General features: G+C 33.2%; 4 protein-coding genes, 2 long non-coding RNA genes and 1 pseudogene across 6 annotated transcripts in view; 4 read left to right on the top strand and 3 right to left on the bottom strand.

Moving 5' to 3' along the window:
- The first annotated feature begins 13,872 nt into the window (after positions 1-13,872).
- LOC121221195 (uncharacterized) lies at positions 13,873-14,337 on the top strand. The gene has a single exon (XM_041101840.1). It carries the CDS (start codon positions 13,873-13,875, stop codon positions 14,335-14,337), a length of 465 nt encoding a protein of 154 aa, XP_040957774.1.
- Positions 14,338-35,969: 21,632 nt separating this feature from the next.
- On the bottom strand, positions 35,970-45,313 carry LOC107931355 (protein SMG9). Its single transcript, XM_016863237.2, has 8 exons — positions 44,959-45,313; positions 44,385-44,493; positions 42,582-42,697; positions 41,578-41,697; positions 41,350-41,439; positions 40,845-40,993; positions 36,424-36,676; positions 35,970-36,313 (listed from the first exon to the last, which is right to left on the bottom strand). Exons 1-8 carry the CDS (start codon positions 45,178-45,180, stop codon positions 36,161-36,163), a joined length of 1,212 nt encoding a protein of 403 aa, XP_016718726.2. The 5' UTR covers positions 45,181-45,313; the 3' UTR covers positions 35,970-36,160.
- A 3,185-nt stretch (positions 45,314-48,498) lies between these two features.
- Positions 48,499-61,627, bottom strand: LOC121221078 (uncharacterized). Its single transcript, XR_005918362.1, has 4 exons — positions 60,901-61,627; positions 60,643-60,719; positions 60,332-60,373; positions 48,499-48,964 (listed from the first exon to the last, which is right to left on the bottom strand). It is a non-coding gene; the product is annotated as an uncharacterized lncRNA (long non-coding RNA).
- On the top strand, positions 49,328-60,012 carry LOC107931318 (uncharacterized). Its single transcript, XR_001693204.2, has 4 exons — positions 49,328-49,637; positions 55,143-55,337; positions 55,458-55,964; positions 59,102-60,012. It is a non-coding gene; the product is annotated as an uncharacterized lncRNA (long non-coding RNA).
- Positions 61,628-70,549: 8,922 nt separating the features above from the next.
- On the top strand, positions 70,550-102,645 carry LOC107931326 (UDP-glycosyltransferase TURAN-like; annotated as a pseudogene).
- A 32,355-nt stretch (positions 102,646-135,000) lies between these two features.
- Positions 135,001-138,559, top strand: LOC107931309 (gibberellin 20 oxidase 1-B). The gene is made up of 3 exons (XM_016863169.2): positions 135,001-135,625; positions 136,602-136,923; positions 138,188-138,559. The coding sequence occupies exons 1-3, from the start codon at positions 135,072-135,074 to the stop codon at positions 138,464-138,466; spliced, it is 1,155 nt and encodes a 384-aa protein (XP_016718658.2). The 5' UTR covers positions 135,001-135,071; the 3' UTR covers positions 138,467-138,559.
- Positions 138,560-142,260: 3,701 nt separating this feature from the next.
- LOC107931336 (nuclear transcription factor Y subunit B-7) overlaps positions 142,261-144,179 on the bottom strand; it is a 2,384-nt gene continuing 465 nt past the window's right edge. Inside the window, exons 1-2 of the mRNA XM_016863203.2 lie at positions 143,962-144,179; positions 142,261-142,410 (exon numbers count right to left, since the gene is read on the bottom strand). The exon at positions 143,962-144,179 is cut by the window's right edge and continues 465 nt beyond it. Of these exons, the coding sequence (XP_016718692.2) occupies position 142,410; positions 143,962-144,179 (219 nt within the window). The 3' untranslated portion in view covers positions 142,261-142,409. The remainder of the gene's footprint in view (positions 142,411-143,961) is intronic.

The raw sequence follows: 144,179 nt of genomic DNA, 5'->3' as shown, positions 1-144,179 counted from the left end.
AGGCATTGTGAAGAGCGGGTTTAGGTAACTAGATTTGGTTAGAAACCAACTGAACTGATTGGTCAAATAGCTTATGGACATGATTCTCATTTATGTTTCTTTTAGAATTTGTAGGCCATTAGGAAGGACAAAATCTAAAATTTCATGACACTTGTCAAGTTCCACTAAGTAGGATGGGGTTATACATATGTGCGAGAAGGGTTTTGAGAAAGGTTCTTCATTTTTTCAACATTACTTTTAGAATATTTTCTTAAAATTTAAATATTTTCTCTACCTCATTGAACTGGAAGTAAAGGATTCTTGGGTATAAACAGAGGATGTTCCATCTCCTAATAAGTTTGATAACTTTGCATGTTAAGAGAGAGGATGCTATGAAGCATATGGGTGATAAGATTTGAATATGAGGCCCTGCATGGGGATTATCTTTAGTTGAAATATTAGCAATCCGTCTGTAAATGGGTTATAATGGTGAATCCATGTTCTTTTAAACAGTTGATGCTACTGGTTCGCGAAAGACGTTCAGAATTGAGGATTTTAACCTATATCAAGGTGAGTATCAAGGGAATCCCTAGACTCAACTACTACAAGTCATTCTAAAGTTATCTTGATGGTTGATACTCCAGTAGTAATGCATGAGTACTTGAACAATTGCTGAATGTATATATATGAGATCTTCGTATAATATCTATAGGTGTGTAATGTTCTATGGGTATGGATGCAAATGATTCTATGAAACAATTATATGTGTTTGCATGATATTATTGATGCGTGGACGATATGTAACGAAATACAATTTGATTAAAAAAATAAGTATAACCACCTAAATGTGTACTCATGTTATATATTTGATGTGTAATTGAAAATGTTGGAGAAATGAGGGTAACAGAGTATTGAAGGGTTATATAATATGAGTCTTAGCATCGCGGTGGTATTCGATGAAGTTCGTTGTGACAGTAAAAGTGACACCCCAAACTCGATTGAGACGGACCTACCCAAATTGAAGCGTTACATTAGCCACCTAAGTGACTCTCTGGCTAACAACCACTCAAGACGCACCTTAACCTTATAACACATTAATCTTGTCTGATTATTAGTTATTTCTTAATGTGGAAGAAAATTATAAGCCGATTTTAAACTTTTCCTAGGTAATTTAACCTAATGGTAGTTTTGTCATTTTATTACCTATGGTAAAACTATCCACGATTTTAGATCTAAATGTTTATTGACCTTTTTTTAGTCAAAATTAGGCAAGCCTAAAAAATTCAGCTTAATTTGAGTTCGTTTACTATGTCTAATTCAAGTTTTACTACTAGGGACTAAATTGTAACAAATATAAACTTCCATGACCTATTCTAAATTAAAAATTAAGTGTGTTTCTATCAAATTTCACCCATTATGATACTAATCCTAAAACTTTACCAAGTTTCCTTATCATTTAGGACTCTAATTAGACTAAGAAAATTTTAGGACTAAAATGTAACTTAAACAAATTAGATTATCAATTTAAAAATAAAAAATCAAACCCCCAAAAACCCACACAGCTGTGTCCCCCAGACCATGTGTCATTAATTACCCATGTTTGTGTTGTGAAAAACTTTTTGGCAAATCGCACACGCCCGTGTAGAAATCCCACACACCCGTGTATGATAGCCCCAGTTTCCACATGCCCGTGTCACTTACCCATACGGTCGTGTGCAACCCCTCACACGCCCGTGTGGACAGGCACACGCCCATGTGAAAACCACTGCATCTATTTTTGCGAAAAGTTCATTTAAAAACCTGATTTTGTATATTTTAATGACCAATTAAACCTGAAAATTATTCAGTAAATCATTCAATAATTAAACTCAAACATACCTCAAAATTATTATAAAATCATCTAAAATAAAATGTCCGATGTCCAAACCCATTTACAACCAAAATTAAACTAATTCCTGGGAGTACCACAATGCCTGAGTGCAGTCTCTAAAATGTATATTACAGTCTCTACCAAGCCTAAGTCTCTTGGAACTCCCTTGCTTGGCTCCTCAGCTCTTCAATCCCGACGATTATCTGGACGAATTGTGAGGATGTGAGCTTAAAAACTCAGTGAATGCTAGTAAAAATAACAAGAAATTTAACATCCAATTCATGCTTAATTCACAACCAATCATTCACTAATTGTTAGCCAAAATAATTAAACATATCAATTTAATTTCCAAAAGCATTTTCCATACCAAAAATCAATTATTCATGGCTTCCAATTACCAATTGATATAGCAACAATCACACATAAATATACTGGCGTACACTTTTCATGGCTTAATCGGGTGATCATACATCGGATAAACGGATCTTCGAACTCCCGCAAATATCAAATACAGTCCGCTAAGTTGAGCGGGCCGAAGCACGTGCTATCTTATAGTGCCTCAAATAACCCATTGAGTGGAGACTCGTGCCCAAGACTCCCTTATCTACTCCAAACCAGTCCACCTAGAGCCTCATTGCTCACGAATAACATATCAATAAAGTGAGTACTCACAAATCCTATGGCATGCCAACTATATACAATGGATCCACCATACATGTTGCCAATATATTCAATCAAACATAGCAAATAAATCAGTCATTATGTGCTCAATTCAATGTGACAAGATGCTTATGTATAACATGTATTATAGTCATTTAGCATCCAATTAAATTAGGCAATTCATTCACCAATTTCCCATATTCAATTATCAAATGTAACACTAAAATATCATGATAAAAAAATTTCAGTACACATGCTTTAAATCGTCCTTAAAATTTATCCAATTAAATAGCACAACACCACCCAAAAACTCACTTACAATTTTTTTTTCATGCAAATTCAATTTATTGCACATTTAATACCAATCTTGCAAAATCAACCATTCAACCATAATTAATTAATTGTAATAATTAATTAAGGTACTAATTAAACATAATTGAGGGTCAATTTACCAAATCACCCTCAGAAACACTCACCACATAATTTTATTCTATCACAGTAACTGATCAACTAGGCAATTTCAAGCTCCAATTCCAGTTGTCTCGGTCCTCTTCAAGATTCATAGCTTCAATAGAGGTAAAGTAGACATTACCACCTTTCCAAAGTTATATTAAACACGAATTTTAATTAACTATGCTAATTGAAATTCCATCACAAAGATACCTTATCAGATTTGTAACATCAAGTCGGAAACTCGATTCCTCACAAAATCGACCTCTCCAGCCCTCCTAATCACTTCCAAACATCAATACTGAACCAATTACACATAAAATAAGAATCAATTTCACATTTAAATCAATTTCACTAAAATTCGGAAAATCAATTCATGAAGAAGAGGAAATTTGGATTTCTTCAAATTACATCACAAGTCATGTTTAATTTTAATAAGTAAGATCAAAAACCTTTTAATAGATCTATTTTGAGTTGGAACATCCATTGATTTGTGAATTTCCTCTCAAAATTTAAGATCCACCATTAAGAACCTTTAGCTTTTGAAGATGACATGGATGAAAAATAATATAATTATCACTCAAATCATGTAAAAATGTTTCTAATCATCATAAAAATAAGTTTAGAAATAATAATTACCTTTGATTCGTTCTAAATCCTTTGATTGAAAATCTTCATTCAAGAAACTTGAGAAATTTCAGAATATTTTTTTTGCTACTTTTGAGAATAATTTTGTGACAGCCCTAAATTGACCCTAGTCGGGAAGTGGTTTCGGGACCACAAAACCGAGTTATGAAAATAATTAATTGTTATATTCTATGCTTATTATGTGTGTACATGCATATGTGGAAATTTCATTCCCTAATTTTGCCAATTGTATGAGGAATTATTAAATAGGGATCAACATGAGACATGGTGAAATATGATAGGCTAATTTTAAAGGGCTTATTAGTGCATGTCAACACAAAGGTGGACTTGCATGTCAAATTTGCCCAATTCCCTTATAGTGGCCGGCCAAGATGGATTGATGATGGGCAATTTATTTGTTGAATTAGATATTATAATAGGAAATTGGGTTATTGGAGACATAATGAATTAAAGAAAGAATAAAAAAAAAAGAGAAAGGAAGCCACTATCATATCATCTTCTCCATTGTCGAAACTGGAGAAAGAAGAAAAAGAGAAAAGCTTGGCTAAGGTTCGGCCATTGGGAGTTAGATTAAGGTTAGTCTTTTGTTTGGTTTTTGATAATTTTCACATTTTTGATATCATTGCTTTGTGTTCTTTAAAACCCATGGTTCAATTTTGTGAATTGATGATGATTTTGTGTTTTGCCATTGATGAGTGCTTGAGCTTTTTGATAGTTGTTGATGAAAAATGAAAGATATGTTAAAGATTAATATGTTTTGTGTTGAAGTTTTTGGTGATTTTGAGTAGTTAGGGCTAAATTACAAAAATAAATTTTTGAAGGACTCAAAGGTGAAATAAATGAAATGTATGGACTTATATGGGTACTAGGAAGATTCGGCCCTTAAGGAGTGTGACCAAATTTTGTGTATTTTGTGTTTTGTGGAATAAAGACTAAATTGTGAAAGTGCGAAATATTAGGGGTAAAAATGTAATTTACCCATTTATGCTTTATTAGACTAAATTGAATGAAAATATGTTAAAATGAGATTTATTTGAATATGTTAAGATCAAGAAACCAAGAAATTGGATTTAGATCGGGGAAAATCGAAAGTAGTTGAGTAGCCGATCAATTAGTCGACGACATCCGAAGAAAGTTTATAAGCAATTAGATATTAAAATTTCGGAATAAATGTTAGTTATATATGCTGAAATGGAAATATGATAAATGTATATATAGCTGAATGTGATATGTGTGAATTATATGTTAAATTAAGGCTTGGTAAGCTAGCTATTAAGGTGAAATGCTAATGTTAGTATTTGATTTGGTAATAATCTGTTTGGGGACAGCAGCAGTAAGGTGATTTTGGAAAATCGCCATAATTTGTAGGAGTTGAATTAGAAGCTGAGTGAATTATGTAATTAAAGCTTGAAGAGTCTATTTTCTTACAAAAGAAACTATAAAAACAAAAGAGTTACCGATCTTGAGATATTTGAAGTATTGTGGGGCTGAGTCAAAATGACTACTAGATTCCCTGTTCTGTTTTTAGAAAATCATTATAAATTGTACAAAAATGATTATAAGATAAAATTTATATGCTTAGACTCCTTAATGAGTCTAGTTTCAAATGAGATCAAATACAACACATTTTGAATTCTGTAAAATGAGAAATTTGATTCGTAGTGAAGAGTGGTCAGAATAGTCAAACAGTGAAACAGGGGAAACTTTAAGAAAAATCTGGTATTGATTGGCCAAGCCTAAAATTCTGAAAATTTTATGGATGGAAGATATACGAGTCTATATTCAGGGAAAATTAACAGAAAGTGATTTGGAGTTTAGTAGCTCCAGTTATAAATAATTTAGTAACTGCTGCTCAGGAAAACAGCTCGTAGTGAATATGTGATTTTGTTGTAAACATTAATGAAAATTTGCCAATGAATTATTTATTGATTATTATAAAGCTTACTATAATCTATGTGTGTGAAAGTCGGATCAATATATATATTATTCTGAAAGTAATACTTGAATAGTCGATTAATGACTATTTTAAATTTTGTTGAACTTAAGCTCAAGAGCAAAGGGGAACTAGATCCGATAAAGGGAAGGAAAAAGTAATTGAATAGCCATTGAAGTCGTTCGACAACATCTGAAGTAAGTCTTCGAGTAATGACCCTACTTGAATTATATTGAAATGATTAGTCATACTATGATGGATAGTCGAATGTGCATAGAGACTAGGTTATAAAGCCAATTGAAATCATGCTCTTTGTGTGTGGCTATTGAGCCGAAATTGGAAAGGTTTAATAAATGCTTTGTGTTTGAGCCTTAGTAACGAAAGTGAAATATGGATGTGTCATGATTGTTGATATATGTGTGCATGAGCATTTGAATGATATCCGGGCTAAGACCCGAAGGCATTTGTGCGAATTGATATATCCGGGCTAAGACCCGAAGGCATTTGTGCGAATTGATATATCCGGGATAAGACCCGAAGGCATTTGTGCGAATTGATATATCCGGGATAAGACCCGAAGGCATTTGTGCGAATTGATATATCCGGGACCCGAAGGCATTTGTGCGAATTGATATATCCGGGATAAGACCCGAAGGCATTTGTGCGAATTGATATATCCGGGCTAAGACCCGAAGGCATTTGTGCGAATTGATATATCCGGGCTAAGACCCGAAGGCATTTGTGCGAATTGATATATCCGGGCTAAGACCCGAAGGCATTTGTGCGAATTGATATATCCGGGCTAAGACCCGAAGGCATTTGTGCGAATTGATATATCCGGGCTAAGACCCGAAGGCATTTGTGCGATTTGATATATCCGGGATAAGACCCGAAGGCATTTGTGCGAATTGATATATCCGGGATAAGACCCGAAGGCATTTGTGCGAACTGATATATCCGGGCTAAGACCCGACGGCGTTTGTGCGAATTGATATATCCGGGCTAAGACCCGAAGGCAATTGTGCAAGTTGATATATCCGGGCTAAGACCCGAAGGCATTCGTGCGAGTTGCTATACCCGGGTTAAGACCCGAAGGCAATTGAGCTTGTGGTTATATCCGGCTAAATTCCGAAGAAACTTGGGTTTGAATGTGAGCGTTTTGTGCTGCAATAAATTCAATTAATACGCTCGATAAACCCAAACGATAAGGTATGTTTGCATGTGCTTCGAAAAAAAAGTCGATTCGCTTTAAATAATATTCGTTCAATCGACTAACGAATTTTCGGCTTTTAGATAGGTTGATACCTTGTGTGTGTATATGTTGATGAAGTGTGAAGTAAGTATGCTTATGAGAATGTGAATTAATAAAGTGATTTATTTAGCTATGTGAATGCAATACTTTAGTCAAAGCAGATTTCATTACTTGAAACTTACTAAGCTTTAAAATGCTTACCCCGTTGCTTTGGCTCTCTGTTTTATAGATATTGTTCGTTAGCTATCGGATTCGGGATCATCGAAGTTGAAGTCATCCACACTATCAAAGCTCTTTTGGTACTCTTTTAGTTGAACTCTGGATATGGCATGTATAGGACTACCCGTTTGTTGTGGGTCATGAACCCTTTGGACTTGTATAATTTTGGTTAGCCATGCGAAAATGGCTTATATATGTTTGAGTATAATGTTATAATCATTTAGTGTGAATATGCTTGACAAGGATTGGCCATGGGAATGGTTAATCACCATCATCATTTGTGCTACTCATGTTAAAAGGGCTAGTTGAATTATGGAAACTATGAAATAGGTAAAGTCTACCTTAAAGGCAGATGCTGACAGCAGCAGTGATGTAGATTTGGGAAATCACTAAAAATAGTAGGAATGGAATTAAATAGTGAATAAATTATGTAAACGAACCCTGATGAATCTATTTTCATAGGAAAGTAACGAAATGATCATATGGACAGTATGTTAAGCGATATTCAGGTTCTCGTGAGACAGGGCCAGAACAGTTTCTGGATTCCCTGTTCCGACTTTGGAAATTTATTATAAATTAACCAGAGATAATTAGGAGTCATACCATATATGTATAGATTCCTCTCTGAGTCTAGTTTCCATAGAAACAAACGGCATCAGTATTGAAGCTCTGTGCAGGGAGATATCCAAGTCGTAATGCGCAAAGGTCAGTGTAGTCGATCCCTGTAACATGGGGGACTTTGACTAATAAACTGTACTAATTGGCCTGACCAAAAATTCTAGAAAAAAATATGTAGATGGGCATATGAGTCTAGTTTCAGGGAAAAATCACGAAACTGATTTTCGAGTTGTGAAACTCAAGATATGATTTTTAAAGCGACTAGTATGCAGATTGGGCAGCGTCTGGGAAATATTTTTACAAGGGGTTTAAAGTCTGTTAACACCTCGTGTTCGACTCCGGTGTCGGTCTCGGGTTCGGGGTGTTACAAATTTCAGGTGAATTGAGAGGCTATTTTGATAACAAAATTATTTGGATCTATTATTTGATGATACATATTTAAAACCATGCAATGAAAACGAAATTTATATCTCTCTAATATGATGTAAATGGTGTGAAAAGTAGGCTAGATGCATTGTGTTTAAAACTGAAACAACCCACCAGAAATTTAAAAATTGGGGAAATTTGCCTAGTGGTCACTCCCACATTTCCCTTTACCATTTAATCCTTTCCCTTCAAAATTCTGAGTTTTAAGGTTTATTTTCCAAATAAATACCCTAAAATTTCCCTTATTTTACAATTAAATTAAATTTAATTAATATTTAAATTAACTCAAATTAACCTCCAATAAAATTTATTTTAAATTTTTTTTCCACCAAATTAATTATTTTAACTAATAATTATTTAATTACTTTAAAATTAATTTTCTAAAAATATTTTTATTTTTCCAGATTATTTTTTAATCAATTTTAGATTAAATTAACCTCTTAAATTAAATTAAAAATTACTAGAAACCTTATAAATTCTTAGTTTCTCCCTCAAAACCCAAAAAATATACTTGAAACTACTAGACTCGGTTTAGGGATATTACAGTAAACACAAATTTTAGTACGAAAATTCTAAAAAAAGTCCATGGCCATGGCACACTTTGGAAAGGGTGGATGAGCCGCATTTATTGACTAGGGTTTCTGTGTGTCCCGAGCGATGATGGGAAAACCTCACGCAATTGTGAGTTTAGGCAAATACATATCGCAAACATAGTAGTTCACTTGTGGTGCTTGGGTAGCATCCAAATAAAGCATTTGTGTCATTTTTAGTAATGCCTTTATGGCGTAATTTGTTTGGCCTTTATGGTCTACTTTTGCTAAAGCCTATGTGGCATATATTTTATGTCGCCTTTATGGCGTATTCTATTTAGCCTTTGTGGTGTACTCTGCTAAATCTATATGGGGAATTATGTATCGCCCTTGTGGTAAGTTCTGGTTACATTCTGAAAAGTTCTCCGATAAATAAGTCTATAATAAGCATATGATATTGCTGAAGTTATTTTCGTTTGAATAGTTCTGTGAAGTAATCAAATGCATCTGTGTGTTTGGAGTGGTTATCCACTGTGGTCATCTGTCAGTTTAGAGTATGGACGTATACTTAGTTATAGGAGTTATATAAGTTCCACTAGTCTTATCTTGTCCGTGTTATGTAGGGTTGAGAAATCTAAGTTGTTAGCATCTGTCATATCTGAATAGCATCATGTTTCGACTCTGGAATTATCTAATATTTGTGCCATATATCTATTTGAGTATCGTTGTGCTATGTAACAAGAGTTGTGAGGAATATTTTTGAATGAGCTGTTAGTTCATTATCTGTATAAGATGTGTTGGATATTGAAATATATAATGATTTGGTTGGTATATTGATGGTAATAAACTCTATGTGGGTATTTTCCAAAAGTGTAAATATTCACCAGTGAACTGTGTCTATGAATATTTGTTCTAGGATAATTGTTAAGTTGTTTGAATAGAAAAGAAGAGGTAGTAGCATCTGGTATGATCTAAAGTCACCCAAAGAGTCAAGTTAAGGATGATTTGTTAAGAAGAGTAAGTGGCGTCTAAGTGTGTAATTATATAACTGAGGATGGGAAGGTATTCGCCAAAGACAGATATGGGAAAATCCAAATATTCAAGATGAAGAATTCAACAAGAAAGGTTAAAAGGTATGTTGTGTCTAAACTCACTAAGTTCCTCTGAACTTACAAATGTTATGCTTATGTTTCAGGTGTTGCTATGTAAGTGAGTTTGCCAGGAGGGACAACACCTTGATTGCGCCAGAGAAACGATGAACGGGGATACTATGCATACAAGGGACATTTTTGGAAAACTTGTGTCTAATAGACTTATGTTTTAAAGAGTCCATTTTTATAAACCTTGTGTTGTATTAAGTTGTAAACAATTTGATGTAATATTTTATTTTTAAATTTTAAATACTTCTCTATGTTTCTTTAATAGTGGCATTTTTGATAAAATGTTAAGAAATATGTTTAGTGTCATGAGCTCAAGTTGACCGTTTTGAAATTTTGCCAAGTTATGTAAATTAATACCCACGATTTGGATCCGATGAAATCTGGTGGGGTTCAGGGCATTACATAAACTACCCTTTTGATAATTTTATTTTCATGCTTTAAAGAGTTTATAATTATAATTATAAATATAAATTTGAATGTTAAAATATGCTCTAAGTCCCTGTACGCTTCATTCATTTGGAATTTAGTCTCCTACTTTTAATTTCAAGAACATGTTCATCTACTTTTTGGATTTAAAAATTCAGGTTCAGATGTTATTACTATTAAAACTCTTTTATTAAATTCTTTGGTGCTACATTTTGAAATTTAAAAATATATATTCACTTTATAATCATGTAACAATACAAATAATGTTGAAAATATTGTTTAGGATTTTTCGTTAAAAACACCCATTTAAAACCTCCCTGATGAATTTTTTTTTTATTGACATAGTGTTCTTAAGAAAATTAGATGTCAAAATTTTGATTGAAATAGTTACCAATATTAACTATTCAGACTAACTAATGACATTATAAAAGTAAATAGACCAAATTATGTCAAAAATTAAAGTATATAGATTAAATCTCAAGTTATAACATAGTTTTGGAGCCAAAATTGAATTTAACCATTGTCTTATAATGTGAAAAAAAAGAGAGATGCAAACCTAAAAGAAATGGGAAGTCACAAGTTAGTTTCTAAGACTTAAGGTATTCAAATTATGTATAATAGTATTTTAATTGAAAAGTTAATGATATTAACTATTTGAACTAATTAATAACATTATAAAATTATAAAGACCAAATTATGTTACAAATTAATATCGATTAAACATCAAATTTAGGTATATTAGAGGGACCAAAGCTAAAATTTAACCTTTTTGTAAAATGTAAAAAGAATTTTAGGCGTGCCACTTGTCAACAAAAGAAAGGTTTGGACCTTCCTTTTGTATATAGTAATATAGATATAATAATATGATTATAAATTACATATGTTCACATTATTATAATTGCAACTAATTCAGTATAAAGTATAATTAAACTAAAAATTGAAATGTATTCAGACTTAAATCAAAATAAATTTGGACATAACTTGTATATTGTGTGACTTAAATCCATAATAAATTTAAGAGAAAAGATACGTGATACTTACACATGATGAGACTCGAGCATGGTTGGCGAAAGTTTTCAAGCCTCAACCTTTGCCGAAGTTGCCTAAACATACACAAAATCATGGTAAGATGATTTGTACCTTAAAAAGTAATACTTTCTTGAGAATGTAATTTTCTTACGGCTACATTTTTTCTTTAAAATTTACTTTCCTTCAAAAAATGAGAATATGATTCATCTATACTATTATTTAAACCTTTAACTGAGTTGTTTTCATGAGTCAACTGGACATCAACTCAATTTAGAAATTACTAAACTATCTTTACGGAATTCAAACAAGTTATATTCTTACAAGAGTACTTTTATCTTTTCACAATGTTCATAAAACCAATGTAAAAAATTAACATATGTTGAAATTTAAACCCATGCCACCAACATTTATAAAATATTTTATTTACCACCTCAACCATACCAATATTTTGAATTTTTTTATACATTTCAATGTTATAACACAAATTATGTTAGGCTCAAGATACACCAAGAGGGGGTGAATTGGTGTTCGGTGTTCAAAAAGTTTGGAAAAAGTTGCTCAAAGAAAATTTGCACAAGAGATTTAAAATGGTTCAACCTCAATTGCCTACCTCTACTACCTTAGCTTTCCACAACTAAGGATTTCCCCATCTCTTTAATTGGTATCTTTCAAGAGCAAGGTATAACCTTTACAAAACATTGTCTTTTCAATAGGTAAGATAGAACCACTTCCCTTTCCTCTTAAGGTTTTCTACTAAAAAATTTAAGTAAACCCTAAAAAATTTGAGAAATAAAATTGAGAATGAATAAATACCTCTAGAAGGTTGATACACAATGTTTAAGCTCTCACAAATACAAATGAACACTTGAAAGAATGAGTAAAACAATGTGAAAGATTGGATTTTTGCTCTTGATTATTGTAAGCCCTCCAATAGGTAGATGGGAAGTATTAGAGGAAGATTATCAACCTCATGCGAATAAGGGTGAACTAGAAAAACCATATGATGATATTTGGCATAAATGTTCTAAAGAGAAGTACTTCAATTCCTTACAAATATTTGAGTCTAGATCTTAGCCAAAACATGATAAAAAAAAGAGGCTAAATAGACTAAAATGCTATATGAGAAACTTTGGAATGAATGTCCTAAAGATATTTTGAAGTTTAGGAATTAATTTAAAATTTGACCATTAGTTTAGAGATGTAGAGTGCAATTAGCCTTAATTTTTATGATAAAACTCTTAATCCTTTAACTTAAAATCTCTACTTCGCCTTGGAAAAGGAAGAGACGAGCCTTACATGAATATCCAAGTTACGAAAAAAAATAATAATGTTAATATTTTTTCTAAAGCAATCAATAATCATAAATAATATATATACTTTAACTTTACCTTTAGGATTTGCTTGGTTGAATGGAAAAGTGGAAGGATGGGAGGAAGAAATGAAAAAGTGAAAAGAGAATAAATTTTCATTGTGTTTAGTTGGGAAGAAAAGTGAGAGGAAAAAAAATAAAAGATATGATCATTTTCCATCATAATGCATAAAAATCAATCATTCTAAATTGGAAAGATGAGAGGAGTTAAAATGAGAAAAAGGTGTATGTTAGTTTAAAATTATGCATTTTTCAAATATTTTATTTTCTTTCATTTTATTTTCAACTTTACCAAACAATGGATGGAAAGAAATTTATTTTTTCTTTCCATTTTTTCGTCTTTCCTACCGAGCACACCCATGAAAAAAATTTTATGTTTTCCATCCTTCTAGTTTTAACCCCTTCAAATTTCCATCCTTCCAACTTTCTTCCCACTCTATCAAGCAAAGCCTTAATGATTGAGAATAATCAAATTGATTGATGGTATATTGAATTATACACTTCAAATTTCCATCCTATATAAAATATTAATGCATAAAATATTAGTCTCAATGTTTTTTAAACCGTATAAAGCCTTAATGATTGAGAATAATCAAATTGATTGATGGTACATAGAATTATACACTTCAAATTTCCATCCTATATAAAATATTAATGCATAAAATATTAATCTTAATGTTTTTTAAACCGGATTGGTGGTCAAACCAATTAGGCCACCAGTTCACTAATCCAACAAGCCAAATTACATTTTTTTTATAAATTCAAACCCACTCTTCAGACCGATTCCCAATCCAACCAGTCCAGTTTGATTCAAACAACACTGGTTGATCTAATAATTCTAACAATTTAAAGTTAATGATTAACTTGTCAAAAAAATACGAAAATGATTTTAAAAAAATGATTGCATTAAACTAAAATTATAGAAATTAGGTCTTGTTATATGTATATATAGTAATGCTAAAAGTTGAATAAACAACTAGTTATATATATAATGTTGAGGCAGTGAGTCTTATCTATGGAACTAATCTTTGTTTTAGGAGGTGAGACATGATAGAAATATAAACCAAACACGTCTCTCTCTCTCTCTCTCTCTCTCTCTCTCTCTCTCTCTCTCTCCCATAATTATTTTCTCTTTTTCTCACCTTGTTTTTTGACACAAATTAACCATATTCATCCAGCAACAAGGACCACCAAGGGAAAAATAAAAATCACATCGCCTCAAATGGATCCCATTAATCAAAAACATGGATCATGAATCATGTCAATCTCATATTTGTTTGAATATTTTGTGTAGATTTTCCAAATGCCTGACTCAGATCCAGGTCGTACATATATATGGACAATCAGCGGCATTTTATTTCTTTGTGTAACTATTGGAGGTGGTTGCCTTTTGGTTTACATGACCTCTCCCGAATCTCAATCTTCCAAATCGCTTCCTATTGTTGGTTTAATCCTTGTTTGTATGCCTTGGATATTTTGGATCTTGACTGTACTATATCGTATAACCTCAAGGGCTTTTGGATTTAGGATGGTAACTGGTAACTTATATGGTGATCTTGATATTGGTGGTGGTGCCGCTGACAATGGTTCTAATGATATTGATGTGAATGCCAAAGATGCACCAATTGCTCATTCAAATGATGAAGCCAAAAATGGTCAAGAAAGAAACACCAAAAGAGATGGTAGGCCTTCCTCTACTAGTTCAAATGATGTATCCATTACTTCACATGAGAGTGAAATTCCATTGTCCTTATCAAAGGCATTGTGATTGAAAAATCAATTAACTTTGACATTTTTTGTAGAAGGGTTGGATCTCATGCCATTGTTGACAACATTTTCATAATATAGATACATGTTCACGAGTGTAGCTTTTAAATTCAATTAAAACCTTTTCTCTGTATGAAAAATAATGCACATTTGATCCGAGAAAAAAGAATTCTCACTATTCTCACTTTTCATATCATCCTTCCTTAGCCTTTCATTATATTAATTTTAGTATTTTTAGCTTCTATCCTTGAATCATTTATTTTTTAACAAATAGATGTAACATTCTCCTTTTTCAGTAACTATTGAAAATTGTATCATTGATTGCAAAAAGGAAAAGAAAAAAAATATTAATGTTATTGTAAACTATTGCATGAGAAGTTACTTCTTTGTTTTTGTTATTGATTTTATTCATTGTTAATTACTATTTTATTTGTTTGTGATTTTGATAGTATATTTTCTTTTTGGCTCTATTGATTAAATTTTATTGATCAAATTAGCATTTGTATATTATATCAAAGAGCAAATTAGTCTTTTCTATTAAAAATTTCATCTATTTTTATGTTAAAAATGGACGTGGTTGACGATGTAACTAGATAGTGACACATGTCTTCATGTTGACGTGGCAGTAAAAATGGATGAAATTTTAAATAGAATGATCAGTTTGCTCTTTGATCTAACATACAGAGACTAATTTACTCATTTTTTAAGTAGAAGAAGCAAAATGCAATTTAACTCCTAGTACAGGTACTTCCATGATACTTTTACCTAAAAAAATTTCCAAAATAGCATTACAAAGTTAAAAGAAAAATATCCCCATAGAACACATAAGAAGCAGATGAAAAACTCCCCTAAAATAAAGAGGATACAACTAAGGACAATTCTCAAAAACACATCAAAGCGAAACCTAACCAAGCAATCACAGTAGAAGATAAAATTCAGGATTGGAGCTCTCAATCAAAGTAGATCCCACAAGGCCAAAAAAATATATTATGTCATGGGCCAAGGGGTTGGAAAAGCATGAAAGGACACTCCCTTAATGGGCAACTCATCTTGCTACAGATACACCATATCCCCCTAGTCTAAACTAAAAATTTTGCACCAAACATAACACCAAGGGAAGTCAACGTAGTGAAGGAGATTGAAGAAGAAGAAGAAGAAGATTGCAAGGTTAAAGAAAGATAAGACAAAGAAATGGGTTGCAGTGGTTCCAAAAAAGAATGAGGATCCTGCAGTTAGAGATTTGGCAAAAAATCATACCCAAGGAAGATCCTAATGAAATGTAGGTTTGAAAATTGAGGGTTTTGTGAAATTACATATGATGCCTCAAATGCGATATGGTGATGACATTAGAGACAAAGTTGGAGGTTGTATTTCACGAATGATTCTCGAAGGTAATTTTTTATGATAGTTTGATTGGTTTCTTTCATGCTTTAAGTGGTCATTTATATGGTATCCCTTTTGCAATATGTGAACATTTGATGTAAATGAAGTACATGGTTTGGTTTATGTACATGTTTTTTTTTAGTTTTAATTTGATGAAGTGCTATGGCCTATGAGGCGATTGAAGGTAACATCCCAACATTTAGGATGTTTTAAGTGGTATTATTTTGGAAAGAGCGTATAATGAATTTTCTAGAGATAATAATTTGTATTAATTAGGGATTTTATAATGAAGTGTGAAATTGAAACATTATTGTTTTAGTGTAATAATGTCATATAGTGAGACATGGGCCTAATTGTAACGACCTGATTTTAACCGGTAATATCATAAATGGAGTTAGTAAATTTATGAATACCTATTTAGTATGGAAAATATTACTGAATGGTTAAGTAATTAAATTGCGAAAGCTGCTAATTATAGTATAAGGTCTAAATTGTAAAAGTGCAATAGCTATTGAGTCTTAATTTAGAAAATGCAAAAGGGCTCTTGCAGCAATTAAACTAATGACTAAATGGATATTTTAACCATAACTATTTCATGGTTAGTGCCATGAGGTGATCATAACCATTCATCTATACTTAGATTAGGAGAATTATATTTCAACCCTTGGATTAATCATGTTTAAGGAATTAATTATATTACTAATTATCTATATATGTTATGTGAGAGGGAGAGAGAAACATATCTTTTTCCTCAAAATTGTGTCATCCATGTTAGGGAGAAAAGAAGCAATTTTAAGCAAATCCCTTACCATTTTCGGTTCAAATTAGATTAGGTAAATATGTTATTTTCATTCTATTTTTATGGAGCTTTAACTATCTATGATTAGCATGTCATGCTTATGAGATAGGTTTCTTAATTGCTAAATTTATTTCATGTTGCCATTGTTGAGATTTGATGAAATTAAAGCTTGATAATAATGGATTTGTGAAGGATGTGCTTTGTTTATGTTAGGGTCATATTTGAAGATAGTGGAAAGTGTTTGATTGAGTTAGAAATTAAGTTAAACCTTATAGTTAATTTTATGAAATTAGGGACCAAGTTCAATAAAGTTAAAGCTGTTAAAAATTATGTCATGGATTGAAATCTAGAGGTCCCTAGTGAATAAGAATGAAAACGAATTTAGGCTCAACAGGTTAAATTGAAAGATACAGGTTTTTAAATATCAGCTCCTAGAGGGACTAAAATGAATAAAATGCAATTCATGTTTAATTGATGAATTTCCATAGATTTTGTGTGAAACTAACACTATTTTCATAATCGAACTTATCGTATATGACTAAAAATAATGCCAAGACATCGAGGGTTAAAGGAAAGACAAAGACCGTAGTCGAGTAATCTCTAATTCGATATGTTCTTATCCCACGCTTAACTTCTTGTTTAGTTTTTAACTCGAAGTTATCATTAGTAAAAATATGTTTTATCTCATTTGTTTGTTAGTGATTTTATAGTATTATGAAAGCTAATGGACAATTCAAGGCATGATAAGTTATTAAGGAAAGTAAATATGTTGTATGCTATGTTAGAATTGATAAGGTTACTTAATGCTATATTGGTTAAATAAATGATGTAAAGTTATGATAGGAACTACTATGATGCTAATTAAGCTAGATGGCTTGGAGATTAATTGATATCATGAAACAATGGAAGTGAAATACGGATAATGTAATGAAACATATCAAATTACTTAAACTATGAAATCGAGATGTAATGCCAGAAGGCACATTGATACGTTAGTATCTGAATTAGGAATTATAACATATCAAGTAAAAATAATTTGATAATTAAAATTTGATATTATAGTTGTGCTTCGGTGTTCTATGATTAGGTCGCAAGGACCTGAGAGGGTTAGCAGCATCCATGATCCATTTCTCGACTCAACAAAGTTTGTAAAGTTATTTAGTATGTTAATTTAAGGTTGGCATATACCTAGTATCAAGCTAGACTTTAAAGATAAGGATGAGATAATAGCCATGAATTGTGTTGACCTTTGACCAGTATGGCTTTTGACAAAAAAAAGAAGAAGAAAAACCAAACATTTTACTCATATTTTCCCTCATTGTCATCCACTACCATTGAAAGAGACGAAACTCTCTTCTTTCCTTTCCTTTGAATTCTCCCCCCAAATCTATTAAAATTTCACCTTGCTTCTTTATCTTTCCTTGAAACCCAATTGAGAAAATCTCATTTGAGTCATTCCATTCATATTTTCCCATCATCCAAGACTAGGGCTTGAATGGGTAGAGTGAGAAAATAAGAGTTAGAGTGAGAAAGCTTGAGTAGAGGTAAGAAATGTTAATTTCATCATGTTTAAATTGTATTTTTATAAGCTTCGATGAGCTAGAGGGTAGTTGAGCAATGTAAAATGGTCATTGAATGTTGCCATTTATGTGTGCATTTATTTTATTGAAAAGAATGAGAGTGGATAGGGACTACAAGCAAGGGGAAGGAAAAGCTTGTATAGTGAAGAGAAGAGGAAGACCTTTCTCCTATTTTGATTATTTTGTCAATAAGTTCTCTTGGAATTTTCATTTTTACCTTTCTATGGTGTTTTTAGTTATGGAATGATTAATTAGAATGGAGTGTTAATGGCACTAATGGAATGATTAATTAGAATGGAGTGTTAATGGCACTAACTTTATGTATTAATGACGTGTTGTATGGAGATAGAGCCATGTGACCGTATTGAAGTGTATCATGTTAAATTCCTATTTAAAAGCGTAAAATTAATGTTAATAATGTGAATATATATAAATTGATTATGAGTGTCTTGTTGAAAAATACTACCATGCAAAAAACTATCGTATGTAAGTGCTAAAGTTGAAACTGTAGTGTGGCTATATTTATTAATAGTGAAATATGGCATTGAATCTTGTTTGATATGAAAGAGATTCATTATTAAAAATCTATTAAGAATAGTATGAATGAATTGTGGATGGGGAATTATGCATGGTATTAATAATTCCATCTTTAACAGAAATGTAGTGTAGTGATTCAACTTTTAATATAAATATTTTCCTTTGTAAGCTTAGTGAATAAGTTAGGATAGTTGGCATGCCAATAGAGTTAGTGAGAATGCTAAGTGATTAAAGATAGCATTTAGTGTGAAGATAGTTAGACATGCCTTATGGCATGACACTTATGTGTATAGGGAGGGCCCTAGTGTTATACTGTTCGACTGGATGGACTTTGAGTTCTAACTTAGTGTTATGGTGTTCGGTTGGGACCTGAGTGTCCAAAATTTATTTCATTGAGATTACAAAGGTTTAAACCCTTAATTTTTTTATATAAAAATTGTTAGAGTTGTGTGACTCAAATTCCTGTTAAATAAGAGATTGCTTACAAGTCAAATTAAAGAAAATATATTTTTCTTTCTAGAAGATTTAGTATTTATTAGTATAATATATTTAGTATTTATTAGCATAACTTATTTTAACTAAAAAATTAGCCTATAAATAGGCTCTTTTACAACCTTAGAAAACACGCCCATTAAAATATTAGAACTCATAACACTTTTGGAGAATTTTGTGTTTACGTTCAAAAATCCCAAAAAAAAATCTATAATGTTCGTTTAAAACCTGTTGAAAATTTTATTTAAAAGGTTTAAGTCTAATTCTAGTACTAAATCCTTGGAACGACCCACATTGCCTTCACTTCAGAGCTTAAAAGCTCAACACACATACTCAAAGAAAATGCCTTGCAATGGATCACCGATTTGCCACCCTCCTTGCTAACCCAGGAACTATTTATTTGCAAGGTAAAGTAAGGGGGTGAGCTTGGGAAAGGTCAGTGAGTACACATGTATACAACAAAAATATATACGCACCAGACATGTTAGGATATAAACACATAACATAATTTTCATACTCAACATAGTGATATATTGACAATTCGTGAATATGAAACATAGTCAAATTATATACTCATTGGATAAACAGATCTTCAAAACACACCACATGACTCATAAAGTCATACGCTATCTCCATGTAAGTGTAGCACGTATGCTCACACTCTCCAAACACACCACACTATCTACGATGAATGAAGCTATGCTCGACATTCCCTTATCTCTCCAACGCTATCTCCTAGCCACAATGCCCAACACATAATAAAAATGGTGAGTCCTCACAATCCTATGGCATGCCAATGATATCCAACGGTTTCAAGTGTTCACATTGCCAACATATCTATTTAATCACTATAACAGCCCTAACCCATATCCATCACCGAAACAGGGTTACAGAGTATTACCGGAGTTTACAGATCAAATAAACAAACATTTCAAACAATTCATATCATATAATATTCATGTTAGAAACCAATCGAGATCAAATATATTGTCCCTTATACGAGCCCTCGAGGTCCAAGATACGCGTTAGAAACAAGTTGGGACTAAATCGGATACTCAAAGAATTTTTTAGAAAACATGGAAATTTTTCAAAGCTGTAGGGGTCACACGGCCGTGTGGCCAAGCCATGTGACTCACAAGGCCAAGAGACATGCCCATGTCTTAGGCCGTGTGGATATTCGAAATAAGAACACACGACCGTGTCCCAGCCCGTGTCCGTGCCCATGTAACTCACTGACTTGGGTCACATGGCCAAGCCACACACCCGTGTGCTAGGCCGTGTAAGCATACTGACTTGCATTCTTAAGAAGATATAAGGGACACACGGCCATGTCCTTGGCCGTGTGTCACACACGGCTAAGACACACACCCATGTCTCTACCCGTGTGGATGAAAATAGGTCGTTTTCCAAGCTACATTTCTCACCCAATTTGGTACCAACCTAAGCACAACAATTTGCATATAACCAACTCATAAATAGACATCCCAAAAGCAGCCAAGATCAAGTTTAAAACATGTAATATCATCACATACAACCGATATACCCTTAGGCACCTCGAATGACAACTTAAAAACATGTCAACCAACTTTACTTTCCATCATTCTATCATATCAACACACACCAAATATGGTAAATTCATATATATACACTTCAAAATATACCAAACACAAGCCAAATAAGTGGCTAGTCTCAACAAAACACTTATATACCAACATTGGCTAAATTAACCTATACATGCCATTATAACCAGACTTAATTAACCAAAAGTACCAAAAGAGCCGATGGATAATGTGATATAGCTCCGAGAAGCTTCCAATCCGAACAAGCTTCTGAATCATTATAAAACACAAAAAATAACACAGAATAAGCATTTAAGCTTAGTAAGTTCGTATAACAAAGAAATTAAATTACCATTTAATCACATTTAAGGTAAGCATACAAAACATATCCAACTCAATTTGGCCAAAAGTCTAAACACATATCCTCAACAACCACATTAGCCATGTAATTCATGTAATATCAAGAAACATGTATGAATTCAACCACTATTCAAATTTCATATACATGTAACATCTATACCATGTATCCATATATCGTATATACATCATTTCCATGTAATTCATGTAAATACCTGTACTAGTTCGTACTGAACTCATATAAACTCGTAACAGAATTGTGCCTGTTGAACCCTTTAGAATATCATTGGATACGCGGGTAGTGCACACGAGGTGTACTAAACTATAATCCATCAATTCATATACATGTATGCTCATACGAGTTATAAACAAGAAGCTCCTCCAAGCTAAATAATGGTAAGCTCATACGAGCTAAGTATCGGTAAGCTAATAAGAGCTGAAATCGGTAACCCTAATGACATGTCATTTGTATCTTACGAATTCCTAAGGTTCAAACGGGGCTCGGTAATCATTGTACGTCGCTGGATATGCGAACGGTATTCACATATGATGATAATGCAAATAAAATACATCTAATTCAAACAAAGCATATAATTACACAATTTAATTACACAAACTTACCTCGACGAGTGTACATAGATACAAAGGCGACTATTCTGATATTTTCTCCTTACCTCGATCTAACTCTGTACGAGGTCCGACAAGATCTATTCGAATGAATTTAACTCATTTAAATATAATTCTCATCCAATTTAATCCAACATGGAATTTTGGAAAAATTATCATTTTGCCATATACTTTTAATTCCTTTGTAATTTAGTCCCTAGGCTCGAAAAATGAAATTCATGCAATTTAATCCTTACCCAAGCCTAGCTGATTTTTATACATATTAATAGAAACCCATATATTTCACAAAATTCATAAATTTTACAATAAATTTATCACCTTTTTCAATTTAGCCTCTAATTGATAATTTTACCAAAAATCTCTTTACAAAAATTATTTATCTAACAATCTAACAACAACCATTCATTTTCTATCATCAAACTTTAAAATTCAAGCATGTTCATCAATGGAAAACCCTAATACTTTAATAGTTTTGCAAATTAATCACCGGGCTAGCTAGATTAGGCTACAATGATCCCGAAAACATAGAAATCATAAAAAAGGGGACAAAAATTCATACCTAATTGAGCAAAATAAGCTTGCTGAAATTTCTAGCTTCCATGGCTAGTTTTTCTTTTAAATTTTTGGTGGAAGATGATGATAATGGATGATAATAGTTTGTTTTATTTAATTTATCATTTATTACCTATTTACTAATTTAACCTTAAAAACTAATCAAAATTTCAATAATAACAAACCATACTTATCCGCTAACAACCTTAATGGCTAATTACTATATAAGGACCTCCACTTTAAAATTCTATAGCTATTTAATACCTTTAGCTATTAAAACACAACTTTTGCACTTTACGCAATTTAGTCTTTTTTTATCAAATTAAACATGTAAACAGTAAAATTTCTTAACTAAATTTTTATATGGTATTTCTATCATATTATAGACCATAAATAATAATAAAATAAATTTTTTGACTTCAGATTTGTGGTCCTAAAACCATTGTTTCGATTTCACTGAAAATGGGTTGTTACAATCACATTTTATTTCACAACATAACTAGCTTGCATTACTATTGAGCTCGCACTTAGCATTTCACAATAATATAATTTTGCACTAATCAAAACTCAGAATATTATAAAACTCATAATTCACTTACACATTCGTGCATACATAATTATGCATTACCAATAAAATTCGCATGTTATAAAAATCCGCATTATATTATTTATCTTTTTATATCCATTCACAATTATTACATAACCATATACGAAGATATATACATATATATACATACTTATTTAGTGACCTTTGTCACATTAAATTTTAGAATACATTAGTCCATAAACATATATATTGTATAAAACCATACCTATAATTATATGTTGTATACAATAGAACCATGCATATATATACTATATTATATATATAACATCTAAATCCATTGATATATATTATATAAAATAAAGCCATGCATATTTATGTATAATCACCCGCGTATATATATGTATGTATACAACCCCACTCATATATATGTATATTATCAACTTCCCCATTTATATATTATTTATATAACATCCACTAATAAATATATTGTATACACAATAAAGCCCATTTATATATATTATAAGTTCATGCATTTTGCACTATTAAAATTGCACGGTATATATACTTAATGATTCAACCAAAATTGCAAGGATTTGCATAAGGAAGAAGTCAAGGTTCGCATACCATAAGTGGTGGTTTGCAAGCCACACTTCGACTCTCTAGATTTTGCAATTCATGCTAAAACACTGTATACAAATGCACTCACCTGTAGCTCACCACGGCTCGTCGAACTAGATAAATTTTTTCTTGCCTTTATCCCGGATTGTTGAGGCTTCAGCAACATTTTCAACTTCGCACAAAAATATACATATTACTAAGCATTCAAAAACAATTTAACTTATCTCTCTATGTTCATACAACAGCTCTCCACTCACACATACTTATTCGGCTTATTTCATACAATCTATTTCGCTTAATTTTCTCTTTTTTAATTTAATTAAATCCTTAATTTCTACCTCCTAACCCCCTAACTTGTGCCTAATTATAGATCTAGATCTCTAACTTTGCTCAATTTCTTTAATTAATATTTTTTTAGAAAAACTATTAGGGATCGGATTAAGCAACAAGTAACAAAAATAGCAAAATAAATTGAGAAATTGTACACACAAATTTAACGTGGAAAAACTCCTCCAAAGAATATAAAAAACCACGGGCAAAGATAATTTTACTATAATGACAAAAGAACGAATAGTACAAAAGATGGAGATAAAACTAAACCCCAAACCCCAAAAACAAAAAACCCTTAAAACTTAAACACAAAATTATCTAAATGTGTTATGAGTTCTAATCTCTAAATGGGGTGTTTGCTCTAAGGTTGTAAAAGAGCCTATTTATAGGATAAATTCATAAGTCAAATAATAATAAAATAACCTAAACTAATCAGTGTTTGATTGAAACAAATAAAAAGAGTTTAAAGAAAAGATTATTTCTCAAATTTGACTAAAAATAGGAGTCATACTTAACAAATCTCCACCTTGACTCATATTTCTACAATGTCATCTTTGCCAAAGCTCGTCACTAGTCTATCTTGAACTATGTAGGGAATTAACTGAGTCGAATCTGTGCTTAGAAACTGGAAGACTTCTAGCCTTTGACTTGTACACTGCCAAATCAAAACTAACCTGGGTCTGATTTTCACGAACACAGTGCCCTAACTTTTCAAAACCTGTATCCAAAAGAGAACCTCTCTTCAACAAAATAGTCATACATTTTTCCCTCCCATGACCAAGTTGCCTCAGCTCTAAACGATTTGACTTTGACTCTGTAACGGATGAAGGATGTCTGATTTCACCAGTCATTATATAACCTTCCAGAATATAAAAGCTACCAGTTCTTTTACCTTTTAACAAAACGAGAGATTCACGAGATACTTTAATACCACTCGACTCGATGTTGATTCTGCATCCTTTCAATTCTAAAATACTCAAGGAGATGAGACTCTTTTGTAAATCAGGTACATACCTGACATCTGAGAGTGCCTTAATCGTCCCATCGTGTATCCTAATTTTAACAGTACCAATACCAATTACCTTACTAGATGAATCGTTTCCCATGCGCACAACTCCACCTTCAACCGAATTGTATGTGGAGAATCATTCTCTATTGGGACACATGTGGAAAGAATATCCTGAATCTAGGATCCACTCGGATGTGAGCTTGGAGTTATCGCTCGTTGACACTAACAAGAAATCATCACCGCTTTCATCGGCCAAATTAGCACCAGCTACATCTTCCTCATTACTCTCAGCAACTCTTTTATTTCGCAATTTATAACAATCTGCTTTAACGTGACCTAACTTTTTACAATAACGACACCTTTTGTCTCGTTTCTTTGATGCTATCAAAACGGAAGCTTGCCTATCTGCCTTGCTATCCAAATGAAGCTTATTATTGAGTTTGTCTCTACTCAACAAATGACCCTTCACATCTTCGAACGAGAGTTTGTCTCTGCCATAAATCAGGGTCTCCCTGAAAGACTTGTATAAAGAGGGTAAATAGCACAATAATAGCATAGCTTGGTCTTCATCATTAATATGAACTTCAATGTTCTTTAAATCATTTAAAAGTGTAATGAATTGACTGATGTGATCTCTAAGAAGCTCACCTTCATTCATGCGAAACGTAAGTAGACGTTGTTTCAACACTAGACGGTTAGCTAGAGACTTATTCGCATAAATATTTTCTAATCTTTTCCACAAGGCGGATGAGGTCTTCTCCATCAATACCTCCTGCAATACCGTATTCGCGAGGCACAACTAGATTGCAGACAAGGCATTTTCATCAAGCTCTTCCCATTCTGTTTTATTTAGATTCTCAAGCTTTTTCTCAGTAACAACCTTTTTCAAACCAGATTGAACTAGAATTGCCATCATCCGAACTTTCCACAGATTAAAATTTGTCTCACCATCGAACTTCTCAATATCAAACATTGTTGTTGCCATATCTGAATGGGCTGATCTTTGAACTAGCTCTGATACCACTTGTTAGGGATCGACCCGATTAAGCAACAAGTAACAAAAATAGCGGAATAAATTGAGAAATTGTACACATAAATTTAACGTGGAAAAACCCCTCCAAAGAATATAAAAAACCACGGGCAAAGATAATTTTACTATAATGGCAAAAGAACGAATAGTACAAAAGATGGAGATAAAACTAAACCCCGAAAACAAAGAACCCTCAAAACGAAAACACAAAATTCTCTAAATGTGTTATGAGTTCTAATCTCTAAATGGGGTGTTTGCTCTAAGGTTGTAAAAGAGTCCATTTATAGGCTAAATTCATATGTCAAATAAAAAAAATAATCTAAACTAATCAGTGTTTGATTGAAACAAATAAAAAGAGTTTAACTAAAAGATTATTTCTCAAATTTGACTGAAAATAGGAGTCATACTTAACAAAACATTGTTCATCTTCATTCTCAAAAGAAAACCATTTAATTCATACAATTACTTAAAGATTTTATTAAATAGAATTTGTAAACCACTTACTCTCGTGAAAATATACTACAAATCATTTTAAAAACATCTCTTAGCTCTAGTAGTATGAGATTCACCATTTTTATGCAAAATATAGCTTTAAAACCATGGATCTTTAATTTTCTTACTTAGATCTATGAAAATTAAAATTAAAAACACCTAATGAAATTTTAATACATAAGAAGATAATAGATTTACCTTCAATTCAAAAACCTCCACGAATTTGTACCAATTGAGCAAAACCGAGCTAAGTTTAAGTGAGAAATTAGAGAAGAAAGAGTGATTTTCTTGCAAAATTGAAGGAATAAAGAATGTTTGGATGCCAAGAAAATATGAGAGATGTAGAAATTTTTGAGAGTAAATTCTCCAATCTAGATCTACCAAAATTTAAAAATGAAAAATAAATAGAGAAAAACAAAACAAAAATAAAAAAATGTTGGATGTGGCTTTTTATAGCCAACTAACATTTTTTTTAAATTAGGCTATTTGCCCTTTAAGTCATTTCTTATTTCTCCCTTGTTCTAATAACTCCCTTGTTAACAATTAGTCTTAATTTACATATTTAACCTCTACTTTAACTACTATTCCAAATTAGTCTCTATTAATCTTTACTAATTCCTTGATTCTTAATACCATAATTATTTTATTTAATTATTATTATTTTTTATATTGTTAACTAATTATTTATTTATTCATATTTTAATTCCTATGACACAAAATTCAATTTTTCTCTCAAACCCATAATCTAATGTCCAATTCTACTAACCCGATTTTCGGGATGTGACAGTTTTGGCGTTAAGGCTTTTGAAGCTCAAGCCACCCCTTGGAACATCACACCATAATGAGACTAAAGAGTATGAAATTGATTTATATATGATTCATGACTTTAGTGGCATATGTTAGAGAGTCTTCGTCTTTTATGTATAGGTTAGTTTCATTGCTACTTAATAGTCTTGTAATGAAGTGTAATTTGTTTGCTATAACCCCTTGAGTATATGGTGTTGGCCATAAGGTAGTTAGTGGCCTTATTTGAGTGAATTAATGCGCACCTATTTTGATTTCATGTTTTATTTTGCAAGTGATTTGCTATATTGGTATGCTAGCATATTTTAAATGTTGATTCAGTTAATGATGAGTCTTGCATGAATTTTAAGTTTCTTTTTATGTATACAATGTATATGTTTGATTTAGAGGTGTTTTGGAGTGATTATGAAATGCAGTTTTCGTCCCTTGAAGTAAGGTTTTGAATCTTGCTTGTTTGTATCGAAACTTTGCAAGTCAATGAACAAAATTTTTATCCCCTTATACTTTTTAATTTTTACAATTTAGTCCCAAATGTGATTTCCATCTTATTAACACATATTCAAATTCATCCTCATGTCCAATAATCATTAGTAACTCTTTTTTTCTCAATTTGGGTAAATTGCATTTTAGTTTTCTAAATTTTGAAATTTATGATTTCGTCCTTATATGCCAAAATCTCATATTCACCATCATTTCTCGAGTTTTCCTTTTATACAAATCAAATTAATCCTCAAGGCTTCATTTACTGAACTTGTTTCGAATTTTCTTCATAATTTCACTATAACAAGTCTCAAAACAGTACCATTTACCATACCAAAAATTTGGGGCATTACAAAACCTGAGCTACTATTTCTCTAATTTCATCTTGAACTAGTGTTTACAACATGTTTTAAAGCTAACATTTGCTTGTAATTATTTATGAATTCCTGGAAAGTTATTTGGACTATTGAAACTTGTGTTTAACTAAGAAATGATTGAACGATTGAGATCGCTCTAGCGATTAAGGTGGCGCTCTTTGTCAAACTAAACCTTTAGATCAGATAAGGGGTGTTACATTTGTTGGTATCAGAACGTGGTTTTTACGTTGACTTTAGGCCTAAATTGAGTTTGAATAATTACAGGGTTTTCAATTATTACAACTTTGGTATAAAGAGAGATGTATCCAAATACGTGGTAAAACTTTTAACTTATCAACATGTCAAAGGTGAGCATTAGGTTTCATTAGGATTGCTTCAACCTATTGCAATTCAAGAGTAAAAGTGGGATAGAGTCACTATCACTTTTATGACTGGTTTACTACTTACTCTGAGGAAGAATGATGCAATTAGGGTTATAGTGATCAATAGGTTGACAAAATCTAGACATTTCTTATCTATCTATACTGATTATACCTTGGAAAAGAATGTAAAATTGTACATAGCTAAGATTATGCGACTTCATGGCATACCTATCGCTATTATCTTTGATTGTGATCCTTGGTTTATGTCTAGGTTATAGAAGTTGTGTGAGGCTTTGGGGCCTCAATTAAATTTTAGTATGGTTTTTCATTCGCAAATAGATGGATAGTTTGAGAAAGTTATTCAAATTTTGGATGATATGTTATGTCATTTTGTCATAGAATTCGATGGTTGTTGGGAGATACATCTTCCATTCGTAGAGTTTTCTTATGAAAATGCATCAAAATGACTTTATATGATGCATTTTATAGTCGTAAATGTTGTATACTGTTGTAATGGACAAAGCTTAGTAGAAGAAATTTAGTTGGACCTAAATTGATCTAGAAAATCGAGGAAAAAGTCTAATAGATTCAAGATAGATTAAAGGCAACTTAAAAAAGACAAGAACCTTACGCTAATCTTAAACGCAAAGATATATAGTACAATATGGATGCCAAAGAGTTCTTGAAAGTTTTGCCATGAGAAAAAGGTGCTCAAAAAAGGAAAGTTAGTCCTTGTTTCATTGGACCGTATGAAATCATTGAAAGGATTGATCCAATGGCTTAATGATAAGTGTTACAAATAACTCTAAAATATATACTTATTTTAAAGTCTTTTAACTTACAAATTCATGCAAGTCCGGGGTGTTCAATGACAAATTTTACTGTAAGTATTCTAATTTTTGTTTATTGTCATATTTATTTGGAATAATTCATTTTGGTCAATTTATGTGCTAAAACAAGTTATTTTCAGCTATAAAAGTGTCTAGTAGATCCAGAAGAGGGAAGGGACTGAAATACATATTTTGATGCCTAATGTTGTAGCATCCCTGTAGCAAAAAGGACGTACAAGATTAGGCTAATGTGTTGCCATCTTTTGGATGCCCCAAAGAAGCTTAGTGGACCTCAGAACTCCTCTTGACCCAATTCTGAATTGGGTAAACAAGTCTGGACAACCCATTAAGGAAGGAAGGAGCCCAAACCATCCACTAAGGGAGGAATGAGCCCAAACTGTCCATATGACTTGGTAAGCATAAGAGAATTAAGGAGTCCTCTTCCATAATTCAAGAATGTTGTCCACCTCCCTCCACATTTCATGCAACCTCCATAACCAAACGAGGCATGCAATCCACTCTTTCTCCACCATTCAAGGGCCGACCACTTCCAAAGAGAAAATTAAGAGTTGAGGCTAAAAATAGGCAAGGGACGTTGAGCTCTCATAAGGATAAATATGGGTGCTAGTTACACTTCAAGGATCACTCACTCACATCCCATTCTTCACTTCCATTTCTCACAATATTTCTTCACTCTCATAGCATTAAGAGAGCATTTGATAGGTTTTGAGAGCTGCCAATTTTTTTCATTTTGAAAGCTTTGCGCTTAGTAGCTACGGCAAGGAAAGAAGAGAGAAGGATAAGCAACAAGAGCAGTGCCATGGAGATCTACAAGAATCGGTTTTTCAGCTCCCTTCCCTTTTACTCTTTTATTTTTGTTCAAGTTGATAAACATGATTGGAATTAGACCTGTCCATGGGCCGGGCGGCCCGACCCGGCTCGACGGCCCGCCCGAAATATGAGAGGGTTTGGGTAAAAATTTGGGCGCGAAATATGGGCTTGGGCAAAATTTTAGGCCCGTTTAAAAAATGGGCCGGGCCTTGGGCAAGATTTTTTGGCCCGGGCCCGGCCCGAAAAATATTAAATATATATTTTTTATTTTTAAAATATAATAGTTTTTTATTTTAAGTTTATTTACTTTCATTTCCTTGACTAGTGTTACAAAATAATAATAAAACATCAAGTTTGTTTTACTAATCAAATGTTAGATTTTGTTACAACAATTAATACAATTAATAATTTGATAAATTTACTAATCAAATGTTAGATTTTATTACTTGATAAATTTACTAATCAAATGTTAGATTTTATTACAACAATTAATACAATTAACAATTAATAATTTGATAATTTTACTAACAATTAATTTTAATAACAATTAGTTTTAATTTTATTAAAAAAATAATTTTAATTTTAATTAAAAACGGGTCGGGCCCCATATTTTTTCTTCGAGCTGGGCTTGGGCAAAATCTCAGGCCCATATTTCGAGTCGGGCCGGGCCCAGACCTAGTAAACGGGCTGAAACTTTTTTATCGAGCTAAATTTTGAGGATGAAATTTATGTTTAATGAAAGGAGAATTATAATGCCCCAAAAATTCTAGAGTCGAAATTCGCAATGTTTCAGGATTTAAATCAAGAGGTTTCCCAAGAAAAAACATCATATTATTTGTAAAATATTGTGCAGTGATTTTTTTCCTTGAGAACTTTTGGTAATTTAGTTTATATTAATTTTTTATTAAACTGGGCTATGAGTATTTTGAATGAAAAGTCGAATAGAGAGGTAACAAGTCTAAGGAATAGATTTTATTAAGGAAGAAGATAAGGGTTATCTAGTTATTATTCCCCAAGGGAAATTGACGTGAATATTTGCTCCCCATTTTCTACTAACACCGGCTATAGAAAGAGTAAGAAGAGAAAATATTTTTTCTGAACGTTTCTTCAATGTTTGAGCCAAAATCAATCAACAAGGAAGATGGGTGAGATTTCTCATGTTTTTACAATCATCCAAAGAGAAGTTTTACAACGTTGAGTGATTCTCCCAATGTCGTGGATCATGCCAAGAAAGGGGATAGTTTGACTTTGGGTGTTTTATTGATGAATTTTGCAGAGGATTTAGGTGTTAAATTAGAATAAAATCTATATCAAGTCTTTAGAAACCAAGTTGGTGGTGTTTTAGTTGAATATTGATAGGATTTTAGTTGGGCTTTGGAAAGCGAAAAGGGTTTTGTTACATTAAATGCATCCATATTAGTTGAATCTTATAAGATTTGAAACTTTGAATGTGTTATTTAAGTGAACAAATTTGTCGAAAGTTCTAAAGCAAAAACAAAAGGTGGTTGAGGATTGATCAAACCTAAAGCGGTTATAGCTTAGATTTTCAGTTTGTGTTCTTTAAATTCTAAAACATCATATAATTTTTGCTAAGTTATTTGCTTATGTGTTTGGCTTAATAATGATTTTTGAATATTAATTGTGATGTTAATATTGTATGTTTAAAGTGTGAAATATTTATTTAAATTGATAACAGTCATAATTTGTATTATTTCGGCCCTCATAGATGTTGAAAAGTTATTCATATATGATTGACATGCCATAGAATATAAAGCTCTTTAAATTGTGATTTATTCTAGCTGTTTGGTGTGCTAAAGAGTACAGAAACATTACGCGCAAGAGCATTACGAGGTTTGGTTGGTTAAGTCTTGCTTTGCACACACTGGAGTATAGATTTATCGACTTATCATATCGTAACAAGATAAAAAGATACCAGATTGATATTCGTGTATCCGACATGTTGTTCCAAACATGGTTACGTTGGCTAAATGATTTTAAAAGATACCGAATGTGAATAAAAGAGAATCGGTTAAAACATGTGCTAATACTGATTGTCACCATACTATGTTGCTTTGTCTATATCGAATATGGTTATAATATGTATTTGGTAAAATGCTCGCAATTTAACTTTGTTATATGGTATTTGTTATACTTTATTTGAACACCAATGATCTTTGAGGAACGCTCAATGTTCGAATTGTTGCTTTGTGGGCAGATTTACAAGTAATTTAGAAGTTGGTTATTGATCGTACATCATCGTCTCAAGTGTTTCCGCAAATTTTATATTTCATAAGTACTTTTTACTTGGTTTTACTATTGGCATGTACTTATAACCATTCCTTCGAATTTAGACATTGATTGTTGGTTATTAATTGTGCATTATGGTCTCAAAAAACACCCATCGCTCGACCTGTTCGTCAGGTCCAATCTAGGATGTCACATCAGTTCCAAAGCAACTACTGTCAAAAAATAATATAAATAAATAATTTAAACATTCAAACATTCCAAAATCACAATCATCACCATTTATAAAAAAATTACAATACTCAATCGAGCTCATGAAAGCTCATTTCCTATTCCGAACATGAAATAGGACCAATTGCAAAGTTTTTAAAATTTCAGGTTAGGTATCGATACCCCTACCAGGTACCTATACCATTTTAAGCTTCGATGTTTTAAAAATAGGTGAATTAAAATGAATGTATCGATACCAGACATAAAGTACTAATACCCTTCTCAAGGTACCAATATATCATCTCAGTATCGATACTATTTTTAGGTTCGATGTTTGAAATTTTAAGAAACATAACCAATGTATCGATACCCCTTTCTAGGGTATCATTACCTCTGAGCCAAAATTGTCAAAAATTTGCATTTTGATAACTATTTCATGCCAACTTAACCATTTACCCAATTAGTGCTTAAATGCACACTAAAACCTGCATAAACCAATCCAAAATCATACCTAAGCATCCTATTTAACCATTTCAACTATCGAATGCAACAATTCCACAATTTGACATCAAACTTATCAATTCAACTTAATCAAATTCAACCTTATCAATCATACCTTTAAGCTATTTAATATCATCATATACCATACCAATTCACTTTCAAATTTGTCAGCCATATGCCACATTTATAGCTTAACATAATACCAAACATACACATATATAGATATGAACATTAACTTTCTCAAAATCAACCATTAACCAAGACTCAAACCAAAATATTATTTCCAAGGTAACCATATATATATTAACACCTATGTACATGCCACATAACTGGAATTTAAAACGATCAAAAGTCTACCAAGTTGATAGCAAGATAATGTGAGCTTCTGGACGATTCGATTGACACGTTCCGCAAATATACAATCTACAGGAAAAGGGAAAACAACTAGGTAAGTATTTCGAATGCTTAGTAAGTTTATAGGTATAAAAATGATAAACTTACCTCGATTTACAATTAAACATATCAAACTAATTAACTTGTCAAAGTTTTCCTAACATAGCAAATTACAACAACAATGTGAGTTCACCATATAACCTAGTCATATGGTAATTCAACATTTAACATGTAATTCAATTCAGTACCATTTACATGAAATCAACAATTCAATACCATTTGCATAATGCAATTAACATTTAAATATTTCAAAACCAAACTCATATCATTCCATTGTTATTTTTCTTTTTCATTAACTAATTAGCCCAAAGAACTTTAATAAATAAATTTGGATACATGAGTAACTACACCACACCAGGGCATCGAAGTGCAATGCATGTACGCTATCATATATAATCGTATAACAATACGTCCCTCCACCACACCAGGGTCTCCGTAGAGACATTCAGTATTCGATGATCTGCAACAAGTGCTGGATCTCACTATGGTCGATAATAAACTCCATACAATCAAATACTCCGTATCATCACATATAACTCATACCAGCACGAAAATAACCCTATTGGCATGCCAATCATATCCTATCCTTTAGTACGTTCACTTAAGCATATTTAGCACATATAACCCTTTTCTTTACAATGTAGTCCACGTCTCACCTTCTTGTACAAAGTCGTAAATAATTCAAATTACATTCACACAACACAAATTTATAATTCAAGTATATATTAAAAATACATATTAATATACCATATGAACTTACCTGGCAAAAAAAGTAACAAACAAAACGTCGAGGACTAATCCTCAATTTTACCTTTTGCTCGATTTTTCTCGTTTGATTCAATTCTTGATCTATATGATAATTCTTTTCAATTTATCAATTCCAAATACCTTATAATATCCTATTGCATGCATATGACAGTTCAATTTCATTTTTTGAAAGTTTCATAAAATTTTGCATTTTTTTAATTTATCCCCTAAAACCAAAATTGTCATAACTTTCAAATTTGAGCCTCGATTTTAAAATCGATCTCAATTACATCCTTCTATAACCCTCTATTAACAATAATTATGGAAATATTACACCAATTTAGAAATTCATGCACTTTAGTCCCTATGTTCAAAAACTAACAATTAAACTTTACAAACTAGCCCTTTTTCACTTCTAAGCTTAAAATCTAAAAAATTAACACCAATTTCATTAACCAGTCATCATGGAAACTTTTAAAAACTTTAATATTTTTACAAAATGGTACACGGACTAGCTAAATCAAGCTCTTGGACCTCAAATATATAAAAAGTATAAGAAAATGACTTGAAATTACTTACCAATTGAAGGACTAAAGATTGAAATGCTAGATACCCTTATTCTTCTTCTCAGAAACGGTGGAGAAGAAAAGATGAAGAGAATGGCTTTTATTTTTTATTAATTTTCCTTTTATAATTAGTTTAATAATTAATAAACTTTAATTAACTTAATCAAACCTTGATTAACTTAATTAATCAAGCCACTAATTAAACATGGTGGAATCCTACATCATTTTCCACTATTCAATATAAAAAATTGGTCCAATTGCTTAATTGGCCCTTTTATCAATTTAAAAATCTAGAGTGATTAACTTTTACCACTTTACAATTTAGTCATTGTACCATAATTACTTATCCATTTAACAAAATTAAAGGACCAAACTTAAATTAAAATTAATACTAACCTCGTAAATATTATTACTCAAATATCGGAAATAGGGTTCTAGAATCACTGGAAATCAGGTTGTTACAAATTAATATATATATATCAACTTTAGTATAAACTTTATAATAAAATATTTTCACTCTCAACCAATCTAGAAGGACATACAGGAATTAGGAGAAGCCTTAGTTTAGTTGTAAAACTTCAAAACTATATTGCATCTTGAGGAAAACGCTAGTGGAAGGTAGGGTGCCTGAGTTGAGTAGTTATTAGTACCATGTTTCTCCCAGTTTCTGGTCCCTTTATAAGTCATGACCTTTTCACACAATTAAGTTACCAAAAATTAAAGAGGCAAAACTGTCGGGAGAAATTTTGCTGTTTTCTTGACCAAATAATAATCGGTGTACAGGTTATTATTACTAATTGGTTAAATTTTGCAAAAGTTGCGCATTTAATATTTGTAATTTAATTTGATCAAATTTAATCTTTACACTTTTCGAATCCAAATAATAACAATTAAATCTATTTGATTAAATTTATTTACTAATTTTGTACTAAACATACCGATATAAATTTTATTCATATCCTCCAGTTGAATCATTCTAAATTCCTATATTTATCATATTTTTCAATTTCAATCTTGACATAAAAAACCATCATTAATTCATTAACTAAAATTTTAGCAAGTAATATATAAAAATAAATAATATGTTTCCCAAGTTAGATTTGAGAAATAACAAAACTTTAAATGAGTGAAATCGGTGACAACTGAAAATTTTAAAATTCGAAACCTACGAGGACTAATTTCTTCTTGTACTAATTTATTGAGCAATTAATATTCCATAAACTTTGGGATTGTGGGCACAAAAAGAAAATTTAATAGCTAAAGCATTATTTGTGAGGTTAGGGAAACCAGAAAATAATCCTAATCCAACATTGATGTTTTCAACTACAACACTCATGCTTTATTCTTCCAACCAGGAATACCAGATGACAATAATGTTGATATCCCACTAAATCAAATCTTTCAGCAACCCTAACTGCAATATGGTATTTGAAAGCTTGACATGACAATGGTGAAATATTGTCGAAAATAGCAACTAAAACAGACCAAATACAGATGGTGACAACGATTATCTCCTAAACATACCAGAGCTTAGTAATGTTCTGCTATACTCGGCAATAATAGGTGAGCTCTTCACCAATTCCCATATCTTGGCAGAACTTTTTAACCAGTCACGTTCAGAAACATTCCGCGTAAACGAAGGGCAGTTCATTGACAAAACCTGCGAAGAACACTACTTATTTTTCTGATATAATAATAATAATTTTTTTTTTTAAAGAAGCAGGGCCAGGGAGAATAGCTGCAGGGGGAAAAAGGTGGATAGAAAGAGACCTGATCGCGTAATTTCCATAGCGAGGAGACATAACTTTCACACTGAGCTTCAGGAGAATCGTCTTTGTTCTTATAAGGGATCATAAGTAAATCAAGCAACTCTGTATCTTTAGCATTAATCTGAGTCATAGCAGGTTGATCAGTGGGTTTATTTGCACATTTCCGTCTCATAAATGAAGAGGAACCAAAATATTGTAAAAGCGCCTTCTTCGTTTGCACAATATTAGGGGGAGAAAGGTCTTGATCTTGTAGCCTATACACATTAAGACCACAAATACATATGTTACTATTGTGGATCTTTAACAATCAACAAGAAAATGTGCTTATCTAGCACATACTGACGAAATATGAGAAGACTACAGAGTTCTTGTAGCCTTACATCATGTACCAAACTCGAGATCTATTTAATATCAGAAGTAAATAATGCAATCCCTAACTTTTAAATCATCCAGATAATATGTCAAATTTTGCATCAGTATCGAGTGAAGGGAAATAAATGTGATCAACCAGGACCAAGTAAGCTCTCTCAGCCAGACAACCCCCTAGACCAAGGAGATAAGAAACCAGAAAACTGACAAAATATTTAAAAAAGAGATCGAAGAATAACAATTAGTTACCTCGATATATCAACAATCAAATAGTTCTAAGAGAACATCTACAGATAAGAAAATTTCATTATTTCACGAAAACTGACTCCTTCCTAAAGAACAAATTGGTTATGGTCAAAAAAGAAGCTGCTAACTAGAAATCAACTGCAATTCTAAGCACCTCCAAACAAAGAAATGAATGGGAGAAGGGTAAACGTTCACTAATTAACAGCTAAGAGTATCATTGATGGCGTGTATAGCTGATTTCTACAGATTGCTGATTACTAGGGATTTAACTGATTCAATTAGATTATGTTTAGGGGGTGTTTTTTTGAGTAAATGTTTAGGGATTGTCATTACTAATTTCATTCTCTTCCTTCTTTTTTTCTTTGCATATACCGTTTCTCTGATTTAACACAGTACAGAGACAATTCCAGACTTGAGATGAATTTCTCAAAATTGTAGATATCCCAAAACCTTAAGAGTTAAATTTTGGCTAAACTACATAAATGGTCACCCAACTATTATAAAATTTCTTGTTAGGTTACCCGACTTTAAAAAGTTACAAAATCATCACCCAACTTATCTTTTTATTTTTTTTAAGTCCAAAACCGTTAAATACTTAACAATTGGTAGATGAGGCTGTTAAGTTAATAACTTGTTTTTTTAACATTTATTTTTAATACACATCATTTCCATGTCATATAATAATTAAAAAAAAATTATTAACCCAGATCACCAAACCCCACCCGTCCCTCTCCCCTACCCCCTCCCGGATTCCTCCTCCCACCACTGCTCTCCCCTCCCTCTCCCTCTCCTCACTGTCCCCTCCCCAAAGGTACTGCATAGCCGGGAAATCTGTGTACCCTTCTGAGCTAGTGAAGATATTACAGGAGCTTAATCCTCATTTGATTCTTCCCCAAAGGTAAAAGCCTCTGGGATATGAATAATTGTTAGCAGAATCAACAACTTTCATTTATATATCACCCATGCATACTACACTGCACAACTTGCAACCCTTCAATATGTTTATTCCTCTAGTAATAATCATGCAGTAGTTGCAGTTCTTGAATCTTCTACCATTTAAGAGGTGGTTTTGCAAGTTTTATTAACTTGAAACATAATTTCTAATCAGTGTGTGTGTGAGTAACTAGTTGAAGGTTTTGGTGATGGCAGATGCTCAGATGAGAAGGAATCCCTGCCAGTATTTCCAGCATTTAAGGTGTCCCAGGAGAGAGTGAAAAGTCTAGGCATTAACTTTACTCCATTGGAGGTGAGCTTAAAGGATATTGTTGACTGCTTAATGGAGAAGAACTTGTTGAGTGTGTGATTCAAGCTATATTAGCAGCCACTCAGATTATATTTATCAATTTAAATACGGTTAAGTGCTTGTAATATGTAGTTGTTAACTTGTCATTTTATTGGTGGATTGGTGGTGTTGCAAGTGAGGACAACTGGAAGGTTTAAAAGAGTAAAGCATAGGGTATTGGCCAACAGTGTGAAATCAAGGCTTTCAATGATTATGAATGGTGGCACAATGGGGGGAGGGGACGGTGGGGGAGAGGGAGGGGAGAGCAGTGGTGGGGGAAGGAGCCGGGAGGGGAGAGGGATGCGGTGGGGTGGGGTGATTTGGGTTAATAGTTTCCTTTAAATTATTATATGACAAGGAAATGATGTGCATTAAAAATAAATGTTAAAAAAACAATTCATTAATTTAACAGCCACATCAGCCAACTGTTAAGTATTTAACGGTTTTGGACTTAAAAAAATAAAAATGTAAGTCAGGTGACCTAACAAGAAAGTTTCTAATAGTCAGGTGACCATTTATGTAGTTTACCCTTAAATTTTTTGGTACTTACCCCTTAGGCCTACCATTTTTTTCTCATCACCCCCACCAAAGGAGTCTAAATCCCATCACCCATGAAACCCTTGATCCGGTGACCAATTGACCTGGACTTGAGCCTCACGCGCCTCTGTCAATTTCTGGGTACTTTCCTCAGCACCAGTTTGTAACCTCCATTCTGTCATAATTCCTTCTTTCCGTCGTCATTGATCTCGATGCATATTTTAAGGCTACCTCCTCTGCCCATGACATCATTTGGGGTTGGTTAGATATCTTACTATTGAGTTGCTGGTTGGGTAATGTAAGCTACTGTTCTGGGACCTTTTTGGCTATCACCAACCACAATTTTTATCTATATAAGATTTTCCCTTTTGTCTGTTTTTCTCTTTTTTCTCTTCCTCTTGCATTCATAAAATGGTAGAGGATAAAATATGCTACTAGCTCCAACAACCCTTCATTACAAATTAGTCCAGTTAAGCTTGATCGGAACAACTATCTTACATGGGCTGAATTTTGCTTATTGTTCATCAAAGCTAGAGGATTACAAGGTTACATCACTGGTGATACGAGAAACCAGTGCCAAATAATCCCACATTCAACCAATGGGACTCGAAAACCTCTCGTTATGGCATGGCTCATCAATTCTATGCAACCCTAGATTTACAGAACATACCTGTTATTCAACACTACAGCAAAAATATGGAATTCAACTTCTCTCACCTACTGGCATGTTAGGAACATCGCTCAGATTTTTTAAATTCAAAATAAGGTTCACATTACTAAACAAGGTAAGAAGACAATTTCTCAGTATTTTTCTGAACTAAGCAACTTAGGACAGGAGCTAGATTATTATTAAGACTTCCAAGCAGATTGTACCGGAGATGCATTAAAGTTTTAGAAGCCAGTAGAAAAAGAATGAGTTTATAATTTTCTGGCAGGATTAAATAATGAGTACGATTAGATCAAGGTTTAAATCCTACGAAAAACTCTGTTTCCTTCTTTTAAGCAAGCATACTCCTATGTACAGCAAGAACAAAGTAAAAGAGGTGCTATGTTCTGTACAGCTCCAGTTGAGAAAGTTGGGTTGATTGCAAGTGGCTCTTAAGAGTAACAAAAAGATGATAATCCTTAAAAAAAGTACATACATTGTGACTATCATGGAAAACCACAACATACCAAGGAAACCTATTGGAAGTTGTATGGTTGACCCACTAGAGGTTGCGAAGGGAAATGCATTAAGTCAACAAGATCCCAGGCAAATTTATCGAAAACCACAAACTCTAAGGAGACAAGTTCCTCTGAGGTTTTTTCTTCTAATAAAATTCTACATCTCAGGCATTTTTTTATCCCAGATTGATGAAAATAGGTAGTGCCTTTAATGCCCACATTAATATTGAATCATGAATTATTCAGGATCTTTTAAAGATTAACTTAAATTATTTTCCATGTCAAACAAAAGATAGTGTCCAAATAACTGATGCCTCTTTTACCTCTGTATTTGGAACAGGTTCTGTTACTATGCTCCCAATATTACACTATCTTTTGTACTTCATGTCCCTAAGTTTCCTATCAACCTCTCATCTGTGAGTACTATCACCAAAGCCTTAAATTGTAAAATTGAGTTTTCTTGATTATTTTGTTTTTCAAAACCTACAAATAGGGAAAAGAATTAGCAGTAATAGAGTGCATGATGGCTTATACATGTTGGATGTGAGTCAAGGTTCTGTTCCATATAAAGCTCTTTTTGGAGGCATTTTGTTATTTAAAGAATTAGCAGTAATAGATTGCTTTTCTAACTTGTGTGGAAGCATACATCCAAGTGTCATACAGGATAGCAATCAAGTGAACTAAAACTTGATCCATGAGACATGGTATCGCAACATAGTTGTGTTGTGGTTGGTAGAGATGAAATATAAATAAGGTGTATTATTTTTTATTTATTAAATTTGCAACATGATTCTAATAGTATCATAGGGGAAAATATAACTCACTTTGTGTGCACAAAAACAGGGGTACCAATATACTCCTCAACCTCATGAACTTTATCTTTGCCCTCTTTGTGAAGACCCAATGTAGAGCTCTGTGAATGGAGCGGGGTTATGCAAGATGGATCAGGAATGCCATGTTTCAATAAGTCAACCTATAGAGAGAGATTTTAATTAATAGTGTAAACAAGAAATTGTTGCAAGAGTTTAAAAGAATTGAAGAAACATAATCAACATTTTTTTTTAAATTTTTGGTCATAACCAAGACATTTCTTTCATATGGCCAAATACCAATAAAACTCATTTTACTCACTGAAGGATCTAAGTCATCATCTATCTACCCAAAATAAATATAAGAGCAGCAGCATTAGAGGATTTCTTGCTTCAGATAAAGATCACTATCAGCTTACAACTACAAATCTGAAGTACATAAATAAATTATTTGATACGAATAACCAATGTAACAGACTAGCAGCATATTATGTACATGGAAAGTGGTAAAGATTATTACCGTCAACATCATGTGCCACATGCTATTATCATGGACTCCCTCAGACACCACCAGCAAAATGTGACAAATAGATGCTAGAAGAACACCAAGCTAAAAAGATTTCTTGCGGCATCCCAAAAAAGAGAGACATATTATCAAACATCTTACTTCAAGAAGGAAAATATCGTGTAAATTAAATATAGAGCACTAATATATAAAACAAAAGCAAAATGCTAGCAACTCAATTACCTGGATATTCATAATTTCATGAGCCAACTCAGCAGACAGTGACTCACCACTTAGTACTGAAACCGTGGATGAGCCATCAGGTCTCATAATCTCAGATAAAACCGAAGGACTGAAAACAGACTGCAAGTCAAGAATGTACAGTGATGACCATGATGTCACAAACCAGAACTAAAAAACCCCTGCTAATAATCTCAGTATGAAAAACCAAAAACATGGATGCGAGACTAGGTAGAAGAATTTAGAGAGTGCACATATTCAAGGCAATCGATTATGCAACAAGTAGAATGATATGTAAGCAGAAAGACAAATGTTAAAGTAATGGTATCAAACCTAAAGGGCATAACAATCCAATCACAATATGCACATGCGTATATACATGCACTCATGTGAGGCATTTCTTTTTCAGGAAAGCACACAGATAAAGTATAAACAAGGGCAACTTGAAGGTTTCAAATTAAACTCTAGGCCTCATTTGACAAGGTGACAAAATTGAGAAATGGTGATAGGGAAGAAAATTCTCAGAACACAGAAGACTGTGTGTAGCTTATTCCTAACTTGTAACGAGTCTCATTCATGCCTATTTAGGACAGAGGTATTTTAATTTCCTTAAAGCTTCCCAGTAAGCACAGTATCTTGGAAACTTCCTATCCAATTATGGGAATGGCCTCTAAAATTAATCTTTCAATGCTTGTTACTTCCCAAACATAATTGGGAAAAAACTATCAATAGTCAATAAAAAAGCATCAAAGGTATCCAATTTTCTTCTGGTTCATTTTTATTCCCTTAAGAGTATATTGATGGGAAGGCTTTCTTATAATCTTCTCTAATTAAGAGAACTTTATAATAACATCAAAGCAGCTCATAATTTCTCTTTGTATAGCCTTAATTGGACTTGTGAAGTTCTAAACATGCTTCAAAAGAAAATACATATATCATTTGATGATTATAGTCTATAGAAAAGGAAAAAGAAGATGGTAACCAAAAGAGAGTAGTAAACTTGGAACCTGGGTATCAAGTAGTATAAGCCGTTCAGCAGAAATCCTTGGTTCAATACCTACAGTACAATGCCTTGCCATTGCTCTGGTTTCTTCTGACTGTATAGCAAATGGTGGCAACATCCCTGCAAATTAGCATGTAAGGTTATCTATTGAATATTCCAATGTGCAAATAGATTTGAACTTCAATAGCAATAACAAGGCATTTAAGTATCAATTAATGCAAAAATTGATACTCTACTATCAAACAAAGTTTGGATATATGAAGTCTTTTAAGAAGAGGATGAGGACGCTTGGGATGCATTTGGATGTAGCCACACCTCTGTTTCAGGGCAATTTGAACATTTTTTTTTGTATCCGATCATCCCCACCATGCAACACCTCCATTTTCTCACTAGAAGTTTCAGGTCCAGTGAAAATCCTTCTCACCGCACCCCTTTTTTCTTTTTACCTTCGAGGTTATGGTGACATGACAAAAAATCCCTATCACTTAACCTTTCATTTTTTTTCCTCATTTTCATTTTTATCTAAAAAATTTAAAATAACTGTTAAATTTAACATAAATAAACAAAATTTATAATAAACTAATAAATAAATTTTATCATTATATGCTAAACTAATTACTAAATAATATGTAATACTTTCAACAAAACTTACAATATTTTATCAGAACACTTTTAGGATATTGTGTTAAATGGTAATCTTTTTTCATTTTCACCTCACTATTGCTGCTCTTTTTTATTCACACATATCCAACTACTAATTTTAATCTCATTTCAAAAACTAATCTTTTTGCAAGCGTTGTTTTCAATCTCATTGGAGTCAACCTCACCACCCATCCAAATGGACCTTAGTCCATTATAAGTATAACCAACTAATAGAAAATTGACCATCGTTTCTCAACCCCATATTACCCTATGGGAAATGGATTCAGGGTAAAACTTGATAAGTGGCATACCAGTGCATATAATAAACGAAATGTCTACCTAAAGATTTATTGCAGGTTAGGCATAAAAAATAAATACGATTGTATAGAAGTAGAGTAAGATTTCAGTTTTCAACTAAGGTATGATTGAAAAACAGATGATGTCAACAGAAGGCTAGAACTTAAAGGTATCAGCGGCTATAAACTAGAACAGTTCATCAACAGAGTGAAAATTAGAAATCTTTGAAAATTTCACTATATGACTATATCATGTTGACTTGGTAAATATTCCATTATCACATACTCGACTTTCTTTTAACCTATTATAATTATTTAATTTCACCAAATTTGAAAACTAGCAAAAATGAGTTTGTCTTCTTCTAATTTTCACTTACTAATTGGCATTTCGAGTTTTAAGGTTTTTTTTATATGATTAATTTTGAATGATATTACTAGAAGAGCAAAATAAAGCTGATAACAAGGCTAATTAATCTGAAAGATAATATACAATGATCGCACTAGGAACTACATAGAAAAATACCTCAATATATTGATAATCTACACCTCATTTCCAGTTTTCTTTTGGAATCTCAAGCCAATGTAGATATAAGCTGCTAAAATTTGAAGATCAAATGAGAATTCCTAGACTATGACTAGAATTCCTAGATGGAAACTAACAAGCAATAAAGTAGATAAGCCATTGGACACCAAAAAGACTAATTTCAAGAACTAGTATAGACAAAGCATAATGATTAACATATACCAATCATAAAACTACCATTTCATGTGTATCCTCAATCTAAGCAATTTTCAATGGAAGAAAATCAAGCACTTCCATTTTGCGTAAAGAAGTTAAACAAGAGACTAAATTTTAAAATGTTACTCACCAGGTGATACCCCATCAAAACCATAAAGCTCATTCATTATCGTCGACTTGCCTGCACCAGGTGGACCGATGATTCCAACCACCTTAAAATCAGTATTCTCAGTCAAAAACTGCAATACACAAAAAACAAACAAAACATTTTAGCCAAGGAAACTATCTGATTCTTTACCTCATTTGAAGAACCCGTAGTTTAGGCTATCTATGGTCAGTACTATTGCTACATGCTTTTCACTAAAAAACAAAAGGACGCACTTTGATACAAAAGCAAATAATATTTTCCACAAATTAATATTTTTTAAATAACAAAATGCACGATTTAAATTTTTTTTTTCTAAAACAGTTAGAAATACCTTTTGAATCAATTATAATTTTACGTTCATTAGCTCAAGAATAAGTAATAATAAATCAAATAGCCAAAAAAAAAAAAGAAATCAAACGAAGACCTAAAAACTGCAAATTATTTAATTTTAAAAGAACGATTTTCAGTTCCATTCCATCTGAAGTTTTTGCATCCAACAAAAGATAATAGAGTTAAAAAGGAAGTGAAAATTTCTTTTCTTTTTCTTTTAACTTACAGGCAAAAATCGATCGATGTGGAACTCCCAGGAATCAGAAAGAAGGTTGAGGGAACCAACGGGAGGGAGACGGGCCCTATGCGGCGCCGTTTCATCTTCACCACCTCCGCGTCCAAATTTACCAGGGACCGGCCCAGCTGATGGCTTGGCTAATAGGATTTTGGGAGCAGAAGGGTTCAATGATGGATTGGAAGAAGTGGTTCCGCTAGTGGAACCCGCCATAGCTGTTCTTAATGGAAACTGTCTCCTTCTAGCTGTAATTGATGGTAGAGAAAGAGCAAGAGCAAAGAGCTAGAAAAGGCATAGCCGGAGACCCCTTTTAGCAATGCTCCCAATTTCAAGCCAATAATGTATAATTGAATTTGAAAACCCGATAATAAAAACAAATTGAGACCGAACTGGTTAAATTGGGCCGGTGTGTGAAACAGGGCAAATAGTCCAACCGAAGGCTGGACCGAATCGATCGAGTCATCGTTGGCCTAGACCGAACTAATAGTAGCCGAAATTGACAACATCGGGCCAGTCATACGAATGCCTGGCTGAGGGATACTACACCCAGTGTGGTTGGTTGTACGAACGATCGGCCTGGGCAAACACCTACCGATTGAGAAAAAGGAGAGGATGGGCATAGGGCCAATCGTTCGAGCGACTAGTCCCGCCTCAACCACGACACCAGCAGTCTTGCGAGGAGGCACTGAGCCGCCCAGGCCTATTTGGACATAACGACAACGGTTTGAGGTGCTGAGGGGAAAGTTACACCAGCAATGGCACCACCGGGCACGACGATTGTGATAGCGACCATCTGGCAGTCGGGGGATGGTCGGCGGCGATAGTTTTCCGACGATAGAGTACTGGGAAAATCATACTCCTAGTGGGACTCTGGGTGGGTTTGGATGGACGATTAGATTCGGTGCGTTTAGCTTACTTTTTGTCTCACGCTACAGTATCGCTACAGTATTTAATCTCACCGCCACCGTTGTTTTTACACTAAGAGTGAGTTTGAATGGGTGGTGCGTTTACCTGCGGTTAGTGTAAAAACAGCGGTGGTAGTGAGATTAGATACTATAACGATATTGTAGTGTGAGACAAAAAGTAAGCTAAACGCACCGCACCGCACCCAATCGCCCATCCAAACCCACCCTAACCGCAGTTAAACGCATCGCCCATCCAAACTCACCCTCTATTTAATACTTATCTTGATAGTAATTTATTAATTTAATATTAACGTGAGCAATTCTAATCCTAGTTGAATTCTCTCTAACTCTCTTTATGTAAGGAGAGTGTGGGTCATTTATTCACACACACTTGAATTTAAGAGAAAATTGTAGAGATAAAATTATTTCAGAAAATTTCTAGAAATTTTTTTTATTTATAATTTGCTCCAAAAGTTTAGAGAAATTGCAAATTTCCCCACTGATAATTTTGTGAAGAATTTTTTTTATTCGAAGTGAGCCCACACTTAACTGACATGAGCTTGAGGATAGCATAGAAGATTACTTAGTCGAAGCGTCTATCCTAGATGAAACAAAAGGTGCTATTTTTTAGATAATACAACCAAGTTCTTGTTTTGAAAAACTTTTTATAACTTTGGTTTTCCCTAAAACCTATTTTCCACTGCGTTTTCCAAACTCGATTTTTCAACAATTGACTGTTAGTATTTAACGGCAACACCGATGTGAACATTAACAGATGCAATGTCAACAAAAATAAAAAAGTTAATTTTAAAAAAAGTAACAATGAATCTGGACAAATGGTTGTCTAGGTTCATTCTAAAAAGTATAAAAAACATAAAAATTTGTATAAATTATTAGAAATTAATTAAAAATCATAAAATTTTATAAAATTTATAAAAAGTATTAGAAATTAATTATCATAAAATTTTATAAAAGTAAGGGTAAACTAATTGGGAGGTCACTCAACTTTTGTTTAGGTTCTATTTTGATCACTTAACTTTAAAAACTTTCAGTTTCATCACTAATGTTTTCAAATTTTAAAATTTTAGTCTTCCACTGTTAAATATTTAAGGAAAGCTGACGTAGGCCTTTTTTATTGTCCTTATAAAATATTTAACCCTCTAATATTTACATATTTTATCAATATAATCTTAAATCTAAAAATTGATAACATTTAACCCTTGTAAAATTGTATTACAAACTGAATTTAAAAAAAAATAGTTTGAATAAAATGATTTAACCCTCTCATATTTTATTAATTGGGTTTGTAATACAATTTATTACAATTTTTAAACATTTAACCCTCTCATATTTTAAAAATGGGCTGAGCCGAGCTCGAGCTTATGATATTTTTCCCGAGTCAGACCTGTGCAAAATTTCAAGCTCATGTTTCGGGCCGGGCTAAAATTTTTTTCTGAGCCCGGCCCGGCCATGGACAGGCCTAGTGGGTGATGCTTTCTTTTTATTAATCTCTAGCATTATTCAATCATTTGTATAATGATACTTTTGAATGCACTGGAACCACATATGTGAAAACCTAATTACAGAAGAAAAATGGGTTGATGGAGACCCAAATCAGAATAGGAAGTATCGATTTCAATCTTAATTTTGGATCTTAGGTTTAATTCATGTCAAGGCATAAATGAGGCTCAAGTTGGCACATGACAACTAAATTTATTTTTATGTATGCTTAATTTATAGAATATGTTATATGAAAGTATATTTTGTTTTTAATAGACTTACTCATAGATCGGGTTATCTATCTAGGTTTGAAGATTCGTCCAAAAAATGAGAGAGTTTGGACAAAATACAATGCCTAAAAATGGATTCGGGTAAATTTTAAGGCTTGTTTTCTGTATAGGTTGGGCTTTAGGCAAGATTTTTTTGCTCGAGCCTGGTCCGACCCGAATATATCATGTTATAAAAAATATTATATTAATTATATATATTTATATTAAATCACTAACACAATAACAATTAAACTCATTACCCAAAACTTAAAAAAAAAAACTTAACTAACTAAATAACCCAACCCAAAATATAAAATTTTAAAAATTATATTTAATACAATAAAATATTTAAAAAACTAGTTTGGCATATCTTTAATGGAGTGAAACAAAGTTAAAGAGGTACGACTCTAATCCAACTAACATGAATAAATCAAATGCTATAATAATTTTAATTCGTGTTAATGAGCTTCAACTCTTGATTCAGCTGCCCATAAACCTCCATGGAAGCAAATGTGATGAACTGCAATCAAAACTAGCAATTTAATAACACAACGGGATCTCTTTTCTTTCCCCCTTTTCATTGCTTTGAATGAATTTTTTGTAATTATGGGGTCCGAAATGGCCCCTCACCCTCACAATGTGCCATTGCTCAAAATTCATAATCTTCAAAGCTTGATATATTAAAGGTTCCAAATAATTGCAATTTGGAACTTATCTGAAATAATTTAATAGCACAATATAACACAGATCAATTAATAATCGATATTTCATTCTTAATGAAAATAATTAATAATTATGACAAATTTAATTGCATAATATATCACTAATCAACACAAAATAAAATACAATAATCATAAGTAATTAATTAAACGAGACACGCGATTTTTTACATGAGAAACCCCTTTAAAGCAAAGTGTATAAAAACTAAGAGGCTTAAAAGTCCACTCAAAAGCTTCACTATACTTAGAAGGTCTGCTACAAGATCACAATATAAAGCCACAATCAAAAACATACAACTCCAACAAGAATAACAATAAATAATCTCAAACAAACTAAAGGAAAAAGTTGAGAATATCACCCAAATATGACAAACATTGAAAATGAAAAACTTAAAGCTACAAAATCCGTATGAAAAATCCAACCTTGCACAATCGAAATACTTGAGCCTACTAGTCATTGTCCAAAACTCATCTCAGACAGACATCAGATAAACCCCCGATCGAAGAGTTGATCAACACTCTGTCTTTTATATTATAGCTCTTCAATGTTGGAAAGGAGAACAACTCACTCTGACTCAAGTCCTATCATCATCTCCCTTCACATCTAAAGAGAATTCGGAAATTTCATGAGTGGATACTGGATAATTCATGGAACATAAGCAGTACTGGTTTTAACAAAAGGTTAAAACATGAAAATCTCATCGTCCTTAAATTAGAAGCAATAAAATAGCAAAAAAAAAAGGATGATCAAAGAAATATATGAGACTTGTAGTTCCAAACTAAATGAATGTTTTATGGAGTCATGTGATTCAATTTTTTTTTTTTTTGAAATTAATCTTCAGATTGGGCTTTATTATTAAACTTCAAAAGTACATATATAAAAACCTAGATAAAAAGAAAGGCCCGGATATGAGGCTTGGCCCAGTATCAAAATAAACAAAGAAACGAAAAAACTAAAAGTAACAACCCAAATCCTAATTCGGCCTAGAAAATCAACAAAACAGAAAGAGAATCAGAAGTCTCTGGAATCACATTAATGTTGCTGTTATTTTTACCCAATCAAAAAGATATTTTTTCACCGTCTTGTCACTTCATCTGCCATTTCTTCAACAAGACGTATTCAAACTCCTGAGGGGACTTTAATTTCGTCTAACCCATTACCAGCCCTTTTTCAGACTCCCCCTATTTCATCTTCTCCCTTTCATTATTCAATCTGGCTTTCTCACCCTATCCCTTTCCTTTTGTTCTTCTACAGATTCAGGGACACCTCCAACCAGGTAAACTACTATTTTACTCTTCATCGTTTCATTTGCTAAAGTATGCGCAAGACTGTTTCCTGCTCTTGGGATATATTCAAATCTGCACTCCTTATATTTTAATAGTAGCTTATTGTTGCGCGGAAGCGTGTGAAAGAGTAAAATTATTGTACTAAAAAATCACACTAAGTTTAATTCCCAGGAAAGAGAGGTGAATCACGAGGATCACTTAAGTACCAAGTCTTTCCTAGCCAGAATATCCCTCTATCGTAATTTAATAGCACAATAAATCACTACAATCACACTCACAAAATATGAACAATAAATAGTAAAGAACACCAGAATTTTAACGAGGTTCGGCAAATCTTGCCTACGTCCTCGGGCACTACCAAATATATTTCACTCCAAATACAAGTGAAACTTTACAAATAGGGAGAGAGAACAATGCCTTAAGTAGAGAATGGCAAATGTGGGATGATGAGAATGAGCAATGGTTGGCCTATTTATAGTTGAGATTCAAGGGCCACCTTGCAAAGTCCCTATTCACTTAGGGACCAAAAATTGCTATTATCCCATGCCCAACACTAAATAAATATTTGGTGCCCATAACTTTGACCTTTCCAAGGTATGGGTAGGTATGGGAAAGGTATGGGCAAGGTATGGGATATATTCTAATAATCTCCACCTTGAAGATTTGATTAGGATAATCTTATCTTCACACAATTCTTTTTGCCTTTGACAACAATACTTGATAGTGCCTTCTTCGACTGTTAAACTTGCAGGATATTGATCAAGTTCAAACAATGTTCGAACTTGGTTGCTGTTACCACCTTGGTCATCATATCTGCGGGATTATCTGCAGTCTTGATCTTCTGAAGACAAATTTTCCCCTCTTCAATAATTTCCCGCACAAAATGGAATCGTACGTCGATATGTTTTGTACGTGCATGATAGACTTGATTCTTTGCTAAATGAATAGCACTTTGACTATCACAATACACGTTAATATGCTCCTGAACCAACCCCAAGGTTTTAGCCATACCTTGTAACCAAATAGCCTCCTTTACAGCCTCTGTTGCAGCCATGTACTCGGCTTCTGTGGTTGACAACGCAACTGTAGACTGTAGTGTAGACTTTCAACTTATTGGTCCTCCAGCAAGTGTAAACACATAACCGGTGGTTGATCTTCGCTTGTCCAAATCACCGGCATAGTCAGAATCAACGTACCCAATAACACCTTTACCAAGTGTATTATCCTGCTTGAACAGTAATCCAACATCTACGGTCTTCTGAATATACCGTAGAATCCATTTCATAGCTTGCCAATGTCCTTTTCCAGGATTATGCATATACCTGCTCACTATACTAACTGCCTGTGAAATGTCGGGTCTTGTACACACCATTGCATACATCAAGCTACCCACTGCATTAGAATACGGAACTTGCAACATGTATTCTCGTTCCGTATTCATCGAAGGAGATAGTTGTGCAGAAAGCATGAAATGAGAAGCCAACGGGGTACTTACAGGTTTTGTCTACTCGTTCATGCCAAACTGCTGTAGTACCTTTTTCAAATACTGCTTCTGAGACAAGCTAACTCTATCATGAGCTCTATCTCTCCATATTTCCATGCCGAGAATCTTTTTAGCTTCTCCTAGATCTTTCATCTCAAACTCGAGATTGAGTTGAGTCTTCAATCTTTCAATCTCAACTTTGCTCTTAGATGCTATTAGCATATCATCAACATATAAGAGCAAGTATATGAAAGTTCCTTCTTGTAGCTTCTGAAAATACACGCAATGATCAAATTTACTTCTTGTGTACCTTTGCCCTTTCATGAACTGATCAAATCGCTTGTACCACTGCCTCGGAGATTGCTTTAATCCATAAAGCGACTTTGTCAGTTTGCAAACCCAATTTTCTTTTCCAGCAACCTTGAATCCATCTGGCTGAGTCATATAGATTTCCTCTTCCAAATCACCGTGTAAAAACGCGGTCTTCACATCAAGCTGAACTAGTTCAAGATCATATTGCGCAACCAAGGCTAGCAAAATCCGAATAGACGAATGCTTCACAACTGGAGAAAACACTTCATTGTAGTCTATTCCTTCTTTCTGAGCGTAACCCTTTGCTACTAATCTAGCCTTGTATCGAATTTCATTTTTATCAGGAAATCCTTCCTTCTTTGCATATACCCATTTGCATCCAATTGCCTTCTTTCCCTTGGGTAGTGTCACCAACTCCCAGGTCTTATTTTTATGAAGAGACTGCATTTCTTCATTCATTGCTTGCTTCCACTTTACACCATCAGAGTTACTTATTGCTTCTGTGTAAGTAGAAGGAACATCATCATCTGCAATTGGAAGTGCATAGGCCACTATATCATCAAAACGAGCAGGCTTACGAATCTCTCTTCTTGGCCTCCTATATGCAATTGAATCTTGTTACTGTAGAGGTTCTTGGGTAGGAACCTCTTCATCATTTGTCCCTTCAATATTAGCTGGATCATCATTAACCTTTTCAAGCTCCACCTGCTGCAAAGTACTACTGGTTTTGCCATCCTTTTGTGAATCCTTGTACTTTAACATGGTTGATTCATCAAAAGTCACATCTCTACTGAAAACAATCTTCCTTGTATCAGGACACCAGAGACGATATCCTTTTACTCCATCAGTTATACCCAAGAATAATGCTTTCTTTGCTCTTGGGTCTAACTTAGATTCTTTTACATGATAATATACAGTAGAACCAAATACATGCAAAGAATCATAATCAGTAGCAGATTTACCAGTCCACATCTCCATAGGAGTTTTTCCATTTATTGCAGCTGATGGCAAACGGTTAATTAGATGGCACGAATATGTAACTGCCTCAGCCCAAAATTCTTTGCCCAATCCAGCATTGGACAACATACATCGAACTTTCTCCAGTATAGTTCGATTCATTCGTTCTGCCACCCCATTTTGCTGTGGTGTATCCCGAACAGTGAAGTGTCGCACAATGCCCTCATCTTGGCATACTTGTAGAAATGAATCGTTTTTGTACTCAGTACCATTATCTGATCGAAGTCGTTTGACCTTTCGACCAGTCTGAGTCTCCACCATCTTCTTCTATTTCAGAAATGCATCCAAAACTTTACTTTTTCTTTTCATTAGATACACCCATACTTTTCTTGAATAATCATCAACAAAAGTAACAAAATAGTGCATACCTCCCAAAGAAGCTACTTTGGTAGGTCCCCACACATCACTGTGAACGTAGTCCAGAATTCCTTTCGTATTGTGAATTGCTGGACTAAATTTTACCCTCTTCTGCTTGCCCAGAACACAATGTTCACAGAATTCCATTTTGCAAGAATTTGCACCTTTCAATAAGCCTTGCTTCACCAATGTCTGCAAAGCTTTTTCACCAGCATGTCCCAATCGCATATGCCATAATCTGGTAGCCTCTGAATCTACATCTTTTGTAGAAACTGTTGATGTTGATCCAATAACTGTACTTCCATTTAAAAAATACAAGTTATTTCTTCTTGTGCCTTTCATCACCGTCAGTTGCCCAGCTACTACTTTTAGTAATCCATCTCTCAAAGTGATTGTGAGCCCTTTAGATTCTAGGGCACCTAATGAGATGAGATTTTTCTTCAGGCTAGGTACGTAGCGAACATTTGTCAAGACTTGGATTGAGCCGTCGTGATTCTTCAATTGGACTGTACCCACTCCCATTGTCTTACAAGCACTATCATTGCCCATAAGAACAATTCCACCTTCTAGCTCTTTAAGACTAGAAAACCAGTCCTTATTAGGACACATATGGTAAGTACATCCTGAATCCAAAATCCATTCATCCGTTTGACATGCCATTGCCATGCCAACCAAGCTAAAGTCTGAATCCTCATCATGCTCCGCTACACATGCATTAGAAATAGCCTTGCCCTTTTGTAGCTTAGGACAATTCTTTTTCCAATGCCCTTTTTCACGGCAAAAGGCACATTCATCTTTGGCGGGTCTCCCTTTGGACTTTCCCCTTCTACCAGATTTGCTGCTGTGTGAACGACCTCTTACTGTTAAGACTTCTGCGGTTGTATCTCTGTGATCTCTTTTATCTTTCTTTCGAGTCTCAGATCTATACAACGCACTACAGACTGCATCAAATGTGATCGTGTCCTTCCCATGAAGCAATGTGGTGGTAAGATGATCATATTCATCAGGAAGGGAATTCAACAACAATAATGCCTTGTCTTCATCTTCAAATTTCTCATCCAAATTTAGCAAGTCTGCTAAAATTTTATTGAATGAGTTCACATGGTCATTCATCGACATACCGGGTGCATACGTGAATCGATAAAGTTTCTTTTTCATATAAAGTCTATTTTCAAGACTTTTCGTTAGAAACTTTTCTTCCAGTGTATCCCATAACTTCTTCGCTGATGTTTCCCTCATGACAGAGTACTTCTGCTCTTTGGCCAAACATAGGCGGATTGTACCACACGCCTGTCTATTGATCTTGGCCCACTCCTTGTCATCCATCTTGTCAGGTTTTTCTTCAAGGGCTATATCTAGCTCTTGCTGACATAAGACATCTAGGATCTCACATTGCCACATACCAAAATTATTGGTACCGTCAAATTTCTCTACTTCAAATTTTGCATTTGTCACAGTAGTCCTTGCTGATGACGATGCTGCTGCCATTTTTCTCCTCAATCCCAACTACTGTATACGTGAACAGTACCGTATACGTGAATAGTATCGTATACGTGAATAGTACCGTATACATGAATAGTGTCATATACGTGAATAGTACCGTAAACGGTCGTATTCCCCAAGTACGAACCTAGCTCTGATACCAATTGTTGCGCAGAAGTGTGTGAAAGAGTAAAATTATTGTACTAAAAAATCACACTAAGTTCAATTCCCAGGAAAGAGAGGTGAATCACGAGGATCACTTAAGTACCAAGTCTTTCCTAGCCAGAATATCCCTCTATCGTAATTTAATAGCATAATAAATCACTACAATCACACTCACAAAATATGAACAATAAATAGTAAAGAACACCAGAATTTTAACGAGGTTCGGCAAATCTTGCCTACGTCCTCGGGCACTACCAAATATATTTCACTCCAAATACAAGTGAAACTTTACAAATAGGGAGAGAGAACAATGCCTTAAGTAGAGAATGGCAAATGTGGGATGATGAGAATGAGCAATGGTTGGCCTATTTATAGTTGAGATTCAAGGGCCACCTTGCAAAGTCCCTATTCACTTAGGGACCAAAAATTGCTATTATCCCATGCCCAACACTAAATAAATATTTGGTGCCCATAACTTTGACCTTTCCAAGGTATGGGTAGGTATGGGAAAGGTATGGGCAAGGTATGGGATATATTCTAATACTTATGAATATCGTGGATGTAATACCTTTGATTTATCTGGGATTCTCGTCTTACACTTTTTTATTATTGATAAAGAGTCTCCTTCAATAATGACTTTTCCCAATGCATGTCTATGCCGATTTGGATCGCTTTCCAGTACGTAAGTGCCTCGGCCGCAAAGGCTGATGCAACCCGTTGATAGATCTCCGAGCACAATAAAAGGACCTTGCCCTCACTGTTTCTGGCCACAACCCCCACTGCCGCTTGATTAAACTTTCCGTCGCATGCTGCATCAAAATTAATCTTCACTACCTGATCAGGTGGCTTTCTCCACTTGTTAATAGTTATAGAGGTTTGTGGTTTGTTTTTATCAATCTCATTCAACTCTAATATATAACTGTTAACAAATCTCCCTATTACTTTTCCAGATTTACTCACTTTTTTGTGCACTCTGTGATTCCTATCTCCCCAGATTGCCCATAATGCACAGTAAAATATCCTACACTGTGATGCCGAGTTCTGCGAAAATACCCAGGTTAGCCACTGTACAAACTCTAAATGATTTTCTTGCAAAAATACTTGGCATGATAACTCTCTCCAAACTGAAATTGAAACAAGACATTCACGAAAAAGATGGTCCATGTTTTCTGTTCCTACTCCATATTAGGGGTATATTGTTGTGTTTGTTAACTTTCTTAGTAGCATATTAACTCGTGTAGATAGGAAATTCCATGATATCTTCCAGATTGTAATTTTTATTTTTGAAGGAAGGTTCAGTAGCCATAGTTTTTTGTAGAATTTCTTATAGCCGGCTTGTAAAGCATAAGCTCTAGGGACATCTTCAATGCTTTGTAATAGTTTATAGGCACTGCGTACTGTGTATTAGCCCAACGCCTCAGCACTCCAAACCCGAAAGTCTTCATGAGGTTCTTCTGCCAACGGAATGCAAATAATCTTCTCGGCAACATCCTCCGAAAAGGTAGAAGTTATCAACTCTTTCTTCCATGTTCTATTACTTGAATCAATTAATTCGGCAACTTTAAAATCATTCAAATTCGTAATTAAAGCTGATAACCTATTCTTTTTCATATCTGGGATCCAAAAGTCATTACTAACTGAAATATTCATTCTCCTGCCCACCTTCTAACACAATCCTTCCTCTAAAATACCCTTTGTAGCCCAAATGCTTTTCCATGTATATGAAGCATTGTTCGCCAATCGTGAATTTAGGAAATTAACACTCGGATAATATTTTTCCTTTAAAACTTGAGCTATCAAAGAATTTAGATTGTTCAAAATTCTCTGCCTTGTTTGGCTCGTAATGAGACATTAAATTGAGCCATGTTTTTCAAACCCAAACCACCTTCTACTTTTGACCGACACAAATATTTCCACTGTCACCAATGAATTCCTCTTTTCCTGTGCGCTTTTTGCCACCAAAATTTAGCAAATATGCTTTCTATATCTCCACAAAGCGACTTTGGTAGTAAGAAATAAGACATAGCATAGGTTGGAATAGCCTGAAGTACCGACATTAAAAATACTTCCTTACCTCCTTGAGATAACATTCTGGTACTCCATCCTTTAATTCTGGCATAAATATTCTCTTTGAGATGTTGAAAAGATTCTTTTTTTTTTCTGTCTACCAACCACATTCGGGAGACCTAAATATCTTTCCATATTTGTTGAGGTCCTTACCCTCAAGATTGCCAAGACTTTTTCCTTTTTTCCTTCTGTAGTGTTCGAGCCGAAAAAGATTGTAGATTTATTGAAATTTACACATTGGCCAGAACACCTTTCATATATCTTCAGAATTCCTTTTAGCACCCTTGCTCCCCTATTTGATGCTTCCCCAAACAGAATATAATCATCTGCAAAAAGTAAATGTGAAATTTCTGGGCCTCTTCTACTCGCCTTTGCGCCTCTTAACAATCCTTCCTTCAATGCCATTCAATGCCAATCTCATCAAAGATGATAATCCCTCGCTACACATTAAAATAGAAAATGACTTAGAGGATCTCCCTGTCGCAAGCCTTTTGTTGATTTAAAGCTTCGTCCACTTCCTCCATTTGTCTTAACTGTATAGGACGCTATGGAAATACATTTTATAACCAACTCTACCCAGTCCTTTGCAAAACCCATTCGTAACATGAATTCTTTTATATAATTCCATTCGACCCTATCATAGGCTTTACTCATGTCAAGCTTTACTGCCATATATCCTTTTTTTCCTTTGCGCTTTTATTGAAAAGTATGCAAGACCTCATAAACTAGAAGCATGTTGTCAGAAATTAGCCTTCCCGGGACGAAAGCACTTTGAGCCGCATCAATGCATCTCCCAATAACTACTTGTAATCGATTTACAATTATTTTTGCCACCATTTTATAAATGACCGAACACAAGCTAATGGGTCTAAAGTTAACTAGACTTGTGGGATTAGGGATTTTTGGAATCGACACGATCTCTGTTTGGTTGAAATGACCAAAACTCTGATTATTATTTAATATTTCCAAGCAAAAGTTTTCAATTTCCTTACCTACAATGTGCCAATATTTCTAAAAGAAGATTGTTAGAAAACCATCGTGTCCTAGTGCTTTAGTAGGTCCCATTCCTTTCAATGCATCACAGACTTCTTCTACTGTATAATTTGACATTAAATCTTTATTATTATTTGCCGAAATATTATTTTCAATACCCGTTAGGAGATAAGAAGGATCCCCGACTCCATTTGATGTGAACAGCTTCTGAAAGTACATAGTAGCCTCTTCATTAATCTCGCTTACTTCATTAACCTCTCCTCCTCCACCTAACTCCAACTTTGATATGGTATTCATGCGTCTTTGATATATGGCAAACCTATGAAAAGAAGCTAAATTCTTATCCCCTACTTTAAGCCAATTTGCCCTTGCCCTTTGTTCCCAATAAGCTTAATCTTAATCAATTTCCATATTCAGGTGAATCTTTGTGTCAACAACTTTTGCCATCGTTTCTCAGTCCTCTCTTGCGCCATTAACATATCAAGTTGCTTCGTAAGCTTTTTCTTTAGTCCTTCTCGCCCTTTTTTGATTGATCTCGCCCCTATCTTTAAGTCTGCCTGTAATCTTTCAAGTTTTCAAACTACTGTGCCTGTTCCTGATTCCCAAGATTCTTTAATTATTTTCTCAATCTCCATGAGCCACGCCTCAAATTTAAATTTTGGATTGCCCTTATAAGTATTTTCACATTTTGTGTTTAGAAGAAGTGGGCAATGATCAAACATCGAGTGTGGTAGATGTTTAATGTTTCTTGTTGGAAATATATGCCTCTATTTATCATTTGGCACTCCCCTATCAAGTCTTTCTTTAATATTTGTCTCCGACAAATTTCCCTTTTCCCAAGTAAACCAAATCCCTTTTCCCAACTTTGTCCATTAAGAAGACCATATGGGGATTGTACTGCTTTAGAAAAAATCGCAGCCTTCTTCCTGCCCGTGGATTCCCCAATCTACAAACATTCCAACTTATAATTTTTATTGCGTCCGGTCGGCTTGCCTCTTAGCAGCCGCCGATCTAAAAAATTTTTGAATATCAAGTTGCTCAGAACTGTCTAACATCACTTCTGAAAAGGCTTTTTCACAACCCTCAAAATCATTATGTTTCAATCTTTTTGTCCCGTCTACATCTATTTCTTCCGTATCACATCTTGCAAGATCTTCTTCTGGGGACTTCCTTTTCCTCGTATTATTCTCATCCTTTATTTGTATCATTGTGGCCACTGGTTTTATTCTTTTCCAACTTGTCTTCTTCTTAGGATTTGAGTTTTTACCGTTCTTTCCCGTACTATTATTCAACTTCTCGACCTCCTCTATCCCAGATATGCATCCCTACTCCTTTATCATCTCCTCCCTTTCCATCAATTCCATATTCCCCTGTGAACCCCGAATCTCGTTGTTCTCTTTTTCTATTATTCTAGAGCTTTCTGCTAGCACTACTTTGCCTCATGTGTAAGAACTTTGAGCCCCCATCTTCTTCATTATAACATTAAATTTCATACTGCCTTTTCCAACTAATTTTGATTCTCTGCTTTTAAAGCCAGCATATAAGGTGGATCAACACTAATTTTGTTTTTCCTTGCAGGTATTATCTGAGTACAATCTTTTATCCCATGCCCCATTCTTCCACATCCAAAACAAAACATCGGTAAATTCTCATGCTTAAAAGGAACACACTTTATTAACATTATCACTAGAGACAAAAATACCTCGGCGAATTGGTTTTTGAACATCCAAGTTAATTCTGAGCTGACAAAAGACTTCATTAATTTCAAATCTGAGAACCCCACCAAACGTAACACCGATTGCATGCAAGAGATCTTTCTTATCAAATTTTGGTAAATACGAATCTATTTTTATCCAAAACGGTGATGAAGTAAGCCTAATCTGATCTCTTTCCATCGCCTGAATTAACCTATCAAATAAAATTATACTTTTATGAAAAAGCCAAGGTCTCCTCTCCATAATTGTCTCTATATCTTCTTCCAAATCAAACACTATCAGGAATAAATTTTGTCCCACCATCTAGATATCAAACTTTTTTCTTGTCTTCCATATACTTTTCATTTGTGCCCTAAAACTTTCTGGATTGTATAGCTTCTCTGTCCAAACTGTATATATCAGCGTTGGTTTAGAGTTTCGTACCACCATCGAAACCTTGACTGATAACTGGATGATTTCTTCTGCTAGAAAAGAGATCTCATCCCTCCCCTATCTATCCTCACCACCGCTTTCCTCCATCCTAAGCCGCAGCAGTTACTACTTTCTCTAGGACTCTATGCAAAGCACTCTTGGGAGCAGAGATTTTAATTATTATTATTATTTGTAAAGGTTTACATCACTTTTCTTATGATAGGTCAATAATACCTTTGATAACATTTTCACTTGATCGCTCAACACTACTCTCTACTACAAAAGCTCTTCAATGACAAAAAGCAAAGGGCAAAAATAAAATTTATTGGAAGAATAAATGATGCACAACCATGATTTTCCTTTTGTTATGTGATTCAATTTAGTTGTACATTGCAAATGACTATATATAGAAAGAGACTTACCATATCCGCAAAATCATTATGAAATAAAAACATAAAATCTAGATTGTAAATTGCAAAGATACAAGCTTCTGATTAGAATCTAAAGTATGGTGAATTTGTTGTCAATCACAAAAGTACCAATCACAATTGCAAGTTAAAGCTGGACTTTATTGGTTGCATGATCTATGATTCTCAAATATAGAAGAATAAAAGTTTGAAAAGAAAAGAAATTTCCTAATAAAGCTAGTTGAAGTTATTCTCAATGGTCATACACCACTTACCTTAAATATGTCACCAATGGCAGCTACACATAAAACCTGGATCTGTGAAATTAATTTCATATCAAATGAATATAGATAACTTACAATACAATATAATTTAAGAACTTTGTAAGAGAGGGCAGCAATGAGATATTTTTGTAGGAAAGACAAGAAGAAAAATATGATATCCATGAAACCCGTATAAAAATTTAAGTTAAAATTTGAGATATAGGCAAAGGGACTTATGATATCCATGGAATTTTTTATCAAGGCAAAATCTAAAAGCATAATATCATAATTTTCATGGAAAGGAAATTAAAAACACAACTTACTTTTGTGTCCACAGGTTCAATTTTTAATTTTGTTCTCGTATTGATAGTCTCAAAAGAATCCCTGCCCAAACTAAACCCTGCAACATTATGCCACAAAAGCCAAAATGTTTTAAAAGAAGGCTTTATATGAGACTTAATCAAGTAGCTTAGGATGAGAAGATCAAAGGGTCTAACTGTAAAAAGTATCAAAAGACGATTAGTATATTTTATATCAATAGCCAAAAGATGCAGAGTTGTGGCTCAAGTAACTGAACTTACATCCTATAATTAGTACATATATGTGGAATGTGGGAAATCTTAGACCATTCAGGGCCACTCTCCTTCTCACATCTTGTCTCTAATTGATGACACATAAAATCGTCAATTGTTTCTAATTTGGAGAAGCTTCCCATAACATCTACAGAAGGCAGGTACATGAGCTTATTGCATGACCAGATACGCAGACAGCATAGAGAAGAGAGATTTTTGAACGATTCTAGCAAGGTTCTATTTCATGAAACCCCCAAATATTCAAATCTTCCAAGGCAGTGGGGAGTTGGAGTTGGTAAGGAAGACTCTTTAGCTTTCCAAAACTACTTAAATATAAATACCTTAAAGAAGAGAGGTTTCCCAACCACTCTAGAAAGGCTTTTATTCCTTGAAACTCTAATATTGTCAATTCTTTAAGAGCAGTAAGGAATTGAAGTTGGAGGGAAGACTCTTAAGCTTTTCCCAACCAGTCAACTCTAGAACTCGAAGAGAGGCACTGAGATATTGAAAGGAACTGAGACATGGGAATTCTTGCAGCTCTTTGTTACGGGCTAGAAAACTTAGTAAGAAATGGGAGAGTAAAAAGGGGTCTGTTCTAAACGGTGAGTTTCATTTAAGTAAAACAATGAGTTTCAATCCTAAGAATAATTTAGCAAAATAGGGCGTAGAGACTTTAGTTAAACGGTTAGTATGGTTATAACAGAAATTGCCACACTATTCTTTTGTTATTTTTCCTTTTTAAGCATGAGTTGTATGGAAAAATAGTTATAAAAATACTGAAGGAAATTTTCAAAATTCTTCTCTTATCTTTGTTCTTCTTCTTCTCTCAATATTTTTCTATTCCAGATTTGAGATTGCATCAAGGTATCAGAGCTTTTACAATCCTTGTGATAGTCGACGATAGTGTCTCGACGCAATTGCAAAAAGAGGTTGGCGGAATGCAGCAAGAAATCTCTAAAATACAAGAGGAGATGGTTCGTTTAGAGGCCAAGATGGAGACCAAGTTTTACGAGTTTAAGGATGAGTTTCGTAGAGATTTACAAGCTTTGTTAAGGCAATATTTTTGACCTTCAACAAATGGACCTCCAGCAAACGGGACCACAGATAAAGGGAAGGGGGTTTTAGGTGCGCCACTTGGTTTCCCTCTAAAAGATACGGGGGTACCCAACGCCCTAGTTGGACCGAATGTGATACCTTTGGCTAATGCGAGTAACGTGCTTCTGTGGAATCAGTCACCTATGGTAGGAGCATCTGAGAAACCAAGTAAACTTAAGTGTCCCAAGTTTAATGGCAATGATTTTCGGGGATGGTGGACCAAGCTTGAACAATATTTTGAGGCTCCAAAATCTAGCAAGGTTCACATAGTGATGTTGAATCTAGAGGGTCGAGTTTTAGAATGGCACCATTTTTACTTCTAACGAAATTATGGTCTCAAAATGTTATCTTAGCCAACTTACATGAAGAGTTTGCAAGATCGTTTTGGATTTGGATAGTTTGGGAATCCTATGAAAGAGCTGGTTAATCTAAAACAACAACGTATAGTGGAACAATATCAAGATATGTTTCTTGGTTTATTAAATCAATTCACCTTCCTGAACCATATACCCTTAGCATTTGTCTCAGTAATTTGAATACCAAAATCAGTCATTATCTTGATCAATTCAAACCCTCTACTTTGATGGAGGCTTTTTAGCTGGCTAGGAAGATTGATGTGCTCCTATCTTGCTTGGCAAAGAATACCTCAACACCTTTGAATAGTTCACGTAGGTTATTGTTCAACCCTTCTATTATATCGGGTTATTCTTCAGCTCCTACAAGGGTTGTTTCGGCTTCACAGTCTGTGAGTAGTGCTTTAGTCAGTAAATCAACTTCTTGATCCATTTTACCAGCAATAATGGTGGAATGGAAACAGAAGGGCCTATGTTTTTGGTGTGGAGCCAAATACCACATTGGACACAAGTGTGTCAAATCTCAACTATATCTGTTTCTTTTAGAACCTCTTTTTGACAGTGAAGTAGAGGAATTCCAAGAATGTTCTAATCGACTTGAGGAGGGTAGTCCTGAAGAAGAGCCATCCAAATCTCCTGTGATTTCACTACATGCCCTCACTGGTTTACAATGCCATAATACCATGAGAGTGGCTGCTCGGGTAGGATCCAGTTGGGCCATCATCCTGGTCGACTTAGGCAACATACATAATTTCATTGATGCGAGGATGGTTAGTAGGTTATCGCTGCCCGTAATGCACTGAGAGCAGTTGAAGGTCTCTGTTGCAAATGGGAGCTATTTGTTCACCAGGGGAATGTGCAAAGGAGTTCGATGGGAAGTTCAAAACTACCAGTTTGAAATAGATTTTATGGTATTGCCTCTGAAAGGCTGTGACATAGTGTTAGGGGTCCAATGGTTACTAGGTTTGGGAGATATTGTTTGGAACTTTAGTTCCTTCACCATGCAATTTATGGTTAAGGGTGAACCATGTATTATTCATGGTATTGTTCCTGGTTCATTAGCAGCAAAAAATTTGGTTCGAATTCAAGATGTTTTATGGCTGTAGGGTATGTTTTGGGACCTTATATAGTGGTAATGAGCTCACCTAATCAAGTGACACTTTTGGCTATGGTAGTTAATGACAGTGAAGAACAACTTCAGGGTTTACTGGAAAAATTTGTTAACTTGAAGGACGAAGGAGCTGTGATTAAAATTCGACCTACAGATATCCGACCATTCAAAAAGGAGAGATGGAAAAATTAATTCAAGAGATACTCCAAGCTTGAATAATTAGAGATAACAATAGCTCTTTTGCTTCTCCTACAGTGATGGTCAAAAGATGGAAGCTAGAGGTTGTGCGTTGATTATAGACAATTAAATTAACATACAATCAAGGATAAGTTTCCCATTCCCATAATTGAGGAGTTGCTGGATGAGTTGGGGGAAGCTCGGGTGTTTTTCAAGCTAGACTTAAGGTCCGAAATAAAATAATATTCAGGACACATAAGGGGCATTGTGAGTTCCTCGTGATGCCTTTTGCCCTCACTAATGCTCTCTCTAGCTTTCAGGCTCTTATGAATTCAATATTCAAACCATTGTTGAGGAAGTTTGTACTCGTATTCTTAGATGGCATACTGGTATATTTAAAGTCTTGGTCCGAACATTTGTGACATTTGAGAGCAGTCCTTCTCATCTTAAGGGAGCAACAACTGTTTGCTAAAAAGAATAAATGTTGTTTTGGCACTTCTCAAATTAAGTATCTAAGACATGTGCTACATGCGGGAACGGTCTCCATGGATAAATCCAAGATTGAATGTATCTCTTTATGGCTCATTCCTCAATCAGTAAAAGAATTGAGAAGCTTTCTTGGACTATCCGACTATTATAGGAGATTCATTAAACATTATGGAATGCTAGCCAATCCCCTTACAGACTTGTTGAAAAAAAATGGTTGAGGTTGGTCTGACCAAGAAACTGTGGCCTTTCAATCATTAAAAGAAGCCTTATGTGCAGCACCTGTCCTGGTGTTACCAAACTTTCAGCTTGAATTCACAGTGGATACTGGTGCGAGTGGGTTTGGAATTGGAGCAATGCTGCAACCGTAAGGGAGACCGATGGCTTTCTTTAGCAATGCTTTAGGTGTGCGACATCAAGCTCTATCAATCTATGAAAAGGAGATGCTAGCAGTTTTATTGGCTATTAGGAAGTGACATGCTTACCTAGTGGAGAGACATTTCAAAATTTGAACTAATCACCAAAGCCTGCGATTTTTGTCTGATAAAGTAGCTATCACTCCATTTCAGCAACGCTAGGTAGCTAAAATATTAGGTTATGGCTTTGAGGTCTCCTACAGAAAAGGGATCAACAACAGTGGCTGATGCTCTTTCTTGACAGCCTAAGCTAGAGCAAGGTCAGTTCTTTCAATTATCAATTAGTTCTATTATTTCTGGGCTCTTGGAGCAGGTGAAACAATCATATGAAATAGATGATAAGTTGAAAAAGACCATACATGATATCCAGCAGCATAGATCTGAAGACCAAAAGTACTTGTGGAATTGCCAATTTCTGCGAAGCAAAGGGAAAATTATGGTGGGGAAGAATCTACAGTTACGACGGGAATTGTTTCACCATTTTCAAGCCAGCGTTGTTGGAGGTCACTCGGGTGTACATGTTACCCAAAAGCGTTTAGCTAGTTTGCTATACTGGAAGGGCCTAACCAGTGATGTTAAACATTGGATTCTGAAGTGTTTGGTCTATGAAAGATGCAATAGTGAGACAGTAGCATCTCCAGAACTCCTTCAGCTGTTACCTATGCCTGATCGAGTTTGGTCTATTATCAGCTTAGATTTCATTGAAGGATTGTCGAACTCATGCAGGAAAAATTCCATTTTGGTTGTAGTGGACTATTTGACTAAATATGGTCATTTCTTGGCCCTATCTCATCCATATACAGCTAAGGATGTGGCACAAGAGTATTTGAATCATGTTTATAAGCTTCATGGCATGCCTGATTCAATTATATCAGAAAAAGACATGATTTTTGTTAGTGGATTTTGGCAGGAGTTATTTCGATGAGCTGGTACCAGACTTCTATTGTCCACAGCATACCACCCTCAAATGGATGGTCAAATAGAGGTATTAAATTAGTGTCTTGAGAATTATCTGAAATGTATGATAGGTGAAACACATGCAAATTGGTTCCATTGGTAACCCCTCACAGAGTGGTGGTATAATTCATCTTTCCACTCCTCCATTCAACTTACCCCATATGAAGCTTTGTATGGACGGTCTCCACCTCCACACGTGCCCTACTTAGCAGGAGCTTCCTCAGTGGCAGTGATTGACAGAAGTTTGCAAACTAGGGAGGCTACAAGAAAACTATTACAATTCCATCTCAAAGGGCTCAGGCTCGTATGAAGTAGTTCGCTGATAAAGAGGAGTTTCCAAGTTGGTGATTTAGTATACTTGCGACTAAAACCTTATAGGTAGCAGACAGTTAGGAAGGTCCTTAATAAAAAAATTATCTCTTAAGTATTATGGACCCTTTCCTGTGATCAAGAAAGTGGGAGAAGTGGCGTATACTCTACAGTTACCTCTAGGCTCCCGTATTCATCCGACCTTTCATGTTTCTCAGTTGAAGAAACATATAGGCTCAGTTCCTACTCAAGCTCACTTACCTTTGGTGGATGCTCATGGTGCATTGTAGAAAGAACCAGTCAAAATCGTGGATAGAAGGATAGTTAAAAAAGGAAACCAAGCTGTTACTGAAGTTTTAGTTGAATGGATCGACTCCTTTCCTGAAGATGCAGCATGGGAATCTCTACCCCTACTTCAAACCAAATTTCCTCACTTTCATCCTTGAGGACAAGGATCCTTTCCTTAGGAGGCAGTACTTGTTACAGGCTAGAAAACTAAGTAAGAAATGGGAGAGTAAAAAGGGGTCTGTTCTAAATGGTAGAGACTTTAGTTAAATAGTGAGTATGGTTATAACAGAAATTGCCACATTATTATTTTGTTATTTTTCCGTTTTAAGCAAGAGTTTATGGAAAAATGGTTATGAAAATACTGAAGAAAATTTTTAGAATTCTTCTCTTTTCTCTGTTCTTCTTCTTCTCTCAATATTTTCCTATTTCGGATTTGGGATTGCATCACTCTTCTGAGAAACCACCAATGGCTAATTCTCCCAAGAAATTAAGCCTACCAAGGCTGTCATCTAGAATCCATATCAGATCAAGCAAATTTACTATTGTTAGACTAAAAAGGGAAGTATTGGATCGTAACATATTTGGTAGCAGACAACTCCATCCTTAGCCTAGTTTGTTAAATTCTAATTCTGTGAGAGAAGAGAGTTCATCTAGACTTGGAATGGACTTTAACTTAGGGAAATCATGTATCCTTAATTTTTTAAGGGACGACAGTGGTACTTTTAGTGAAAACTCGCCAATTCCTTGCAGCTATCAATTGACAGATTTTGAAGAGAGGAAAATCCTTCAAAATCTGGAATCCGACTTAAATTAGAACAAAGATATAGATCTAATTCTTTAAGATAAGTGGAGGTAGATAATCTGTCTCCGATCTTGCTTATATTTTTACAACTGGAAATTTTAAGCTTTTCAAGAGATGAACATCTTCTTGTTATGGGAAGAACTTCCAATTCGTTGTAGCTATTAATTGACAGATTTTGAAGAGAGGAAAATCCTTCCAAATCTGGAATCAAACTTAAATTAGAACAAAGATATATATAATTCTTTGAGACAATGGGAGGTAGATAATCCATCTCCGATCTTGCTTATATTTTTACAACTGGAAATTCTAAGCTTTTCAATAGATGAACATCTTCCAGTTATTGGAAGAACTTCCAATTCATTGCACCTATTAATTGACAGGCTTTGAAGAGAGAAAATTCCTTCCAAATTTGGAATCGAACTTAAATTAGGACAATTATATAGACCTAATTCTTTGAGACAAGCGCAGGTAGATAATCCATCTCCAATCTTGCTTAATTTTTCGCAACCAAAAATGCTAAGCTTTTCAAGAGATAAACACCTTTCAGGTAACGAAAGAACTTCTAACTCATTGCAACTATCAATTGACAGGTTTTGAAGAGAGGGGGTAAATAATCCGTCTCCAATCTTGTTTAATTTTTCGCAACAAAAAATGTTAAGCTTTTCAAGAGATGAACATCTTCCTATTACTGGAAGAACTTTCAATTCCTTACAGCTATTAATTGATAGAATTTTAAGAGAGAAACATTCTTCCAAGTCTGGAACCGAACTTAAATTAGAACAATGACATAGATATAATTATTTCAGACAAGTGGAGCTAAATAATTCGTCTTCGATCTTGCTTAAACTTTCACAACCCAAAATAATAAGCTTTTCAAGAGATGAACAACCTCCGGTTATAGGAAGAACTTCCAATTCCTTGTAGCTATCAATTGACAGATTTTGAAGAGAGGAAAATCCTTCCAAATCTGGAATCCAACTTAAATTAGGACAATCTTTTAAATCTAATTCTTTAAGATAAATAGAGGTTGACAACCCGTCTCTGATCTTGCTTAATGTTTTACACTTGGAAATGTGAGGCTTTTTAATAGATGAACATTGCCCCGTTAGTGGAACATTTTTCAAGAAGGGACAATCACAAATATCCAGCTCCTCCAAGCAAGGAAACATGAATGTCTCTGTGGCCACCATTGCTGTCCATTATTCTAGACTTCCCATCCTCTCTAAGGTGAAACAATCACCTTATTCATACCATCAATACCTTCGTTGCAATAAAATTCATTACCCATGCATTTCACTTTCTTCAGATTTCTCAACTCAAGAAATTGGAGATTATGCAATTGGCCCAGAGGTGGAAGACTTTCACAGTTGATGCAATCAAAAAAACTTTAGCTCTATTAAAATGTTAAGCAAAAACAAACCAGTATTAGAATCACCAACAGGTTTTAACATCCATGAGGGAAAGCTTTCACCTTGATAATTGCTAACAGCTAAGCTTTGCAAATTTGTGTGGGTTTGGAGACCTTCCATCACTTCCTCACTGTTATAACCACTACTCCCACTATTACTCCCTTCAAAATCAATTATCAACTTGCATATTGTTTTTTAAGATGTAAAATTGCTCCATTAGGCTCTTGCTTGTCTCTAATACCCCCAAGATCGCATATCTTCAGTTCTCCACGCAATTCCTTTAGGGATCCTAGCTCCTTAATTGAACGTCCCCTTTTTGAACCAACAAAAAATACGGGTAATACCTGAAGACAAGTTAGGTTTCCAATATTAACTGGCTGAAGCTCTTTTCTATCAAAATACAAGTGCTTCAAGCTTATCAGATTTTCCAATCTATCCAAAAAGGTAAGTCTCAGTAAACCTAAAAGCCTCAATGTTTGCAGATTATAAATTTTGGTTGTGGACTTAGGCAGTGCTTTGATAAAAGTCCATAGACGCCCAAATACCTCAAGTGCTTTAATTCTCCAAGGGAATCTAGCAACTCACAAATATTAGTAGCACACACAAACTTTAGAAATTTTAATCTTGTGAAGCTTTTTGATAGTTTATTGGACACATCAATCTCTAAAAACAATAAGTATAATTTTGGAGTAACTGCAGTTAAAATTTTTGGTAATGATTACCTATCACATCCAAAATTAATTGACGGATATGAGAACACTCAATAAGGGTGAGACTGAAATTTTCTTGAAACAATAATGTATCAAACTTTGACACAGACAAAGATAAATCATGCACCGAGTCGTGTATTTTGAATGTAAGAATATTCCAGCAAGTGTTCTTCTGGACATCTTGAAACAATGAATTTGATTACCATTCATTCAAGTATTTGAAACAATAGAGCTGCCAAGAAACCCTTCAGCCATCTACAGTTGGATCAATTTTTTTCCAAAGCAATAATCTTTAGGGAACATGACACAGTACACAAAGTATTTCTTCAAAGATGGAGAAGACAAGTGATCAAAACTTAATTTTAATACATTTTCCCCTTTTAGCACACTTTTCGATGAACCCCATGCACCACTTTTTTGAATTTCCAACCATGCGCGGGGATTCATTTCAATGTTGCTCATTGTCTTTCCAATAATTTTGCTACCAATGGCACACCTCGACACTGTTTAGCAATTTCCTTTGCAATTAACTCTAATTCGTGAGACATTAAAGAGGCCATCAATGCTCATTCTTTAATTATGGACCAGCATTCTTCATCTTCTAGTCTTCCTGGTTGATGCATTTGATTTGGAAATGCTTGTACTTTTCATGCTACATTTTGAATGCGTGTTGTTACAATAACTCCATTCCCACCATTTTTATTGATTCCCATAAGATGATTCTTCAGTTCATCCCATTTTTCAGCACTCCATACATCATCAAGCACAAGAAGATACTTGGTCTGTTCCTTACCTCGTTTGGCCTGTCCAATCTTCTTCTTGAGTATATTTATCAATGCATTCATATTTTGAGGAATATCTCTGATAAAATGTTCTAACATCTCCTTTAAAATGGTTTTGACAACAAAATGATTAGAAAAACACACCTAGAATTAACATCGAAATGCATTTTGTTATGAGTATTTCATCAGTTACTATTACTGTTGCAGTTAGTTAAATGAGTTAGATAGTTGTTAAACAAAGTATTTAGCTGTTAGCTATTATCTGATTGTATTAAATACTCTCACTACTATATTCAAGTGGGTTCATGAGATTAATAAACAATTCTTCTTATCTTCTTTATCACTGAATCTAACATGGTATCAAGAGCTAGTATTTTCTTGGTATAACTAGATTTTTATTTTTCTGTTTCATGGCTACAAAGGCTGTTCCAGTGGTTGATACTCCTCGTCATTCCTCCAACACTGGGAAAGCAATTCATTCGTAGGGTCAAGGCAGTATCACTTTGCAGACAGTTCATTAATTTTCCAAACATGACACAATCAAACTCGGTGACAATAATTTTCTCTTATGGAAGCATCAAATTTTATTGATTCTTGAAAGATAGGATCTTTAGGGGTTTGTTTTAGGCACGGTTTTTGTTCCTTCTCCACTTATGATAGGAACGAGGGTTAATTAATTGAAAGCCCTGCCTATCTTGTTCATAAGAAATAGGATAAGTTTCTTGCCTCCTGGCTATTGTACACAGTCACACATGATGTCTTGATGTATCTCACGACGGCCAATACTAGTTTTGAAGTCTGGACAACCATTGAAAGACAGTTTGGTGCCAAGTCCAACATCAAAATCTCGAGTATAGGCCATGCTTTATACTCGTTCAAGAAAACAAATCTTACTATCAAAGAATATTTGTTCAAAGTAAAGAGTCTGAGTGATAGTCTAATTGCAGCTGGTATTCTGGTTACTGAACATGAACAAGTTAGCATTATCTTGGCTGGTCTTTCGATGGAATATGAGTCCATTCGTGTGATTGCCTCAGCAACTCCTATGTCCCTTGACTTACTGATTGAGATGCTTCTTGATTGTGAAGCACGACAGCTGGCTCTACTAACATAAGTCCTTTTACAAGCTAATTTGGCATCTTACCATAAACAAGATGCAGTAGCAAGATCAAAACATACTGAAGACTCCAAAAGATATCCTCAGGAGTTTAAGCAATGACACAAATGGCAAGGAAGAGATTGGTCTCGTGATAATGGTCGTGGTTGGTCTTGTTCTAGACCGTAGTGACAATTATATGCCAAAATTGGCCATGTGGTCCAAACCTGTTATTACAGATTTGATGAAAATTTCTCTGGTATTGATCAAGGCAACAAATGAGAATTCCTTAAATGAGAACAATCAAATTTCATTCAGAAAAAATGGATGTCCATATGAATTCTCAACTAATTTTCACATCATACATGATCCAGAATGGTCTAACTGGTCACGTTAAGTAGTAAATGCATTTGTATCAGTAAACTTCTGGTTTACTTTAACATTTGTTTCAATTGTACTAAATTGTAACAAATTGATAATTTTACTATCAACGTGAAGCTTATAATGCCACGAAGCCAATAAATATAATTTCTAAATAGTTATATGCAATATTCAGTTTAGAGAACACGCCAAATCTTTAAATGTAAGGCATTTGGTCTAGTAGTATGATTCCCTTTTCGGATGCGAAAAGTCTCGAGTTTAATTCAAAATACATTTAAAACCCTTTTAACAAGAGTTTTGCATTATCAGTTAACTACCAAGAATAATTGTCTAGGTCATGTATAGAAATAAGCATATATCAATAAATGTCACATCTCAAACATAAAAATATGACATAATGAAAAACTAGCAATTTTTTTCAAAACAATCATCATAACATGCATGAAATTTAATTCAAAATCCAACCATTCAAACTCATAGAACTTTTCATTTACAATTGCTCGTGTTATTTCTCTAAATAATTAACAAATGGAATAATATATAATGTATGAACTACTACATTTAACAATTCTTTGAACTAAATCAAATCTGAATAACCGTAAAAACCATTGGTTTGTTAACATAAATTTGCATACTAGATATGTTTTAAATATATTATTTAATTATAAAACCTACTATAGAGACATAAATAAATCAGTTAATATTCATTTTCTTGAACAAATAAGATGCTTAAAACAAAATGTAACACATGTAATCAAAACTTAAAAAGAAGATTATCTCAACATATTTAAATCATATATCAGGTTGATTTAATATTTAAAAACATACATTTTTTTGTTCTACGTTGAGTCTTGACGATAAGAAGTAAGCAAATTAAACTTTAGTAGTAGACATTGAATCCAATCAAAATCTATTAATAGCAAACTTTGAGAGTGAATATTATTTTCCAAGTGTACAACAGGTACATAACCAATGACTTTTCATATATAAGTTGTCTCTCTTCTTAAAGAGTTTTTGCGAATTCTTGTTATTTTCTTGTTTTCTTTATTTTTCACATCTGGTGGTGAGAAAATTTATTACGATCGTCTACCATGACTATTATTATAGTCCAATTCAATACATCCATGTCAAAGATCATGTCTTTCGAATTTATTACACATTGTTACATTCTCTTTAGGGAATGGTTAGGTTTCGTGGTTACAAACCTATTTTTTTTTGCTATAAACCTATTTGAAAAAAAAAATAGAACTCTAGATTTTCTGTAAACTTATTTTTTGTTGCGTTTTTCAAACCCAATTTTCCAACAGTTCACTCCTCATTTCCCCTCCTAACTTTATCTATCCTATTGAGTTTTTTCCCCATAGTTATCATGCAATATATTCATCTAATCATCATCTATCTTAAAGCAACAATATTCAGCTTGTCATGACTCAACAACATCATTCATGCATAAAATACTCTTCATGCATTCCCTAGTTCATACAAGTAGCATATTATCATTTATCACCTAGAAGAAGGGTGTAGAAACTCACATTTTTTCCTTATCCTTGTCACCTTGGCTTTCTCGAATTCTAATGCCTTCTTAGACCTAGCAACAGTCCATCAATTTTTCTCCTCTCCGGACATCCATGCCCATGACTACTACAACATGCAGAGTCTCCCGCAAGTACAGCCTCTTCTTCTTCAGGATAATTGAAGAAAAAGACAACGATTTTTGAAAGAAGAATGGGTAAATAGAATTAATAAATTCCCTCTTCTGTCATCCTTCTACCTATATATATACCCTTATGGCACGATCTTCACAGATCGTTATCACCACACAATCCTAATTATTATGTTTCCTATTATGTCACTAGTCGGTCCCAATCAAACCAAACTAGTTTTGGAGTCTAAGTTTCTCCTAACTAGCCACTTAATTCTCTAAATTTATTGCTAGTGTCCCCAACTTTCTGATACTATTCAATCAGCTCCTTGACTCTTCTTTGAGTTCGGGCATCCTGGAAAATCAGGTGTGACAATTTAATTCAATCTATACTGTTGGATATAAGGGAGCTCAACTACAAATAGGCACATTTCCCTTCATTTGTAATCATCCCGTTGATAGTTAAAGAATATATTTGAGAGTGTATACTTAAACACTTGGTGTACATTGCTTTCTTGTGGCTTTTCAACTCTTTTGTTGCTCTTTTTGTTTTGAGTTGCTTTCGCTATATTTTTCAACGCCTTAGAGAATTTCCGGGAGAATTCTTGTCTTTTGAGAGCTAGGCTGACTTAGGCAAATTTGAAGTAAATGAATAGCTTAAAGCCACGCGATTTGTCAAATTAAAGTTTTAGCCTCATGACATTAGAGTAGGCTTGTGTTAGAGTAAGTTTTTCAATTAGTTTCTAATAGTTTATAAAATTTTCTAAATTTTCTTAAATTTTATGATTTTAAATTAATTTCTAATAATTTTTATAAATTTTAATTTTTTATAAATTAAAAAAATTTTAATGATTTTAAATAAATTTATAATATTTTTTATAATATTTTTTATTATAAATTTATAAAGTTTTATTCTTTTTAATTAGTTTCTAATAATTTTTATAAAATTTATTTATTTTTATGCTTTTTATACTTCTAGAATGAATATAGACAAATATGTGTCAATGTTCAAAAAACTTGGACAACTAATTATCCAGATTCATTGTGTAATTATTTTTAAAATAACTAATTTTTTATTTTTTGCGAACGTGGCAATAGGCATGTGGTTGTACCATGTTAAAAAATGGCTCTGACGTGACGTTTGTTAACGATCACATCAGTATTTATGTTAAATACTAACAGTCAATATCAGTCAAAAGGCTTATTTAGTTAATTTCCTTTAGATTAGAGATTTAATTGGATGAAAAAAATTGGGAGGGGTTTAATTCAATTTTCAAAAAAGTTCGAGTCCCCTTAAAAACAAACAGTTTTATTCATGCATTTTGAAATTAGTCCTGCTTATTTAAAAAAAAAACACATCGATGATTTACATGGGTATAGATTCATAGAAGTAGTAAAATTATATTTCCTAAAGTCTCTCCTAAAATTCTCGAAATCAAGCTTCTCTCAACAACTCTGGCCAGTCTTGCCCAATTCTCCTCATCCTCCAGTCTCCGTCTTCAAGCTTCCGACAGATCAAACCAAATAGCATAATATTAATTAAGGTAAAATTTGAAACTTGAGTCATCAGATTTTGAGTTAGGGCTCGGTTAATGTTATCTACTCTCTACCTTTGCACTCACTCTGCTATATTTGATTTTCTGTTTTTGATCCTATTGCTTGTTACTCTCTTTGATCCAATTTTTTAAATGGTATCAGTTTACAAACATAGTGGAATGCTATCGACACTATTTTGTTTTATATTATTACTAGCGTATGCGGTCCTTGATGTGAAATTTGTTAACACTCCTATTAAGTTCTTTAGCAGCAGTGGACGGTACAGCTACAGCCAATAGTGGCTGTAAGTGCTTTTTAACCTTGAAACCCAAAAATTTGGAAATTTTAAAAGGTAGCTACTTTTTTTGGATTGGCATATTGACTGCATATTTGGCAGGGAAAAAAGAAGAAAAGATGGGGAAGAGGGGAAGAGCATGTGATACAAACCAGCCCGAGGACTCAACAGACTCCAATCGAGATCCAATCAAGCTACAAACTAGTCCAACTAATCGAGCTCGATCCAAGCAATCAAAGAAGCAAATTCGACTTTGGTGGGACAAATTTGGGAAAAGGTTTCCACCGATCGAGCTTGGGATTGCTCGTCGAATTCCCTTGCACTTTACTTTGAACTGATTTTCCATTTAGCTAGCTAATCTAGCTGCTGAATAAGTTTCAAACATTCTTAATTATTTTGGTTTAATTAACTTTGTTTTAATTTTTTACAGCTTTTGTAACACCCCTTACCCATATTCGACACCAAAATAGGGTACGAGGCATTACCAGAACACATACACTTGTAAACGTATTGAACCGAGTTATAAAATTTCATTAATTATTAAAAATTTCAAATTGTTAACATGCTTTTATAATTCTTCACAATATAAATAATGCAACATTTCCTACCAACCACAATTGAGCTTCTGATAGTCATCTCACTGCATCTAATAATTGTAGATATTACCAATAATAATTCAATTTCAATAATAAAACACATATCTATATAATATTCATCATCAAATAACATTCACTTTAATTAAAATTATACAGAATACAGTTCATACGAACTTACCAGGCTAAATTGTAGAAATACCAAAATTTAGGGACATTTTGGTAATTTTCTATTTTCTCGAATTTCCACCCAATCTTGATCTAAATTAGTATTTCATTCAATTTACTAATTTAAATCATAAAAAAATTCATTTCATGCAATTTGGTCACTTTTTGACATTTTTACAAATTTACCCTTAAAGTTTCACATTTGTTCAATTTAGTCCCTAAACCTAAAACATGTAAATTGATCATTTTTAATGAAAACTCATGCTAGTTGAATAATCATATATTTTCCTCCTCCTCTCCATTCCACATCCTTAATGTATATAACATGCTTATAGGTAACATTAGCTATAATTTCACCATTTGCTTATATATTCATTCAAAGCTGTCCACTTTGAGTCATAGTCACTAAATTATTTATATCTTGAGATACAAAACTCTAAATTAAGATACGTTAATTTTTTTTGAAACTAGACTCACATATATTCTTACCATAAAATTTTCAGAATTTTTGGTTTAGCGAATAAGTACATTTTATTCTTTAAAGTCATCCTTGTTCTGCTGTCTGACAGTCCCAACCCTTCTTCACTAAAAATTAATTATCTCCTCGTACAGAATATTAATGATCTTACCGTTTGTTTATATTTAAAATAGACTCATTAAGTATTTACAAATATAAATTTAAGCCTCTAATTATTTTTATACAATATTTTATGATTTTCCAAATTCAATATAGGGGAACCCGAAATCATTCTGACCTTATCTCACAAAACCTATTATATCTCATAATTTACAATTAAATTTCTTACACCGTTTATTCTATGAGAAAATAGACCCAATAAGATTTAATTTCATATTTTTTTCATCCTTTAATTCCATTTATACGATTTTTTATAGATTTGCAAAGTCAAACTATTGCTGCTGTCTCAAAACTATTTTAGTGTAAAATGTTGATAACTAAATTTATAACACTTTCCTTTCCTTTCTCTTCAATATTTTCCATCACTTTCTCTTATTTCCCTTTACTAACATAACAAGAATATAGAACCTTATATAATGAAACTCTACCTTAACATTAATTTCCTACTTTTTCAATAATATCAAACTCAAAGGTATATAAAAATCTTGATGTTCTTACCTTATGCCATTGATTTCAATCTTTAACTTGATTTTCTCCCTCCTCCAGCTTTTATTTCTTGAATGTAACTTGATATTCTAGCTCCCCATAATCTCCTTGTTATCTTTCTCTCTTGATGAATATGGAAATTCTTTTGATTTCTAAGTGAAAATGGTAACTTTTTTTTGAAGGAGGGACCAAATTGTAAAGAAAGCAAAACTTTCTTTCTTTCTCTCTTCTCACGTTGGATGTATGGAAGATGATGGGTTGGTTGTTTTTTTTCATCTTTCTTTCCACATATATATACTAAACAATAAAATAATAAAATAATATTTAAAAATCAAATTAAAATATTAAAAAACTAATATTTATTTATTTAATCTAAAATATCTCCAACATCATCATTATCTTCTAGATTTCTCTCTCTTCTAAATGACCATTTTGCCCTTCATGATCTTTTAAAATTTTATCCTTGAGTCATCACTTAATTTGGTAAAGTTATGATTTAGTCCTTCAAAATTCTTCACCTTTTTCAATTTGGTCCTAATCCACTCATTTTTCTTAGTTTCTAGATCATTCCACCCTTAAAATATTTACACCTTTGGTCCTTAAAATTTTTTGTATTTACACTTTAACCCCTCAAATTTTGAATATTTACTCTTGACTCACAAAACTTTTCTCACTTTTTCGATTTAGTCCTTTCTTGAATTAATATGTCATAATATATTTCCCAATGTTGACATAACTCAATATTACCCTTTTTATCACTTTATTTCCTTATTCTACTCTACCAAGGATAATATCTTACTGTAGAAATTTTCAAAATATTACATTTGTGGTCTCAAAACCACTGTTCCGACTAGGCCCAATTTCAGGCTGTTACAGCTTTAATTACATGTCTAAATGTTTTTTGTGTCATTATTATTCGGTCATTAATTTGTCTTACCATGCTACATATTTAAATCATGTCATAGTATATTACACATTAAAATCATGTCTTTGTTTTGTCCATTAAGTATGTCCAATTTCGGACAGATTTATTGCATACTAGCAAATCAGATTTATTAATGGGTCTTAGTTTATTACATATTTAATTGTGTGTTTAATTTGTCTTGATGTTATTTTAATCAAATGTTTAATTTGTCATAACAGGTAGCTAAAGCATTCAGCTGAACATTCATGCGGCTGAACATATATGTATTTAGCTGAATCAATGAAGTTTATTATAGTGGAAGCATGCACCCGCATGTGCATGAACAAAGGGAGCTGTTTTTCAGTTGGAAATTCATGCATCTAATTGAAACATTGAAGCTAGTTACTGAAAGACCATACACCTGATTGTGCATGTAAATTAGGAGCTACTTGTGTCATGGGTTGCGCATGGGAGCCCGCAACCATGACGTATTTGTATGATCCATCAAGTGGGAAGGAGGTCATTTAGCCCTATCAGACTGACTCGTTGCTTGAAGAGATTGAAATCCCATCTACAAGCTTGTCACATATGGAAACATAATCTTTCAGGATATGCAATCGTAGATATGATATGTAATCCTAGAAGATATGATTTTGTAATATTAGAGATTTGATTTGTAGATACCTTTCGATCTTAGCCGTTGATGTACTTAATTTGTACCGTTGGATTTGGGGAGGCTCTACTATAAATAGAGGCCTCCCCCTTCATTGTAAATCACTTGAGTTTTGAAGAGTAATAAGAATTCTTGAGAGTATTCACTCAAATTTCTCTCTCTCTTGTGTTCTTGATATTTTGTGGCTTGTTCTTATTTCGTTCTTCTTTTATCTTTGTTTGATTTTTGAGTTGCTTTCGTTTGAGTTGGTTTTAAAGAGGAATTCTATTGAATTCTCATATTGTGGGAGTTAGGCTAACTTAGGCATTTTTAGAAGCAAGAAACTACCTAAGGCCACACGAATTGTGAGGTAAAAATTTTAAGTCCGTGACAGTTGGTATCAAAGCAATCTTGCGAAATCATTGTTGAAGGATGTCGAAAGAAGTGGGTGAGAATGAGCCAATGGATACCCGTGGGAGGGAAAAAAAGGCTAGTCATCAAGGGGCATGTTGTCGAGCTTGGAAAATCGAATGGTTAGTCTCGAGGAGTCTGTTGGTGACATGAGGGAGACACTCAAAGTGGTCCTAACCCGTATGGAAGAACTGAAGGAAGACAACAAGGAATTTGTGTTGGACACTTTTAGATCCACTTCGGACAAATTGACGGTAAGGGACGAAGCTCTTGAGGCCCTGGTGACTTCCATGAAAGAGGAGATTGCTAAACTTATGGGGGAGCTCACAATCTGTAAGGCTGCCCTGGGAAATGAGATGTCAACTTCGGGACCGAAGCAATGTCATGTAGATGTTTTAAAACCTGAGAAGTTCAAAGGGGCTAGGTCCGCGAGAGAAGTGGATAACTTCCTGTAGAAATTGGAGTAATATTTTCGAGCAATGGGCATTGAGGATGATGCCACTAAGGTAAACACTGCTTCAATTTACTTTACTGATGTTGCTCTCTTGTGGTGGCGACGTAGGTCCACGGATGTAAAACGTGGAGGAACGAGTATTGAGACTTGAGAGTAGTTTTAAAGAGAGTTAAAGAAGCAGTTTTATTCGCAGCATGCTGAAAAAAAGGCTCATGCTAAGTTACGCCAGCTTACACAACAAGGCACCATTCGAGATTACGTTCGGGAATTCAGTGAGTTGATGCTTCAGATCTCAGACTTGAATGAGAATGAAGCATTTTATTAGTTTGAGGATAGGCTAAAAACGTGGGCTAAGAAAGAGTTTCGACACCTAGGTATCACTGATTTGACCGTAGCCATGGCCGAGGTAGAAAACTTATACAATGTTAGGGGGAGAAAGTTTGACAATAATGGCACTTCCAAGCCCAAGCCAAGACCCAAAGGCAATGGTGGGGGAGACAAAGATAAACCAGAAAAGAATGGCGAAGCCCCAAGGGTTAATGAAAGTAGACCAAGGGATAAGAAAGGCCATTGAAATGCTATCTTTGTCAAAGCCCACATAGGATGAGGGTTTGTCCAAAGAAAGCCACTTTCAATGCCATGGAAGCTCGCGAAGAGGCCGATTATGACACCAAACGTCTTAGTACGATATTGGGTGGTGTCAAAGACAAGACGAGTAATGGGCTGATGTTTGTGGATAACATCGTGGCGGGCAGAAGATTGAATGCCCTTGTTGATACCGGTGCGTCCGATTTGTTTATGTCCAAAGAGATGGCAAAGGAACTCGATCTCAAAATAGAGGAAGATTCGGGTCGAATCAAAATAGTAAACTCGAAAAGCATTCCCATAACGGGTGTGGCTAAAGGAATGGAACTCAGGCTTGGCGAGTGGACAGGCAAGGCAACCATTAAGGTAATCCCCCTTGATAATTATGGTTTTATGGTTGGATTAAGCTTACTTGACTGACTTAATACGGATATTCATCCTTCCGAGAATTACATGATGATCTCTGATTCAAACCATTGATATATGATGCGAGTGAAAAGAAAGGGAAGCATGGGAGGAAAAAAATTGTCGGCAATCCAATTTGCCAAAGAAGTACGTAGAAATGAAGTCTCCTATTTAGTCACCTTAAGGGACAATATGGATGAGAAATCCGAGGGGAAAATTCCAAAGGAAGTGAAGCAGTTGTTGAAGTCATTTCAAGATGTAATGCCCATAGATTTGCCCAAAACGTTGCCACCTAAGAGGGAGGTGGATCACAAGATTGAGTTGTTGCCCAATACTGAACCGCCAGCAAGGGCACCATATCTGATTTCTCCACCTGAGTTGGAGGAACTGCCGAAGCAGTTAAGGGAACTTTTAGATGTCGTGTTCATTAGAGCTTCTAAAGCCCCATTTGGTGCTCTAGTGTTATTCCAAAAGAAGCATGATGGGTCTTTGAGATTGTGCATTGACTATAGGGCCTTAAACAAGATCACTGTAAATAATAGGTATCTCATTCCTCTTATTGCAGATTTTTTCGATCAACTTGGTAGCGCGAGATGATTTACTAAGTTAGATTTGCGATCGGGGTACCACCAAGTAAGAGTAGCCTAAGGGGATGAGCCCAAAATAGCCTGTGTGACTCGGTACGGGTCTTTTGAATTCCTAGTGATACCGTTTGGGTTGACAAATACTCCGGCCACATTTTACACCCTAATGAATAAGGTATTGCAACCCTTCTTAGATCATTTTATGGTTGTTTATCTTGACGACATTGTGGTGTATAGTAAGACGCTTGAGGAGTACGTGGGACATTTGAGGGAGGTGTACCAAGTCCTATAGGAAAATGAGTTATATGTCAAAGAGGAAAAATGCTCATTTGCCCAATGAGATGTGCCATTTCTAGGCCATATTGTGGGAGGTGGCACGGTACGAATGGATGCAAGCAAAGTTCAAGCAATTGCCGACTGGGAGCGACCAACCAAGGTAACAGAGTTGCAGTATTTTCTTGGGTTAGCAAATTACTACCGACATTTTATTGAAAGCTACTCCAAGATCACTGCACCCTTGACAGACTTGTTGAAAAATGGTAAAGTATGAGATTGGGACTCTCGGTGCGAAAAAGCCTTCAACCAAGTAAAGCAAGTAATGATGAGTGAACCTGTACTTGCTTTATTGGACTTTTCAAACTTCAAACTATGCAATTGGGGGACTATTGATACAAGAGGGGCATCCAATTACTTTCGAGAGTCGAAAGCTTAATGAGACGGAACGAAGATACACGATCCAAGAAAAAGAGATGACTGCTGTGGTGCATTGTTTGCGTACATGGAGGCACTATTTGCTGGGTTTTGGGTTCGTGGTATTCACTGATAATATTGTAAATAGTTATTTCCTAACCCAAAAAAAGTTGTCCCCCAAATAGGCTCGTTGGCAGGTTTTCTTAGCGGAGTTTGATTTTAGTATGGAGTACAAGTCGGGGAGTGCCAACACTGTGGCTGATGCACTTAGCCAAAAGATAAAAATTGCAACAATAAGCCAACCCAATAGTCTCTTATTAGAGCACATTCAAGAAGGCTTGTCCCACGATCCCACGGCCAAAAATTTGATTGAGCTTGCCAAAGATGGAAAAATGAGGCAGTTTTGGCTCGAGAGAGAATTACTATACACTCAGGGACAACGTCTATATGTGCCTCAACATGGGAACTTACAAAAGAAAGCCATGAAAGAATGTCATGATTCAAGATGGGCTGGCCATCCGGGTATACACCGCACTTTGGCTCTCTTAGAGGATCGATTTTATTGGCCTCACATGGGTGACGATATTGAGACTTATGTGAAGACTTGTTTCGTGTGCCAACAAGATAAAATCGAGTTGAAGGCTCTTGCTGGTTTGCTACAACCTTTACCCATTCCAGAGCGCCTATGAGAGAGTTTATCCATGGACTTTATTGTGGGTTTGCCTAAATTTAATGGATTTGAAAGAATTTTTGTTATGGTGGACAGGTTTTCCAAGTATGCCACTTTTATCTCCGCAACTAAGGAAGGTCCTGCTGAGGAGGCAACTCGCTTGTTTCTTAGGCATATGGTGAAATATTGGGGAGTACCGCAGTCTATCATTAGTGATCGAGATGGATGATTCACGGGACGGTTCTAGATGGAGTTGTTCAAGTTAATGGGTTCAAACTTGAACTTTTCAACCAGCATGCATCCACAAACTAATGGGAAAACTGAATGAGTGAATACGTTATTAGAGACGTATCTTCGACATTATGTGAGTGCCACACAAAGGGATTAGCCAAGGTTGTTGGATGTGGCTCAATTTTCGTACAATTTACAAAGAAGTGGGCCGACAAACCAGAGTCTGTTTGAGATAGTGACAGGGAAACAGCCACTTACACCCAATGTTCTTACAACTCGTTATGCAGGGGACCGAATCCAGTAGCTTATTGATTTGCAAGATATTGACAAGAGCAAAAAGATTTAGCTAGAGCTTGCCTACACAAGGCAAGTAAGCACAATAAGAAGTGGGCGGATTAGAATCGAAGGGATGTACAATATCAGGTTGGTGACTCAGTCCTTGCTAAACTACACCTGATTTTACGACACAATGGATTGCATAAGGGGCTTGTGCGACGATATAAGGGGCCATTTCGAGTTGTGAAGAAGGTAAGCGAGGTGGCCTACAAGCTTGAGTTGCCTGAAAAACTCAAACTCCATCCAGTGTTTCATGTAAGTATGCTTAAGCCATTCCATGAAGATGGAGAAGACCCAAAACGAAACGAGTCCAAACGGGCACCAATGGGGGTAAAAGTCACCTATGATAAAGAGGTTGAAAACATCGAAGTGGATTGTGCAATCAGATGAAAGTACTATCGACCGTGGCATGAATACCGAGTCTGATGGAAGGGATTTCCCGATAGTGAGACAAGTTGGGAACCCGCCGAAGCCTTGTGGCAATTTCAAGACAAGATAGATCAGTACCATGCGAAGGACGCGGCGAAGGCGTCGCTAGAATCAGTGAGGGAGAATGTCATGGGTTGAGCATGGGAGCCCGCAACCATGACGCATTCGTGTGATCCATCAAGTGGGAATGAGGTTATTTGGCCCGATCGGACTGACCCATTGCTTGAAGAGATTGAAGGCCCGTCTACAAGCTTGTCACATATGGAAACATAATCTTTGAGAATATGCAATCTTAGATATGATATGTAATCTTAGAAGATATAATTTTGTAATCTTAGAGATTTGATTTGGAGATGCCTTTCAATCTTAGCCGTTGATGTACTTGATCTGTACCGTTGGATTTGGGGAGGCTCTACTATAAATCGAGGCATCTCCCCTAATTGTAAATCACTTGAGTTTTGAAGAGTAATAAGAATTCTTGAGAGTATTCACTCAAAGTTCTCTCTCTCTTGTGTTCTTGATATTTTGTGGCTTGTTCTTATTTCGTTCTTCTTTCATCTTTGTTTGATTTTTGAGTTACTTTTGTTTGGTTTTAAAGAGGAATTCTATTGAATCCTCATACTATAGGAGTTAGGCTGACTTAGGCGGTTTTAGAAGCAAGAAATTGCCTAAGGCCGTACAGATTGTTACGCGAAAACTCTAAGTCTGTGACACTTGGTGCATCATTCAGCCGACTCTTCATGAAACAAAGAGCCAACAATTGTGAGCTGATCAGCCAGCTCCTATGACCATTCAGCGTCCCATCTTAATTCATTTGTTGATTCATGCATTAAGGCAAAATTAATTTTAGCTATTAAATATCTTTGGCTAAGCATGCATGAACGTACCAAAGGGGACAAAAGTGATCGTTCAGTTTGAGCATGAATTTGCCAAATTCAAGAACCAATTTTAATACTTTAAGTTTGAATATTTTAATTGTTATGTGAACACTTAGATGCTGAATTTGAGTAGTCATTTTGATGCCTATATAAACAGCTTGTACAAAACATTGTGGACAGATTTTTGACATATATGAAATATAATTGTGTAAGTTATTCACTCTCATTTTTCTTTGAGATTCAACTTGACTTATCTAGCTAAGCTAGTGGCGTCAAACTTGTTTCTTTTCTAAACTTATAACTCTTCTGAGTGTGGCGTTCATCTTGATACCATTTGGTTCCTATCTCGTAGGTAGTGTGTCACGGTCCATTTTTTCATCAAACCATTTCACATTAAAACTTATAAGATTCGAGTCCTTAATCGCTATAAAGGGTTCTTTCTTGTTTTAAGTCCATTTATCCATCTTTCCATCAAACTATCTTTATTTTTATTCGCTGCTTATTAAACTATCTTCTTTAAATATAGCTTTTTGTTAAACCAAAATGAAAACTACGTAATTTACGATTGGGCAAACAAACGACTCAATTAAATCTCGTAAGTGAGTTTGTAACCCTCACACTTTTTTTTATATTCAATTTTTTTAATCGAACTTTTTTTTACTTCTCTTTCAATTTTGAGAGTACAAAAACGATAAAAGCTTACTTAATTTGAAAAGCTCTGATACCAAATGATACGAACTCACTTACGGGATGTAATTGAATCATTTGTTTGTCCGATCGTAAATAAAGTAGTTTTCGTTTTGGTTTAACAAAAAGCTAAATTTAAAGAAGTTAGTTTAATAAGCAACAGATAAAAATAAAGATAGTTTTATGGAAAGATGGATAAATGGACTTAAAACAAGAAAGAACCCTTAATAGTGATTAAGGACCCGAATCTTATAAGTTTTAAGGTGAAATGGTTTGATGAAAAAATGGACCAAGACCCACTATCTAATGAGATAGGAACCAAACAGTATCAAGATGAACGCCACACTCAAAAGAGTGATAAGTTCAAAAAAGAAACAAGTTTGACGCCACTAGCTTAGCTAGATAAGTGAAGTTGAATCTCAAAGAAAAACTAGAGTGAATAACTCACATAGTTATATTTCATATAAATCAAAAATATGTCCACAATGTTTTGTACAAGCTATTTATATAGGTATCAAAATGACTACTCAAATTCAGCATCTAAGTGTTCACTTAACAATTAAAATATTCACACTTAAAGTATTAAAATTGGTTCTTGAATTTGGCAGATTCATGCTCAAATCGAATGGTCACTTTCGTCCCCCTTGGTACGTTTATGCATGCTCAACCAAAGATATTTATTAGCTGAAATAAATTCTGCCTTAATGCATGAATCAGCAAATGAATTAAGATGGGATGCCGAATGGTCATAGGAGCTGGCTGATCAGCTCACAATTGTTGGCTCTTTTTTTCATGAATAGTCGGCTGAATGATGCACCAAGCAACTCCTAAGTTACATGCACAATCGGGTGCATGGTCTTTCATTAACTAGCTTCAATGTTTCAGCTAGATGCATGGATTTCCAGCTGAAAAATAGCTCCCTTTGTTCATGCACATGCGGGTGCATGCTTCCACTATAATAAGTTTCATTGATTCAGCTAAATACATGTATGTTCAGCCGCGTGAATGTTCAGCTGCATGCTTTAGCTCCCTGTTATGACAAATTAAACATTTGATTAAAACAACATCAAGACAAATTAAACACACAATTAAATATGTAATAAACTAAGACCCATTAATAAATTTGATTTACTAATATGCAATAAATCTGTCCGAAATTGGACATACTTAATGGACAAAACAAAGACATGATTTTAATGTTTAATATACTAAGACATGATTTAAATATGTAGCATGCTAAGACAAAATAATGACCGAATAACAATGACACCAAAAACATTCAGACATGTAATTAAAGCTGTAGAAAATTAAAACAAAGTTAATTAAACCGAAATAATTAAGAATGTTTGAAACTTATTCAGCAGCTAGATTAGCTAGCTAAATGGCAAATCAGTTCGAAGTAAAGTGCAAGGGAATTCGACGAGCAATCCCAAGCTCGATCGGTGGAAGCCTTTTCCGAAATTTGTCCCACCAAAGTCGAATTTGCTTCTTTGATTGCTTGGATCAAGCCCGTTTAGTTGGACCGGTTTGTAGCTTGATTGGATCTTGATTGGAGTCTATTGAGTCTTGGGCTGGTTGGTATCAGCATGTGTGGTGATTCTAGGAGATCTTGGTCATAGCCCTCGTATGCAGTATCATGCCCTTTCCCTTGCGCGTCAGGTATTGTAGTAATTTTCTTCTGTAATAATGATTTACGGTTTTATTTCTTTGAAATATTTTGCTTTAATATGCTTGAGTTTTTGGTTAAGCTGAAACGTTTATTTTAGGCCAAATGGAGTTTAGTTCTCACAAATTTCTTGCTCAACTTCTTTATTGACGCAATGATGTTATTTTTGCTCATATGTTTGCATTATGGGTTTATCATGTAATATAATTAAGGGTATTGGCATGAAGGACAATAATCCTTATGATAAAATGTTTATTTGGTATTTGGTTTTATACTTGCCTTTTGTGTTGGAGGCAAAATAAATAAGTTTGAATGTGGAAACACATTAACATTTTGAAGAATAAGAAGTTAAACTGTTAAACTTTATTCTTGGACAAAAACTACCGCATTTTAGATTCATATGGAATAATTGTATTAGGATTGGTATTTGTTTTTCTTTTAAACTTTTCTTGGGTACATAGTCTTTTATTAAGTTTTAAGCAATTACATTTTGCTTTCTACCATTTTCTTTTATGTTTTATTAGTAAAGTGTACCTTTTTAAATCAAATAGAAAAGAGCAAACTGAGAAGGTGAATGACCATGTGGAGCCTAAGGAATTGGTTTGTGCCAGGAGACTTATGCTAAATTAGAAATGCATCTATGTTGGTTCTTCTTGTTCATTTGTTTTGAACAGAATGAATACCCCTAAACTATGTATCTACATTGTTTTTTATAGTACTTAATTAATATTCGTAGGAACAAAGCTTGATATAATCTATAGGATTTGACAGATGTAGGCATTAAGGTAGCAATGACTGGTACAAACATTTTGCAGGTTATGCCCTCTATATACTTTGGAGAAGACTGTTGACTTTCTATCATTCTTTATGTGACATCAATATTCTACTACAGTTGCTAGTCTCCTTGGTTCTTATATTTTCCTTCAATTCATGCCTACACCTTGGTGGATAGGCCTGAACCATTTCCATGATTTTTAGAAGGTTTAGATGGAAGAAATTAGTTATGATAAAGACCGGCTTCTACAACTTCTAAGCTATCATACTTTCAATTGTCGTAGTTAAAGGAAATTTTCTATAAGGTTAGCTTTTGTAAATTAGCCCTGTATTAAAAGTTTCATGGGAAATAAGTACTCTGTTTTTTGTTTTGTTTTTTTCTTTCTTGGTGTAGGATGATCAGTACTTATTGATATGCAATTTTTATATGCCCAAATACGCATCCTCTACCTTCCAGTCCTCACAGATCTGCCACACTCCAGAAGTAGAAAAGTAATAAAATTTAATGCTCTGTATATGCTAGTCCCATGTAATGACATGCTTATCTAACATGTCTTAATATAGTAGAAACACTGAAAGGAAACATGGAAAAGAAAGCATGTGGTTTTAGGAGGCACAGTTATGTCTTAGAAATGAAGAAAAAAAAATATATTTATTTTTTGTAAATGCCATGAAGAGCTTTCGTTAAAACAAAATAGTAGTTAAATAAATGAATAAGTTGTCTATTCTTCTCATTATAATTGATTTCGCAGGCATCTTTGGAAGTGGACATTGTTGCTTATGGAGGTATACCTTTCGACGTAATAATGAATTAAATTGCACACCTTATTTTTTTTCTTTCCTTTTTCCTGCCATCGAATGTTTACTTTATAGTAAAGTTAATAGGAGAGAATCATGTGTACTACTTAACAACTTTCAATAAGAAAAAAAGTTAGGAAAATTTTCTTGTAGGATGGAGATTTTGTGAACCCAAACTTTACATATGCACTATATATGAAAGATTATTCTGTTCGAACTCTAAATGTAAATAGGCTATCTTAAGAATTTCTTATATTAATAAATATACTAATTGAATGCGAATTTAAATATTTTGATAGGTTCCGAACCCCACTCTGCTGTTATAGAGAATGAATCTATTCATATTCACACAATGGTATTGTCTGGAGGAATATCATGGGGCTAAGGTATTATTACTATGCTATTATTTAATTTTTTTAATTAATTCGAAGATACAACGGCAAAAACGCTCTCATAGCTTACCGAAGATACTTTACCCACTAATGCTCTTACTGAAGCCAATCATTCAGTTTGTAATACTTCTTTGGTTTCTTTGCTTCAAAGTTCTTCCTCCTGATGCCTTCATAGTGCAGGTGAGCTTCTATTTTCCACTAGAGAGATCTCAAGTTCTGTTTTCTATATTGTTTAGAACAAATAGTCTTACTCTAACTGCTACGGAATGTTGTTATGTCTTTTCCACCAAAAATTGTAGAATCCTTTCAGTGGAATCTGTCTTTCAAAGATTTTGATGTACTATCATGGTGTTAGAGGTTAACCACAAATTAGCTCATTTTATGAATTGCTTAAGAGGTCGAAAATAACAGTTTTCTAAAGCTCAACCGATGAGTGGCAGGTTTATGACTTATGAGCAATGTTTTCAAAAAAGAGAGAGATAAATAAAGGAATAGATAGAAGGATAGGGGTTCTTTTCTCTCCTTGGACCAATATCTAAATTAGTTGTTTTTCTTTTTCCATTTAAATTAGGAAAAAGACTTGTTGGGGTGGGGGAGAGAGGGGAAGGATATGTAGTGTACAGAATACTTGAATGACATCCTCTTCATTTATCTTAAGAACAAGGGACCTTGTGCATACTGCATTCCCTATGAATTTTTGTGGTTGTTTCCCCAGTGGTTCTTCTTTATCAAGCTTTCTATGATTTTTAAATGAGTTTAACCAGAGTTATCTCACACTACTGCAGCAAATTTCTTCCTATATATTTTTGGGCTTATTTTTGTATGAGCAGGCTTGTGGTTGGATGTACATTTGTTACCTCTACATGTATGAATGAGTTTTTTTGGATTTCTGGTTGTTTTCCTACTGATTCTTATTCATCAAGCTTTCTATGATTTTTAAATGAGTTTTAACCAGAGTTATCACACACTACTGCAACAAATTTCTTTCTATGTATTTTTGGGTTTATTTTTGTATGAGCATGCCAATGGTTGGGGTGTACACTTGCTACCTGTGCATGTGTGAATAAATTTTGTTGTTCAGTTTTTGCATTTTCAAACATTCATTTTAACAAGGAGAAAACTTCAACCAAACTCTAGTAGCCATTCTTTCTTAATAATGTGCAAAGTCTTTTTTTTTTGTTAAAGAAATAGAATTCCTATGGTACATGCTTATACATGATCCTGTTGGTGTTGAGAATAAAGAAACACACAAGTTTCCTGAAACTTGAGCAGCAAGGCTCGAGGCTTGCTTAAGAAACAATCGAGCTTGAAACAGAATGAAAGAAAGAAAAGCAAAGAAAATTTGGAGAGTATATGGAAGAAAATTTTGCTAAATTCATTCAACTTTTTCAATGGCATAATGCCAATGCATAAATCAAGCAATTAGCTTGTCAAAGTCAGCATAAGGTCACCTAATTGCTACCTACTACCACTAATACCTTGAAACTTGTAAAAACAAGCTTGCACACTTAAAAAAAGGCTGAGTTAACAGCTCTATCATCAACAAATTACATCAATCATCAACCTAACATAATTCAAAATGAACTAAAATACATTACATCAACTAAAGATTACAAAATAAACAAAAAAGGAACATTTGCACTTGCTCTAGCAGCTTCTGCATGGCTCGGCCTGCATGGCTTGCTTCCTTTCTACTATTAATGCTACATGCTGGCCATACTTCAACACTCCTCCTTGGTTAGCATGTTGCAAACTCCTAATTTCTTTCTTAAGTGTTCAAACTTTGTTGCACTGAGGGGCTTGGTCAAAATATCAGCTAGTTGATCCTCTGAATTGCAATGAATTAGTTTCACTTCATGTGCTTGTTCCATTTCTCTAACAACATTTGATGCTGAAATGCTTAGTTCTTCCATGGAACACTGGATTCTTTGCAATTGCAACAGCAGATTGATTGTCACAAAAGATCTCTGTTGCTTCCCTTTGATGCACATTTAAGTCAGCCATAATTTTTCTTAGCCAAATGGCATGGTTGACAACACTTGCTGCTGCAACATATTCTGCTTCAGCAGTGGATTGAGCCACTAATGTTTGCTTCTTCGAGCTCTAACAGAACATGGCTGAACCAAGATTAAAAGCATACCCTAAGGTGCTTTTCATGTCATCCATCGAACCAGCCCAGTCACTGTCACTGTATCCAAATAGCTTCAAATGTTCAGACTTGCCAAACAACATGCCATGGCTCAAAGTTCCCTTGATGTATCTGAGTACTCTCTTGGCAGCTTTAAATTGACTTTCATTGCAACAATGCATGAACCTCGAGAGTAAACTAACACCATACATTATGTCTGGCCTAGTGGCAGTTAGATATAACAAACAACCAACTAAGCTCCTATAGGTTGTCTCACAAACCTTCTCAAACTCACCATTGCTCAATAGCTTCTCTCCAAAAGCAACATGAGTCTTAGTTCCTTTGTTGTTTTGTATGGAGAACTTAGTCAAAACCTTGGAGGCAAAGGCCTTTTGACTTAGGAATATCCCATCCTGTGTTTGAGACACCTCCATGCCAAGAAAGTAGGTCATCCCGCCTAGATCAGACATCTCAAACATTTGCTGTATTTTGGTCTTGAAATCAATTAGCATTGCTTGGTCTCCTCCTGTCGCCAACAAATCATCAACATACAGAGACATAATGAGCTGTGTTTGTACCCCTTCCTTCTTGACATACAATGTTGGCTCGCTCTTGTTTCTTTCAAATCCCAAACTGACTAGATAACTATCGATCCTACTATACCAGGCCCTTGAAGCCTGTTTCAAGCCATACAAGGCTTTCCTTAGCTTGTAAACCATGTGCTCTTTACCAGCCACCTCAAAGCCCTGAGGTTGTTCAACATAGATCTCTTCTTTAAGAAATCCATTGAGAAAGGCTAATTTTACATCAAGCTGGTGGATTTTCCAATGCATTTGTGCTGCTAAGGCAATCAGCAGCCTGATGGTATTAAGTCTAGCCACTGATGCAAAGGTCTCTAGGTAGTCCAGACGATACTTCTGGCTAAACCCCTTAACAACCAACCTTGCTTTCAACTTATTTAAGCTACCATCAGCATTGTGCTTGGCTCGATAGACCTATTTCACCCCAATGATCTTCCTTTTGTCTGGTCTTTCTACCAATTCCCAAGTCTGATTTTTCTCAATCATGCTGATTTCATCAGCCATTGCTTGCTTCCACCCTTGCTGAGCTTCAGCCTTGTCAAAAAAAGTTGGTTCTGCTATAGCTACTTGAACCCTTTCATAAATCTCAGCCAATGGTCTAGTGCGTCTGACTGGTTCATCATCAATGTCCATTTCAGGACCAATTTGATCTGGCTCAGTTTGGTTTTCTACAAGGTCTTCAAGAACTGTCTCTGGTTCATTCTTCTCCTAGTTCCATCATGCTTTCTCATCAAATACCACATCTCTGCTTATAGACACCTTGTTTGTTGAAGGATCTAAGATTTTATAGCCCTTTTTGACTAAGTTGTACCCCACCAGTATACTAGGTTCAACTTTATTCCCCAATTTGTCTCTCTTCACTGCTGGTACATGAGCATAACATATGCTTCCAAAGACCCTCAGGTGAGCCAATGAAGGTTTAAAGTTGAGCCAGGCTTCGAATGGGGTTTTATGAGCCAAGGTCTTAGTTGGAAGCCTGTTTTGAATATACACACCAGTGTTGACTGCCTCTGCCTACATGGTTTTAGGCAGATTCTTCTCAAACAGCAGGAACCTGGCCATATCCATTAAGCTTCTATTTTTTCTCTCACTCACACCATTTTGTTAAGAATTATAGGTCTTAGTTGGTGTTTGATGTTTGCCTCATCACAAAAGGCCTGGAACTGAGCTGAGGTGTACTCAGTCCCATTGTCAGACCTTATGGTCTTAAGCTTGCAGCCTGTTTCAGTTTCACCAACAATTTTAAACTTTGAAAACACTGAGCCTACCTCTAATTTCTGCTTCAAGAAGTAAATCCAACAAAACCTTGAGAAATCATCAATAAACAGAATGAAGTACCTAGTTCCATTCAATGATTCTATCTTCATAGGGCCACACACATCAGTGTGCACGAGCTGCAGCCTTTCAAAGACTCTACAAGCCTGATTTGAAGGAAATGAGAGACTAGCTTTCTTTCCTAGCTGGCATACTTCACAAACCTCCTGTTTTTGAACTGAACCAATGAAGTTTTCAGCCAAATCATCTTTGCATAGCTGGTCCTTTGATATGTAGTTAGCATGACCAAGTCTTTGATGCCAAAGCTTGGATTTATCTGTTGTGACTGTGTAGGCAGTGTCTGAGCCTTTTGTCCAATCAACTACAAAGCTCTTATTAGTCATAGTGACTATCATGAATTTGGATCCACTTGGATCACTGATTTGGCACTCCTTGCCTTTAAACACTACACAATATCCTTTTTCCAGCAGTTGAGCTATGCTGAGCATATTTCTATCGATTTCAGGCACTAGTAACACACTTGAGATGAGTTTGTTACCTGTAGAAGTACTCATCAACATATCACCCTTACCTTCTGCTTTTATAAAATGACCATTACCAATCTTGACCTTAGTTTTGCAACTTCTGTCCTAGGACTTGAAGATGGTTACATCTGGTGTCATGTGATTAGTACATCCACTGTCCAAGAGCCAGCCATTTGTAACCTTTTCTTGAGCAACTGAGCATGACACAGCAAAAACTTGCTCCTCATTGTCATTATCTTCGTTTGCTACTCGAGCCTCAGCCTTTGGCTGCTGGGGTTGGTATTGCCTTGGTTTGTCATTTCTCTTGCAAACCTTTTCAACATGCCCCTTCTTCTTGCAAATTTGGCATAGTGCATCTGGTCTAAACCAGCCTTTCTCTTCTGGATGACCAGGCCTTTTGCAATGTTTGCAGAGTTGGTCCTCTCTTCTTGCAGCATCAAACTTGGGCCTGTTTCTCCAAGTATTTTTGCCTTTGTAGGCAGAAGTGCTCGAGGTAGCTTTGGTCTTTGCTTGAAAGGTACCTTTTTGGTGCTCCTCCAGTCTGCTTGCTCTTCTTTGCTCTTGTGCATAAAGAGCATTGATCAACTCTGTCAAGGAGAAGCTGGTCAAATCCCTTAAGTCTTCGAGGGATGAAATTTTTGCCTCATACCTCTCAGGCAAGGTTGAAATCACCTTCTCCACTATCCTTGCTTCATTGAACTACTCACCAAGAAGCCTTATGCTATTTACCACAACCATAATTTTGTCTGAGTACTGTTTGACAGTTCTTTCTTCCTTCATTTTCAAATTCTCAAAGTCCCTTTTCAAGTTCAACAATTGTTGCTGCCTTGTCTTCTCTGTCCCTTGAAACTCCTCTTTCAATTTGTCCCAGGCCTACTTTGGTGTTTCATCCTTATAAAGATCACATCTGACACTAAGTTTTAGATGCAAGACATCACTTTGTGCCTTTTGGTCCTTTCATCAACATGCTGCCTGATCTGAGCCACTGTTGGATTGGCTCTGATTCAACATCAAAATTGACCACCTCCCACAGATCGAAAGCCTGCAGGTAGGTCCTCATTTTGACCACCCATATGTGATAGCCTTCTCCATTAAAGACTGGTGGTACAGTTGGTGAAAAGCTTGATGAGGCCATTGTTCTAAGTAACAAGTCCCTTAAGATTACAGCTCTAGATACCAATTTTTGGTGTTGAGAACAAAGAAACACGCAAGTTTGCTGAAACTTGAGTAGCAAGGCTCGAGGCTTGCTTAAGAAATAATCGAACTTGAAACAGAATGAATGAAAGAAAAGCAAAGAAAATTTAGAGAGTATGTGGAAGAAAATTTTGCTAAATTCATTCAACTTCTTCAATGGCATAATTCCAATACATAAATCAAGCAATTAGCTTGTCAAAGTCAGCATAAGGTCACCTGATTGCTACCTACTACCACTAATACCTTGAAACTTGTAAAAACAAGCTTGCACACTTAAACAAAGGCTGAGTTAACAACTCTATCATCAACAAATTACATCAATCATCAACCTAACATAATTCAAAATGAACTAAAATACATTACATCAACTAAATATTACAAAATAAACAAAAAAAGGAACAGTTGCACTTGCTCTAGCAGCTTCTGCATGGCTCGGCCTGCATGGCTTACTTCCTTTCTGCTCTTGGTGCTACATGCTGACCATACTTCAACAGATCCATATTCCTATGGAAAAACTTTTTTGAATTACATTGATGATTATACTTTTATTCATAATATACCTGTGGTAGCATTTACATCATATTAGGCCAATATGGATAGGTGGTGATGGAACCTTACTATCATAATTTTGTTTTTGGTATGTATGGCATCCTATTTGGATTTGGTCTACTCTACGAGGTAAAATCTCATGTTTCATTTAAAGCCACTACTTTCCCAAGTTTCTACCTTAGACTTAGGTGAAACTTTGTAATGTTCTGTAGTTTGTCATGTCTTTTTTAGCATCTTGTAATATCTCTGTGGTTATCAGTTCTTATTTTTTAGTTAGCTATTTTTTTCTCCTTATTACCGGTTTTAAAGGTTGTAGATGCCTAATTTTTCATTACATAAATTTAGCTAGGTTTTGCTCTTTTATTGTTTTAAGAAATTCTTTTTTCCCCTCTGAAACTCTTTTGATATTTCATCCATTTGTGTAGAATCCTCCTTCTATTCCAACATTAATGGCTGTAAAGTGGGTGAGCTCATTGAGAAAGTCGGCATTTATTGTTGATTGGCATAATTTTGGATATACTTTACTTGGATTGTCTGTGGGAAGAAGTAGCCCATTTGTCTCAATATACCGTTGGTAAGTTATAAGCCTCCTATTTGGTATTGTCAAGGGGACCTTTCTGGAGCTGTGCAATGGATGGATCTGGTTTTGAATTTTAAGTATCTGCTTAGGTTTGAGAAGCGTTATGGGCAAATAGCAAACGGTTCCCTATGTGTAATAAGGGAAATGCAACTTGAATTAGCTCAAAACTGGGGAAATAGGTAAGATTTCCAGCTCATTGTTGGTTAATTATTTTCAGTTTCTGATGAAATGTTATGGGAAAATGTCTAATTATATTGCATGTGGTTAAATTTATAGAGCCACAGTTTTATATGATCAGCCTCCTGAGTTTTTTTGTCCAACTTCACTTTAGGAGAAACATAATGTGAGATTCATGTTATTGAGTTTTCATAAAGATTTGTGCTCTAAGATTTATTTTGTAATGGAGTTTTATTCTTAGGTTTTTTGCGGATTAAATAGGTATCTTTGTCACCCTCTTGGGGTTCAAGATTGTGTAACTGCTAGTAAGTCTAGTAAATAATCAAATTTATTTTTATTAGCAGCCTTAAAGAACACTTTTGAATGATTTTACCCTCATGCAGTAACTACAGAAATTGGGGCAGATGACTAAAATGAATCATAATTTACAACTCAGATTGACACTGACATCTTGTTGAAGACATATAGGCCGGCTCTTGTTGTAAGCAATACAAGCTGGTGAGACCATCCTCTATGAATGCCCTATTTGTGGACTTCTTACACTCAATATTTCTACTTTTCTTTTTATTCTTTGTTGTACCCTTAGTTGCTTTAGCCTCATTAAACTTTTACCCAATAAAATGCTCAAGTTGACAAGTTTGTTGAAATATGTGAAACTCATATTTTGGGATATATTTTAAAGTTATTTAGGTAGATAAATTTTATATAGGTAGATAAATCTTAGAATAAATCATTTGAGATATTCTAAGAATATTTTATTTTCTCTTTTAGAAGTTTATTAGAATAAGGGAATTATTTTCCCTATTAGGTTATGACTCTTTTCTTTGTTTAAATTCAGTTGCTTAGTTAATAAAATATAGAACAATTTTATTAAATGCTCTCTTGAAAACTTTCATGGCATCTGAGCTAGGTTATCTCTAGTAGCATCATGGTTAAAACAACCTTCATTGGAGATAAGAGATCTAGCAATCAAACAGAGGAAGAAAGTTTTACCGTTGAAACAACTAATGAAAATTATGAGGGCCAAAATTCTCTAGAAGGGTCTCCATTCACTAAGGAACAACTAGAGCATCTACACAAGCTTTTTCAATCACCACAATTTCTGATGAATTCTTATCTTCCAAACTCATCTAATAATCCTTTTTCCTCCTTCGCCCAATCAGGTACTGATTTTTCTATTTTTTCAGTGCCAAGCCTTGTAAAACAAACACGTGGATCATTGATTTTGGAGTTAGTGATCACATGCCTAGTAGTCATTTTCTTTTTTCAACTTACACACTTTGTGCAGGAAACAAAAAAATCAAAGCAACAGATGGGTCGTTCTCGGCAATAGTCAGGGAAGGCACTATTAAAATTTTGCATTCCTTGGTTTTACATGATGTTTTACATGTGCCAAATCTAGCTTGTAATCGCATATCAGTCAGTAAATTATCCCAGTCCTCGTATTGTCATGTTATATTTGGCTCCTCTATGTGTAAATTTTAGGACATAGTATCGGGTAGGATGATTGGCAATGCTAAAGAATCTGGTGGAATTTATTTTCTTGACGACGACCATCTAAGTCAACCAACAACTACTTTATGTTTAAATTCTGCTTCTAGTTTTGATAAGGTTATGATTTGACATTATAGGCTTGGACATCCTAATTTTTACTATTTAAGATATTTGTTACCTAATCTATTTAAAAGTAAAAGTCCTTCATATCACTGTGAAATTTTGTGAATTGGCTAAACACCATCGGTCATCCTTCCCACCTCAAAAATATAAAGCTTCCAAACCTTTTTTGTTAATTTATAGTGTTGTTTGGGGACCTTTAAGAGTCTCAACTTTTTAGGAAAATGTTGATTTTTCACATTTATTTATGATCATACTCGCATTTGTTGGGTGTTTTTATTAAAAGATAAGTCTGAAGTTAAAAATGTGTTTTAGTCTTTTCATGTTATGGTGAAAACAGAATTTGGTGTAAGAATAGAAGTACTTTGAAGTGACAATTGTGGGAAATTTTTTAGTAACCAATTAGGTGTTTTCTTAACCAAACATGGTACAGTTCACCAAAGCTCTTGTACAAATACACCACAACAAAACGAGGTTGCAGAAAGAAAAAACCAACATTTTTTGGAAGTTACTAGAGCCTTGATGTTCACTAGTCAAGTACCACATTATCTTTGGGGTGAAGGCTTGTTAACAGCTACATATCTTATTAATAGAATGCCTAGTAAAACTCTAAACTATAGAACTCCTTTCAATCTCTTTAAAGATAACTTTCCTAACTCTAAATTGGTCACAGATTTATCCTTCCGATTTTTTGGCTGTAGTGTTTTTGTTCATCTTCACAATCAAGGTAAACTAGATCCTAGAGCAAAAAAATGCGTCTTTGTTGGTTATGCTTCTAATAAAAAGGGTTACAAATGTTACGATCCAATTGATAGGAAGATTATTGTTACCTTAGATGTCACATTTGTTGAAACGCAATCTTACTTTGATTCTAATCTTTAGGAAGGGAATTATAGTAAGGAAGATTTTATAATTGATCAAGAAAACACTAGGAATATGCAACATAGGGATTCTAATAATGGGGAAGGTGAATTTATTATTAACACAGAAATTAACGATGTTAATGTTGTTAATGAAAAAGAGTATAACCAACAATTGGATCGTAACATTTGTATGTTAATAATGGCATTGTATGTTACGATAATAAGAATAAAGAACAAACAAAGGAGTTAACTGTTTACTCAAGAAGAAATCTAAATCAAGAAAGTGGAATCCACCAGATTCATCACCAAGAATCGACCCGCAAGATCTTGTCAAAAGTCCAGGTAAAGCTCATAATCCAACCAATGAATTTTTTTATTTAGATATTCTAATTGCTAAAAGAAAATGTGTTAGAAATGTTGTCAAATATCCCATGTCTAACTTTGTGTCCTATAAAGCCTTGTCTTCAACATTCTCAACCTTTGTTTCGTGTCTTGATACTATGAAAATATCCAAAAATGTGAAAGATGCTTTACAAGTTCCTGAGTGGAAGGAGGCTATTTTAGAGAGATGTGTGCTCTTGAAAAAACAGGTACATGGAAAACAATAGAATTACCTGTAGGGAAGAAAACTGTGGGCTGTAACTGGGTGTTCAAAACCAAATTCAAACCGGATGGATCTTTAGATAGATACAAAGCCTGACTAGTGGCTAAAGGGTACACTCAAACATACGAGATAGATTATCTTGAAACATTTGCTCCAGTAGCCAAATTAAATTCTGTTAGAGTTCTTTTATCAATTCATGTTAATCTTGATTGGTCCTTACAGCAGCTAGATATGAAGAATGCTTTCCTAAATGGGAAACTTGAAGAAGAAGTTTACATGGATCCTCCTCCAAGTTTTGAAGAAAAATTTGGAACTCGAGTATGTAAGCTTAAGAAATCTTTGTATGGTCTAAAGCAGTCTCCTCAAGCTTGGTTTGAATGGTTCACTCAAGTTGTTAAAAAATAAGGTTACTCACAAGGGTAAGCTGATCACACAATGTTCTATCGACACTCACAAAGAGGTAGAACAATAGCAATTATTATAGTTTATGTCGAGGATATCATTCTTACAAGAGATGATGTGGATGAAATAAGGCGTCTCAAGGAGCACCTAGCATTGGAGTTTGAGATCAAAGACTTGAGTCCTTTGAAATACTTTCTTGGAATAGAAGTTGCTTGATCAAAGAAGGGTCTTGTGGTCTCTCAGAAAAAATATGTGATTGATCTTTTAAAAGAGGTTGGGATGAGTGGTTGTCACCCAGCTGACACACCAATTGATCCAAATGTAAAATTCAGAAATAAAGGTCGATTACTTGATAAAGGGCAGTACCAAAGATTAGTCGGTAAGTTAATTTTCTTATCACATACAATGCCAGATATAACTTTTGCAGTGAGCTTAGTGAGTCAATTTATGCACTCCCCAATGGAGGAACATGAAAAAGTAGTGTTTCGGATTCTGAGATACTTGAAGAGTTCACCTAGAAAAGGCTTATTCTTCAAGAAATCCGAACAAAAAGGAATTGAAGCTTATACAGATGCAGACTGGGCAGGCTCAATAACAGATAGAAGATCTACATCAAGATATTGTACATTTGTTTGGGGAAACCTTGTGACTTGGCGAAGTAAAAAACAAAATGTTGTAGCAAGAAATAGTGCAGAAGCTAAGTTTAGATCAATGGCTCAACGAATTTGTGAAATGATGTGGTTAAAAAGAATTATGGAAGGTTGAAGAAACCAATAACTTCACCAATGAAGTTGTATAGTGATAGCAAAGCTACTATTAGTATTGCTGACAACCTAGTCCAGAATGATAGAACTAAACATGTTGAGATTGATATACACTTTATCAAGGAGGAGATTGAAGAAGGCCAAGTGTGCATGCCGTTTGTTCTTTCAAAACAACAGATTGCTGACATACTCACCAAAGAGCTTTCTAAGACAAGCTTTGATTTTCTTGTAAGTAAGTTGGGCATGATTGATATATATGCACCAACTTGAGGGAGGGTGTTGAAATATGTAAAACTCATACATTTTGGGATATATTTTAAAGTTATTTAGTAAATAAATCTTATTTAGGTAGATAAATATTAGAATAAATCATTTGAGATATTCTAAGAATATTTTGGGATATATAGAACCATTTTATTAAATGCTCTCTAAAAACTTTTAAAGTTTTGTTCTTAAAATTGACTTTTTACAGTAACTTTTCCTTAATATGGAAGAAGTTTATCTTCTGTTCTATTTTAAGATCACTCAATTTCATTTTCAACCATTTTTATCCTTTTATTGAAGTATAGTTATGCTCATTGTAGAAGTTTCTCCTATCCTATTTTAAGATTATTTAATTTCAATTACAACCATTTCCTTCCTTTTATTCAAGTATGCACATGCTCGTTTTTGCGTGGTGAGTATTTATAAATCTATTTAGTGATTCATTCTCGAGAATAATATCTTTCCAGGACGCCAGATGAAGATTTTGAGATTCTATTGGAAGCAGCGGTGATGTATGATAGATGACTTGCTGCTCTACTGGATGAAAATGATTCCGCTGATGAAGGGGTCCTCTGGAAGGAGATCTCTGGTGGAAAGCAATACTTGTACCCTAGGTTGTTGTTCATCATTACAGGTAATGGTATTGTATGTCCCTGAAGTATCTGCTTCTGTGCTCCATTGTTTCTTAAAAATTTCCAATATTCATTTAGGCAAAGGTCCTGAAAAGGAAAAGTACGAAGAGAAAATAAAGAGGCTAAAACTCAAACGTGTTGCATTTCGTACCATGTGGCTGTCAACTGAGGAATATCCATTGCTTCTTGGTATGATATTCGTAATCTATTTTCTCTTCCTCATAGTTCATTAGGAAGAAGGGAGAAGTGCTTCATAGTACCTGTTTTACATCCATATTCTTGCTTCATTTTACAGGTTCAGCAGATTTAGGTGTTTATTGGCATACTTCCTCCTCAGGATTAGACCTTCCCATGAAGGTATATCATTCTGGAGCTCCTGTTAAAGCCTTCTTAAGAAAAAAACATTTGCAGCGATAAACCTTTATCACTCACTGAACTTGTATTGGCTAGTAGGTGGTGGATATGTTTGGTTGTGGACTTCCAGTATGCGCTGTTTCCTACTCTTGTTAAACTTGTGCACTTATCATTCATGGTTTATTGGCTAATAATTCGATACCTTTTAATGCTAAAGTCTATTACTATCTGCTACTGGTTTGACTTCTGAAGCATTGACGAGCTTGTGAAGGTTGAGAAAAATGGTCTGCTCTTTTCATCGTCATCAGAGCTAGTTGATGAGCTCTTGGTAAGTGTTTTGTACTTGACAAAGGCAATTGGTACTTGCAAATAAAAGTGGATGATGCTCAATATCTTGATACAACCCTGCCTAGGAATCATGATAGTTCTTGTTAAGCATCCATTCTCACCTAGATCTAGATAATTTGTTGGAGCACTATTGGATCGATTGAAAATTACTCCACTTGCAATCAATGTTGTACTGGTGGTCAAACCGGCTTGACCATCTATTCCCGGTTCAACCATGATAAAATAAAAAATTTCAAAATATTCTACAAAATTTATAAAAAATAAAAAATAGGAAAAAAAATATTAATAAACACAATAGATAATGATGAAACATAAACTTTCATTTTATAAATTATAACCTCAAAATTAAATATTTAAACTAGCTTCAATCTAGTACAATTTGTTTTTTAACCGGTTTGATTGGTTTTTACCAGTTAAACCCTTGTTGATTTTATGATACCAGTTGGACTACTGGTTCACGATTCAACCATTCGGTCTGGTCACCATACTTGCAACTGACAATTCATTGCAGCAAACTCCTCTTGTAGGTTGAAAATCTCATGAATTTAATCCACATCAACAAATTCCTTGAAATTGAACAATTACTCATGATTGCATCATAATGACCCTCGAACCATAGCTCCTTAGGCCCTATAAGCTACACGTTAGGGGAAGTGTGTAGCAGTAACATTCCACATCCATCAAGTATTAGGTTACCTGTGGTCTTATATTAAAGTTGGGTCCCTCCACCTTCTACCAATTGGTTTTTTAGGTTGGATGCTTGACAATTATTTTCATAAAAAAGAAGAAAATAACCTCCTACTGTTGTCCATATGCAAAATTCCTTCAAAATCCTCTGCATTTCTCTTTCCCACAGCCTATTGGTGCATCACCATTAATATTAATGCCTTTCTCCTAGGTGTGTCTGGGGTGGATTTACACCCCCTGGACCTTGAAATTCTTTGATTTGGAATCTAATGTCTCTATGTGATCTCATATTAGCTTGTGTTTGGCTGTTGAACCTTATTATAAACTGGGACCAGAATAACTAATTAAATAGTTCGTTGTTATTTTGTGACTTACATTTCCTGAGACTGTTACAATGGTGGTTTCTGATATTCCTTGGTTTTCTATTTTACACATCAACATTGGCAGATGCTCTTCAGGGGATTTCCAAATGAATGTGATGCTCTGAAATCTCTCAAGAACGGTGCATTGGAAACAGGTTCTTCAGCAAGATGGGCTGCTGAGTGGGAAGAACATGCTAAGCCGTTAATATCAGAGGTTATTTAACTCATCCTTAAGCTTTTATTTTGTTCTATTTCCCTTCACATTTTACTTCCCCTTATCTGATGTTTCTCAACAAATTATGTCTTATTCATTTCTCTCCTTTTCCTACCATACAGGGTGTATTACCCCTTTCAGCGTGCTTTTTAATGAAAGATTTCCTTTAATTTTCCCATTTTTAATTGAATAAATGGACTTCAATTAGCAGGTCATATCCAGAAACTTGAAATAACCTTAACTTCAGCCATCTTGTGTCAAAGCTAGCCATTCCAGCCAACTTCCTCTGCCAGATATGCTAGTTTTTAGTCGAAGTGTTTGCTTCATGGGACATATGCTTACTCCAATTTTCCCAGGGAATATCACAACCCTTTGGTTAGAACTCTTTAGATTATAGTCCTTATGGTTCCAAAATGACAGGAAGTTTTTATTTGTGGCAGCATACATATGATCGCATGGTTTGGATTTCTCATGTTTATAGGGTGTTTGACTGCTTCAACCCCTGAAATGTATTATTATTAAATTGATATAAATACATGGTTGCTAGTGATTTGTTACCAGCTGATCATAGTGGAAAAAATCACCCACGGCTCCATTTTAACGATCATTCAGATTACGTTAATGCATAACTGTTTGTGAAAACATGTTTATACATGCCTGCATACGTGTATGCATGCATACATATCCACAAATCGATGTGGATATGAATATATATGTACATATCCTTGTCGAAGGTCGATGTCTATTTTGTTTTGCTCAGGAAGATTTTGATATTTATTTGTTCCATTTTACAAAAATTGTCTATTTTGTTTGAGTCTTCAGCTATTATGTTGCTAAGTTCTATACTAGTGTGTTGCCATGCTCTTTTTTGATCAAATTTTCTATGGGAACGACTGGATAGTGTCATTATATACTTGTTTTTTTTAATGGTGAAGAGGCAAAACGTCTAATGTCTTAATGAATCAAAAACATTACAATATAAATCATTTGGGACGAATTGCAAATCACAGGCTACTACAACAATAGCTGCAGGGGGTTCCTTGAAGATCCTCAGCTGGCGAGTGTCTCTGCCTGGTTGCTGATCTCCATACTGGTGCAGCGTTTACTACAATCAAAAAAATGTGTCTAGTCCAAGCAAGAGTGTGCTAAGATCTATTCCATGCTCACATGTTCAGCTCCAAAGACCCATTCGTTTCTGTTTTTTTTTTTTCCAAATGTTCCAATAGAACAGTCCAAATATAAAGCACCATTGGTAACACAATCACAAAAGAGAGAGGAGCATTTCAATTAAGGAAGATGTGAAAATTTGTTATGCATACCTTGTGGAATTAATAGTTTCCAAGTATCTGGAATAGGCCAACAGTCATCTTGGAAGTTTGACAGCTGCCTCACCTTCATGTACACCAGTTCGGTGTGAACCATTGTTGAAGTACTACCCAAAGCCGTTACCCATTAGTATCATCTCTTATTGACCAAGCGAAACTTTGCCTTATATCACTCCAAACACGCATTAAAGCAAAAAAGAGAGCAATTAGCCCTATGAATCGATATACGACAAGTATCAATCATGCAGTATTTTTGCCTAAGAACCTAAGCCCAAAAATATTCCGTATTTGTCACAAGGCTCACTCCAAACTTGTAGATCAAGGAGATGTTTTTCTTTAGCATTCTCCTCAATCCTAAAACCACTAGCTTTAAGATGTTGGCATACTTCCTCTCATTTGACAAGAGAGATTTTTCGTAAATCCTTCATAAAGTCCAAATAAACCTTCTCATGAATTGTATTACATACACTAACTGGTAACAACATGGTTTGCATCATTAAAATCAGAATGGCATATAGAATTACCTGCATTAAAAAAAGACGGTCATCCTATCTAGATCTGTTCGTGGACTATGTCAAGCCTTTACTTAGTATTTATATTAATCTCCATTGTCCAGGCTCGGCTCAAAAAATGAACCTAATTTTCATCCTAAGCTTGGCTCAAATAGAAATCTAAAAGCTTAAGTCTAACCTGTTTTGCCCATATTATTTTTTTAATATTTTTTTGTGTGGAAACAAATTTAAAAAATTCATTGAATACATTAAAAATCACTAAAATAAATGTTCCCCAATTCATTGAAAATACATTAAAATAAAGTCACAAGTAACATTAACAAAATAACAAAATAATATTAACAATAGCAATAAAATAAAATAAAGTAGCATCTAATTAGCACTAAAACTCTAGCAAATCAACACTAGAATAGCAATACAACATCAACAAAACAATAGCAAAACAACAGTAGAACAGTAGCAAAATAGTAGTCGAACATCCTAAACTAGCAAATAATTTTTACATTTTGAGCTATTATTTTTTACATTTTGGGATAACTTCTTACTTGGGTTTGACTAGTGTCACGGGGTTAGAACTTTAGTTTGGCAAACCGTGCAGCCTTAGGCAATTTCTTTGTTTCAAATCCGCCTAAGTCAGCCTAACTCTCGAAAAGTGAAAATTCTCTTAAAAATTCTCTAGGACATCAAAAATAAAGCAAAAGCGAACTCAAAAAGAAGGAGCAACGAAATAATTGAAAAGCAACAAGAAAGCAATGCACACTTTGAGTAAATACTCTTAAATATATTATTTAACTCAAGAATGGAATGAATACAAATGAAGGGGGAGGACTCTATTTATAGTTGAGCTCTCCCAAGTCCAACAATATAGATCGAATTACATTAATAGTTGAGATTAGTTCTCATCTACAATAAGAGAGTTCTAAGGAATTTAAATTCTATTCATCCTTATCCTTTAGGATTTACAATAATTATCCTGGTAAAAATATAATTTACTGAAGTGTTTACAATTTAATCAGGATTCAAATAGATGGGCTTTGAGTCTCTCCCAAGCAATGGGTCAGTTCTGTCGGGCCAAATGACCCCCAATGAACAAGAGGGATCAAAGTGTGCCCTGGCCGCGAGCTCCTTTGCACATCCTGTGACACTAGGATATGCATGTTTGGGTTTGAGGGAAATGGCTTTAAAATAAATTTTTTATTATAATTTAACATATTAACTATATATCTAATATATTTGGGTCAGGCTGGGCCTGTGTAGAAAATTTTACCCAAGGCTGGACCTAAATACAAAACAAGCCTTAAATCTTACCTAAGCCCATTTTTCGAGCGTCATTTTTTGTTCAAACCATCCCATATTTCGAGCAGGCCTTTGGGCCTGGGCAGATAACCTGACTCACGAATAGGTCTAATCCCATCCGTTCAACCATTTATGAATTTTATCAATAAGAATTTTGAGAAACATTTTATTTACTCGTTTATGTAGTAAAGGAATTCCTAAATAATTTCCTTCTTCATCCATACTTTAAAATGTAAGTTGAGAACCAATTGTGTCTGGCATTGACTTCTCTGTATTAGTCCAGAAGATTATTTGAGTTTTTTAACATTCGCTTTATGTCTTGAGAAATATCCAAATTGAGATAAGACACTAAATATATTTGTTTGGTCAAGATCTGATTGAGCAAAAAGAATAAGGTTTTTGGCAAAAAAAAAAAGGGGAAATAGGTAGTGTAACAATATAAAATTTTTCATAAAGCATATGACACTATTCCGGGATCTAAAATAGTGAACTTACAACAAAAAAAAATTGAAATATGAGCAAGATAAAGAATTTTATGAGAGGAATGATTGTAATGGAGATGGAAATCAATGAAAAGTATCTTGGATGTGGAAATGGGGCAAAAAGAATCAAATTGAAAATTCTAAAAAGTTTGAAGACTAAAGTAAAAATTTGACCAAAAAAAGGAATATGAGTTATTAATGATTAATTGGTATAAGAATAATTTGGAATATGTATTGATGAAAATCAGTTTTAGGACCAAATTGGAAAGATTGAAAAGTACAATGACTAAATCGTAAAATTTCTATTTTTTGTCGAGAAGAAAGTAAAATGAAATTTTCACCATCCAATGAGTATTATTAAGGGTAAATGTGAACTATGAGATTTGGATATGAAAAGTGTCTACTGTTGTGAAGAAATCATGCATAGAGTCAAAAAGGGACAAAATGGTAATTTATCATGAAAATGGTATTTTGGTCATTTATCAAGAATGCATTATGGAAATGTTATTTTGATCTGATAATTTATGTATGAGTTTATATAGGCTTTTGGGTGTTATTATTGTGGTGAGCTTAATTGTGGACCATACAAATTTTAAACACCTTCAAAACCCTCCATTTCAACAAGGGTTTTTATGGTCCTTGAAAGAGAAAGTTGTGTTGGAGTATGTCCAAAGACCAATCATGAGATTATTGTAATTACATACTTTTCACCTAGTTTATTAATAAAAGGCATTGTCATTATTATTTATGTTTCTATTTTTGTGTATTAAATAAATTGTTTAATAATAAAGTCCTAAGAATAATACGATTATTCTTAAATGTCCTTAGTCAAGTATTATTGTGGGCTTAGACAAAAATAACACATTGAGATTGATGTGTAGTTGATTGATGACAAAGTATTGTCATTAACATAGGGATGTCAAAGTGTAACAGCCCACCCGGCGAAGTCTCTGTATTTGGTCATTGTTTGGTGTGTTTTTGGTAAAATAAGAATAGATATAGTAGGTAAAGTGTTTGTTTTGACTAAGTATAGGATTCTATGTATGCGTCATTTGGCGAACTTTTTGTTTTGGCATGTTTTGTGGTTTGGCAGACTCTTCTATTTAGTATCCACCCAACTAAGAGGCTCTAGGCGAACTTAGTAAGTTTCACAATTGTTTAGATTTGTTTATTATTTAAGTATGATAATTTGGTTAGTTAAGTTAAAACTTAGTTAAATCGGAACTAGACTACTATAGATGATAAAACTTAAATTAAATTAAGAGCACTTAATCACAGAAATCCAGAGAGTTAATGGAATTATTTGATTTTTCCACTAACCTTTGTCTTCGAGCTTAAGTATATAAGGTTAGCGGTGGTCTTTCTGGACACCTTTACATTTTCTTCTTCTTTCTTGACTTTCTCTGAAAACTCTTTAAAACTTTAAGTTTAGAAAACCTCTTCGAAGTAAGGTTCGTAGTATTCAACTAACATATACATTAGTACCAGCTTACTGGTAATTACTGATGCACCCTAGGTTATTCTTTAAGTCATTTACATGTTCTTCATTCTGAATGCATAAGTGTTAAAATGGTGTGTGAGGAAGAAAAGTTCCTGATTCTGGTATAATTATTGTGATTCTTGCATGCATGACTATATTTGATAGATTGATGATTTGATATGTTTAATTATTTTTATTTTAGCTCAAAAAGATAACGAAGGTCTAAGTGATAAGGGTAAAGGACCTGCTTTATAGACTTGTGTTAGAGTTTTCGGTGAGTTCCTTCTTATTTCCATGTGTTGTAGTTTCTTTATTTTATATTTTGTGTAAGGTAAGTATTCTTCCTCTGTAATGGATGAAAACTGCGTGAGTGTATAATGAATGAAAGATGTTTGTGTGGTTAATGGTTGTCCACAATTATCAGTCTGAGTACATTTTGTTAGTAAAATGAACTAAACGTCATTCTTCATTCTTAAGCCACTACCACCTGCATTTGAAATTTTTGAAATGATATGATTTGATATGTGATGAAAGAAAAGTGGAGATATGTTTGTGTAGCCTTTGGTAGGGCAGATATATTACAAACCAGATTGGCAGATCACAATAAAACATGTTATTATGAATGAAAATGATATAAGGAGTTAAGGGGAGAATGGATGTGAATAAGTCTGAAAGATATGCTTCTAATCCTGAATTCTAGTTACGTGACTGGCATGAAGATGGATTAGTATGAGTTGCGTTAAGTTGGCGTACAGTATACGCCCAAGCGATATGAGTTGGCGTATTGAGTTTGTCTATGTCTTGTACACGCCAATGGGCGTACTCTGTGTTATACGTGTTTGATCTTCGAAAAGGTTTAGATAATGTATTAAGTGATGTATTATATGATTTGTTTTTGGAACTCACTAAGTTCATTCGAACTTACGCTGTTATTCTTTTTTCCTTCTCAAAACTGTTGATAGAAGGAAGATTTTGTTCAAGAACTACGCTAGAAAGCTGTTACGATTGTGAGTTGACTGCTTTGTTTCTGTATCATGCATGTTTTATGGGGGTGGCGCATAATTGTATTTTGAAAAAGAATTGTATATAGAACTTCTTTTTGTTAAGACTCTGTTTTGATGAGGTTTTTATGAAGTACTAATATTTGGGTTTAAGTTAATAAATTATATTTATGAAGTTACCATATTTGAATTTATACGTCATATGAATTGTATATTATTTTCAAATTGATGATATTCCATTCACCTTAGTAAAATAGTAGCTAAAATACGAATTATATCCATAACTTTGTAAGAATTCTTCAAAGCTTCCGCAAAATGTTTTTAAGTCAATTTGTTTACAAGTAGTAATACATCATTCTCGGATTCTATAATAGGGTCGGGTTTGGAGTGTTACAAAAAGTCAATGTATAAGTACATATTAGAGATCAAGGTATTGGACTAACCTGGCATGCAAATGTGTAATATCCCATTTTTCAGTGGTGACAGATCAGTGGTTTCGGGATCATAAATTCTGGCATGTCAGTCCATAAATATTATTTATATATTATTTATGAGGTCATTAAGGTCATATTAAAATTTGGTTAAGAAATTTTAATGTTTAAACAACTAATTAAAGAAAATGATTAAATTGTAAAAAAAAAGCAAAAATTAATAGCTATTGATGTTTTAGTGCCGATTTGAATTTCTATTAAATGAGGGGGGTTTAATGTGGTAATTAAATCATCCTAATGGCTAGTGGACAGTAATGGAGAAAAAATAAATTGATTAAAACATGTGTAATGAAAATTTTGTAATTTAATTGAAATTAAGTTAAAAATAAAATTTAAGAAAACACCATGTGATAGCCCGAAATAGGGCCTAATCGGAATAGTGGTTTCGTAACCATAAATCCGAAGTGAAATAGTTTAATTTTATAAAGTTTTATTAATTTCCGATTGATTGAAATATTGTGTGAAAATATGGATAGGAAATTTTAATGATTTAGTGCCTAATTGAATTTTAGCACTAAATCGAGAAAAAATGCAAAGTGTGTCTAATTAATGATTAAATGACTTAATTGAATTATTGCATGAAATTGGAAGTGTTTATGTGGAAATTAGACCATAAATTAGTGATATGGACTGTAACACCCCCTAACCCTAAACCGTCGCCGGAACAGGGTTACGAGACATTACCAGACATATTAAAAATTTACAAATAAACAAATCATAAATAACCAACATATTAAAAAAATATATAAATCATAAATTCATATAAACATTACTAATTGACTTCATTCGGTTTTTTTTATAAAAATTTCGGCAACATTTCTGCTTATTTTTACATTAAACCTCCTGCAAATAAAACCATAACTTTTCCAACCATAACAAATTCAACCAATTCATTTCACATTCACATTTTCTATTCTAAATACATTCTAATCAAACTCAATTAATTCAATATCAATTTAAATTTATCAATGTACTAATTAAATTGGAATGGATAAATTTCTTTCATTAAAATTCTTAGATTTATAATACTAACATTTTTAACTATTTATATTCAAAACATAATAACGTTTATACACATCCTATGTACATGTCACATTACTAAAAGAAAATATACATCACCAAAATTTGCTGAAGTCGGGTCTGGTTTTGGATGCTGATTCAGTACTTGACTTCTACAACTTGCGCACGGAAACAACCGTACGCTGACAACCGTACGCTGAGTATTTCATACTCAGTGGTATTACTATAAATTAAACTATTTAATAATAAAATTTCAAATATTGACCATAATCTTATAAATCACTTTAAATTAAATATACATATTCATATATCATTCCATAGATCTTAAATTTATATATATATTTACATACTAATTAAATTTATAATTTAACTCATACATTCTTTCTCGTATTTTTCTATAGTGTCAAATCAACCAATTTCATTTTCAAATTTTTATTTCAATTATTTACCTTATTAACAAGGCTCGGACTCTGACAGATATGAGGATTCCACCCAAACACACCAGAATATCCAACCTAAACACACTCGAAATTATTTAAATCCTCCATTACACACCAATAAGGCATTAAATGCCTCTTCGGATAAACCGAAGCATATAATAATATAATCATCTTCTCGGCCGAACTACAAATCTCATCATCACATCACAAATCCAATGGCATGCCATTTGTATCCAATCTAGTCCGATAAGTTAATAGGGTATCATTTTACTTTTCCAATTTCGAATTCATTTCCACAACAATCTCAAATACTCAAACAATTCAAAACATCTATTATTTCAATTCACATATATTTCAATATAGCATTTAGTAAATAGTTTAAGTTATAGTAATACAAACCCGGAATACGCATTTACTCCTCAATGATCTTTTCTTTTCCTTTGGATGCCGATGTCTCGTTTTCCTTGTTAGCTACGAAAATAATAATTATTTTCACTATTAATTACAACATTAAAAATAATAATATTATTATTATTAATTAAATTTTATTCAATTCCTACTTATTCCCAATTTAATTCTAACTAAGCTTACTTATTTTTCTAACTTAATTCATACTTCTTTTCTACTTAATGTCTTATCATATTTAACTCTACTTTTCAATATTCATAATTAAACCCTAATTTAAGACTTTTTATAACTTAATCCCAACTATGTAAAATTTATAACTTAGTTTACAAATCAATCTTTTTATCTATTCTAACTAGAAATTCTATCAACTAAACCTCTAATTTAACAACTTGTTCAAAATGAATCATGTTCAAAAATCTATGAACTTCCGTAACCCACTTGATTTCAACAAAACTTTATTTTAAAGCTTCTAAATCATCAAAATTAAGAGAAAAGGGCTAATTTAACTTACCAATTAAGCTTGAAGCTTTAAAATTCAATTTTCCCTTTTCTTTTCTTTCCCCTTTTTCTTCCCCTGTTTTCGTCTCTTTCTCTGTTTCTATTCTGTTCTTCTTTTGTTTCTTTTTCTTTTTGCTTTACTTCCTTACTATATTTCTTTTATTTTAACTAATAACATTAATAATATATTATTATAAAAAAATCTTTTACTTATTAATTAAGCGCATCTTTATTTTTATTACAAGTGTACCTATGTAATTATTAGTATTACACATTCCTTCAATTTTTACCATACATTTGTCATCTATTTACTTTATTTAATATATATAATAATATAATATAATATAATATAATTAATATATTATATTATATTATATAATAAAATAATATACATAACACAAAAATCTCATATTTTTATCACTTATACGCCTATTTTTTTGTTAATGGCTTAATTGCTATTTTAATCCTTTTTATTTTCTATTAATCTATAATTTAACTTTTACCCCTAATTCAATTTAATCCTTTTTCCTAATTTCTCTTAATTAAACTAAATTCACCCAATTAATACCTAATTAAGAACTCAACTAAACTCATAATTATTTCAAGTAAATTTTTTTTGACTCAGTTTACTAAGACGGAGGCACGATAATGTACTTTTTCGATACTTGTAAATTTTGGGTCATTACATGGACACAAAAGGATAATTCTAGAAAAATATCTAAGTAATGGGTCAAGGGCATTTTTGTCTAAATTGAATAAAAGACAAAATAAAGTGAAAATAAGTGTCCGTCTTCTTCAAAATCAGACGTTTGCTGCCAAAAAAATTCATGTCACCATAGCTAGGGTTCTTGATTTTTCTAAGCTCAATTGTAAGTAATTTCTTGCCCCGTTTTTAATTATTTTCCTATTTTTATGCTTATTAAAGCTTGAATTTCATGTTTCTACCATTTAATTTAAATGAAATTAAAGTTTAAAAATTGACTCATTCATGATATAATTGTAAATTGATTAGTGATGTTAGATAATGAATGTTTGAAGTGTTAATTACAAGTTTTACTAGATGAATTTTGATGAAAATGTTGAAAAAGGGCTAAATTGTGAAAGGTGGTAAAGTGTGCATAAAGTTGTGCTTTTGTGAAATTGAGGGTTGTTATGAGCATGAACTATGATTTAGTGAAGCTTGAAATTTAAGAATTTAGTGAATTTTATTTTTACGAGCTTTGGGACAAAACTGGAATTTTTGAAAAGTTATGGGGAAAAATGTAAATTTGTCAAAATGTTGTGTATGAATTGAATTTGAATGGAATGTTGATAAAATGTATTAAATTGTGTTAATATAGATCAAGAAAGAAGGAATAGTGAAAGTGATCGAGGAAAAGATAAGGTTATCGACTAATTTACAAAAATAGTCGTTTTGCATCCGAGGTAAGTTACGTGTAAATAATAGTTGTATTTTTATAAATTGTGAATTATATTTGATATGTGAATTAATATTGAATGTGGAAGGAAAATTGTTCATGAATTATTCAAGTGATAAAGTGTTGAAAATAAAGTGTTAAGTGTAAATTCCCGGTTAAACTTAGGAATAGAAGTGGATACAAGTGACATGTCACTAGAGATCAGTGTTACAGTGTTACAGTGAGTCCCGGGTGCTGGGTGATCTAGCATGTATTGCAGACACCTGACAGCTTGTGTGAGCAGGCCCGTGGACATTTCCAGTGTTATTGATCAGTGGTAGCTTCGGCTACAATTCAGTGGTAGCTACGGCTACATATCACTGGTTGCTTCGGCTACATTTCAGTGGTAGCTACGGCTACATATCAGTGGTAGCTTTGGCTACATATCAGTGTGGCACTTATGTGCTAAATCTCTACATATCTGTGTATATTCCAAGTGTTCAACGGGATTAATAATGAGTTAAAGTGAATATGAAATGAAGTGTGTATGCAGGTACAATTGAAAGAATTGAGCATATGTGATAAATGTTAAGCGTGAAAATGTATATGCAAGTGAATTGGTAAGATTGTGCATGTGTAAGTGATTGAAATTGCTAAGAAATGTTTTGATTAGTTATATGTTAAAAGTGTTAATTATTAAATGAATACTTATTGTTTACATGTAACTTACTAAGCTATTTGTAGCTTACACATTTTCTCCTTTCCTTTGTTTTATAGTGATTTGAGCTTGCTCGAATTGGGGATCGTCGGAGTTCATATCACACTATCATAACCATCTCGGTATTATGTGTTTTCCAGAATGTTTAAAACTATGGCATGTATAGAGTCTTAATCATTTTGAGTATGTTCATATGATATGGCTAAGATTAGCTATTGAAATGGTTACTAAAGATTATGTTTTGGTGTTATACATGTGTAAATGGTAGTTAATACAAAGAAGCAGTTTCTTTGACAGCAGTACTGACGTGAATGTGAAAAAATCACCATACATAGTATAAATGTAATTAGAGAATGAATGATATATATAATTAAATCTTCTCAAGTATATTTTTACATAAAAGAAATGGTGTAGGAAAAGGAATTTTATATTTTGAAATATTTGAATTTTAGTGTGACAGGGTCAGAATGGTTTTTGAAGTCCCCTGTTCTAACTTTAGAAAATCATTATAAATTGCACAGAAATAATTATAGGTCATAATTTATATTTCTAGATTCCTTAGTGAGCCTATTTTCAAAATAAATAAATGATAACCTTATATGAATTCTGTACAATGAGATAATTTATTTTTAGTGCCAAGAGGTCAGAACTGTCAAGTAGTGAAACAGGGGAGACTTTAATGAATAAAGTGTACTAATTGGCTAAACCAAAAATTCTAAAAATTTTATGGTAAGAAGGTATATGTGTATAGTTTTAGAGAAAATTTACGGATTTAAATTTTGAGTTTCGTAACTCAATATATAATTAAATTAGTGACAGTCGTATAGGTGGACAGTTTTGTTGTGAACAGTGAACTTAATTTTAAAATCAAGTTTTTATGCTCCGAATTGGTAAGTTAAGTTGGATAACATCTCGTACTCGATTCCGGCGATCGTCTCGGGTAAGGGGTGTTACATTTAGTGGTATCAGAGCTACGTTTTAGTCGATTCTTGGACTAACGTAGCGAGTGTAATAGACTATCTATACATGCCATAATTGAATAATGATAGTGTGACGACTCCTGACATCTTAAAATTTTTTTTATAGTAATGGATCCTAATCGAGATACAGCTGATGATGCTCAAAGTAATGTGCCTGTTGAAAGTCGACCCGAGACTCAGGGTCAAAGAGATGAAGCTAGGGAAGCTTTTCTCCATATGATGAGCAATTGGTATACTAAGTTTGTTAGAACTAATCCTAATGCTCAACCTCCTCCGCCCACTCCTATTCCTCAAGCTGTTCCCATAGCTCCTCAACAAACTGAAGTGTTAAGATTGTCAAAGCCTCCAGTGGACAAAATTTGAAAGTATGGAGCCGAATAGTTCCGAGCTAATGTAAATGATGATCCTGAAAGAGCAGAGTTCTGGCTTGATAATACCATCAGAGTGTTGGATGAATTATCTTGTACTCCAGAACAAAGTCTCAAATGTGCTATATCATTGTTGAGGGATTCAGCTTATAATTGGTGGAAAACTTTAGTGTCAGTAGTGCCTAAAGAGAAAGTTACATGGGATTTTTTTCAAGAAGAATTCCGAAAGAAGTATGTAAGTCAGCGTTTCATTGATCAAAAGAGAAAAGAGTTTCTTGAATTGAAACAAAGGCGCATAACGGTAGCCGAATATGAACGAGAATTTGTCAAATTAAGTAAGTATGCCCAAGAATGTGTATCTAATGAAGCTACATTGTGCAAAAGGTTTCAAGATGGATTAAACAAGGATATCTGATTGTTAGTGGGAATCCTTGAAATTAAAGAGTTAATGGTACTAGTTGAAAGAGCTATCAAGGCTAAAGAATTGAGCAAAGAGAAAAGAAAGGTGGAAAGTGAAGCAAGAGATGCAAGAAAAAGATCAATGGGCAAGTCATTTCAGTCTCAAGTGAAGAAGTCTAGAGAAATGAATACTCGATTGAATGCTTCTAGTGTGAATTTTCAAAGAGATCGAGGAAGACAATATTCAAGTTCTAAAGCTCAAGCGACTTCTATGGCAAGTGTAGATAGTGTTAAACCTACTAGACCGGAATGTCAACATTGTGGAAAATGACATTTGGGGGAATGTTATTTAATCAGCCGAGCATGTTTTAGATGTGGATCTCAAGATCATTTTGTGAAAGATTGTCCAGAAAGAGAAGAGATAGAAAAGCTTCAGAATGTGAGATCGAGCAATGTGACTATTGAAGGAAGACCACCGAGAAATGTGGGGACTGGAACTAGTGGTAAAGGTATAACAAAAGACACTACTGTAAGATCTGAAACGAGAGCTCCAGCGAGAGCTTATGCCATCCGAGCTAGAGATGAAGCACCTTCCCCTGATGTAATCACTGGTATATTTTCTCTTTAAGACACTAATGTTCTTGCATTGATTGATTCTGGTTCTACTCACTCGTATGTATGCATGAATTTAGTGTCCGATAAGAATTTGTGTGTTGAATTGATTGAGTATGTGGTTAAAGTGTCGAACCCTTTAGGCAAGCATGTGATAGTTGATAAAATATGCAAAAATTGTCCTTTGATGATACAATTCCCTGCCAACTTGATGTTGTTGCCATTTGATGAATTTGATGTTATTTTGGGAATGGATTGGTTGACATTGCATAAGGCCAAGATAGATTGTAGTTAGAAAATTCTTGAGTTGAAGTGTAGTAGTGGTACAGTTCTTCCGGTTGAAACAGATAAGTCAAATGTAATGCCAATTGTGATTTCTGCCATGTCTGCTCAGAAATGTTTGAAAAATGGTTGTGAAGCATATCTTGCTTATGTGTTGAATACAAAAGTGTCTGAAATAAAGGTCGAATCAGTGCTAGTGGTATGTGAATATTTAGATGTGTTCCCAGAAGAGTTGCCAGGTTTGCCTCCGATTAGAGAAGTAGAGTTTGGTATTGAAGTAATGCCAGGTACTGCTCCAATATCAATTGCTCCCTACAGAATGACACCATCTTCTTGATTTTCACTTGTTGTGGCTGAAAACACCATGGGAGTAAAAGCTTGGAGGTTCGACTAGCACATTTCTTTGCATGAGTGAGTTTTATAGTCTCGTTTTTAATGAATTTTATGTTTTTGAGATCATTACAAATAGGTCTAGCCAAATCGTACCTTTATTTTTGAAACTGTTAAAACTCTTGAATGTTGCCATTGATGAATCTTGATTTTTCTTGATGTTAATAATGTGTTTGAAGTCGTGGTTGTGTTTTGGATGGTTTTGTAAAGTGATTTTTGTTAGTTTTTAGTTAAATGATTAAATTGTTAAAATGTTAAAAACCTCATGGTATAATGGTGAAATAGTGATATTTTAGGGACTGCTTTGAAGCCTTAAATATTCGACTGGATATAGTGATTTTTAAAAGTGGCTAATTTGACGCTTTTTGGGTTAAGGGACTAAGTCGCATAAATTGTAAAAGTTAGGGGCAATTATGTAATTTTATAAATAAAAGGGTACAAACATTAGAATTTATAAATATATGAAATTTAAGCTAATAAATGAAATAAATTATATTTTAGATCAAGATTCTGTTGACATACGGGGAAAAGGAAAAGTAGCGAAGTAGTCCCTGAACTTCTACAACCATTGCAATTTAGCCCAGGTAAGTTCGTAGTGGCTTGTTTCTTATTACAATTAACTTATAATTTATATTTTTTATTGGTTTATAATTTGATTATAGATATACTACAATATAAGTTTCAAATGTTAAATAGATGTGTAAGAAATTGAGAAAAGATTATTATTATGGTGATTGAATTGTATTAAGTTTATATATGAACGAAGTGCATTGGATAGTATTTACGGAAATGAAGACGTGCTCCTGATTGTACTCGGGTACCCCTGAATGGACATACGTGCTCGTGTTTGTACTTCGGTACCCCTGAACGCATATATGTGCTCCTGCTGTTTGTATTTCGATACCCTTAAATGCAGAAACATGCTCCTGTTTGTACTTTGGTACCCTTGAATGCACATACGTGCTCCTGTTTGTACTTCGGTACCCTTCAACATACATATTTTCTCCTATTTGTACTTCGGTACCCCTGAATGCACATACGTGCTCCTATTTGTACTTCGGTACCTCTGAATGCACAAACGTGCTCCTGTTTGTACTTTAGTACCCCTGAATACATATACGTGCTCCTGTTTGTACTTCGGTACCTTTAAACGCACATACGTGCTCCTATTTATACTTTGGTACCCCTGAATGCACATACGTGCTCCTATTTGTACTTCAATACCCTTGAATGCACAGACGTGCTCCTGTTTGTACTTTGATACCCCTAAATGCACATACATGCTCCTGTTTGTACTTCGGTACCCTTAAATGCACATACGTACTCCTATTTGTAATTCAGTGCCTCTGAATGCCTCAGAGTTGCATCATTGATGCCCCTAAAAATGGATTATTGACCTATTGTATAAACCAGGTTTAATTAATTTAAAGTAAAAGTTACACTATGTCCTTACTAAGCTATGTAAGCTTATGTTTTTTCTCATGTTGTTTTGTAGATAATTGTTGCTGACTGTTTGGAAGGATCAACCTCAAAGCTCACACTATCCATCTATTTTGGTAGTTTTTGTATCTCATTTTGGGTTGTGGCATGTATATAGGTTTTTGTTGAAAGAATGTTAGTGTTAATAGTTATAGATGCTACAGAAGGTTAATTAACTATTTGAAATGTGTCATGTAATGCTGAATTATGATATCTATATATATTGATGATTATCATGACGTGTATTTAGATTAGAAATGTTAATATGTGTGGTTAAGATGGTTGATATAGATTTGGTTGTTTTTATGAAAAATCTTGGATAGAGTGTAATGTTGAATTGATTATAGATTGAGGTGCCTTTGAATGGCATATAGGTTAGAATCTTTAGGTTGTTTATTTGGTATATTGGTGAGTGTTTAAGGTGTGTTTTGAGCTATTGAACGAATGAGCAAATGATGTGTCTTGATGAACAAGAATAAGTGTTGAAATGGATTGTTGTAAGGGTTAAATTTGGTACACATAACCTGGGACACGAGTTGTCACACAGCCCTGTGGCACACACAGCCTAACCGTACAGTCGTGTGTAATTTATAAAATAGGTGCAGGTTTCACACGGTCTAAGACACGGGTTGAGACACGGCCATGTGTCTCAAGTCAGTAGGTTACACGGGCTAGCACACTGCATGCGACTCGGCCGTGTGATCTAAGTCAGTGAGTTACACGGTCTATGACACGGGCTGGACATGGCCATGTGCCCCTACTCAAATGCTCACATGGTCTGAGTTGTGTCACATGGCCGTGTGACCCATGTTTTCCAAATTTTCAAGTTTTTTTCTAAAATTTATGTTTTGATTCAATTTGATCCCTGATTGCTTTCAAACTAATTTTAAGGCCCCGTAAACCTGAAATAGGGCCCATATGAATAATTATTCTATGAATTATTATATATTTATCATTTAATTGAATATTTGTTCTGAATTAAAATAAATTGTTCTGTTTGGTTTTGTAACACTCTGATCCTTTATCTGGCAACGGAGTCGGGATATAGGTGTTACAAAATGTTTCTTGGATTATTATGTAATAGTCACAACATTTCTCATAGTGATAATTATATTTATGATCCTTAAACTTGAGATCATCATTATTCTAACATCTTGAGTCATATGCTTTGACACAATCAAATGTCTTCTATAAATGGTTGTACTATAAAAATTGATGTTGAGTGTGCCATAGTCTGTGTAATGGGATGTGAGTTATCAAGATAGGATTTGTCCCTCCTACATAATGGGAGAAATATCTCAGGCCTCTTGATCGAATGAGAGTAGAAATGCATGGTCATGCTCAAATTAGTTAATATGAAATATCACAATTATTTGTTTATCTTTGTCTACTCGGGAATCAAGAAACAAGATATTAGACTATGCAAATGTGACTATTACATGACTTGTTTTCAATCTAGATATAAAAGACAAAATGATGTACTACATGTTGGAAAAACAGGTTTGGAAAATGCAGCAAAAAATAAATTTAGGGAAAAATCAGAGTTTTAAAATTTTTTCCAAAACAAGATCTTGGTTGTTATATCTAAAGTAATAAACATTTAATCAAAATTATACATTTTCGATTCATCTAGGATGAGCACTTTAACCAAGTAGTCTTCTCTGCTACCTACAAATTCACATCTGCTGAGTGTGGGCTCACTTCAAATCAAAAAAAATTTCACAAAAATTACCAGTGGGCTAATTTGGTAATTTCTCTAAACTTTTGGGTCAAGTTGTAAATTAGAAAAATATCTCTAGAAATTTTTTGGAATAATCTCTTCAGAGAATTTTCTCTCTACAACTTTCTCTTGAATTCAAGTGTGTGTAAATAATGACCCAAGACTTTCTTTATATAGGGAGAGTTTAGAGAGTTAAACTATGATTAAACTTAATCACTTTAATATTAAATTAATATAAGATTTATTAAGATAAATATTAGATTAAGTTTAATATTAAATCTTATTAAAATAATATAACGTTTATCTACAAGATAAACATTAAATTTAATTTAATATTAAACTATTAAATAATATTATTTTTGAAATAATCAATCTGAAATCAAATTCTCTAGTAGAACCCCTGTAAGAGTGTAACCCTTCCACTGCTCAACCACCGAAGACCAACTGTCGTCGACCACCAGGATGCCACCTCACAGCAACCAGCACCACCGTGTACAGTGATGCAGGTGCGACGCCCTTACGGCACCCCAAGTTGGTTCAGTTGTTACCAGTTCGGTCCGTGTCAATGACAACCCGATCAGTCTGGTCTAGCCACCAATTGAACCGTCAACCTCGTTTCACATATCAGGCCTAGTTCGATCAGTTTTTGGGTCTTAGTCTCAGTTTTTGGCTCCCGGGCCCAATTTACCATCTCAGGTCCAATTTTCAAATTCAATTGTCCATTGGGCCAATTGTCTGACTTGAAAATTAACTTCCAAAAATAAAATTTTAATTTTAATTAATTTGATTAATTTAATTTTACTTAATCAAAATTAATTTTTTTCCAAAAATCACTTAGATTTTCCAAATTAATTTTTCAAGAAAATTCTTTAATCAAATTCTTTAATTGAACAATTCTTACGACCATCTAATTTAAGTTCACATCGAATAAATCGATTTAATTAAATTGTTCCCAAAGTTGTAGAATTTTCTTCTGATTCAAATGCAATCTTATCGAACTTTTGTTGAGCAAGCAGAGGGACCAATCAGACATATACAATTAGGCTCTAGTGATTGCAATTATGTCCAAAAGCATCGTTCTGATAATTCGCAATTACTTAATCAAGGAGTTAGTCCACAAGAAGTACCATGGTTAAAAACCCCTTACTGTATACTCTTTACGAAAGTAATTCATCAAATTGCTTTGTCCAATGACCTCGTCATGTGTGTGTTACCCTCATATGATATCTTTGATTCCTTTGAGTTAAATTCATTCATTCACTCAATACAATACTATTTTATCTCATTGTGACCATTGTGTCTTCTTAATGACTAATATGACCACTGTCAAATGACTGTGATAAATTGCTCATTCGAGAACAAGCAATTCGTGGTCACGTCCAATATTTATCAATCCTCACAATGCCAATGAGAGGATATCATTAACTCTTTAATTGAGCTATAAATTCCACTGTTGCTAGTAAAGCCATGCCATACACAATTCATGTACCCAACATACCAGCTATGGGTTCAATCATCTTTAAAGCATAAACCTCCACTTATATCAAAGCACGTGAGTTGCATACGCATGGTCAGTGACTAACTCAGGATTTAGGTAAATCACACCATGAACGTCACAAGTGAATTAATTCACAAACAGATTCAGAATTAATTCATCTTGGGTCCAGTCTAATGTATCATTCTACCAATGAATACATCTATATCTCTATTCGTAGAGTCAACTGCTCCAATAGCCAAGACTAGCTTTCTCCCTAATTGGAATTGTAGACGACATAATAATCCTTCTCAGTATTTGAATCAAATTCTCACTTTGATTCTTTTACGGGATTACAGACTCATTTAGATTATCTACTGAAGTAAGTTGTCTTTCTCACAATGTAAACATTCGTTACAAAGCCACTTAACTTCGGTTTGAACTTTAAACAATCAATGAACTAATATTTGCTTGTCACAATTTCGCTATGCACGCAAAATATAAAAGACAGAAAATACAAAAGACATAATAGTTAAATGTGAAATTAACTTTATTTATTCAACGTTCAAATAAAGATAAAACAATTACATGTTTACTACAATATGGGCACATTTCTCAACACTACATAATAGTGTTGTCATAGAAAAGCATGTCGAACCACGACTTCCTGCGACTTGGGTAGCAGTGATGCATTGCTAGATGACACTCATTGTTTGTAACATTAGAATCATTTTAATGTTACTACCAACGTTATAGGATCCTATAGGGTCACACCCTTTGATTGGGACAATTAGAATGTAATGAAAGTTGGGACTATGTTTAACATGTCACAGAAGTTAAATTTAATTATTATAGTAATGTCCTAATAATTAATTTAATTTGAAAATGTTAAAATAATACATTATATATGTACATACTTTATGCACATGTATATAGAGGACTGAATTAAAATAATGTGAACAATGAGTTTCACACATTTTAATTTTATAAGCCTGCCTAATCGAATTTATTAAATATTATATTTAATAAACGATTTGGTTGAGGGGTTCAATTAGGATTTAAAATTAAATCGATGTCTCCTTAAGTAAAAGAGATAATCACATTTAAAAAGATATATCCTAATTGTCCTCTAAGAGTTTTAAGAAATTAAAACTTGTTTGTGAAAAAGGCTTAATCCTAGCTTTTGTTTTCACCCGAAAGACTATCTTTACTAGCAGAAAAAAAAGTTCCGTTTTTCCTCTGAACAGTTTCTGATCATTTTCTTCTAGGTGGCTCATGTAGAGTTCGGGAATTTACATTGCAGTTGTGGTTTGCGACATAGGCAGAAGGATCCCCTTCGTACTATACATGTTTCCAAAATATTAAAGGTATATTTTCAACCTTTCTCAAACTCGAGTTCATTCCTCTTACATGAATCATTGGTTGTGATCGCCGGAATAATTTTTCTGCTACGCCAAAGGGCTTACCGACAATCCAACAAGTTGGAGATAGAGAGAGAAACCTTCATCATGTTAAGTAATAGTATTTTCCACCTCTCCTAACTTGATATTTGAGTTTGGTTACCATGTAAAAGCTTGAAAAGCTTAGGTACTAATATATGGTTATATTTTTGTGGATGAGAAATTGAGGACATGTTAGATAATATATTTTCAAGCTAGGATGAAGATGAAGTCAATTATTTGGAAGCTTGATCTTGAGTGTTTGTACATCCAAGAGGTAAGTACCCTTGAATATCCGTACTAATCTTATGCTATTATGATTAGGGAAAATTACCGCAATAGTTAGGAATCAATTGACTTGCCAATAAGGATTATATATAAAATTTTGATATGTTTGAGTTGTTTGGGCATTACACAAATTATATGCACTCTTTGTTGGGCTTCGGGCTATACACTCATTTGCATTCCCTTAGTCTTTGTGTTGGGATTTAGCATAAATCATTTCATTAATAAGCAAACATAAATTTTAAAAATTCATTGGATAAATAAAGGTAATCAAGCTAGTAATATATAACATTCTTATAATACTTGTGAAGGTAACAAGCCTTTGAACCAATTGGCCAAATAGAATTTCTTTGGCATGATTCAAGTCATTCTAACATTGCATTTCCTCTTCAATCCAGGTGAGTTCTCAAACATTCTTAGCATGATAGTAATAATAACATGAAAGAAAACTACAAAGATATGCCATCCATCAAGCAAAAATAAAATAAATGTGCTCTTATCATGTTGAACATCTTGAACTTCCCTTCGAAATGAGGACCATCAGCTGGAAAGAAGATGAGCAGAAAAAGAACCTGGACTCTATTCATCATCAAGTGGAGATAAGCAAAGGAGCATACAGTGAAAAGTCATGCAGCTGGACAATGAGAATTTAGTTTTTTTTTTTTTTCTAAATTAGAACTTTTTAAAGTTTAGTTTTTTTTTATATATTTTTTGCATAATTATAAACTTAAAAATATTTTTATAATTTCAGAATCTTTATTTTCTGTTAAAAATACTAAATTTACAAAATTGATATTTTAGTTATAGTACTTCAAGTACCAAATTAGCTATTATGCCTTTGAGTTAACGTTCCATTTCATCAGTCCATAGTGATCATTTTGTAACTTTTACTTAATAATTGGGTGACTAATGTTACAGCTTACCCAAATATATTTGAGAAATAATGACTTAACGACCCACATTGAAGCCCGTTAGCAATTTAACGGAGATGATTAATTCAAATAGTCGAGAGAACATATTAAGTAACTAAAATATTAAATCATTTGTTTTTCATAGATTGTTACTAGAGTTGTAAATAGTAGGTGAGATTAAATATTTGTTTAATCTTTGAATCCCAAATATTGGTATTTAAATTTATTTATATATTTATAAATAAGTTTGTCGGTATTTATAAATGACTTATCTGAACCAGAAATATAAAATAAAAACAAAAACATCCTATTCTTATTTAATCTTTTGTGTTTATTAATTATAAAATATGAGTAATTCAACATATCCATAATAAAAGTTTAAGGTTGAGCATCTTAAGAAATTAAAATCTTAATCCAACACAATCAAAATATTTATATATTTTTATTACATTATCTATAATAATAGTAAAAGATTTTTGTACTTTATTCATTTCTTTCTCTGACGTATGATGAGACAAATATATGAGGTAACACCCTAATAATTGATATTGATAACAGATGTGAAGCCACTTCCAAAAACTATATATATGAATCACAAATGCATAATAACTTTTCTGGGTTTCCAATTTTATTAAAACAAATATCTTTATTTCTTTTAGTATTTGTTAAATCAGTTTAAAATAAAAAATTAATATTTGTTATGTTGACAATTAATTAATTAATTGTTTAAAATTTTTAAAAATAATTATAAAAATATTTTTGGTTTTCTTAAAAATTAATTAATTGCCAACGTTTATGTCAGCAAAGTTAAAAGCATTAACTTTGGATGTAAATTTAAAAAACTAAAATTGGATGGCCGCCTCTTAACAATAAATTATGATGCAAAGAGAGGATGATGGAGTAGCAATTGAAAATTTGAATGATTAGATAATGAGGGGCCCTTTTTTATGCTTACAACAAAAATTCACGTGCTGGACACATGATTACATCACAAACTTCACGCATTAAGTGGTGTGAAAGGGACATAGACATGAATTGTAGGAAGGAATTTGGGTATCAACCCACGTGAAGTGGTGAAGTCATTTTGTAAGGTTGCCTCTTTTATCTTTTCCTACTCCTACTTGAGACGGAAACAAACATTGCATTGCATCGCATCGCATCGCATCAGATGTCCTTGTTGCCTAAAGTCCCCTCAAAATACACTTGCTCTTTGCTTTTTTTTTTCTCCTGTCATTTTCCCACATTTTAGGCTTCCTTTCATTGCATGCATGGCTCTACTTTGTCTAAACCCCCAACTAAAACACACATAAAAAGTACAACTATCTTTTTAACTTTTTCTTTTTTAGGACTAAATCATAATTCTTCATTTTTTGCCAAATAAGTTCATAATTACAAATCGTGTTTGAATATTTCATAATTATGGGGATACCCCTGAAATGAATTAAAGAAAGGTAGTAAGTGAAAGAAGGGCTAAACTGTAGTTTTCCTCTTCTTCTTTTTTTGTGGTTAGAAAGCTATTTTGATAATTTCACATTAAATTTATATTGGAAATATTATATTATATTATATTATAAGATGTTAAATTTTTGGAAATAATTTTAAGTCATCGGATTGGATTTTTTACTTGAGAATTAAATGTCAACCACACATTTTAACTTACTTGGACTTTGACTTAATTTTTTAGATGCTGTATAAAATAAATAAAAATGTGAGATTTTCCTCATCCTTTCTTCCTTATTTTTAGCAGCATCCATGGGGGGGGGGGTAACCTCTCCTTCCATGGCTATTTCTTCCCCCTTTCTCTTCTAAATAAAAGCCACCGAAAAATTGAAGTTTCTTCCATTAAATCTTGCTGGTAAACAATTTTTTTTCCTATTTTCCGCCATCACTGTTGTAACACCCCCTACTCAGATTAAACTGATATATTTTGAGTAAAGGATGTCACATTTGAGCACTAAGACCACTTTAACTTGAACATCAATTTCAAGACTCCATTTTAACACAATTGAGCTCACTAGAAGTGATTCAGGTCATTTTTAGGTCTCTTTTAAAGTTTGGTAGCAAACAGGGGTCATTCAGGCCCCTTTCGGAGCAAAACAAGGAAAACAGAGTCAGTGTTAAGACATTGGAAAGTTGATGTCACAACATTAAGGCCAGTTTGCATCCAGTGTCTCGACACCAACTAGTTGTGTCACAACATGGGAACCAAATGGCTCCTAGTGTTGCAACCTCGCAAACAAATTACTTGATATAAGTCCAAAACACTAAAAATTAAGTCCAAATTATCACCAATCATTCCATAACATTTCTAAACATTTTTAGAACTTAAAATATATCAAAAGATCATTCAAAAACATCATATAACACACATATTTGTCATGATCTCTTCGGTAGCACGGAAATTCTCATGTTGCTTTTGCAACACACTACTCATGCTCGCTAACATATAACATCGAGCAATCAAGTCAGAATCTCTCCAGTGATTTCTCGCTTTGGGCTGAGCTTCAAGAGGGCACGTTTCATTAAGAACGAATTTTTGTTTCTCACAGTTGAGAACTATTAGCAAGTTATGTTTTCATTCTTGAAAGTTATCCCCATTCAATTTATTCTCAGTAAGAACGCTAATAAGAGGAGTAGGAGACATATTTGAACTAAAATAATTATTCACTAATTACTATCTTTGTATTGAGCAAATATTTTCATTTTAGTAACTTATCGAGAATGCAGTGTGATGCATGGGTCTTGTATTAAAACCTTGAAAAAATATTTTTCCTTTACTACGACCATTCTCACACCCATCAATCATGTCGACTTGAGGTCCCGTGATTAACTAGTAAGAACATGGATTACATCCAATCAGCTCATAAATCTTAATTCTTAAGACTCCACATGGGTCAATGATCATTTTAACGTTTAGTCATCATCTCTAGCTTAAAAAGCATTTCTTGGGAAACTAATTAATAAGAGAAGATCTTGAATGTGTAACCATTGACTCAACAACCATCATGAACACGCTTTCATTTGTGAGTCATCTTGGGATAATCTCATTGAGAGTCATGCATGACTAGTTGTCCTTAAAAGGAAATCTCATCTAGTGAACCCACATGATAAAGTTTACCTTGGGGTGCGGTCAGGATAGGAGTCGACTCAAAACTTTATCATGCTATCACTTAGGGACCATCAATGAAGGTCGTAGGTCTTGTTCAAGAACCTTCTCCTACTCAAATTTTAAAATAATATACAAGGTTTTTTATCCCATATTTCAAAAATGATCATACACTACAGCAAAACAGGCTTTTAGTGGCATTTTTAGCGGCGTTTGGATAAAAAAATGCCGCTAAAAGTGATGATCTATAACGGCATTTGTGAGAAAAACGCCGCTAAAAGTCATGACCTATAGCGGCGACGTTGTCAACAGCGGCATTTTTTGCGGCCTAAAAAAACGCCGCTAAAAGCCTATTTTGGTGTAGTGATACAATAATCTTAGTGGCATTCTTACCTAACCTATATGACATACTTCCAATATATGCATGACATGCTATGGTAATTTTATAATATTCACATTCATTTATTCACAAGAATCAATCAATCATAAAATAAATAATTTTAATTCTCCACAATTTTTCTTTTGAAGAAAAAACCGAAGAAGTGAATGTGAACCATGCATCAAGTAGGATCCCAGAAAAGGGAGGTGAGTCAAATTTGACCGCTTAAAAACCAAGTCTTTTCTAGCCAAATTCAATCCTAGACATGCACATTCTCATTACCACATTTCTCACAGTAATCGAATAACTTAAAGAAGTGAATAAAACAATACAACACATGTATTTTCTCATTGCCACTTTTTTTTATTTTTTAATCGATCAACTGTGGATCATCTCATATATATATCACAAATATAACATTATATAATATAAATATTATAAACAATTATAAAATAGATATATAATGAGATAGGTACTTAAAATAAAATTGTCAACCAAGGTTTCCATGGTTCTATTTCTAGAAAATAAATGAAAAATAAAATAAAATTACATGGTTTTTCGCCACAAGACATTCATTGGGTCTTCAACCGCCATCACTCCATCTTCTCCTTGTCATGGACTCCTCTTAAAAAAATTACATTTAAGTCTTATGTACATTTCCAGCTCGCAAGAATTTTATAAAATTACATGGTTTTTTGAACAATTTAATTTTTCTTTTTATTTCTTTATTTTCCTTTTCTTCTTCTCCTTTAGTTTTAATAGATGAAAAACATAGAAAAACTACATTAAAAGAGATGGAAAAGGAGGAAAACAGAGGGAAAAGTAGAAGAGAATGATAAATAAATAAACAAAATGAAAGTTAAAAGAATATAAAAGAAAAAAAATTAAATTGCTCAAAACGAAAAAATATGGTGACCAATTTTATAATTTAATCTAATTTTTTTGTTTGAAATGATGATTTAATGCGTCACATCAGCTTACCTTTACACCATTAGCAACAATTAACAGTTTAGTAACTAAAATGTTACAACACGTTAACGTAAGTAACTAAAACGTAACATTTCAAATATAAATGACTAAAATATAATCTGAAGTAAACAAAAATGACAATTTTAATAGTTTACCCATAAAAATGTGTCAATTTATATTTTTAAAAGACTTTCTAATTAAAATCAAATACTTTCTAACATTACATAAATTCTCCTTAATAATATTTTAATCTTAATTAGTATAAATTAATTAAATAAAATTAATAATTAGTAATAAGTAATAGTAACGTAAGGTTTATGGTTACTTTTTTTTGTTGAATTAGATTTATGATTCGGTGGATTAGGATTTTAAATTTTAAAGGAAAGAGTTAGATTAAGATTTAGGATCTAAAAGGGTTTAAGACAATGGTTTTAAAGCTAAATCGGTGATCGAATCAATCAAATCATCGATTTTCGATTCAACCGATCCGATCCCAGTTCAATCGATTTTATAATATAAAATAATATTTATTTAAAAAAACTTTAAATAAATTTTGGACTTTTAAAATATATAGATCATTGTAAAGCCCAATTGTTTTTGGTAAATTTTAAGCCCAATTATTATTAGGCCCATAGTAAAAAAATAAAAAATAAAAACCCTAGTAGCTTATCATTTTCCTGGTTCGATTAGTTTGTCTGGTTTAATTTTAAAATTTTATATATAAAAAAATTAATTTTAGATTGAAAAGTAGTAATAAAAATTATTATTAAGTGAATTATCGTAATTTAAGTTAAATTCTTATTATATAAATCCATTTAATTTTTATTTATAAATATAATAATTTATTTTTAATTATAGATATATGTGCAATTTTAAAAAAAAAATTATTTCGTGGATAGCACTAATTTGATACTAGTCCTACTTTATAAGAGCATCACGAACAGAGAAAGGGCCTTTTATGTTTTTCTTTGTGAACACAATCAATCACCAAATCTGATGGTTTTCTTGGTAACTTTTTTATTCGTTTGCATTTTGGCATAATGATTTTTTTTATCTTTAACGTTACGAAAATATTAATTTATTTATTTTTTTTTACTTCTTTTTAACTCTTAAATTAACAATATTTATCAAAATATTTCAAAATAGATAGAAAAATTAATGCCTGCTAATTTTGCTGATCCTAAATTTTTGCTCAAACCAAACTCAAATTATAGATGCTAACCCCATATTAATTTTTTAAGGTATTTTTCATGTCCATTTTACAGTCTATGTTCGAGGTTTCTAACTACCCCTTCCAACAATGTTGTTTCTAAGGTCCGAGCCTAAATTCTCCCTTTGGGAATGCAATATGTCTTACCATTGCACCCAATCACTTGTTGACATATATAAAACAAATTTAAAAAATATAATATATTAAATACACAAAAAAAATATTAAAATAAATGTTTCTCAATAAATTTTAAAAAGACAAGTATCCGGATCGGGGTCAAGCCAAAAAAGTTACCCAAAACCCAACCCATTTAGAAAATAGGCCTCGTTTTTATCCAAACACTCTCTTTGGGTTTGGTCGGGTGGTCCGACCCATAGAGAACTCTATGCGCAAGTCACATTAACAATTAATTAATTTTTTAAAGAAACTAATTGTTGACATAGTAATTCACATATATGTCACGATAATAAAGTTAATACATGTTAATTTTTCCATCCAAGAAAAAATTGAAAATTGAAATAAGTAATTATATGATAGTTGATAACATTTGGAAAGAGTGGGGCCTTTTTAAATCTAGAAATTACGGCAGTACTGGTGTTAGTGTGATTAAGGAAGACATCCTTCCTATGTCAACTTGGTCTTGTGTGTACCATGCCTACCTCTTTGTGCTATGTACAACACCAACCCCAACCAATTCTCCATTTCGGAATTTCATTCTCAATTATCTCCAAAGTCATACATCTGTTTACAAATATTAGGATTAATTAGTTGGAATAAGATTAGAAATGATAATGAAGCCGCACAAGTGAATGTTGTTAAATTCACCATCACTTCACGGTTGGTATGCTCTGCTTTGCTCTACTACTCGCACCATTTCACTATGGATGTATAGTCTTCAAGATCATTATCTTCGCCATTGATCATTATCCCCGTCTTGTTCCGTTCCGCTCCACTCCACTTCGATTTAATTTATTTATTTTTACTTATCTTTAATAATATTTTTAAATCAAAATAAATATTTAAACATAAAATATATGGATTTTTTTCTATAATACATTTTTACATTTTTAATAGTTATAAATATATATACAATGATAAATTAATAATTTTATATAGTGCAGCAGATGGAGCAGGACAAGCAATTACCATAATCGCTCCATATCCACTGTCAAAAGAAAAAAAATCTACCTTACTCCCAACTTAAGAGTTTGTATAAGGAATTAAAACTATAAATACAAGAGGTACATTTTTATAAGAAAATTAGTTAATATATCGATGAACGTAGAGAGATTATTTCATTAAAATGATTGAATATTGAAGCCAATCTTAATACTATTGGATAAGTACGAAAGAGAAGATTATATTGTACAAATAAAAAAATTTAGCCGGTTTTCAAAAAACAATTTTATTTTTTATTTTTGAACAATCTCATTATAAGTTTTGATCATTTCTGATTTTTTTATATACAATACTTAGAACTACCCATAACCCTTCCCCAACCCATAAATAGAAAGATAATGCGCTTTAGCGCACTCAAACCCACGTCCTCTTATATTGACAACAATGCACATGTCAATTGAATTAAAACTCAATCAGCTTTTATTTTGTACTTTTTAAAAATAAAAAAATATATTAAATAAAAAATTTTATTTTTAATAATGAAAATATGAAAACATGGTTGATAACTATTTTTATAATAAAAATATGAAAAATAAAATAAAAAAAGTATATTTATATGGATTGAATTAAAGTACCAAATTCAAGATTGAAAAATGATTTTGGAGTTTGACATGCCTTTTGGTTTGTTTTTTTTTTGAGCATGTGTTAAAAATTAGTTTTAACTTATATTTATTTTAATTTTTGATGTAATTCGGTCTATTTATTTTTATAATGTTATTAATTAATTTAAATAAATAATAATTTTTAACTATTTCAATTACTGACGTTATTTTAAAAAAAAATATTCCTACAAAAAATTATGTTATCATGACACATTTAAATGAGGGTTTTTAAGAAAAATAAATCCACTTCAACATTTACAACATTATTTTTTTGTTATATATATTACTATTAAATGAATGTTTTTTTTTAATTTAAAATATCACATCCTTAAATTTAATAAAATAATTTTAATTATGATAATAACTAAACTTGAATTTTTAAATTTAAAAAATAAGAGGATTGAATTTTTAAAAATAAAAATATCTCAAATATAAAAAGAGTGCATAAAAATGTATAAAATATCTCAAATAAATGTATGAACAATCTCTCATCATATTTGTTTCATTTTAAGAGAATGTTTAGAATTAAGTATAACCCCTCCCCAATTCTTAAATAGGAAGATAATGTGCTTCAACACACTTGAACCCACATCCTCCTGCACTGGTAATAATATCCATACCAACCGAACTAAGACTCAATCAACAACTTAAAAAACATTTTAACATTTAAAATTATTAATAAAAATGATTAAAGAATAAAAGTAAAAAAAAAACAAACATATCATTTTTGTATAACAAGGAAAATAGTGTTGTAGGGATTGGAGGGCCAATTTTAGCCATATATATAACAATGTAAGAATTAATTAGAATTTGTCTTTATGCAAATGTGTCACCTTTCATGCATCTGTATGCATTGATGGCAGGATTTCCAATTAATTAAAAAGGTTATATACTTGATGATTGATGGTGTACATATCTATTTACTTTTTCAATCTACATTATTTCTTAATGTAAACATATAAAATAAATTTCAATTTTTCATTTATTAATTACATAATTATTTAATAATAAAATCAATATACTAAATACTAATGCAACTGTGAGAGTAAACTCGTTTATTACTACAGTAGGGGGAGTGGCCAGAGACAACGGGGGACATCGGCTATTGGGGTCTTCTCATAAAATAGAAATTTGCCCATTGTTGGAAGTTGTGGAGGGGCTTTGAGGGAGTTAAGAAGATTGTCTTAGAAATGAACTGTATAGAGACAGTTAACATGTTGAGTGGTCATACTTAATATTAGAACTTGTTAAGAGAGAGAATAAAGGATTTATTAAAACGGATGGACGAATTTCGAGTGATACATGTATCAAGACAAAAAAATATATTAGCGGACGGTATGGCCAACCTTAACATGAGAATAAATGTTGAATGAAAAGTATTTGACGAACTTTACTGGACGATATATGATATTGTGGTGACCAAGACTTCCAACTCCATAACAAAATAAATCGGATAAGTTTTTATTTTATTTTAATATTTTCATTTGAAAAAGAAACACTAATACTTTAATTCAATTACATGGTCACATCACATTTTTTTTATATTTTACACTAACAATATCAAATCATATTCAAGTGAACTTAAATTAAAATTTTTAAACATTATCTTTTGTACAAGATTTCAACCAATAATATAAAAAAATGTCATTCTTTCTATACAAATTGCGTTTTATCTTCTCTACTAAAAAAATAAGTAAATTAGCCCTTCTGTTTAAAGTTTTACTCGTTTCTAGTGTTAAAAATCACGAGATCATTATTTACAATCATGTCAATTTTTAATAGTAGAACTAAATTGAAATTTTTAATAGAAAATATCCGCTTACTCTTTAATTTAATTTGTCGGGATTAACCTACTTATTTTTCAATAGAGAAAACAAAATGTAATTTGACATTTAATAGAGAAACTTTTACTAATAAAATACAGATAAAGATGGGGGACCTTGGGAGAAGCAAAATTGAATGAGAAGAAGAGACAAAGAGGGGTAGGAGGAAAATAAATAAAGGGATAGTGACGGGAGGCAAGCAGCAGCAGCTGCATGGTTGGTGTTTGTATGTTTTTTTGTTGTCATCTTAACAATGTGACCAAAAGGGCTTAAAGGGCGTACGTCCACTCGTCTCATAAGTTGTTCGCTCTTTAACTAACAATCTTCCAACTTTCACCTACGACCTTACCAATGGATGGACGGCCCTTGGCCTTTCTCACTATCCCCTTTCTTCATTATTTTCATCTCACAACTTGGATTAAACTATCGCAAACATCTCTGTATCAAAAAGTAGAATTACATTTTATTTTTACTAAAAAGACAATTAAATTAATTTATGTACGCTATATAAAAAAAGTAAGTTGGTCTTTTTGTAAAAAAAATTATTCCAATTCTACTGTTAAAAATTGATCCTTATACATCAGCATAAGATACAGTGGCCACTTTCTGGTTATTCCGTCAGTTGCGCCATGAAATTTATAATAGAAATGACTAGTTTGCCTTTTTTTTTAGTAGAAATGGCAAAATAGAATTTGGCTCCTAATATTGGTGTCTCTTTTTGGTTCTTATATATTAACATAAGGTACATGTGACTACTTTTTAGTTATTCCATCAGCCATGCCCATTTTAATAGTACAAATTAATAAAATTTTTAATAGATTGGAATAATTTATCCTTTAATTTAACATATAGTGACTAATTTATCTATTTTTAAATAGAAAAAAATTAATCTAACTCTTAATATAGAGACTTCCATAATATTTTTATCAACTGTTTTTTAATTTTAAAAGCAAAACAAGTTTAATTAAAATTGAATTTAATGTTGAATATTAAAATGAGAATACATGCTTATTTGGTTTTTTTTTTGTCCTTTTTTCTAAGTTGATTATGTTAAATGTCTAGAAATTTTCAATTATATATGTCAAATCAAATTATCTCACATCTCTTTCTTGAATTTTATTTAATATTAGATTTCTTCTCTGAGTTTTAAGGACAATTATTATTCTTATTAAATTATTTTTTTACTACCATTGTAATTATCCGCTTGTTAAGTTATAGGTAAGTTATACCATTTGTAATTAAATTTTAGGTAAGGTGTGGTTTTGATCACTTAATTAAAAAAAAGTTATAATTTAATTATTGAATTATTCGAAAGTTTTCATTTAAATTATTGAACTGTTTAAATAGTTTTATTTAAGTCACTAGACTGTTAAGTTTTTTAAAAAAAGGGTAAATTGTACAATTGTCACTAAATTATGGGTAAATTTTTGTTTTGGTTACTTAACTAAAAAAAAGTTACAATTTGGTCACTTTTATTTGAAAATTTCATTTAAGTTATTGAACTATTCAAAGGTTTTTTTTTATTCAAGTCATTAGACTATTAAGTTTTATTTTAAAAAAAAAAGTTTTGCCATTAAGCTCTAAGCGACGATTCGGCAATCTGTACAGTGGATCAGTACCCATCAACGAGTAGAAGAACATACATTAGATCCAAGTTGATCTGACGGTCAATGTCAAAGGTCAGAGAAAAAAGTTATTTGAATTTTGGTTCGTAGATTTGTAAAGTCCAAAGTTGTTTCATAAAAAAAGTTGAACTGTAGAAGAGAAGGGGAAAAAAAGCTTTTGATTAGTGAAAGCAGTGCAAACAAAGAAACTATATGGCAACCATTTTAACAGTCCGGTGACTTAAATGAAAACTTTTGAATAGTTCAGTGACCAAATTATAACTTTTTTTAATTAAGTGATCGAAACAAAAACATACCCATAGTCTAGTAACTAATGGTGTAGTTTACCCTTAAATTATATCTGTTATAATTTTGTTTTCCTTTGTCTTTCTATCACTCTATCTATATATATAAATATATGATGTTGTGCACTTGTTCCCTAGTACTAGTCACTTTCAATTTAGCTTAAGACATTCATTTTTAAGTTATTTGGAAACACTCTAATTCCAAATGTCTCTCTCTGTCTTAATGGATTCAAGTTCTCCAACCATTCTTTTACATCCATCCATAGAACCAAGAGATGAGACGGGTAGTGTCCTTTTTGACCCATCCAAGTTGCAAAAACAATCAAGTTTACCCTCAGAGTTCATATGGCCATGTGGGGACTTGGTTCACACCCAAGAAGAGCTTAACGAGCCATTGATAGACTTGGGTGGGTTCATCAAAGGAGACGAAGAAGCTACTGCACATGCAGTCGACCTTGTTAAGACTGCCTGTTCTAAACATGGTTTCTTCCAAGTTACAAACCATGGTGTTGATTCAAATCTTATCCAAGCTGCTTACCAAGAGATTGATGCTGTGTTTAAGTTACCCCTTAACAAGAAGCTCGGTTTCCAAAGAAAGCCTGGTGGTTTTTCAGGCTATTCTGCTGCCCATGCTGACCGGTTTTCCGCTAAGTTGCCATGGAAGGAAACATTTTCTTTTGGCTACCAAGGACTTAACTCCGATCCTTCTGTGGTTCATTATTTCAGCTCTGCTTTGGGGGAAGATTTTGAGCACACCGGGTAAGCCTTTATAAATGATTTAATAAGCTGCATTATTTTATGGTAAAATTACCGTAGAAACTCCTAGTAACTAGGAGTGAGATTGCAATTTTTTTCCTCTTTATTTTAAAAAGGGGTAATTTAATCCTTATACATTACATCAAAGAGCGAATTGCTTTTTTTTTTTGGTTAAAAATTCTATCCATTTGTACTGTTATGAAATAACCAAACATGTATACCCCATGCTGACATACATAAACCAAATTTTAACAAAAAGACCAGTTTGCTCTTTGGTCTAATATACATAGACTAATTTGCCCTTTTTTGAGTAGAGAGTAAAATGTAATATAACTCCTAATACAAGGGCCTCTGTGATACTTTTAGTTTATTTTATTGACGAATAGATATATATTATATTTAAGACAATAAGTTAACCAATTAACGGTGATTTGACGAATAATACAAGTTGAAAAGTGAAAAAAGACAGAAAAATTAAACGTAGGACAACAGTAACTCTTTTGTAAAGTTGGAGGAACTCATTATATTTTTTAAAATATGACTGTAAGTAGTGAGTGAAACAAATTATATATATAGAAAACGAAGTGAGGTAAAGGTATTATATAATAAGATTTGGGTTGCAATTTGTTTCTTTTAATAAAAAATTTATCAAATTAGTCTATATACGTTAGATAAAAGAGCAAATAAATTTTTCTGTTAAAATTTCTAATTATTTTTACTGTTAAAAACTTATTCCTATATGCTAGTAAGTTTGTCTGGTTATTACGTTAGCCAGAACAGTTTTTAATAGTAGAAATAATTTTTTTTTTAAAGTAACAGTTTGCTCTTTAACTTGACTTACACAGACTAATTTACCCATTTAAGTAAAAGGAACAAAATACAATCATACTCCTAATACAGAGGTATCCATGATACTTTTACCAACAAAGCGAATAGTTGAGTTCCTTAATTAATAATAAGGTTGTATATGGATGTGAAGGAGGATTTACCAAAAGTATTGTGAAAAGATGAGGGAGCTGTCGCTAGTGATCTTCGAACTGTTGGCAATCAGCTTGGGGATAGATCGTTTACACTACAGAAAATTTTTCGAAGATGGGAATTCAATAATGAGGTGTAATTACTATCCCCCATGCAATAATTCTGGCCTCACCCTTGGCACTGGCCCTCACTCTGATCCTACTTCCTTAACAATTCTTCACCAAGATCAAGTGGGAGGGCTCGAAGTTTTCATCAATAACAAATGGTATGCTGTTCGACCTCGACAAGATGCCTTTGTCATTAACATTGGTGATACTTTCATGGTAAGTCCATTTTGCTGCATTTCTAATTTCCACTACTAATTTAAAACCAGTAAAAAGCTATTAGATTATCCCTCTATTCAGAACATGGGTAAATTAATTTTTGTACGTTCGATCAAAGAGAAAATTGATCTTTCTGTTAAAATTTTCATCAATTTCTCCTGTTAAAAATTAGCCAATGTACGTCAACATGAGGTATATGTGTCACTAGCATGTTCTTCAGTTGGCTATGCCAGTTTTTAATAGTATAAATGGATGAAATTTTTACAAAAATGACAAAATTACTCTTCGATCTAACGTTTAAGGGATAATTTACTCATTTTTTTAATCGAAGAGACAAAGTATAATTTAACTTTTAGTATAGAGGCCTCTATGGTACTTTTACCTCCAGAAGTTGGTGACTTTAGGGAAAGAGGTATGCAATTAATGGCATCAATTAATTGCTTACTATACATAAACGTTAATCCAATTTATTAATTTAATTGATATATTTTAGGGGTGAATATATCTGAGTGGTCCTTGTATTATAGGGGTTGGATCGAATTAGTCTCTCTACTATTAAATGAATTAATTAAATCCCTTACTATTAAAAAATCAAATAAAGTCCAATTGAAATAGAATTAATATTTACAGTTTAACAAAATTAAAATTTTTGTGGTTCTGTAAATGAAATTTTTTTTTTGTTTAGAACTGAACTATAATTGAATTTTTTTCACGTAAATGTTATAATTTGAACTTATTTGATTCTTTTTAATAATATAGGGACTAAATTGATTTAATCCCTAAATATAAGGAGCTCCTAAATCATTTAACCTATTTTAGGGTAACGACTACCCCGTACTGTTTTAATTGAGGAATTGAAGATACTAGTAGCTCATTAGTACTGTAATCCAGCTTTCGTACAGTAACAGCTGCTTTATTTCCCCCATGAAAAGAACACGTAAAGGAAGAAGAATTTTCATGAGTAAAATCTTGATTTTGAATACCAAAATTAAGAATTTTTTTAAACCTTTGTGGGACCTAATAGCTTGTGGAATGACATACAAGGTTGTAGGCTGAAGATAAAGAAAATAACGTAATTCCAAGGCTAAAGTTAAAGAGAAATATAGATGTTTGTAGTGACGTGTTTGACAAAATAACTAGACAGTATATGGCATATACTAGTGTATAGGGATTAATTTTTTCATTGTTTGATCTAATGTATAGGGACTAAATTAAATAAAAATTGATAAAATATGTATGATTGAGAAAGTGGCGTGTACTGTAGGCATTATGTAACGGAAGATACAAGAGTTGCCTGCATAGAGCAGTGGTGAACAAGGAGAGAGAGAGGAGATCATTGGTATACTTTGTGTGCCCAAAAGAAGACAAAATAGTGAGACCCCCACAAGATCTAATGTGCAGATCAGGAGGGCCAAGAGTGTATCCTGATTTCACATGGTCTGATTTGTTGGACTTCACTCAAAATCACTATAGAGCTGACGTTGCTACACTCCAAAGCTTCTTTCCTTGGCTCCTTTCTTCTAACCCTACTTCCAACTTCTAGTTCTTCTCTACTCCCCTATCTTTTCATATAAATATCTTGGTTTCCACTTTGTATCTATCTACTATAGATTATAATATGTTTTAAGTCTCTCTATATTTGAATTTGAGTTTTCCTATTTTAAAAATTCAAGTATAATTATTAAAATAGTTAAAAATTCAAGTGTAAACGGTGGAGAAAGAGAGGGGCAGGCAGTGATCTTGGTCACTCCTAAAACATGAAAAATTGTTTATATTATCTCTAGGAAGTACAATGGTATTTATTCATACTTTGGTCCCTAAATCAATTTCTCAACTTCACTCTTAGTTAGTGTGACATTTTGAAATGATAAAAATTTTCACCTGATAATCATGTAACAATAAAAATAACATTGTAATGGACTTCAATTTAACAGAAGACTTCAGGGGTATTTGATAAACAGAGTTTTGAGCCTTTTTTTAGTTGATTTGGGCACAAATAGAGGATTCAGTAGTCAAACCCTCTAATTGTAATGTTTGGTGAATGGAGTTTTGTAATAGCTTGTTGAACTAAAACTTCCAAAACAAAAAACGCTGAGATGAACAACTTTTTTTAACAGGTGATTGGGAATAAGATTTGTGGAATGACATATCTGACCATGCTTACTCAAAAATTACTCCCTTTGTCACGTCTCAAACCTAATAGGTGTGCCAATATATCAATAGCCTCCATTTTCCCATTTCACTTTAAACTTCAAAGTCCAAAGTAAATTTTTAAAAAAAAGCAACAAAAAAAACTCCACTATGAATCTACAAAAATCAACATTGTCGCAAGAAATTTTCAATCAAGTTCATTCATCCTTGAATATCTATGTATTCTTAATTTATTTTCAATTTACAAGTGTAAAATGATTTCGTATGTAGCTTTATATTAATTGAAATATACTACTTGACAAATTTATTTAGAGCATGACATAATTATCACTAATTTTGTTTATTTAAATTTTAAAAAATATTAACTAATTAATTTCTATAATATGGATGTTTTAATTCGTTGGTAATAATGTTTTATTTTAATAATTTCACCCAATAACGACTAAAGTATCATAAACAAATAAATACATAACAATAAAATGTGTCATGCCCTTATTTGTCATTTTACGCATATCAACTTTCAACTATCAGTTAAATTTTACTAAACACTTTTAAATAAATAGTTAATAGAATTAGTTGATCAAACCAGCTACTGCAATTAGCAATCAACTATCATCCAATTGTCAAACAAAGCTGTCTAATTCTCTTAATTACTTGCTTTTTTTTTCCAATAATATCATGTCTTTTCATATAAATATCATAGTTATGACCTTATATCTATCTACCCAATATATTATATATTATATTATAATATGCTACAAGTCTTTGTACTTTTTTGTATTTTAAAATTTAATCTTTTTATTTTTTTGATTTTAAAAATTTAAGTACAATTGTTAAAATCGTTAAAATTATTCTATTCAATATGTTGGTGCCAAAGGTGGAGAGAGAGAGGGGCCAGCATTGTCCTTGACCGCTCGTAAAACATGATTTTTTTTATATAATCCCTAAGAAATCACAAGCTAGTATAACTGTAAATTTATATTTTGGCTCCCCAAAATTTTTACTCATATTTTGGCCCCTAAATTAATTTCCCGGCTTCGTTCCTAGTTAGTGTGATATTTTGAAATGATGAAAATATTCACCTAATAATCATGCAATAATAAAAATGTCATTGTAATGGACTTTAGAAAACTTCTAGTTCTCTTACTTGCTTTTTTTCCAATAATATCATGTCTTTTCATATAAATATATGGACTTTATATCTATCTACTTTGTACATTATATATTATAATATAATATGCTACAAGTCTTTGTATTTTTTTTATATATTTAGAATTTAGTCTTTCTATTAAAAAAAAACTCAAGCTCAAATTTTAAAACCGTTAAAATTATTTTGTTCAATACACTAGTGTGACATTTTGAAATAATTAAAATGTTATGGACTTGAATTTAACAAAAGACTTTTAAGATTAAAATATGCAATAGGTCCTTGTACTCTTTGCAAATTTGTACTTTTATTTCCAAGAATTTAATTCTTCTACTTTTCAGATTTTAAAACTCAGATCCAATTGTTAGCACTATTGATTTTTTTTTCCTTAGATATTTTGAAATAAAAAAACTCACTTGGTAGCAATAAAACTAAAAAATGATGAAGTAACTTATGGCATATTTTAACTGACTTTTAATTGTATTAACAATTGTACTTGAATTTCTAAATCCGAAACTTGAAATAAAAGTCGAAGGACTAAATTATGAATATACAAAAAGTAAAAAGAGTTAAAGGATATTTTAACCTCTATATTATTGCTACTTTCTTTTATTCTCTCAATTGGGCGGCGATACATGTAATTGTTGGATGAAAATAAATAAACTTAAATCAATTGCATATTATGTCTACAAATATTCCTTTTAACTAAATTATATAACTTTTAGATGAAAATAAAAATATGAAAAAGAACATTGAAAAAAAAATAGTTAACCAATGAGTATTCATAAAGTAACAAAATTGTAACTAGTAGAGAATTTTATTTTTAATTATATTTTTTTGGAAATTTGATTTCTTTTCATAGTCTTATTAATATATTTAGGGGTGAGCATTCGATCGAATCGAATGAAAAAATTTCGAGTTAATCAAGATTTAAAAATTTTTCGAACCGAGCCGAGTGGAATGAAATTCGAGTCGAATATAGTGAAATTATTTGAGTTGAATTAAAAAGTTAAACATGTCAAATTAAAATCTTGTTAGAGTATAACTAATTCCATATAGAGCATATAAATTTGAAACTATATATATTTGAAAACTTTTTGAAAGTAAAATAATAATAAAAAATAAGATAATTTAGCATGATAAACTTGAATAATTAATTAACTTATTTAGGTTTCTAAAATTATTATTTTAGATTTTTTTTTTAATTTTAAATTTTTATATATATTTTTATATATTTTTTAAAAAATAATTATAATTTTTTTAAAATATAAATTTTGGAATTTTTAGAAGTAATTTAAATTTTTGAAACTTATTTTGATTATTTTTTTTGTAATTTTTGTTGAGAGAGCGACCAATTTGCTCATTTATAAAATTGATAGGGCTAATTGACAAAATATGTAAATGTCGCAAATTAAATTTATTAAATCAAGACCAAATTGACAAAATATGTAAACATCAAAGGCTAAATTTTTTTTTTGTTATATCTATCAGAATTATGTACAATTCATAGAAAACAATAACGTTATGATTACTTTTTCTTAGTTGCTCACTTTCAAAATTGATAAGGGTTAAATTGCTCCGATTTTTTAGAGGGGCCAATTTGGTAAATATAGAAATTGAGAGAGATTAGAGAGGTGTTTTTACCTATATAAATAATATTTTAGATATTTTATTACAGCCACGATGTTATTTTGGTATTAACAAATATTTGAGTTAGATTATAATATAAATATAATAAAAGAATTTAAAGTAAGTTGGAATATTTTAAAGAAATTATAATTTTAATATATAAATCATATTTACAATTTTAATATTTAATATAACACCTTTAATTTTTTGAACTGACGAGAATTTCAATTATTTCAAAATGGTTAGAATAAGGATATTTTTTACATTTTACACATGTAGATGTTAAAATATTAGAATTCACCATTAAATTTCATTTTTGATACCATAAATCAAATTGGAGTGACACAAATTAAGCCCCCCCCCCCCCATTAGTTGCAAGAGAGGAAGCTCTCTTTTCATTTCCTTTGCCATTTTTCTCCATTTCCTACTCAAATTTCCACCATTTTCTTTAATTCTCTTGAAAACCCACTTTCACATAACTTCATTTAAGCTTTCCTCTTCATCTTCTCCATCACCACAATCTAGGGTTCGGGTGCCTAGAGTAACACCTTTCGCCCGTTCTGACGTTCGATACAAATAGAAGATGGCATCAAAGTACATATATGACAAAAATCTTAAAAATATATTTAGGAATTCAAAGTTTGCAACAATTTAATAAAATTGTAAATTTGAGATAAAATCATTTTGAAGGATTTAGAATTGTCCTAAAAAAACATCCCGTGAGTAATTGGGGGTGTCCGAGACCATATACAAGTTTCAGAGAGCTCAAAACAGTGCAATGACATTGTCCCAAGGCTACGTAGGTCTATGTATCAGTACATTGAAGCAATGTATCAAAACATATGCCTCGTATTGTAGGCTTTTAGCTATTGTCAACTAAGGTTCCGACACATAAAGCATATGTTTCGGAACTCATACCCTTGAGACCAAATTTTGGTCACTGGCTTGTAAAGTTCTGGTACATTTAACCAAGGCTCAGAAACCTTTGTCCAAAGGACCAAAAATTCAAGTTTAAAACACTTTAAGCACACTCCAATTAATCTCCTAACAAGGAAACCATAAAACAACACAAACTACGGATTGGAATAATCCTGAGTACGAATTAACTGATTGCACTAAAACCCACACATAACAATAGCACATGTCGGGATTCGGAGAGCCACGCCTTTAATTATGCATGATGGGTCTCGAACCTGAATACTCAAAACCTAGAGCCTGTGTCTTTACCAACTTTGCCTAGGCCTCATTGGCATTTCACATTTATTTTTATTCATTGATTGTTATAATGATAATCTTCATTTGACATTGAGGCCAAGTCCTAAAGTGACAGAGAAAAAAAACTAATAGTACCAAGAATGAAATCTTATGCCACGTTTGATTAGTATTGTAATAACACGAGGAAAAACCTAATCTAATACACATATATTGCGATAGCTAGATATAAAAAAAATAGTTAGTACAAATTTAAACTTGAAATTAAAAATATAAGTAAAACTATTGTAAAAAAAATATCTCTTCAAAATAATTAAAAGATATTCCATCTCTTTTCCAAAAATAAGTCATACGAAGTGGGGTAAAAATTACCAATTAATATTAGTTTATTGGTAATTCATATACTAAAACATGGTGAAAAAAGAAATAATACCCTTACTGAACATAGCATCAGCTATCTGTCAGAAGAAAAATCGAAAATGCATTGAGTATTTAAGAAATCAATCCACAAGTAAACTAAATATTAGTTCACAAGGGAAAAGTGGAACTTTTTAAAGTAGAAGGGTGGGATTGAGTTGTGAAAACATAAATTTTAAGGAGCTAAAAAGAAAATTTACCAAAGCTAATTTCTAGCGAAACAAACATTGGGATGCATGATATTGAATTGCTTATTCTTTACAATCATATATGCAGACATTATACTCAAATCATTTCAAGATAATTATATATTTCTATTGATTGAATGAGAGTATATATGCCCTAATATTACATAACAATACAGTACATATCCAAGTGTGTATATGAAATTAATTGACATTGCAATGCAAAAACTTGCATTTAAGAAGGAAAAAAGAAGAAGAAGGGAAAAGTTGGAAAACCATATTTCCAGTTGTTCTTACCAGTACCCCACTGAATCAATTTGGTCTTGTTGCTGTAATTGCTTTTGAATGTTATTGGAAGAGAAAGGCAATGAAAAAGGTTGATCAGAAGGGACAAAGGATGTGTGACGAGACAATAAATTTGTTGAAGAATATACATTGGTGTTGAAGGCTATATTTTGTTCATGTTTTGATTGTTGATGCTGCTTTTGCTCAGATCTTTGTTGCTTAGGAAGATT

The sequence above is a fragment of the Gossypium hirsutum genome, chromosome D09, assembly GCF_007990345.1.
Source record: "Gossypium hirsutum isolate 1008001.06 chromosome D09, Gossypium_hirsutum_v2.1, whole genome shotgun sequence".
Taxonomy (NCBI): domain Eukaryota; kingdom Viridiplantae; phylum Streptophyta; class Magnoliopsida; order Malvales; family Malvaceae; genus Gossypium; species Gossypium hirsutum.
The sequence above is the reverse complement of the archived record's forward strand: the minus strand, read 5'-3'. Positions and strand labels throughout refer to the sequence as shown.

Excerpts from the sequence above, each read along its gene's own strand:
- LOC121221195 (XM_041101840.1), top strand. The coding sequence starts at position 13,873 with ATGCCTGACTCAGATCCAGGTCGTACATATATATGGACAATCAGCGGC.
- LOC107931355 (XM_016863237.2), bottom strand. The coding sequence starts at position 45,180 with ATGGCGGGTTCCACTAGCGGAACCACTTCTTCCAATCCATCATTGAAC. Across the intron at positions 40,994-41,349 it reads TGTGGCACATGATGTTGACG|GTTGACTTATTGAAACATGG; the intron begins GTAATAATCTTT and ends CTCTCTCTATAG. Across the intron at positions 36,677-40,844 it reads CCTGTTTTTGTGCACACAAA|GCTACAAGATCAAGACCTTT; the intron begins GTGAGTTATATT and ends TAATGTGTATAG.
- LOC107931309 (XM_016863169.2), top strand. The coding sequence starts at position 135,072 with ATGTCTCTCTCTGTCTTAATGGATTCAAGTTCTCCAACCATTCTTTTA. Across the intron at positions 135,626-136,601 it reads GAAGATTTTGAGCACACCGG|GAGGATTTACCAAAAGTATT; the intron begins GTAAGCCTTTAT and ends ATGGATGTGAAG. Across the intron at positions 136,924-138,187 it reads ACATTGGTGATACTTTCATG|GCATTATGTAACGGAAGATA; the intron begins GTAAGTCCATTT and ends CGTGTACTGTAG.